Below are 144179 nucleotides of genomic sequence, written 5' to 3'. Positions count from 1 at the left end.
CATCGGTTCTAGACAGCCATAGAGGTTGTGGGGACGATTAAAAACACCAACCACTCACCAGCCTAAAGCCTCAAATTAAGTGTGGGAAGCCTAAAGCCTCAAATTAAGTGTGGGAAGTCGACACTGGCCGCAGGGACCTTTAGATAACACTGACTTTCGGTAAAAACACTTCACGAAGTCTTCGCGAAGTAGACTTAGGTCTGAATTAAGACCTGCCTTAATAATGATTTTGAAATCATTGACAATTACATACGTGCGATTATGAGTATATTATCTCAGATTGCCAGTACAATCCTCATATGAATGTTCATGAAGTGGCTCATCTCGTTTCTTATCGTATCAAGTAAGTAGGAAGATGCTTCAAAGGTAAGACGGCAAAATAATCCCGATGTGGAAGCTAATGTGAATTGGAAATATAGAAAGAACAAAATTTACAGTTAAGTATTCTTTTCTGTGTCCAGTGACGCCCAAAAGATGGGACTTTTGTCAACGTTTTAGATTAACTTACAGTAAAATAATAATGTAAATCTATGCTTGATCTTTCGAACACTGCAATATGTACTGCCACAGTTCTCATGTATTAAAACAGTACCTAAATAGAGTCAAAGCCACATAAATGGGAAGCAACTGACAAATAGAAAAACAAACTGACTCTGAAGATGCTTATCAGTATAATATTTATTAGAAAAGCAAAGGATAATATAGGCCAGTAATTCATAAGAGTACTATTTTCATCTAACATGTCACAATCAAAATATTAACCTCTCATTAAATCAAGGAATACAATTATCGATTTTCTGAAGAACGGATAATTCAAAAGATTAGCAGACTAAACAATCGCCTTTGTGAATTCACTTAAGTCACTGGACACACGATGACTAATCCTTGTAAAATACAAAGGGAAAACCAAGGTATTTTGTTTTGGGGTAAAGGCTACTGGTGGTAGTTTCAAGTTCAATTACACAAGACATATAATGTGCACTTGACTTTTACCAGTTAAATCTTCTTCTTTTTCAATGAACATTTTTTGAATAAACGAAAGAGTAAAAAAAAAACCCACATTCTTTGAAAAAATCAGAACTTGTATTGAAAACATTTACAAAAACTCTGCTCTTTTTAATCAGAAGAAAAAGAAAGCAACATAAGCCAAACGTGCAAACAAAATCATTACATTTAAAACACCCTTTAATTTGAGCTTTTTTGATGTTATTGTGGTAACCAAGAAAGGGAAAACAAACAGATACCCGTAATTACAATTACATTTTATCACAGAATCTGGCTTAGCCACAAATGCCCAGCCCCCCCCCCCCCACCCTACCCCACTCGAAAAAAGTCCGACCCACAAATATTTCCTTTGATCTGTTTGAACACTCAAATCTGGTTAGAGTTGCCTTGACATTTTATTTGTTTAGTGTCACATTTTCCCTCTGTAATACAAAACAGTTCAAACAGTAATCTCAACTTTTTTATCTTACCAGAAACGTTTACATTTAAAAAAAAATAACATAAAATCCTACTGCAGTACCTTTTAAGATGACTGCTGAAACAAAGCGGCCAAAACAACACACAAAAAACAACAAGCAACAACCTTTAAAGACATTAAAAACGTAATCAAAGCATAAAGTTGTGTATGCCTAACGCTTTGAGCGCAACACTAAGGTTTAATTTCACGGAACAAGCTGTACAGAGGCAGACCATCAGCAGTTTCTTTCTGTCAGATAAGAGAAGCATTAAGTCGGCCCACAGCAGAAGGATTGGATTACTTGTGTGGCATTTAAACCATAGAATAAAAAAAAGTGTAGTATTGCTAGATATGGTAACGTTATGTATTGGAACTTTTCCAAGTATCGAAACCTACATTCGGAATTGTTATTCGTGAAACAGGATAGTTTTTACAAAAACAATGATAAATACACATTGTTATTAATTTTGAATGTTGTAGATTTCTAGATAATTTTTGCCGACTCTTTCTGGACAGCTGCAAGTTTGCTCACAGAGTGTTTCCTTCAAAAACTCACTTATTAAAAATGAAATCAAACTTCGATCTATGAAGAGTTTTGAGCAAATCTTGATATACAAATTATGAGAAAATATCATATAACATCCATAAGGACAAGTGATATACATCTTTATCCAAATAAAAAAGCAACAGTATGACACGAATATTGTATCAAGAGTTGTGTCAGCTTGTCAGCATAAGTATAGTAACAAACACCCATAGAACATAAAACATAGATACAACGAAAAACACACATTCCAGCAACACATCATTGTCAACACTATTTGCATATTTTAGTCACCAAAATACTTCCTTTCACACAAAAACCAAACCAAAACAAACAAAATATAAGCAGTGAAGCAAACACTTGTCATTAATAACAATACTGAAAAGTTATCAATCTTTGAGCAATGACACACACACAAAAAGTCAAAAACTAATTATCAAAATTTAGATTGCCTACAAGTACCAATAATAAAGCTGCAAAAGCAAGAGTAGAGAACAAACAAAATAACAACCACGATCAGCATAAATATTCCCATGCTGTCCAAGAGATGAACAATACATGATAAACTCATTATGTACATAAAATGTTGCATCATCTTCTGTCTTATCCATTTAGCATGATATGCCCATAGATAACATAAAAAGCAATTAAATACAGTTTATACACACAAATGTATATATTCTAATCACAAAGTTCCAATGCAGATGTAAACAGTAAGCAAATACAAATGGTTTTTCCCCAAAAAAATTGCAAAATAGATTTGTTTTTCATTTTTAGCATCATCATCTTTATATTTTTAAAGTAGCTACTTTCTAATTAGTTTAATTACGTTGCAGCCGTTTATGATGAACTCGAAAATTCAAATGAAAATGTCAATGCATAAATAAAACTCATGCCAAGTTTGTCCAGTAACTCTTGATTTTAACCTTTTGCGAGATTATATGGAAAAACTCAGAAGAACACAAGAAACAAGAAGTTGCTTGTACACTCAAATTTAGAGCACCATTAAAAGTTTTTAACACATGCATGTACACATTTCTCATCAAGCAACAGTATACATCGTCATTGAACATGAAAAAGGTGGTTGACCAAGCATCAAAAAAGCATGATCATTCTTCATCAACAATTAGTGTCTATGCAATCAACATAAACGTAAAATCAAAAGCACAAAATCTTGTGAGCACTCGAATTTGCAAGTACCTGATATTTACACAAGCCAAACAGCAGTAAATATTCACAAAACAACAATTGTTCTTATCTGCAAAACACATTATTCTCACAAGCAAGGCACATACCAACAAAAAAAATATGATTTAAAACAAAAATAGAAGCCCCTCCGCCTTTGACAGCCGACCTTTCTTTCAAAAGATAAGTTGAAATATACATGTTAACTGTTAACAAAAAGAAAGCTACACCAAAACTGACAACAAGAACGAATTGATACCCGGAGGTGTATGTACATTTGAATAATGAATCAACAGTAAATACATACAATAAAGCCATTCTAATATTTCTGATCAAGCAACAAAACATTGGCATTGAACATTAAGAGAACATTGGAGAAACACATCAAGACAAAACATCATAAAGCATTATGTACACTGAGTGTGTTGCTAGATAAGTCTACTTCATAAAACATACACAAGTGATAAAGCAACATATCTGAAAGGCATCTTCCTTCTTGTGAAACCCATCTGGTAAATCACAACTGATCCATTCAAGATTTTACCTGGGACGTAAACCTTTCTTCACTGGGACACATGTACATGAACCAAGAAAAGAGTAAACGCTCGAATGACTCACCTTCGTCATGCATGAATCACAAACAAATCAGCTGCACGCTCGAATGACTCACCTTCGTCATGCATGAATCACAAACAAATCAGCTGCACGCTCGAATGACTCACCTTCGTCATGCATGAATCACAAACAAATCAGCTGCACGCTCGAATGACTCACCTTCGTCATGCATGAATCACAAACAAATCAGCTGCACGCTCGAATGACTCACCTTCGTCATGCATGTGTAGTGGAGAAGTGGAAGGGTAGTAGTCGAAGCCCAAGTCCAAGCGTCTTGATTCAACTTTTTATTCAAGAAAACAATGCAAGGAAACGTAGAGGCCGAAGGCGAAACCCGTAGACAGCAAAGCAAGTGTAGTGTCGTGTTCAGCTGCTAGGAGCGAATGCATGCTTATGCCGGGGTCCGGCTTATACTTATAGCCCCGGCGCGGACTGCACAGAAAGCAGTACCACAACCATCTAAGGTTCCCCATATTAAACTATGTGTATCTATGTTTATATCAATAGTAAATGTCTATGTGTTTATTGTTAGTAAATGTTCTACGTTACATGTATTATGAGTGTATCTTAGGTCTACATATTAATCTAGCTGGATGATCTCGGCATAGCACATCTTACTTCATTAAGCTACAAATTATTTGCTATTACTATTATTATTGCTATTATTATTATTATTATTATTATTATGAACCAACCACTTCCTTCGCTGCACCTGCCCACCTGCCGTGTTTTCCGCCGACGGGGCCGAAATCGCGTGTGGCCCGTGCACTTGTAAGTTATTCCTTACTCTTTAATTATTTACTATTATTATTATTATTGTTATTACTATTATTTTTATTATGAACAAATCATTTCCTTCGCTGCACTCGCCCACCTGCCGTGTTTCCGCCGGCGGGGCCGAGGTCGCGTGTGTCCCGTGCGCTAGGCTTATAGTTAATGCCACGTTACATTTTCTCCCCCCTTTCCTAACCTAGGTGGTGGGTTCAAGTGCTAGTCTTTCGGATGAGACGAAAAACCGAGGTCCCTTCGTGTACACTACATTGGGGTGTGCACGTTAAAGATCCCACGATTGACAAAAGGGTCTTTCCTGGCAAAATTGTATAGGCATAGATAAAAATGTCCATCAAATACCCGTGGGACTTGGAATAAAGTAAAAAAAATTCCATCCCACACGGCAGTAAGTCTCAGGAAACATGAATACACGCATGCAGGAAAAACAAATATGGGTAGCGCCGTATGTATGGCAGCTCGCTTTCCCCGGGGAGAAAGCAGCCCGAATTTCCATGAGGGTAACCTCACTGGACTGTAAATCTTATCCAATCCAATCCAATCCAATCCAATCCAATTCATATATTCCATGTGTCACCTTAGGTGTATATATTAGATTAGACAGCCAGCCTCTGCCTACCATATCTGAGACGTCCGTCTCTTTTGGGAGGAGGAGGGTGGCCTTTGTAGCTGTGCGAGAGTATGCGAACGACTGTGTATGACAGTGTAAATAGCCTATCCTCTTTTTCTCACCCCCACCCCAGAGGGGGTTACAGAGACACATCTCTGGCCTCCTCACCTGATCCCCTTCCCATGCCTCTGTAGACAGAGGGTGCCATAAAGGCGTTGATGAATAAACCGACATAAAGTCGCAGCCCTGTACATATGTTTTTAACCGGCCAGTATAGGTCCTAGGGAGGACCGGGTTTGCTTTTCGCCAGTTGACTAGCCGCCGAATCCACAAGTACGTAGAGGGTGCCTCAGCTTCTCCACCACGACCCTCCTTGGTCTGACACTCACTCCTTTGCCATGATCAGTCGGATGCCACTTTTCACAATTTTATTCTAAAGTACCAACAAATCAAATCAATTCCCTTCCGGAATAGCAACGTTCCACGTTTCTTGAATACAAAAGCATTTCTGCCTCGGAATGAAAGAATAAATCTCTACAATCGTGTATCTCCTGCAAGGAATTGATTTTAAATCCTGTTCTTCCAGCATTTCCATTACGGAAAGTAAAAGGTTTTTTTTTTTTTGTTTTTTTGTTTTGTTGTTGCTCATCTTCACCCAGGCACACATCGTAGAGCTTCGGCTCTGATATCTTTGACCCAAATTGCTCTAAGCAGAGAGGTCGTTAAACTGTATTTTCGTCGTTGCACAGAAAGCACCGTCCGCCGAGAATAAAAATCGCCTGAATACGGCCAGAAACACGGAATCTGTGTTTCTTACACTTGCTTTACCCTACGTTATTTAAACAAATACATAACCAATCATAACAAACAATACATCAAATTAAAGCTACGACCTTTAGCTTTCCATTGCAATAGATCACATTTCATAAAAACTTATATTTATTTAGTAGGATGCAAAAACAATGGTCCTAGTGAAGGCACTGAACCAACTTCAGTGCGGAAAATTACAAAACTCTCTAAACTGGAATAATGGACAAACTCATAAATCATACAGATAAAAAGAAGAACCCTAGACAAACATCATGATATGCGTTACTTGGGGGAAAATTATACATTGACTTAGTACGAAGCGGTAAAGTCCGAAAGTAAATGGAATCGGCTAAATTCCTGCGCGAGTACCTGTCTGCATAAATTAGCAATCTTTGCAGAGGAACCAAGCATCACTCATTACAACCAAATCCTTATAAACAAACTAAAATCATTTGCAACATAGGTACGGGATATGTAATAGTGATACAAAAATGACAAAACAATGATTGAAAAGACAAAGATGAGTTTGTGAGAATCAATTTCTCTCGACGATACATGAAAACCGGTCAAGGTCAGAGTGACGCTTTGGTCAGTTCGAAGCATTATCGTAAATAACACAATAATATGCAGCCATCCAGCCTAATCAGTGACTTCTATGCAAACCTAAATATAATTAGGACCGTATCAAAGATAAAAGGGACTTTGAAAGATAGAAGTTAGGTAGATATATAAAGAAAGGTATTGTATTAGAATTTGCGCCGGCAAGGTGCGCGCGCATCATCGTATCGTCTGCTATGGGATGAGTGATCCCGTTTGTACTGTACACAAGGCTGTTTCGCTATGCGATGATTAGAGTGTTTAGGGTAGCGAAGTGCACTTTGCTACACATGAATCACAAACAAATCAGCTGCACGCTCGAATGACTCACCTTCGTCATGCATGAATCACAAACAAATCAGCTGCACGCTCGAATGACTCACCTTCGTCATGCATGAATCACAAACAAATCAGCTGCACGCTCGAATGACTCACCTTCGTCATACATGAATCACAAACAAATCAGCTGCACGCTCGAATGACTCACCTTCGTCATGCATGAATCACAAACAAATCAGCTGCACGCTCGAATGACTCACCTTCGTCATACATGAATCACAAACAAATCAGCTGCACGCTCGAATGACTCACCTTCGTCATGCATGAATCACAAACAAATCAGCTGCACGCTCGAATGACTCACCTTCGTCATGCATGAATCACAAACAAATCAACTGCTGCTCTAGCTCCATAAACGTTCAAGATAAAAACAGACCGGTTTCGACAAATAGTCTTCGTCAGTTACACTTAAAACAAGGAGAGGCGACAGAAAGAGAAAGGAAAAGACGAAATCAGTCAAGAAGAGGACAGACAGCAAATAACGTTATACTAAAAAAGAACAAAGTCTAGGAACAGAGTCAGTCAGAGTGCAATGACGTACAAAACTAAAACGTAATAATATTCGTTAACAGAAGAGTGTGTGGTGGGAGGATGGGGGTGGGGAAGGAAGGGCGAGCGAGTGAAAGACAGAATGGAAATAGATTATTTCCTACCAATCTCCCTCACTGTGACTTTGAACAAATGTGACCTGGATCAGCCAGACTTAGTTCAGGCCCAGAGCCAGTGAAAAACATCAAACCTTGGAAGTGAGTGAAATTTCAAAGCTGTAGTATGAAAAAAGAACTAATCTTTACCAAAACATGACCTGCTGTGACCTTGAAATTTGACTAAGGTCAACCGAGCTTGCCTGAAAGTCATCACAAACAGGAGTGTTCAAAGTTTCATATCTCTATCTTCACTAATATTTGAGAAAGCGTCAACGTTATGTTGTTTAGCTGCAACTTGGTTGCGTTGGGTGCAACATAGAATTGTTTATGATTTCTTAACTCAAACTTATGTCAGTATGCCAAATCAGTTTAGCAAATCAATTCCTTTCTGCAAACCTGGTAGGTCTAAGGGGAAGAATATTTTCATCACAAGTGAAAGCCTGGAAACAACTATTTTGATTAACATGATACTTAACACAGCAGAGAAGCTATCTTTCTCATTGCTATTTAACTTGTTTGTTGTTAATAAGCAATGACAGGAAAAAGACTGATTCTAAACTTATAATCAAAGGTAAAGTACCTACAAGTGTCAAAATAAAAATTGCACAAATTGGCTTTTATCCTACATACGTGAGAGAGACACCCGTGAGATAATAATCGTTCAAATCACACGTGTGTATATCATGTAAATGAGGTCGTGTCAAGCAAGTCTGGCAGGGACCTGTTTTTCCACTGCTTATGATGCCAAAAATCATCGAGACAAACGTCATGATAGAAAAAAAACTGCGCTCGCTAATTACCCTTGATGAATTTTTAGAACTAACACGTCACGCAACACTTTCAGAGTCACGTTTCTTTGCTTTGACGTAATAGATTGCATGAGGTTTTAGAAGAGATCGAGGTTCCAAAACAAGCGTCTTCAATTTAGCTTCCTCGACTGCAGGACATTTTCAGTAAAATACACGTAAGTATCGTATATAGGATAAACAGAATACTACATGGCTTGCTGTGTCGTTCCAGATTTACACTCGTTGCTTTTTCAAATAGTAAACAGCTCGCTTTCGCTCGCAGTTCAATATTTAAAAAAAAAACTCGTGTAAATCTGGTACGACACAGCAAGCCATGTAGTATTCTCTATCTATAGAAAATAAAGTCAACAAAATATATTTGATACAAAAATCAATGTGCCTGTGATATTCAAAAGATGTGTAACAATAAATATGCATAGTCCAGTAATCTGTGCAAAATGTAGTGTTTTTTTCTCTCAATACAGCAAGCCAACTCGGTTGAAGGGACGTTACCAATGAACACCAACCAACCATTACAACACAATTCAATTTAATGTCTATGAAAACATAGCAAAGTAGAACATAGCTAAAACATTGTAATGCATACAATAACCAAAACCGGCACGGTTGGCCTAGTGGTAAGGCGTCCGCCCCGTGAGCGGGAGGTCGTGGGTTCGAACCCCGGCCGGGTCATACCTAAGACTTTAAAGATAATTGGCAATCTAGTGGCTGCTCCGCCTGGCGTCTGGCATTATGGGGTTAGTGCTAGGACTGGTTGGTCCGGTGTCAGAATAATGTGACTGTGTGAGACATGAAGCCTGTGCTGCAACTTCTGTCTTGTGTGTGGTGCACGTTAAATGTCAAAGCAGCACCGCCCTGATATGGCCCTCCGTGGTCGGCTGGGCGTTAAGCAAACAAACAAACAAATAACCAAATATCGGTTTGCAAAAAATAAAAGGACATGCTTGAGTGTCAATCTTGCACAGTGCCAGTCGGAAGTGTTCTCTTTTCACACTGCAAAGATCATTTGAACACACAACCCTAATCTTTATGTAGGCTAGTGTTGATTAATAAGCAGTTTTGAGGACCAATTTGTCAATGCATACAAGCAAGAAGCAGAAAATGTAATCAGAAACATCATCATCAATAACAACAACAACAACAACAACAATGAAAACGTCTGAGCAGACCCGCAGTTGCGCACGCAATCTTTTACACGGGAAGGAGGTGGGGTTTTTTTGGTTTTTTTTCTGGGAATCAGCTTTTTTTTAAATGAGATATTAGGGCTTACAAACGGAGATGCCTTATTTTACGATCTTATAATATCAATAACAGCTCATTCATTATATATCTATGTTATATAAAATATAAAACAGTCAATCAGTTTATTAAATAAAAAAATTAAAAAAGTTAAAAATTTAGATTAAAACAAATTGCCTGCTTTTATCCACACACACACAAAATTCGTACATATTTAATTTTTCCTTAATAGCTATTTCCTATCTATTCATTTTTTCCTCAGCAGCTATTTATAATGCCCTCATTAAAACAAAATTTAAATATTTTCCCCTTACATTCTTCTTTTCCATTACATTTATATAATTTTAAAACAAATGGTCACACTTTTTTTTAATTAAAATAAACAAAATCAAAGTAGATTAAAAAAAATATATAACAAACTGAAATTACTTCGAAATAAATATTAATTTATTTATGTTATAACTTTCAATTTCATAATAGTAGTAACAATAATAATAATAGTAATACCAAAAATAATAATAGTATATAATCATTGTCATTTTTATTTAAATTTTCATTATCACCATTATTATTCATTCGTGCCTATAAATTTAAAAGTCTCCGTTTGCTTGTTCAATCTCTGACTTCAACAGTTGTGTCATCATTTTCCCAGGTGTTTTTGTTTTTGTTTTTAAATTTTATTTCAAACATGTTGGAAACACCCATGGAGTATATCATACATTTCACTATCACATAAATAACAGTCTCTAAATATTATTATTTCAAACACTCAAATTAAACTAACACTTGTTTTATACCAGGCCCCTGAGGGCTAAGTCCCTTTGAAAAATAAATAATATTTCAAGGGGTGTCCCATATCTAAATTTACTTATACACATTTTTCCAATCAAGATTAAATGGGTAAGATACTTAAACATATCATGTGTCAAACCATTCTTATCTCGCACACAAATCAGCACATCTGTTGCGTGTAAAATAATTGCTATGGTATATCGATCGTAAAACAATGTTTCAACATAGAAAAAGAAATGTTCAATATAATCAACTTGTTCAATACAATATGGACATTTATCATTATTTGCGAGTCCCCTTTGTAAGAGAAGAATATTGGTTGGGTATATATTGTGTAATATCTTCCACGGGAAGGAGGGTTGTTTTAAAGGTAACATTCACAGTAATGATTGAGGTAAAGTTGACTGAAATAGCATTTGGGATATGGAAAACTACTGAAGCATTTCACAGAAATCCTACATTTTCTGAAATGTGTTCCCTACCCAGACTTCTGGCACACTGCGATGACATTAAAATATTAGCAGAAATAAAAGAGATGATATAAGTGCTACATCTTTGCGGTGAAGAATGTTGAGCACGTGAAGGTCACTAGCAATATTCCTCCATCTCTTCAAGTCTGCCTGTAGCGCTCGCTTCTTCATTGCAACATCCCCCACACCAAACTCAAAACAGCAGGTCAACGCTCATTTTCTTTCCAAGCACCTAGCCAATGGAACACACTACCTCTCCCCCTCCGTCAACAACAGTCCCTCGAATCATTCAAATCTGCACTCAAGACATTCCTTTTTTCCAAATAATCCATGCATTCTACACTGCCCACCCCCATCCCACCCTGAATAACTGTACATATTTAATGGTTGATGGTGTGTGTGTGTGTGTTAGTGACTTTAAGTCTCCGTGTGTGTGAATGAGTGTATGTGCGCCTTGAGTCGCCTGTTGGTGAGATATGTGCGCGTTACAAATATTCGTATTATTATTATTATTAATATTGTTTCATGAAACCAAACATTTCTTTGGTCTGTGTCTTCTTTTCACCCTCTGTAATTCAAAAAGTGTCGTTATATTGTATAATTGTTTTTGTCTTGCAAGTTGGCATGCTGTATTGCCCGCATTATCTCTAACACTAGTGTTGACTCTCCAGGACAACAGCAGTCTGACAACGGACTCGTGGTTCTCACTGCAAGCTGCGTGCAGCGGTGTCAGGCCTCTTTTGTGTGGGATATTACTATCAGCACTTTTCTCTAGCAACAGCTTAACAGTGTCGAACTTTCCCTGCTGGCATGCCATAAACAGAGCAGTTTGTCCAGCTGTGTCTATTATGTTAATATCAACACCACTATTTATCAGCACCAGCGCCATATCAGCGTGTCCATTGTAAGAAGCAGCATGGAGAGGTGTTTTGCCGTCCCCCATTGCAATGTGTGGGTCAGCTCCTTTTTCCAGCAACATCTTGACAGTGTCCACCTTTCCCTGATAGCATGCTTTGTACAGAGCAGTTTGTCTAGCTGCGTCTGTAATATCAATGTCAGCACCACTGTTAATCAGTATCAGTGCTGTGTCAGTATGTCCATTTAGACATGTTATGTGTAAGGGTGTGATACCGTCTTTGTTTGCAATGTGTAGATCAGCTCCTTTCTCAAGCAACATCTTGACAGTGTCCACCTTTCCCTGCCCGCATGCTTTGTACAGAGCAGTTTCCCCTACTGTGTCTGTTGTATTAATGTAAGCACCACTGTTGATCAGTATCAGTGCTGTGTCAGTTTGTCCATTTAGACATGTTTTGTGTAAGGGTGTGATACCGTGTTTGTTTGCAATGTGTAGATTAGCTCCTTTCTCTTGCAACATCTTGACAGTGTCCACCTTTCCCTGGCTGCATGCTTTGTACAGAGCGGTTTGTCCAGCTGTGTCTATTATGTTAATATCAATACCACTATTTATCAGCACCAGCGCCATATCAGCGTGTCCATTGTAAGAAGCAGCATGGAGAGGTGTTCTGCCGTCCCCCATTGCAATGTGTGGGTCAGCACCTTTTTCCAGCAACATCTTGACAGTGTCCACCTTTCCCTGCCAGCATGCTTTGAACAAAGCAGTTTCTCTAGCTGCGTCTGTAGTATCAATGTCAGCACCATTGTTAATCAGTATCAGCGCTGTGTCAGTGTGTCCATTCCAACATGATGTGTGTAAGGGTGTGGTACCGTGTTTGTTTGCTATGTGTGGGTCAGCGCCTTTCTCCAGCAACATCTTGACAGTGTCCACCTTACCCTTCCAGCATGCTTTGTACAGAGCTGTTTCCCCAGCTGGGTCTGTTGTATTAATGTCAGCACCTCTGTTGATCAGTATCAGTGCTGTGTCAGTACGTCCATTCCGACATGCTGTGTGTAAGGGTGTGATACCGTGTTTGTTTGCAATGTGTAGATCAGCTCTTTTGCAACATCTTGACAGTGTCCACCTTTCCCTGCCCGCATGCTTTGTACAGAGCAGTTTCCCCTACTGTGTCTGTTGTATTAATGTCAGCACCACTGTTGATCAGTATCAGTGCTGTGTCAGTATGTCCATTTAGACATGTTATGTGTAAGGGTGTGATACCGAGTTTGTTTGCAATGTGTGGGTCAGCTCCTTTCTCCAACAACATCTTGACAGTGTCTACTTTTCCCTGCCAGCATGCTTGAATCAGAGCAGTTTCCCCTACTGTGTCTGTTGTATTAATGTCAGCACCACTGTTGATCAGTATCAGTGCTGTGTCAGTATGTCCATTTAGACATGTTATGTGTAAGGGTGTGATACCGAGTTTGATTGCAATGTGTGGGTCAGCTCCTTTCTCCAGCAACATCTTGACAGTGTCCACCTTTCTCCACCAGCATGCTTTGTTCAGAGCAGTTTCCCCATTTGTGTCTGTTGTATTAATGTCAGCACCGCTGTTGATCAATATCAGTGCTGTGTCAGTTTGTCCATTCCAACATGCAATGTGTAAGGGTGTGATACCGTGTTTGTTTGCAATGTGTAGATCGGCGCCTTTCTCCAGCAACATCTTGACAGTGTCCACCTTTCCCTGCCGGCATGCTTTGTACAGAGCGGTCTGTCCATACACGTCTCTCTTACCAACATCTACCCCCTTTGTGATCAACATCTTCACCAAGTCGTTGTTTCCACACAAAGACACAATCTGCAAAGGAGTGATATCTTCAGACTTTGCAAGTTCCATGTCAGCCATTTTGTTCAACAATGTTTTCACAGTGTGAATCCGTCCCTGTAGACATGCTAATAGCAAATCATTTTCTTCATTTGAATCTGGTCGTTGAGCGTCGCGATGTTTGTTTACCAAGTAAGACGCTACATCTGTACGTTTGTTGTTAAATGCTTCATGCAATGGTAGTCGCCCATGACTGTCTCTGATCAGTGGATCAGCTCCTTTCTCTAGCAACATCTTGACAGTGTCCACCTTTCCCTGCCAGCATGCTTTGTACAGAGCAGTTTGCCCTACAGTGTCTGTTGTATTAATGTCAGCACCACTGTTGATCAATATCAGTGCTGTGTCAGTTTGTCCATTCCAACATGATGTGTGTAAGAGTGTGATACCGAGTTTGTCAGCAATGTGTAGGTCGGCGCCTTTCTCCAGCAACATCTTGACAGTTTCCACCTTTCCCTGGCTGCCTGCTTTGTACAGAGCGGTTTCTCCAGCTGTGTCTGTTATGTTAATATCAACACCACTAGTTATCAACATCAGCGCTATGTCAGTGTGTCCATGGTAACAAGCAGTATGGAGAGGTGTTCTGCCATCCCCCTTTGCAATGTGCGGGTCAGCTCCTTTCTCCAGCAACATCTTGACAATGTCCACCTTTCCCTGCCAGCATGCTTTAAACAGAGCAGTTTCCCCTACTGTGTCTGTTGTATTAATGTTAGCACCACTGTTGATCAGTATCAGTGCTGTGTCAGTATGTCCATTTAGACATGTCTTGTGTAAGGGTGTGACACCGTCTTTGTCTGCAATGTGTGGGTCAGCACCTTTCTCCAGCAACATCTTGACAGTGTCCACGTTACACTGACCACATGCTTTGTACAGAGCGGTCTGTCCATACACGTCTCTCTTACCAACATCTACCCCCTTTGTGATCAACATCTTCACCAAGTCGTTGTTTCCACACAAAGACACAATCTGCAAAGGAGTGATATCTTCAGACTTTGCAAGTTCCATGTCAGCCATTTTGTTCAACAATGTTTTCACAGTGTGAATCCGTCCCTGTAGACATGCTAATAGCAAATCATTTTCTTCATTTGAATCTGGTCGTTGAGCGTCGCGATGTTTGTTTACCAAGTAAGACGCTACATCTGTACGTTTGTTGTTAAATGCTTCATGCAATGGTAGTCGCCCATGACTGTCTCTGATCAGTGGATCAGCTCCTTTCTCTAGCAACATCTTGACAGTGTCCACCTTTCCCTGCCAGCATGCTCTGTATAAAGCTGTTTTCCCTACTGTGTCTGTTGTATTAATGTCAACACCACTAGTTATCAACATCAGCGCTGTGTCAGTTTGTCCATTGTAACATGCTGTGTGTAAGGGTGTGATACCGAGTTTGTTTGCAATGTGTAGGTCGGCGCCTTTCTCGACCAACATCTTGACAGTTTCCGCCTTTCCCTGGCTGCCTGCTTTGTACAGAGCAGTTTCTCCAGCTGTGTCTGTTATGTTAGTATCAACACCACTATTTATCAACATCAGCGCTATGTCAGTGTGTCCATTATAACAAGCAGTTTGGAGAGGTGTTCTGCCGTCTACCTTTGCAATGTGTGGGTCAGCTCCTTTCTCCAGCAACATCTTGACAGTGTCCACCTTTCTCTGCCAGCATGCTTTGTACAGAGCCGATTGCCCAGCTGTGTCTGTTGTATTAATGTCAGCACCACTGTTGATCAGTATCAGTGCTGTGTCAGTATGTCCATTTAGACATGTTATGTGTAAGGGTGTGATACCGTCTTTGTCTGCAATGTTTGGGTCGGCTCCTTTCTCCAGCAACATCTTGACAGTGTCCACCTTTCCCTGCCAGCATGCTTTGTACAGAGCGGTTTCCCCTGCTGTGTCTGTTGTATCAATGTCAGCACCACTGTTGACCAGTATCAGTGCTGTGTCAGTTTGTCCATTTAGACATGTTTTGTGCAAGGGTGTGATACCGTATTTGTTTGCAATGTGTAGATCAGCTCCTTTCTCCAGCAACATCTTGACAGTGTCCACGTTACACTGACTACATGCTTTGTGCAGACCGGTCTCTCCATACACGTCTCTCTTATCAACATCTACCCCCTTGGTGATCAACATCTTCACCAAGTCGTTGTTTCCACACAAAGACACAATCTGCAAAGGAGTGATATCTTCAGACTTTGCAAGTTCCATGTCAGCCATTTTGTTCAACAATGTTTTCACAGTGTGAATCCGTCCCTGTAGACATGCTAATAGCAAATCATTTTCTTCATTTGAATCTGGTCGTTGAGCGTCGCGATGTTTGTTTACCAAGTAAGACGCTACATCTGTACGTTTGTTGTTAAATGCTTCATGCAATGGTAGTCGCCCATGACTGTCTCTGATCAGTGGATCAGCTCCTTTCTCTAGCAACATCTTGACAGTGTCCACCTTTCCTTGCCTGCATGCTTTGTATAACGCTGTTTTCCCTACTGTGTCTGTTGTATTAATGTCAACACCACTAGTTATCAACATCAGTGCTGTGTCAGTTTGTCCATTCCAACATGATGTGTGTAAGGGTGTGATACCGAGTTTGTTTGCAATGTGTAGGTCGGCGCCTTTCTCCAGCAACATCTTGACAGTCTCCGCCTTTCCCTGGCTGCCTGCTTTGTACAGAGCGGTTTCTCCAGCTGTGTCTCTTTTGTTAATGTTAACACCTTTATTGATCAACATGCGTGCTATGTCAGTGTGTCCATGGTAACAAGAAGTATGGAGAGGTGTTCTGACATCCTCCTTTGCAATGTGAGGGTCAGCTCCTTTCTCCAGCAACATCTTGACAGTGTCCACCTTTCCCTGACTGCATGCATCGTATAAAGCAGTTTTTCCAGCTGTGTCTGTTGTATTAATGTCAGCACCACTGTTGATCAATATCAGTGCTGTGTCAGTTTGTCCATTTAGACATGTCTTGTGTAAGGGTGTGATACCGTCTTTGTCTGCAATGTTTGGGTCGGCTCCTTTCTCCAGCAACATCTTGACAGTGTCCACCTTTCCCTGCCAGCATGCTTTGTACAGAGCGGTTTCCCCAGCTTTGTTTGTTGTATCAATGTCAGCACCACTGTTGATCAATATCAGTGCTGTGTCAGTTTGTCCATTTAGACATGTCTTGTGTAAGGGTGTGATACCGTCTTTGTCTGCAATGTGTGGGTCAGCACCTTTCTCCAGCAACATCTTGACAGTGTCCACGTTACCCTGACCACATGCTTTGTGCAGACCGGTCTCTCCATACACGTCTCTCTTATCAACATCTACCCCCTTGGTGATCAACATCTTCACCAAGTCGTTGTTTCCACACAAAGACACAATCTGCAAAGGAGTGATATCTTCAGACTTTGCAAGTTCCATGTCAGCCATTTTGTTCAACAATGTTTTCACAGTGTGAATCCGTCCCTGTAGACATGCTAATAGCAAATCATTTTCTTCATTTGAATCTGGTCGTTGAGCGTCGCGATGTTTGTTTACCAAGAAAGACGCTACATCTGTACGTTTGTTGTTGAATGCTTCATGCAATGGTAGTCGCCCATGATTGTCTCTGATCAGTGGATCAGCTCCTTTCCTCAGCAACATCTTGACAGTGTCCACCTTTCCCTGCCAGCATGCTTTGTATAACGCTGTTTTCCCTACTGTGTCTGTTGTATTCATGTCAACACCACTAGTTATCAACATCAGCGCTGTGTCAGTTTGTCCATTCCAACATGCTGTGTGTAAGGGTGTGATACCGTGTTTGTTTGCAATGTGTAGGTCGGCGCCTTTCTCGAGCAACATCTTGACAGTTTCCGCCTTTCCCATCCTGCCTGCTTTGTACAGAGCGGTTTCTCCAGCTGTGTCTGTTATGTTAATATCAACACCACTATTTATCAGCATAAGCGCTATGTCAGTGTGTCCATCGTAACAAGCAGCGTGGAGAGTTGTCCGGCCATCCATCTGTGCAATGTGTGGGTCAGCTCCTTTATCCAGTAACATCTTGACAGTGTCCACCTTTCCCCGCCAGCATGCTTTAAACAGAGCAGTTTCCCCAGCTGTGTCTGTTGCATCAATGTCAGCACCACTGTTGATCAGTATCAGTACTGTGTCAGTATGTCCATTTAGACATGTCTTGTGTAAGGGTGTGATACCGTCTTTGTTTGCAACATGTGGGTCAGCTCCGTTTTCAAGCAACATCTTGACAGTGTCCACCTTTCCCTGCCGGCATGCTTTGTACAGAGCAGTTTTCCCTACTGTGTGTGTTGCATTAATGTCAGCACCACTGTTGATCAGTATCAGTGCTGTGTCAGTATGTCCATTTAGACATGTTATGTGTAAGGGTGTGATACCGTCTTTGTTTGCAATGTGTGGGTCAGCGCCTTTCTCCAGCAAGAGCTTGACCATGTCCACGTTTCCCTGCATGCTTGCTTTGTACAGAGCGGTCTCTCCATACACGTCTCTCTTATCAACATCTACCCCCTTGGTGATCAACATCTTCACCAAGTCGTTGTTTCCACACAAAGACACAATCTGCAAAGGAGTGATATCTTCAGACTTTGCAAGTTCCATGTCAGCCATTTTGTTCAACAATGTTTTCACAGTGTGAATCCGTCCCTGTAGACATGCTAATAGCAAATCATTTTCTTCATTTGAATCTGGTCGTTGAGCGTCGCGATGTTTGTTTACCAAGAAAGACGCTACATCTGTACGTTTGTTGTTAAATGCTTCATGCAATGGTAGTCGCCCATGACTGTCTCTGATCAGTGGATCAGCTCCTTTCTCTAGCAACATCTTGACAGTGTCCACCTTTCCCTGCCAGCATGCTTTGTACAGAGCAGTTTGCCCTACAGTGTCTGTTGTATTAATGTCAACACCACTAGTTATCAACATCAGCGCTGTGTCAGTATGTCCATTCCAACATGATGTGTGTAAGGGTGTGATACCGAGTTTGTTTGCAATGTGTAGGTCGGCGCCTTTCTCCAGCAACATCTTGACAGTCTCCGCCTTTCCCTGGCTGCCTGCTTTGTACAGAGCGGTTTCTCCAGCTGTGTCTGTTATGTTAATATCAACACCACTAGTTATCAACATCAGCGCTATGTCAGTGTGTCCATTGTAACAAGCAGTTTGGAGAGGTGTTCTGCCGTCCACCTTTGCAATCTGTGGGTCAGCTCCTTTCTCCAGCAACATCTTGACAGTGTCCACCCTTCCCTGCCAGCATGCTTTGTACAGAGCAGTTTCCCCTGCTGTGTATGTTGTATTAATGTCAGCACCACTGTTGATCAGTATCAGTGCTGTGTCAGTATGTCCTTTTAGACATGTTATGTGTAAGGGTGTGATACCGTCTTTGTCTGCAATCTGTGGGTCAGCTCCTTTCTCCAACAACATCTTGACAGTGTCAACTTTTCCCTTCATGCATGCTTTGTACAAAGCAGTTTCTCCAACTGTGTCTGTGGCATTAACCTTAGCACCACTGTTGATAAGTAGCAGTGCTGTGTCAGTATGTCCTTTTAGACATGTTATGTGTAAGGGTGTGATACCGTCTTTTTCTGCAATGTGTGGGTCAGCTCCTTTCTCCAGCAAGAGCTTGACCATGTCCACGTGTCCCTGCATGCTTGCTTTGTACAGAGCGGTCTCTCCATACACGTCTCTCTTATCAACATCTACCCCCTTGGTGATCAACATCATCACCAACACGTTGTTTCCACACAAAGACACAATCTGCAAAGGAGTGATATCTTCAGACTTTGCAAGTTCCATGTCAGCCATTTTGTTCAACAATGTTTTCACAGTGTGAATCCGTCCCTGTAGACATGCTAATAGCAAATCATTTTCTTCATTTGAATCTGGTCGTTGAGCGTCGCGATGTTTGTTTACCAAGAAAGACGCTACATCTGTACGTTTGTTGTTGAATGCTTCATGCAATGGTAGTCGCCCATGATTGTCTCTGATCAGTGGATCAGCTCCTTTCCTCAGCAACATCTTGACAGTGTCCACCTTTCCCCATTGGCATGCGTGGAAGAAAGGTGTTCGTCCGTGAGAATCTCTCTTATTAGTATCAGCTCCTTTGTCGAGCAACATCAATGCAACATCAACGTTTCCATTTCGTGAACAGGCACAGTGGAGTGGGAAGAGGTTGTCTTTAGCCTCAGCCTCAACATCAGCACCAACATTCAGAAGCAAAGATACTATTTTGACGTGACCCATCCAACAGGCCCAGTGCAATGCACGGTGCTTTTCACCAGTCTCTGCCTCAACATCAACACCGGCATCCACAAGTAAAGAGACAACACGTTCGTGGCCCATCATACACGCAAGGTGTAAAGCACGAAACTTGCCCTCATCCTCTGCTTCTGCACTGGCTCCTGCCTCCAATAGAATGGTCACTAATCTGTCGTAGCCTTTCATGCAAGAAAAATGAAGTGCTGTAAAGTATTCTGGTCGCTTCTGCTCATTCGCACCAAAATGCTCGGAGAGTATCATTCGTGAATCCTCTCTCTTTTCATGCTTCACTATCGAATGAAAGAAGTAAAACTTGGCAGGTGTGTCTATGGCTGCCCCCTCATTAATCAGAAATTCGAGCATTTCATTGTTTCCTTCTTCGCAGGCTGTGTGCAGTGCAGTCTTTTCAAGCTTGTCTTTAGCCTCTATTTTGGCTCCTTGCCGAATCAAGGCCGTTGCTACTTCTACATAACCATGAAAGCATGCAATGTGCAAAGGTGTTTTTCCGTCATTCTCTGACGCAGTAGGATCAGCACCACTGTCCAAAAGAATATTCACAGAGCAAAGTTGCTTGGATATGCATGCAGTATGCAGTGGAGTATCACCGTTTGAGGTCGGTTGATTAACTGCAGCTTTGTTGTCAATTAGCAATTGAAGAATATCAAGGTGACCTTTACTTGCAGCAAAGTGAACTGCTGTCCAACCACTCTTCTCTGCAACGTCGACATCTGCCTTTTTCTTCAGAAGAAGGCGTACAACTTCCACCCATCCCATCGAACAGGCATAATGCAGCGCTGTATACTGATACGCATCCTTTGCATTGATGTCTGCTATCCAGTCTAGTAATAACTCAACCACCTGCAAGTTACCACTCTTGCTGGCAACATGAAGAGAAAGATTTCCGTAAAGGTCCTCAGACATGGCGCTTACGCCACGCTGGAGTAATTGACGTAGATGGTGTACATCACCTCCCTGAACTGCGTTCATTAATTCCTCAGTCAATGCTTCGGCATCCTGATTAGACAATGGCGTTGAAATGAAAAATATGTCATCTTTGAAAATGTCCTTCAGGGAAACATTAATGTCAACGCTCTCGGCAAAGTCTCGACAGCATTTGGGAAACATGTGTTTGCTTGTGTCTACTTCAAGAATGTCACGCACAACGGATGATGTAAGTATTTTCCCAGCTTCCTTTGTGTGTTTGTGGAGCAGTTCCGTCTTCTCGGAGTCTGTCAGTGTTTTTGACTTTTCTATTTCTATTATGGGTAAGTTTGAAACTATATGCTTAGAGTTACATTTTGCTTTGAGACCAGCGATGACTGTGTCACGAATCGTAATGACGGCAATACATTTCTTCTGCTTACAAAATTCTCTTACTACTGCAACTGCACGTGACCATTTCTTATACCGTTTATACAGGAACTCTTCATCCCCAAAAATGTCCTCCAACAGGATGACCTGCCTGCGGTCCCCTCCCACGTGCTGTCTGAACTCCTCGTAGCGGTGAAGAACGAGGGGCGTCCTGTCCTGCTGCTGGTAGTGACGCAGTAAGGCCGTGGCGATGGAAGTCTTACCGCTATCGGCAGGTCCTGTGATGAAGAGCAGTCCGCTGTCTTCCAGTAGCTGCAAGGCGTCCCTGTAGGCTGGAGTAGATGTGAACAGGCTGGCTTCACAGTTGATCTCCACTTTACTCTGGTCTGAACAAGAACAACCCTAACTTGTAAAGCATCCATAAAAACGAAGGCTTTTCGCATTTTAGAAGAACAAGTGTTTTAAGATGATGATGATGATGATGATGATGATGATGATGATGATGATGATGATGATGATGATGATGATGATGATGATGATGATGATAGACGGGCGCAGTGGCGTGGTGGTAAGACGTCAGCCTCTTAATCGGGAGGTCGTGAGTTCAAACCCCTTCCGTGAGTTCGAATCTCGGTCGCTGCCGCCTGGTGGGTTAAGAGTAGAGATTTTTCCGATCTCCCAGCCAGGTCAACTTATGTGCAGACCTGCTGGTGACTTAACCCCCTTCGTGTGTACACGCAAGCACAAGACCAAGTGCGCACGGAAAAGATCCTGTAATCCATGTCAGAGTTCGGTGGGTTATAGAAACACGAAAATACCCAGCATGCCTCCCCCGAAATCGTCGTATGCTGCCTAAATGGCGGGGTAAAAACGGTCATACACATAAATATTCACTCGTGCTAAAAACATGAGTGAACGTGGGAGTCTAAGCCCATGAACGCAGAAGAAGAAGAAGAAGAAGAAGAAGAAGAAGAAGAAGAAGAAGAAGAAGAAGAAGATGAAGAAGAAGAATATGATGATGATGATCATCATCATTATCATCATCATCATCGACGTCGTCATCATCATCATCATCAATGAGTGGCTTAGTATACAGGTTTTTTTTTGAGATTACGTTCATTGTTACCTTTTTCTAATGTCAACATTAGTTCTCTTTGAAAAAAGGCAATAGAGTGACACAAGCATGAGAGATATCATATGCATAACAACGTGGATTTGTTCTCATGCAACGAAGAAAATGTCAAGAATCACCTTATTTTTTCTGTTTTATATCTTTTCGGTCCAGTGAACAGTCTTCTGAAGTTTTTGCAGGAAGGCATGATCAGAACAAAAACATATCGCTTCCACCAATCACCATCGACATCAACATGGTAAAAGCAGAAGCTAGCCCAAAGTCTATTGATGACTTTTGTTGACGCAATTAAAGCATCTTTTGAGCGTTGGTTTTACGCTCTTTATTGCCACTTAAAGGCACTATTTGACACATTTGACAAACCAGAAGTGATTTCATGTGACTGTTAACTGTTACAACGGTCAGACTGGGACGCTTTAAGTTGATCACTTCGAAAGTAAACAAGTCATCCCACTACGAATTATATAAGAAAAATATTAGTTTCACTTTTTTTGGCGACAAAACCTGTTTTATATACATATTTTAATAAAAAAATTCTACCATGTAAAAGTACAGATAAAGGCCAGTGTTCACAATTTCGCCCCAAGCCCTTCCTTCCACATGAACTCGATCCCATACTCACCCTAAGACTGTAATGTGTTGTGTGTTGAGGACACCATCTTAAAAGTTTGTGACGTTTCAAAAATCAAACATCAAGTAAGAACTCGACATTATTTTTTGCTGGCTGGTCTCACTCTGCTGAGTGTCATGACTCTTGATTCTACTGATAAGTCAACTAGCAATCAATCAACCATACACACACACGGAAATCACCTTTAATCTGATTGTATCCAGTGACATCATCCATTGTGTAGTTGATGCGATTGTCCACAATGTCCCCGTACATCCTGTCATCACGAATCTGATAGTTTGCCATACTGCCTGTTGGGTACATGGGGTTGACCACATCGTCCGGGAAATCTGTCAGAGCAATACACAAAACACGTTTCTCCAAAAGGCTTTTCAAACATTGTTGCCCTTTGTGTTAGATTGTTCGTGATCCTGGTGAATCTTTTATAAGCAAATATTCGTCCTGTAGTGTGCTGTCCTTGTATAGGCGAGTACAGATTTCTTTTGTTTCTTAACTTTCTCCAAAAGATGTTTATTTTCCCCTTCTTGATCTCAATACCCGCACACACGATTACGCAGCCAGTCGGAGGAGGCCATTGCTAGGTCTGACAGAAATAACGCGATCAGTGCATCAAAAGATGATGTGATTTATTTTTATGGAAGAAAGTCGGTCAGCTTTTGATAGCAACTCCTTAATGCCATTTACTTTCATGTCCGCTAATGGCTGTATTTTTATCCCTTGCATCTGAAAAAGTGTTTCAGTTCATGATAGGAAAGTGTAAGTCAAAAGTGGGAGAAAAATCGATACCTTTGAACCTGATGTTGTAGAATTTGGAAACAGAAGCTGAAGGAAACAATCAAACAGACAGAATGTTTATAAGAACCAGTGACGTCATGTTAGGAAGGTCTGAAGGTTTTGCACGAACCTGAAGCCATTTACAGGAGAGAACTATCGTTTCAACTTGTGTGCACTATGCGGTGAGATAACGAAATTGTGTGTGTGTGGGTGATGAAAAAGTGACACTCTTTACATACAATCAAAGACCTGTGTATTTTTTTTTATAGGGGCCGGGATTGATTGAGGGAGGGTCCGAAATAGTCAGCTAACGAAGGGAGCTAAGTTCACTTGGAAAAAAAGTGCGCGTGAAGAAGTGTTCTCTCTTGACGACCTTTGACACAAGCCTATCAGACTTTAAGTAAGATTTTTTGCACGTGACATTATCCAATCAAGCTTTGCGTTTCATACATGCACAAAGAAGGCACAATGGCTGCGTCATTAGAGACAGACGATGCATGCGATACGAACACCATTATTGATATGATTTTCGGTCTGTGTTTACTTTGACACTGCATATGTTACATCATACGCATTTTTATGTTGTTTAGGTAAGTTTGATCATGCAAAGAAACGCCCTTACTGTGTTCTTTTTTCTCCTGAAACATCAACATGGTAAAATGACGAGAGAAAAAAATTAAACAAAACCCAACATGAAATGTTAATGACTGTTGTCAGTGTCCATTTGTCCACAATGTCATGGACCAAATGCTGTTGTTACTGCCTTTAATTGTCTCAAAATCAGCAAAGAAAAACATATGGCCGTGTGTTTTATTTCTTTTGTTTCGTAATGCCGGTCTGTGTATATCTATGATTTTGGATAACTAAAGAAGTGAAATCCTAAAACTCAAAAATTACGTTTTTATTTGCAGATATAATCGAACATACACATTTTGATGGCGTGGAAAGACATGCAGATACTTTCATGAATCCCTTGAGACTTAAAGGTTGACTTATTTTGCAAATGAATGGACACCCTAAGGCTGCGCTCAAGGAGTGGTCGCCACACAATGTTTACACAATGTACGAATTAAAGTGGCTTCTCGTAGAAATAAAATAAAATAAATTCCTATTCAGCAATAAAGCGTTAAAAGTGTTTATTTTAGCATGTGTCCAAAGCAAGGAAAGGTAACTTGTAAAAGTCTCGCCAGATTTGAGATGGTAAGCCAAAGCGTTACAGGAGGAACAATGCTTTAAAACATGAATGGGATACATGTTTTAACATAGAGCTTGTACTTGTTATTATTCCATATGGGTACCCCACTAATGATCTGTTGTTGACATCTTAAGCCCTAAATATCTTTTCAATTTGTATCGATTTTGAGTCATCGAGTATTGATCATGAATACATGCATTGAAGATTTGACTGTTAAAAGCAGACAATTTTATGGTGACTGTTGACTAACCATAACTTGATACGAAAAATATGTTCAGCTGTGACGTTGAATGATAAGCTTGTAGCCATGTATTACATATAAGGCGCTGCAAATACTAGCCAGGCAGCCAAGCAAATGGACACTGACAACTAGAAGCACAGGCATAGAGAGATAGCTCCAGTTGGACATGGTGAACTAGATCAACCTTGCTTGTTAGAAGCTGACATTCCATCTGGATGCTTCAATTAGATGTCCGTGAACATCTCCAGAGGGGATGTCACCTTGCTCCACAAATATTTTAGCCGCCATATTGAAAACAAAATGGCGGACATTGAAACAGGAATGTTCACACATTTTCGCTCATAGTTGGTGTTTGTGGGTACATTTAGTGTCTGTTCCTATGTTTATTAATGTGATAAAGGCGTTGACAAATGTTTTATTTTTGTTGGACAAATGGAAAAGGCGATATTTGACATTTTAAAGTTATTTTGCATATTCTGTCTATAATCCTTTCAATCTTAACAGTTGGTTTCAAAACTCTTGACATTGTGAAATTCAGCAACATGTAACTATCTATGAGTCGTAAGAAAGCTTCTTGAATTGACTGAAGCTCAGCAATTGTTGCCAGGATTTGTGGAAAACAAGCAAAAGCAATCTGCTGAGAACGGCAACAGAGGATTCCCTACGCAACGTTACTGACATCATTGTAGAAAGTCTACAGAATAATGACCCTATAATCCGTTTTCTTGCAGAATTTCTCAAAGTAATCCTCTGGCAATAGTACTTCGAGCACCGAAAGTGAAAGAGGTATTTCAGGCCAAGCACCTATTGCCCCCTAGTTCCGGTTATCAGAGAGAGGCTGCCGTGCCCTAAAATCTGATTGGTCGAAACGCTGGGGGCAAAGGTTATACGAAAAAGGTCTATTCGGATCGCTTCCTCCCAGTGAAAAGCTAGCAGCAACAGAGTCGCGCTTGTGGTCCAAGTTGTGGAATGTGTCCAAGTTGTGGAATGTGTCCAAGTTGTGGTATGTGTCCAAGATGTGGTATGTGTCCAAGTTGTGGTATGTGTCCAAGTTGTGGTATGTGTCCAAGTTGTATGTGTCCAAGATGTGGAATGTGTCCAAGTTGTGGTATGTGTCCAAGTTGTGGTATGTGTCCAAGTTGCGGTATGTGTCCAAGATGTGGTAATGTGTCCAAGTTGTGGTATGCGTCTAAGATGTGGTCTGTGTCCAAGTTGTGGTATGTGTCCAAGATGTGGTATGTGTCCAAGTTGTGGTATGTGTCCAAGATGTGGTATGTGTCCAAGACGTGGTAATGTGTCCAAGTTGTGGTATGTGTCCAAGTTGTGGAATGTGACAGGACAATAAAGAAATGAAAAAAAGTCTAATAGATTCATTGACTTTGGGGTAGCGCGACTCTGTTGTTGCTAGCTTTCCACTGGGAGGAAGCGACCCTAATTTCCCAGCGATGGGACAATAAAGAAAAGAAAAACAAATCCCATAGATCCCTTGACTTTGGGGTAGCGCGATTCTGTTGCTGCTAGCTTTCCACTGGGAGGAAGTGACCCGCATTTCCCAGCGACGGGACAATCTAGTAATGAAAAAAAAAAATCTAAACATCAACAGTCGCGTTACCCCAAAGGTCAAGGGATTTTGTTTTGGTGCCTTGACTTTGGAGATGACAAGAAAATATCGGGAGCATTAACGTGATTTGTAAAACAAATGTACAAATCACGGGACGCGCAGACCCTTGATTTTAACCCCCAGGCTCAAAACTGTAAGGTTCAGCAGCTAAAGTCGCTTCTGCCATGAATACTGCTTGTGAAGTCATCGGAATTTGTACCCAGAATTCATCACTTCCGTACGTATACTCTCGCGGACGTTTGCGATACAATGGCCGCCAGATCGGAACGCGAAAACGCTTCGCTGAACAGCCACAAAATTCGTCGGATTATGGCCCAAAACGATTCCGAAATAAACTAAACCCTGTGAGGGAAGGTGAGAAAACAATTTCCTACAGCATGCATATGCTTGGTTAACCTAAGTCACCCAAAACGCAAATGAACGCGTTTTTGACATCAAAAAAAGCCTGTTGAGGTTCTTTAAAATAAAAATAGCATGTTGATGGTAATACTTTGAAATTGTCTCCCAGCCTTTAAATCCGAAGACGATAAGTCCCCCTCGGACCAACAATAAACCTGGTCTGTCAACAAGCCACCAAACATCTACTAGTAATAGAGCCTTCAGCAAATTTGCCACGGAAGTGTGAATAAATACTGTTATTTAAAACTGTGTACTGAATACTAACCTGATAAACAGTCCGCCAGAGAAATGCGCAGCATGTATATATATGAAGCTCAGCCTGAATTCATGTCTAAATTTGGACCAAGGGCTCCTGCAAAAGGTGTTGAAAAGAGCCTCAAGTTTTACACAGTGTGAAACTCTTGACTAGACTGGTGTCTTGTTTCCAGCACATTTGCATATTTTTGTTTTGCACGAATAGAATGTTCGGCCCGCGTCCCCTCACAGGCTCACAACATGAGCTGTCCGCCCAATCTCTTATATTTGTGCATCCGCCTCCCACACTTTAGCAATGGATTCATCTGCTGATTTATAAACAAAAACAAGATTAAGAAGAAAATCACAACGTTATGGAGAATACAAAAAGGGTTTTCAAAGGGACAGTCCTTCTCGTGAAATCAGTTTGGCTCATCGTCTCCGATCTGGCCATGCGTTTGATAACAACATCCCTTAACTTGGACACATGGCAACAAAACCGGCACGGTTGGCCTAGTGGTAAGACGTCCGCCCCGTGAGCGGGAGGTCGTGGGTTCGAACCCCGGCCGGGTCATACCTAAGACTTTAAAACTGGCAATATATATATAGCTAGTGGCTGCTCCGCCTGGCGTCTGGCATTATGGGGGTTAGTGCTAGGACGGGTTGGTCAGGTGTCAGAATAATGTGACTGGGTTAGACATGAAGCCTGTGCTGCGACTTCTGTCTTGTGTGTGGCGCACGTTATATGTCAAAGCAGCACCGCCCTGATATGGCCCTTCGTGGTCGGCTGGGCGTTAAGCAAACAAACAAACAAACAAACAAACAAACAAACATGGCAACAATCAACATCCTGACAGCTTTCTGTGCAGAGTGAATGAATTGATTTCACAGATTGCTCCCAGTGTTTGCCAACAGATGTGTTCATCAAAACATTGCTACTATGAACAGGGAACACTGTTGCTTTGTCAATATAAGTCCACGCTGAGGGATGGTCTTATTGTCTGTCCAGATCTCAGACGGTGAGTCGAATTAGATTTCCGTTTTGCCCCATTCGTCGTGTATGTCGCAAATGAGCCAAAGACAGCTATAATTATGCTTTGTCCCGAGATGACCCACTTGCCCAAAAGGCAGCTTAACTTAAAGAACGAATCTGTAAGTGAGATGAGGTTTGAAAGTCGACGAGGTAAAGTCGTCTTCGACTTGTCGGCATTATACTTGTCTTTTTAAAATATCGGACACTATTGCTACACCGAAAAAACAATAGCTGTTAGGATCCTCACTATAAGCTTATAGCTTGTAGTTGATTCTAAACCATAATGTATTGTATCTATTAATTGTTGAATAAAACACTGTTTTAACCAATAGCTGTTAGTAATGAGTCACAAAAGAATCACTTCTTAACCCCACTGTTCAAAAGTTTTTTTCAAGATTCCAAACGTTGTTCGGAAGCACAGGACTACCACAAAGCCACAGGAGCCTAGTCTACTATTCAGGTAAAGCTTTTTCAGTCAGCAAGTTATTATCAGAAACACATCGATGCGTTACTCGACCTGGCAAGTTACAACACACCCTACACGTTTATTTCACAACTGTGTGCGGTAACTTGAAGCCGTCTTTTCTTCTGCAGCGATGCGAGACCCTCCTTGTAAGCTGAATAGAAAGTACCTTTTCAAACTTGAACGCAGAATGTCACTCTGACTCGCCAAAGGCAGGTTTAACACAATAAAGTTATGTATGTGCACTGATATTCACGTATGTATATGACAGTGTACAACAGCTGTTTTCTTTGGTTGATCATAACAAGACAAAGAACGATGCAACATCGAATCTTTTTACCCAACCAGTCGTTATTACAACAAGATTTGTTTTTTCGAGATTTGTTTTCTTATCAAAACTCCTTTCCTTTGCTAGTATTTAGATTTTCAGTCTCAGTTATGATTTAATAATTAATTTGTCGTCCCCGAACACCTTGACACCGGGAAGTGCGACCTGTTGATTGGTATACGTACGTAGATACAAAGCGTTCATACACTTTCTCTATCTTTCCTTTTCTGGCATTCAGATTTTCAGTCTCAGTTATAATTTCATATTCAATTTGTCGTCCTCGAATACCTTGACACCGAAAAGGATGACCTGTTGATTGGTATACGTACGTACGTAGATACATAGCGTTCATAATTTTTTTTCTTCTAAAATATGAATTTACTTCAACCCATCTTCAAAGACGTGTGCACACTTGTGTAAATAACTAAGACGAGCATGTATGCAACATTTTAGTAAAGTGTAATGGAAGATCGCAAACAATTTTTTTTTATTAATCATACAAATGTTGCCCCCACTCATATGCACAAATTGATGGTTGTGGTTTAAAAAGAAACAAAATGCATTAGACTATGCAGCTACATTATAAGCGCTTATCTCTCAGCATGTCTTGACGTAAACCATTTTACACAACAACAATAACAGAAAAACACAAAATGACTCACAAAGTTGGGTTAAGTAACCACCCAATTTCATTTTAAGTGTTTATAATAGTTGTATATCAATTAATCATTTTTTTCATCGGGATACTTAATTTATTTGTTATTGTGTAACAATTGTGTGTTCACGAGAGGAGTGGCGGGGGGTCAAAATTCATATTCTTTCTTTATTTTGTGTTTAACGTCGTTTTCAACCATTCAAGGTTATATCGCGACGGGGAAAGGGGGGAGATGGGATAGGGGAAAGGGGGCAGATGGGATAGAGCCACTTGTTAATTGTTTCTTGTTCACAAAAGCACTAATCAAAAAATTGCTCCAGGGGCTTGCAACGTAGTACAATATATGACCTTACTGGGAGAATGCAAGTTTCCAGTACAAAGGACTTAACATTTCTTACATACTTCTTGACTAAAATCTTTACAAACATTGACTATATTCTATACAAGAAACACTTAACAAGGGTAAAAGGAGAAACAGAACCGTTAGTCGCCTCTTACGACATGCTGGGTAGCATCGGGTAAATTCTTTCTCGTCCCAACCAATATGGGACTCCCCTTAACCCGCGGGGGGTCAACATTCATATCACTGTTCTCTTTGCTTGGTCATTAATTAAAAAAAAAGTGTGCATTTGATTGCTACAACTGTACCTAAAAGCTCATCTTAGGTATTTATATCGGTGTGCAAAATTGTAAATAGATGCATTGTTAAACACCTGAGATACCAATTTTCTGCAATGATCCCCCAGAAAAATGTGAGTCGTTTTCAAATTCAGCAGGGCAAATTTAAAATTCATAAACTTAAATTACAGTTTCTGGCTGGTCTGATTTATGTATTTCTCATTCAGTAATGCAGAGCTGCAACCGTTGAGCGCGTCCCGGAACTTTTTAATGGGATTACAAATTAAATATCTTTCAACTGACAACTTTAAAACAATAATGTTGAAAATCTCTTGCTTGTTGATATTTTATCCCACCATTCTTCTCTAAACTTGGTTTTCCTTGCAGACATGCCATTGGCTCAGTTACTGCACAATAAAAGTGCACAAATGCAAATGTCAAGGTATAAAGACGCTTGCCATACAAGGGTTTTAATACATAAAATAATTGAACTATTTTTCCTAAAATCAGGGTTCAACGTTCTGAACGGTCAAGGTTACCTGACAAGAAGTCGAGCAGCTGCTGTGTTGCAAGAAATTCAGTCAGAAGTTGAACCTCTAGATGGTATCTGAATGACGATGTTCATTTCTGGCTTCAGCAGAAAACTGCGCAGTTTCAGCTAGTCCATGACTAGACTCGCTCAGAGTATAACATACTTCCGCGACGTTCTCTTGCTAACTGTCAGGTAGAGCGCTGAATTGTGCCTTACGTGTACATATTCATGGATGAATGTATTTATAACTTAGACATCAGTTGAAGATAAAGTAGACACATAGTTGTGTTGTTCGTTTTTGCCTTTTACTTTATATGTATGAGTGTGACAAGGCGTTCAGTTAGATAACGTTGTTGATACGGTGGCTGAAATGAATAGCCATCTGCTTAACTTTCGAGTATGTCCAGTAGGTGGACTTTAAATAAACTCTCCAATAAGAACTGAATGCATACACCTGTCATTCAATTTACACTTTTGGTGATAAACAACAGGCACACGCTCTTGCTAATCATCACCTTTACAGGTTGATGGTACCCTCGCACGATAAGCACACATCTGCAATTACTTGCGTTATTTGAACTGCACATACAAAATTGCATGCGTCGAATACATGTGTGAACGATAATTACCGGGTTTTTTCTTCTGTGATTTGTTTGATTTTTTTGTAGGATTATATGCCTTATATAGCAAGTGAAACATTGTTCAAATGCAGTGCACCAACGAACATTACAGTGTAGCCGGATGTCGTTGATAGTGGAGCAACCACACTCTCCCTGTTGTTTGCCTCTGCCAAAAAGTCTGGGTCCTGACTGTGTAGTCCGAGTCATGATCGGGACACAAAAACAAACATTCTGTATATAAGCGCGTTTGCCACGGTATACTCGAATACGGAACAAAAGAATGGTAGTCAATGCAATTAGCTGCACGACTTTTTTGCTGTTTTGAAATCTTGGATCCTGTGTCGTACGAGTCCTCCCCCCCCCCTCCTCCATCCTCCTTCTCCCCTCCCCGGGCCCCTACAAGTGTTCCTCATTCTGGGGATTGTTTTTTTTTCATTCAAAAGCTGCTGCCGACCGCTTTTGACGATGACCTAGAGTCTGTCTACGGGAACTATCCCTTACCACTTACCCTGCCCTCAATATTATAGTCAAGTACAGTACAGTTCAGGTACCTGTGCAATCATGCTGGCAAAACCAGTGTCAAATGTTATTCACTGAGTTGCACCAGAGTGTTGGTTTCGCTTCAGTGCCCCAATAGAAGTGCAAGATGTTCGCTATACAGCAATGTAACTGCGTACTTCTAAAGTGCCTTTGTGTCACACTGACAAAAAACTCTGTTGGGCAAAAGTGTTTTTGAGCAACGACAAGCGTTTATTTGAAATGAATGTGTCTCTACTAAGCGGTAAAGGTCAGGGGGCGTGGAAGGTAGGGGCGTGGAAGATAAGAGGAGAAGGTACCGGCAAGAAAATCAAATTTTCACCAGGAAGTACGAGGATAGTTTACTTGAAATGAAGGATATGCGCCGAAATGGCTGCGATCTGCTGGCCGATGTGAATGCGTGATGTGTTGTGTAAAAAAAAATTCCATCTCACACGGCATTGAATATGTGCGCGATATAAATTGCATAAAAAAAAAAATAAAAATAAAATCCCTGCGCTTAGAACTGTACCCACGGAATACGCGCGATATAAGCCTCATATTGATTGATTGATTAATTGAAGTCTCTACTTAGGGAGAAGGGATTTAGGGTGGTACATTGTACTGGTGGTTGGGACAGAGACGGGTGTATGGTCTCGCGCTGGGGAAGTAGAGTGACCCGGGTAGAGCAATATGGTACTTTCTACGATGATGGTCCCCTTTTTGAAGGATCAGACGTTTACAAATTTCGTTTTTAGAATGTTGTGGAATTTTTGTCACACAGACTATTTTAGATTTTATTAGTGCATGAACATTAGGAGAAAAAAAATCTAGCTCCTATTTGTTTTTAGAAACTCATTATTTTTCATATATTTATCTCTACTCGACCCCGTCGAGACCTTGAAGGTTTGACGAAGGTCAACCAGATTTGCCTCACGTTTTACGTCATCAGAGGCGATAGATGTCTTCAGTTTTAAGAGTGTAATTTCACAAAAATTGGGGAAAGTACCAATGTCAATTGTTGTGTGCCTGGGAACCATAACGGTCGTGACATGAATAAATGCCGTTTTCATCGTGACAAACCAGATTCCCTTCTATTGACCGCTCACGTCAGAAAAATGGCAGCTACATCTGTCGATGTGGTTATAAGCGATATAACGACGGATTATCGTGTTTCACCGCACCAGTTGGTGTTTGTCACAAAAATATTTACAGCATAACGGCCGTGACACTGCGATAATGGCAAATACAACGTTGCTTTGATTTCACTTTAACTTTGATAACTGTATTACTTTGGAAGATTTCCTCCAGCAACATTGTTGTTGTTGACAGCATTACCCTTAAAGCTGTGGTCTATTTATGACTTTCCGGGGCTACGAGGTTGAAAATATAGGGATGAAATTCATGTACAGCAAACGCAACCCGAAACCCCACCTATACGGCGTGTATGACCTTGAGAACTTCAGTCAACGCTTGAATTTTGCAGGGATAACATCCGGTTTGCTCTCTCAAGACTGATCATTTTTTATCTTCAAGAGAGATCAAGGGGGAAAAAATAAATGCCCCGGCGAAGATTCGAACTCTCGACCTCGAAACTTCGTGTCTGATGTCCTAACCACTAAGCTACTGCGCCAATTGAGAAAAAGAAGGAAAAACATTGATATGAATTCATGTTATGTTATTCTTGAAGCAGATGATTTATATCTCTATCCGCCCTCTGCTCAGAAGTGAATACATGTATAACTTTTTCTTTGATGTTTATTTTCAACTGCACAGAGCTTTTGAGAGATTCAATTACTGTTCTTGTCATTTTTCGTGCATGTTGTAAATAGAGATATCGCAGCTATTTGCACGGCGCGAATGTCGTGTAGCATGACGGTGTAAACATGTACTGCGATTCCGTGAAACATATTTGCAAATAAAGGCAAATTTGAATGGCAATTTTTACGTACGTTTTTGCAACGCGTGAATGGTAATTCAAGCGTAGAATGATATAAAATTATTATTTTTTCTATCTTTGACAACACTGGTGGAGTGGCCTAGCGGTTAAGACATCGGACCCGACATTTCTAGGCTCCGAGGCCATGAGTTCGCATCCCTGCTAAGTCGTTTATTTTTTCTGCTCGATCCTTCTTGACAAGTATGCTCAGCTATGAGAGAGCAAACCGGATGTTACCACTGCAAAATTCAAGCGTTGACTGAAGCTCTCAAGATCATACACGCCGTATAGATGGGGTTTCGGGTAGCGTTTGCTGTACAGAATTCTGTACATGAATTTCATCCCTATCTTTTCAACCTCGTAGCCCCGGATAGTCATACATAGACCACAGCTTTAACCCCGCGCACAAAGATACACGTTTGTGATAGGGTGTTACGCGGCCCTACTTAAAAATAGACCAACCCCGCAGCTATACTCCGTTTTCTGGGGAATGCAGAATAATTACGGGTATTCACAACATTCCTACTCAAATTAACAATTCAAAAATGTACTAACATTTTGATTATGATAATTAGTTTTAACGTCCTCTTAGAACCATTTAGCCTATATTGGGACAGGTAGAGTTAATATGCTTTATGTGGGGACAAGACACTGGACAAACATGCAAACAGAGAACACATATGATCGTGTTATATATCTGGAAGTCTGTTGTTGCGCGCGATATTTCAAAATGGGGATGGAAGTAATGATTGTGTACGCGGAATATGGTTGGACTGGAGCGGTTTTGTAGGCTTATTTGCTTTTTATGTATATACAATATGTTTATATTTGTGGCTGAATAAGTTTTTTTTTTAAATAAAAAAATAAACATTTTGCCATGGACGGACATGAGAAAGAAATACGCCCAAGACAATCCGATTCACACAAATGATAACTCTCCCACGCCAGATTATTTACACGTAAAGTGAAATCAAATGCTGTGTGTGCAACATGGGTGAACAAAGGTGTTGGTGATGTGGGCTGCGTGGTGGGTATCTGTCTAGGTTGAGACCGTGGATGTTGAGATGATCCATCGGAGGGTTTCCATTACGGAGCTGACTGCACTGGCCTTTTAAAAACATGCCATATCTTTCTTTTTTTCAAACACCAAGAATGTCTCCTTTTAAAATAAATAATAAGTACGTAAACATTCTAATGCTGCGTCGCCCAAAACAAATAACGGTTTTGGGTGTGACAAAACAAAAAGAAGAACAGGGCCGGAGTACGATGTACATTATCGGCAGTTCTTCCAAACTCATATAAAGAAAAAATATGATACTGCCTGCCTGTTTCCGCATATTGAGCCAGAATTTGTTTTGTTTTGACATATCGACGTTGCAATTCCGGAGCAAATGTTCAAGCGTTCAAACGTGTTTTTCCTATAATATAACAATGCACAGCTCGAAAATATGGCCAAGAACAAATTTACGGTACTTCGAAGAAAGAAGAATAACAACATTCTTGTCCAATACGACTTGCAATTTACGTGTGCGCTGTAAAATCTCCCTATCTTCAAAGCAGACGAAAAGCAGACATCTTTATTTTCTTCCAAGGGAGAAGTCGTTGGTCATAAAGGCTTGCAGGACCAAAACATACTTCTGCACGCTTTGTTTTCTTTTCATATTCAGTTGCTTCGCAAAAATAAAATGTCATTGGTTTTCTCAACTTGTCAAGTCAGTCAAAACGACCGCAGAACACAGAACTGGGAAATGACTTTGATTGAAATAGGAAAGATCTTCGATGACGAAAGCATAAATGACGTCTTGTGGTCACACCTATCTCGAGAACTAAGCGTCGCTCAGAACCAGCGCCCTTCCATTATTCTGTCAATTCTTCTGTTTGTCTCCCGAATAGGCCTAAGTGACGAAGAATTTTGAGAATGAAATTTGTCTCGGTGACTTCAACATATGGGCAGTAAAAAACAAGTCGTGAGGTCACCGCCAGGCGGTACATGTGTCGGTATCGTATATAATGAATAATGTGTCGAAGACAGGAGATCTTTCTTGTCTTCTTCTTGACCATCGCCTCCGGCAGACAAGGTGCCAATCTGGATCGTCTTGAAGTGCGATTAGATTCCGGTGATGAGGTGGTTGTCACCACGCTGAACAGTAACAATACTGCTCTTCTGGGTGACGGTGTAGACACGTGAATTATTGGGGTGTGGTTGGGCGCGCTGGGATGAGGACAACCTACTTCTTCTGCTACACATCTTAAGTCCTTGGTCAGTCAGTTGTAGTGTGGACGGAGTGACATATGGCGTCGTGCGTGGGTGTATGAAGGAAGACATTTTCTGTTTGCTCACAGTGCCGTTGTGGGCAAGGTAGGTATGTCCCAGGGCGCGTTGGATTAATTGACCAGAGACTGAGGACCAAGGGTGGGGAGACCAACGTTCATCTTGTGACCTCTGAGTGCCGCCAAGGGGAGATAATATCAGTGCTTTCGTGTATCCCTCCATACAGACAAAGGAAATTCCGAAGTTCAAAGCCTTATGTCCCGATGTGTGACCTATGTGTGACGTACAATCTCATCGAGCACTAGGCGTTTCTAGTTGTGGTTATTCTCTGTGTTACGTACCTTGGAGCTGCAAGGTTACAATATACCAGCGTTTGCCCGTATGTGTGAAGTGTCACAGTAAACGAGTGTTTGTGTGTGCAAGCATAATTATGTTATTTTGTCGATTTGCTTTCCTTTGTGATGCTTGTTTTGGTACTGTGGTTGCTTAGTCTATGAAGCGTTGGGTGGGGTGGGGTAGGAAGAGCGCATTGTATCCACGAAATTGGGGTGGAGGTGTGGAGGGAGGGGGGGAGGGGTTCATAACTAAAATAAAGAGAGGAGGGCCATGATACATTCTTGTGCCGCACATATCATAATAAGAATATAAAACCCCGAGTGTGTCGTCAGCTTGGTTGGCAAATGATGCAGTGAACGTCTGTAAAGTTCTTCCACTGCCACGCCACTGATAACAAACCAGTGCAGGTTTTATTTTAGATTCTTACTGGCTGTTGCATTAATTGTGTTCAGAAATCTCATTTCTTGTTTTGAGAAACAGTGTACAAGCAATGGCTTGAAGTTTAGTAAAAAGGGAAGTAACCAGTTCTTTTTCCGTAGGCATGAAGACACCCATGATTATCGGTCTTGATTTTTGTCAAGTTGTTTGGTCAAAAGAAGATGTGCGGAAATAACTGTGTCGGATTTGTATTGGTTGTGAAACAGTGACCCCCCTTGCTTTTAGTGAGACAAACATTCTACATGTGCTCCTTGGCCACGTGTTTCAGACACGACCCTCACTGGTGATTGGCCCTTGGCCACGTGTTTCAGACACGACCCTCACTGGTGATTGGCCCTTGGCCACGTGTTTCAGACACGACCCTCACTGGTGATTGGCCCTTGGCCACGTGTTTCAGACACGACCCTCACTAGTGATTGGCACTTGGCCACGTGTTTCAGACACGACCCTCACTGGTGATTGGCACTTGGCCACGTGTTTCAGTCACGACCCTCACTGGTGATTGGCCCTTGGCCACGTGTTTCAGTCACGACCCTCACTGGTGATTGGCCCTTGGCCACGTGTTTCAGTCACGACCCTCACTGGTGATTGGCCCTTGGCCACGTGTTTCAGTCACGACCCTCACTGGTGATTGGCACTTGGCCACGTGTTTCAGACACGACCCTCACTGGTGATTGGCACTTGGCCACGTGGTTCAGACACGACCCTCACTGGTGATTGGCCCTTGGCCACGTGTTTCAGTCACGACCCTCACTGGTGATTGGCCCTTGGCCACGTGTTTCAGACACGACCCTCACTGGTGATTGGCCCTTGGCCACGTGTTTCAGACACGACCCTCACTGGTGATTGGCCCTTGGCCACGTGTTTCAGACACGACCCTCACTAGTGATTGGCACTTGGCCACGTGTTTCAGACACGACCCTCACTAGTGATTGGCCCGTGGATTGTTTGTCTCACTAGTGATTGGCCCGTGGATTGTTCGTCTCGCTAAAAGCAAGGTATTCAGTTTTACACAACCCATACACACCCGACACAGTTATTTCGGGAATTCGTCCATTGCCCTTGGTTAAAGATGGCGACTGTCCGCCATTAACAATGATGTGTCGCTTTTAACGAAGGGAAGATGTTAATTCAAATGTAGTGAGTGATCAGCCGACAGGGGGGGGGGGGAGGGGGGAGAGGCCAAGGGATAGAGGGAGGCGAAGAAGGTGAAGGCCGAGCGTGTGTGGCTAGGAAGGAGTCTGTTGGTTCCAGACACTGCAGCTGTCTGTGGGAGTGGCGATGTAGGGGGCGGGGGTTGTCGCAGTGAGGGACAGTTTCTGTGTTGGTGTATGAGGTCAGTGTGATCCCTCACACAATGAAGGGGAAGGGAATGTGGACACACACACACACACACATACTGACATACACACACTGACATACACACACTGACATACACACACTGACATACACACACTGACATACACACTGACATACACACTGACATACACACACTGACATACACACTGACACACACACACACACACCCTTAAACCCCCACCACCGTCACCACACCGCACAACAACATCAACTTCACCCAAAAGTATTTCTTGTGATCAAGAAACTAACTAAGACAGTCTAAGCGACCTGTAATTTTGAGAAGTCACAGGCCAAAACCGTTTCTTTTTATGTAGTGTTTCATCTTATTACAGATAGTACTCTATCCCCCGGTGTGTTTACTCTTCTGATGTTTTTTTGTCACTTACCAGCATAAACTGAGAAATGAAACAAATTTGCATCGGTTCAAGACAGCCATAGAGGTTGTGTGGACGATTAAAACAAAAACTACTCACCAGCCTAAAGCCTCAAATTAAGTGTGGGAAGCCTAAAGCCTCAAATTAAGTGTGGGAAGCCTAAAGCCTCAAATTAAGTGTGGGAAGCCTAAAGCCTCAAATTAAGTGTGGGAAGCCTAAAGCCTCAAATTAAGTGTGGGAAGCCTAAAGCCTGGAATTAAGTGTGGGAAGCCTAAAGCCTCAAATTAAGTGTGGGAAGCCTAAAGCCTCAAATTAAGTGTGGGAAGCCTAAAGCCTGGAATTAAGTGTGGGAAGCCTAAAGCCTCAAATTAAGTGTGGGAAGCCTAAAGCCTCAAATTAAGTGTGGGAAGCCTAAAGCCTCAAATTAAGTGTGGGAAGTCGACACTGGCCGCAGATACCTTTAAATAACACTGACTTTCGGTAAAAACACTTCACGAAGTCTTCGCGAAATAGACTTAGGTCTGAATTAAGACCGGCCTTAATGATTTTGAAATCATTGACAATTACATACGTGCGATTATGAGTATATTCTCTCAGATTGCCAGTACAATCCTCATATGAATGTTCATGAAGTGGCTCATCTCGTTTCTTATTGTAAGTAGGGAGATGCTGCAAAGGTAAGACGGCAAAATAATCCCGATGTGGAAGCTAATGTGAATTGGAAATATAGAGGAACAAAAATTACAGCTAAGTATTACAGCTGTGTCCGGTGACGCTCAAAAGATGGGACTTTTGTCAACGTTTCAGATGAACTTACAGTAAAATAATAATGTAAATCTATGCTTGATCTTTGGAACACTGCAATATGTACTGCCACAGTTCTCATGTATTAAAACAGTACCTAAAGAGAGTCAAAGCCACATAAATGGGAAGCAACTGACAAATAGAAAAACAAACTGACTCTGAAGATGCTTATCAGTATGATATTTATTAGAAAAGCAAAGGACAATATAGGCTAGTAATTCATAAGAGTACTATTTTCATCTAACATGTCACAATCAAAATATCAACTTCTCATCAAATCAAGGAATACAATTATCGATTTTCTGAAGAACGGATTATTCAAAAGATCAGCAGACTAAACAATCACCTTTCTGAATTCACTTAAGTCACTGGACACACGATGACTTATCCTTGTAGTATCCGAAGGGTATACCAAGGTATTTCGTTTTGGGGTAAAGGCTACTGATGGTAGTTTCAAGTTCAATTACACAAGGCAAATAATGTGCAATTGAATTTTTTATAGTGAAATCTTTTTTTTTGTTATAACAATAAATTGAATAAAATCAAAGAGTAACAAAATCCGACATTCTTTGATAATACAAGAACTTTTATAAAAACATTTTTTTTAAATCTGCTCTTTTTAATGAAAAGAAAAAGAAAGCAACACATGCCAAATGGGCAAACAAAATCATAATCTTTAAAACACCCTTTAATGATAGCTGTTTGGATGTTATTGTGGTAACCAAGAATGGGAAAACAAAAACATATACGTAATTACAATAACATTATCTTATATCATCTGGCTTAGCCACAAATCACCCCATCATCCCCCCCACTCCCAATCTACAACCCTCGAAAGACAATCCCGCCAAAAATATGTTCTTTGATCTGTTTGAACTCAAATGTGATTTGATTTGTTGTTCCTTTGACATCAATTGGTTAGTGTCACATTTTCCCTCTGTAATACAAAACGGTTTAAACAGTAATCTCAACTTAAATTCCGTATCTTCCCAAAATCGTTTACTTTTTAATCAAAACACAACAACAACACAACAGTACTTTTTTTTTAGATAACTGCCGAAACGAAGCAGCACAAAAAAATACAAACAACAAACAGACAACAACCTTCAAAGATAATAAAAACGTATCCAAAGCATAATGTTATGCATCCATAATGCATCGAGTTGAACAATCAGGTTTAATTTCATCAAACAAGGTACACGTAAAAACAAGCAGTGCAAAAGCAGACTATCACCAACATCATCTGTTTCTTTCAGTGAGATAAGAGCAGCATTTCAGCTCAAATTTTCAAGATTTGATTAGTCGTGTGGTATTTAAACAAAAGGATAAAAAAACATTTGTACAATTGCCAGTATTGTAACGTCAGGTATTGAACGTTTTGGAAGTATAGAAACCTAAACTCGAAATTTTCACTCATGAAGCAGAATAGTTTTTACAATAACAATGATTAATACACAATGTTCTGGAATCTGAGTGTTGTAGATATTTTTTACCGTCTCCTACTTAACAGCTACAAGTTTGCTCAGAAATAGTCTCCGAAAAAAACACTGGTGAAAACAATAAGATATCAAACTCCTGTAAAAAATTGTTAGCACATTTTAATTTAAACAATTATGAGAAAATCGTTACCATTAAGAAGGAAAGCTACTACACGAAAATTCATCTTTATTAAAATAATACAGAAAAACGTATGACATAAACATGAAACCTGCATCAAGATTTCTACCATCATCAGTCAGCATATCAGCATAAATCGACATAAAACAGAGATGCAGAATACATTATCTTTCCAACACATTGTCAACATATTTTTGTAAATTGAGTCAGGATTATACTGTCCTCAAAACAAAACAAAAAGGTAAGAAAAAGAAACAAAGCTACAATTCTTCATTGATAGTGATACTTAATAGTTTCAAATATGTGAGCAGTGATAAGAAAAAGAAAAGTCAAAACCAATCATCAACATTTAGATTGAAACGCTCAAAAGCGAGAGCAGAGAACTGGTCAGCAAAATAAGACAAACATTATGAATTCACACGTGATGTCCAGAAGACAAACAACCCAAGATAAGCACAATACAATCATTCTTGCATCAATTTACATCTTGTCCAGAAAACAGATTATTCTCACTATTAACATAAAAAGGGATTAACACATAGTTCATACACTATTGACAGGAGGCGTATATATATTCAAATAGTGAAGTAACAATACAAATGTACACTGTGAGCGAAAACAAATATTCTGTTCCCCAGAAATGACAAAACGGAGAATATTTTCATTTCTCGTCATCATCTTTACATTTGTTTTGTTACACTGGCTACTCTACAATAAGTTACCTATCAATCTTTAATGATAACATCGACATTTCAAATGAAAGTGTCAATGCATAAATCAACTCCGTGCAACATGTGTAGAGTAACTTTAATTCAAATTAAATTACGTGATGAAAATGTTAAAATCAGAATAAGAAATGAAAAGAGGAGCGGCTTTATATTAATATAATGAACAACGTTAAATGGGTACACACACTGCATTAACATATGTCTCATCAAACATCAACACATTAGCATCGACCACAAACAGGTAGGTGGAACAAACATCAAGAGAGCACATCATTCATCAACATGAAGGTGTGTTTTGAATCATTATGAACATGGCAAAAGAGGGGGCACATGGCTAGAAAAATTAACATAAAAATCAAGCATTTATTCGATCTGTCTCTTTCTTCAACCATTCACGATTCGAAAAGATCTGTTATATTATGGAATTGATTTTCTCTCGCAAGTTCCCATGCTGTTTGACCCTTCTCATCTCTAGCTCTGGTGTTGACTCTCCACGACAACAGCAGTCTGACTACAGACTCGTGGTTTTCACTGCAAACTACATGCAGCGGTGTCAGGCCTTGTTTGGATGGGACATCACAGTCAGCTCCTTTGTCCAGCAACATCTTGACAGTGTCCAACCTACCCTGCGAGCATGCATCATACAGAGAAGTGTTCCCATCTGTGTCTCTTTTATCAACTTCAACACCACTGTTGATCAACATCAGCGCTGTCTCAGTGTGTCCCCAGTAACAAGCAGTGTGGAGAGGCGTTCTGTCGTATATTGTTGTTATCTGTGGGTCAGCTCCTTTCTCCAGCAACATTTTGACAGTGTCAATGTTACCCTCCCTACTTGCTTTGTGTAGAGCGGTCTCTCCATACACGTCTCTCTTATCAACATCTACCCCCTTGGTGATCAACATCACCACCAAGTCGCTGTTTCCACACAAAGAAGCAATATGTAGAGGAGTCAGGTCCTCGCTTTTTGTCGGTTCTTTGTCACCATTTTTCTCCAACAAGATTTCAACAGTATCAATTTGTCCTTGCAAACACGCCAATAACAGAGCATTTTCTTCACTTGAATCATCTGTGAGTTCACTGTCATTGAGCTTGTTAACTTGGTAAAACGCTGTGTCTGTATGTTTACTGTTAAAAGCTCCATGCAATGGCAACCGCCCTTGTTTGTCTCTGATCAGCGGATCAGCCCCTTTCTCCAGCAACATCTTGACAGTGTCCAACTTTCCCTGACTACTCGCTTCGTATAGTGCTGTTTTCCCCATAGTGTCTGTTTTGTCTATGTCCACGCCTTTATTGATCAACACGAGTGCTATTTCAGTGTGTCCTCTGTAACAAGCAGTTTTGAGAGGTGTTCTGTCATACTCATTTGCAATGTATGGGTCAGCTCCTTTCTCTAGCAACATTTTGACAGTGTCCACATTTCCCCGCCAGCATGCAATATTCAAAGCGGTCTGCCCCAATGTGTCAGCTGCATTAATGTCGACACCACTGTCGATCAACATCAGCGCTATGTCAGTGTGTCCAAAGTAACAAGAATGGTGTAGAGGTGTTATGCCATCCTCATTTGCAATGTGTGGGTCAGCTCTTTTCTTTAGCAGCATCTTGACAGTGTCCACCTTTCCCTGCCAGCATGCAATATACAGAGCGGTCTGTCCCCTGGTGTCAGCTGCATCAATGCCTACACCACTGTTGATCAACATCAGCGCTATGTCAGTGTGCCCATCAGAACAAGCAACGTGGAGAGGTGTTGTGCCATCCTCCTGTGCAATGTGTGGGTCAGCTCCTTTCTCCAGCAACATCTTGACAGTGTCCAACTTTCCCTGCCAGCATGCAATGTACAGAGCGGTCTGTCCCCAGGTGTTAGCTGCATCAATGTTTACACCACTTTTGATCAGCATAAGTGCTATGTCAGTGTGTCCATCGCAACAAGCAGCGTGGAGAGGTGTCCGACCATCCATCTGTGCAATGTGTGGGTCAGCTCCTTTCTCCAGCAACATCTTGACAGTGTCCACCTTTCCCTGCCAGCATGCGATGTACAGAGCGGTCTGTCCCCAGGTGTCAGCTGCATCAATGTCAACACCACTGTCGATCAAACTCAGCGCTATGTCAGTGTGTCCATCGTAACAAGCAGTGTGCAGAGGGGATCTACCGTTTTTGTTTGCAATGTGTGGGTCAGCTCCTTTCTCCAGCAACATCTTGACAGTGTCCACCTTTCTCAGGCTGCATGCAATGTTCAGAGCGGTGTGTCCCCAGGTGTCAGCTGCATCAATGTCGACACCACTGTTGGTCAACATCAGCGCTATTTCAGTGTGTCCATGGTGACAAGCAGCGTGGAGAGGTGTTCTCCCATCCTCCATCGGAATGTGTGGGTCAGCTCTTTTCTCCAGCAACATCTTCACAGTGTGCTCCTTTCCCTGCCAGCATGCAATGTTCAGTGCAGTCTGTCCCCAGGTGTCAGCTGCATCTATGTTTACACCACTTCTGATCAACATCAGCGCTATGTCAGTGTGCCCATCAGAACAAGCAACGTGGAGAGGTGTTGTGCCATCCTCCTGTGCAATGTGTGGGTCAGCTCCTTTCTCCAGCAACATCTTAACAGTGTCCACCTTTCCCTGATAGCATGCAATGTCCAGAGCGGTCTGTCCCAATGTGTCATCAGATGCATCGATGTCTCCAGCATTGTTGAACAACATGAGTGCTATGTCAGTGTGTCCATTATAACAAGCAGTGTGTAGAGGTGTTCTGTCATCCTTCTGTGCAATGTGTGGGTCAGCTCCTTTCTCCAGCAACATCTTGACAGTGTCCACCTTTCCCTGCCAGCATGCGAAGAACAGAGCGGTCTCTCCCCAGGTGTCAGCTGCATCAATGTCTACACCACTGTCGATCAACATCAGCGCTATGTCAGTGTGTCCTTCAGAACAAGCAGCGTGTAGAGGTGTTCTGCCATCCTTCTGTGCAATGTGTGGGTCAGCACCTTTCTCTAGCAACATCGTGACAGTGTCCACCTTTCCCTGACTGCATGCAATGTACAGAGCGGTCTGTCCCCAGGTGTCAGCTACATCAATGTCTACACCACTGTCGATCAACATCAGCGCTATACCAGTGTGTCCATTATGACAAGCAGCGAGTAGAGGTGTTTTGTCATCCTCCATTGCAATGTGTGGGTCAGCTCCTTTCTCCAGCAACATCTTGACAGTGTCCACCTTTCCCTGCCAGCATGAAATGTACAGAGCGGTCTGTCCCCAGGTGTCAGCTGCATCAATGTCTACACCACTGTCGATCAACATCAGCGCTATGTCAGTGTGTCCTTCGTAACTAGCAGCGTGTAGAGGTGTTCTGCCATCCTTCTGTGCAATGTGTGGGTCAGCTCCTTTCTCTAGCAGCATCTTGACAGTGTCCACCTTTCCCTGCCAGCACGCCATGTACAGAGCGGTATGTCCCCAGGTGTCAGCTGCATCAATGTTTACACCAATGTTGATCAGCATAAGTGCTATGTCAGTGTGTCCTCCGTAACTAGCAGTGTGCAGAGGGGAACTGCCGTGTTTGTTTTCAAACTGTGGGTTAGCTCCTTTCTCCAGCAACATCTTTACAGTGTTCACCTTTCCCTGCCTGCATGCATTATATTGTGCTGTTTTCCCTGTAGAATCTGTAATGTCTTTGTTCATGCCCTTGTTGATCAGCATGAGTGCTATGTCAGTGTGTCCTCCGTAACAAGCAGTGTGGAGAGGTGTTGTGCCGTCCCTCGTTGCAATGTGTGGGTCAGCTCCTTTCTCCAGCAACATTTTAACAGTGTCCACCTTTCCCTGCCAGCATGAAATGTACAGAGGCGTCAGTCCCCAGGTGTCAGCTGCATCAATGTCTACACCACTGTCGATCAACATGACTGCTATACCAGTGTGTCCATCATAACAAGCAGTGTGCAGAGGGGATCTACCGTGTTTGTTTGCAATGTGTGGGTCAGCTCCTTTCTCTAGCAACATCTTGACAGTGTACACCTTTCTCAGGCTGCATGCAATGTTCAGAGCGGTTTGTCCCCAGGTGTCAGCTGCATCAATGTCGACACCACTGTTAGTCAACATGAGTGCTATTTCAGTGTGTCCATGGTGACAAGCAGCGTGGAGAGGTGTTCTCCCATTCTCCATCGGAATGTGTGGGTCAGCTCTTTTCTTCAGCAGCATCTTGACAGTGTCCACCTTTCCCTGCCAGCATGCAATGTGCAGTGCGGTCTGTCCCCAGGTGTCAGCTGCATCTATGTTTACACCACTTCTGATCAACATAAGCGCTATGTCAGTGTGTCCATTGTAACAAACAGCGTGTAGAGGTGTTCTGCCATCCTTCTGTGCAAGGTGTGGGTCAGCTCCTTTCTCCAGCAACATCTTGACAGTGTCCACCTTTTCCTGCCAGCATGCCATGTACAGAGCGGTATGTCCCCAGGTGTCAGCTGCATCAATGTCGACACCACTGTCGATCAACATCAGCGCTATGTCAGTGTGTCCAAAGTAACAAGAATGGTGTAGAGGTGTTATGCCATCCCCCATCGCAATGTGTTGGTCAGCTCTTTTCTCCAGCAACATCTTGACCATGTTCACCCTTCCCTGCCAGCATGCGATGACCAGAGCGGTCTGTCCGCGGGTGTCAGCTACATCAATGTCTACACCACTGTTGATCAACATGAGTGCTATGTCACTGTGTCCTTCGTAACAAGCAGTGTGTAGAGGGGAACTGCCGTATTTGTCTCCAATGTGTGGGTCAGCTCCTTTCTTTATCAACATCTTGACAGTGTCCACCTTTCTCATTTTGCACGCCATGTTCATAGCGGTCTGTCCAAAGGTGTCAGTTGCATCGATGTCTACAGCATTGTTGATCAACATGAGTGCTATGTCAGTGTGTCCATCAGAACAAGCAGTGTGCAGAGGGGATGTGCCTTCTTTGCTTGCAATGTTTGGGTCAGCTCCTTTCTCCACCAACATCTTAACAGTGTTCACCTTTCCCTGACTGCATGCATTATATAGTGCTGTTTTCCCTGTAGTATCTGTATTGTCTTTGTTCATGCCTTTGTTGATCAGCATGAGTGCTATGTCAGTGTGTCTTCCGTGACAAGCAGTGTGTAAAGGTGTTCTGCCGTCCCTCATTGCAATGTGTGGGTCAGCTCCTTTCTCCAGCAACATCTTAACAGTGTCCACCTTTCCCTGACTGCATGCAATGTACAGAGCGGTCTCTCCCCAGGTGTCAGCTGCATCAATGTCTACATCATTGTTGATCAACATCGGAGCTATACCAGTGTGTCCATTATGACAAGCAGCGTGTAGAGGGGATCTACCGTGTTTGTTTGCAATGTGTGGGTCAGCTCCTTTCTCTAGCAACATCTTGACAGTGTCCACCTTTCTCAGGCTGCATGCAATGTTCAGAGCGGTTTGTCCCCAGGTGTCATCTGCATCAATGTCGACACCACTGTTAGTCAACATGAGTGCTATTTCAGTGTGTCCATGGTGACAAGCAGCGTGGAGAGGTGTTCTCCCATTCTCCATCGGAATGTGTGGGTTAGCTCTTTTCTCCAGCAACATCTTGACAGTGTTCACCTTTCCTTGCCAGCATGCAATGTGCAGTGCGGTCTGTCCCCAGGAGTCAGCTGCATCCATGTTTACACCACTTCTGATCAACATCAGCGCTATGTCAGTGTGCCCATCAGAACAAGCAATGTGGAGAGGTGTTGTGCCATCCTCCTGTGCAATGTGTGGGTCAGCTCCTTTCTCCAGCAACATCTTGACAGTGTTCACCTTTCCCTGCCAGCATGCAGTGTTCAGAGCGGTCTGTCCCCAGTTGTCAGCTGCATCGATGTCTACATCATTGTTGATCAACATGAGTGCTATGTCAGTGTGTCCATGATAACAAGCAGTGTGTAGAGGTGTTCTGCCGTCCCTCATTGCAATGTTTGGGTCAGCTCCTTTCTCCAGCAACATCTTAACAGTGTCCACCTTTCCCTGCCAGCATGCGATGACCAGAGCGGTCTGTCCCCAGGTGTCAGTTGCATCGATGTCTACAGCATTGTTGATCAACATGAGTGCTATGTCAGTGTGTCCTCCGTGACAAGCAGTGTGCAGAGGGGAACTGCTGTATTTGTCTCCAATGTGTGGGTCAGCTCCTTTCTTTATCAACATCTTGACAGTGTCCACCTTTCTCATTTTGCACGCCATGTACAGAGCGGTCTGTCCCAAGGTGTCAGCTGCATCAATGTCTACACCACTGTCGATCAACATCAGTGCTATACCAGTTTGTCCATAGGAACAAGCAGTGTGCAGAGGGGATCCGCCTTGTTTGTTTGCAATGTGTGGGTCAGCTCCTTTCTCCAGCAACATCTTGACAGTGTCCACCTTTCCCTGCCAGCATGCAATGTACAGAGCGGTCTCTCCCCAGATGTCAGCTGCATTAATGTCGACACCACTGTCGATCAACATGAGTGCTATGTCAGTGTGTCCATCGTAACAAGCAGTATAGAGAGGTGTTGTGCCATCTTCATTTTCAATGTGTGGGTCAGCTCCTTTCTCCAGCAACATCTTGACAGTGTCCAATTTTCCTTGCGTGCACGCAATATACAGAGCTGTCTGTCCCAAGGTGTCAGCTGCATCAATGTTTACATCACCGTTGATCAGCATCAGTGCTATATCATAGTGTCCATTGTAACAAGCAGTGTGCAGAGGGGAACTGGCGTGTTTGTTTGCAATGTGTGGGTCAGCTCCTTTCTTTAGCAACATCTTGACAGTGTCCACTTTTCCCTGCTTGCAAGATTTGTATAGTGCTGTTTCCCCAATATTGTCTATTTGGTCTATGTCCACGCCTTTATTGATCACAATGAGTGCTGTGTCAGTGTGTCCATCGTAACAAGCAGTATGTAGAGGTGTACCACCATCCCCATTTGCAATGTGTGGGTCAGCTCTTTTCTCGAGCAACATCTTGACAGTGTCCACCTTTCCCTGCCAACATGATTTGTATTTCGCTGTTTCCCCCATTGTATCTGTAATGTCTTTGTCCACGTCTTTATTGAACAACATGAGTGCTATGCCAGTATGTCCTCCGTACCAAGCAGTATGTAGAGGTGTCCTGCCATCCTCCTTTGCAATGTGTGGGTCAGCTCCTTTCTCCAGCAACATCTTGACAGTGTCCACCTTTCCCTGCCAGCATGCAATGTACAGAGCGGTCTGTCCCCAGGTGTCAGCTGCATTAATGTTGACACCACTGTTTAGCAACATCAGTGCTATTTTAATGTGTCCATCATAACAAGCAGTGTGGAGAGGGGATCTACCGTTTTTGTTTGCAATGTGTGGGTCAGCTCCTTTCTCCAGCAACATCTTGACAGTGTCCACCTTTCCCTGATTGCATGCTTCGTATAGTGCTGTGTCCCCCATAGTGTCTGTTCTGTCTTTGTTCACGCCTTTATTGATCAAACTCAGCGCTATGTCAGTGTGTCCATCGTAACAAGCAGCGTGGAGAGTTGTCCGGCCATCCATCTGTGCAATGTGTGGGTCAGCTCCTTTCTCCAGCAACATCTTGACAGTGTCCACCTTTCCCTGCCAGCATGAAATGTACAGAGCGGTCTGTCCCCGGGTGTCAGCTGAATTAATGTTTACTCCACTGTCGATCAGCATGAGTGCTATATCTGTGTGTCCATCGCAACAAGCAGCGTGTAGAGGTGTTCTGCCATCCCCTTTTGCAATGTGCGGGTCAGCTCCTTTCTCCAGCAACATCTTGACAGTGTCCAACTTTCCCTGCCAACACGCCCTGTGCAGAGCGGTCTGTCCCCAGGTGTCAGCTGCATCAATGTTGACACCACTGTTGATCAGCATAAGTGCTATACCAGTTTGTCCATAGTAACAAGCAGTGTGCAGAGGGGATATGCCTTGTTTGTTTGCAATGTGTGGGTCAGCTCCTTTCCCCAGCAACATCTTGACATTCTCTACCTTTCTCTGGCTGCATGCTTCATATAACGCTCCTTTCTCTTCTGTGTCTGCTTTGTCCTTGTCCAATTCTTTGATCGTCAACGCTGCGTCACTGAGTCCTCCAACACAGGCACAGTGTAGCGGACTGTTACCAAGATTATTTGTGGTGTGAATATCCGCACCGTGGTCCAGTAACCTGAGTGCGAGTTCCCTGTGACCTTGATAGCAGGCTGTGTTGAGAGGAGTGTTACCATCACCATCCCTTGCTTCAAGCAACATTCTGGCTGAAACACAGTCACCATTGTAAATCGCAGCATCTAATGGTGTTGATAGGACTTCTCCTTCTGCACTGATACCAGCACTAATCAGGACTTGTGCAACCTTGTCAGGCTTTTCTTTTGCTTCTAAGCTAACTCCAGGCTGAATCAAGAGTTCAGCAATATCAATACAGCCGTAAAAACATGCAGTGTGTAGCGGTGTCTTGCCGTCATTATCTAAAGCAAGAAGATTAGCTCCTTTTTTCAGCAGTGTCTGTACAACATCAGCTCGCCTTGAAGTGCATGCCACATGTAGCACTGTGTCACCGCTTACTGTTGGTTTGTTGAGTGCAGGTTTACGACTAATCAAAAACTCAAGGGTGTCAGCGTGCCCTTTGCTTGCAGCAAAATGAATTGCAGTCCAGCCATCCTTCTCTGCAACATCGATTTCAGCACCTTTCTCCAACAGCAAGTGCACAACATTTGTTAGTCCCAGGGAACTGGCGTAATGCAATGCCGTATATGTGTGACAGTCCACTGCGTTCACGTCTGCTCCCCAGACCAGTAGGAGCCGCACAACTTGCAAGTAGCCAGACTTACTGGCCAGGTGAAGGGGAAGGTTTCCATCGCGGTCCTCAGACTCCGTACTGGCACCACGCTCAAGTAAGTCGCGGAGTTTATCCAAGTCACCGGTTTGTACAACTTTCATTATTTCATCAACAAGACTTCCAGTGCCTTCATCAGTGAATGGTTTCGGAACGTCTTTTTGGAATACATTCTTCAACAGAATGTTAGGGACCTCACTCTGAGCAAACTCTCTGCAACATTTCGGGAACATGTGTTTGCTGGTGTCAACCACTAAAATATCCTGTAAAACTGATTCTGTCAGCCCTTTCCCTGCTTTATCAATGTGTTTCCTCAACATTTCAGTTTTTTCGGCTTCTGAGAGTGGTTCAGATTTGTCTACTTCCAAGAAAGGGGAGTTTGAAAACACTTGCTTGAAGTTACATTTTGCCTTGAGGTCAAGAAGCACATTGTTTCGAATCGTGATGACAACTAAGCATCTACCCTCTGTACTGAATCCCCTCAATATATCAACAGCACGTGACCATTCCTTATAACGTTCATAGAGAAACTCTTCATCTCCAAAAATGTCGTCCAACAGGATTACCTGCCTGCGGTCCCCTCCCACGTGCTGTCTGAACTCCTCGTAGCGGTGAAGAACGAGGGGCGTCCTGTCCTGCTGCTGGTAGTGACGCAGTAAGGCCGTGGCGATGGATGTCTTACCGCTGCGGGAAGAACCTGTGATAAAGAGCAGTCCGCTGTCTTCCAGTAGCTGCAAGGCGTCCCTGTAGGCTGGGGTAGATGTAAACAGGCTGGCTTCACGGTTGATCTCCACTTTACTCTGGTCTGAACAAGAACAACCCTAACTTGTAAAGCATACATTAAAACAAAGGCTTTTCGCCTGTGAGAAAAACAAGTGTTTTAAGATGATGCTGATGATGATGATGATGATGATGATGATGATGATGATGATGATGATGATGATGTTGATGTTGATGATAATGACGATGGTGATGATGATGATCATTAGCATCAGGAGCATTATCATCATCATCAGCAATTTGCATTGTTGCTTTTTTCTTATGTCAACATTGATATTCTTTGCACAAAAGTCAATAGATTGATACCAGTTGAAAGCTATCATATGCATAACAAAGTGTTGTTTTTTCATCATGCAATGAAGAAAATGGCAAAAATCACCTTATTGTTTCTGTTTTACATTTTTTCGCTCAAGTGAAAAGTCTTCTGAAATGTCTGCAGGAAGGCATGATCAGAACATAAACATCGCCTTCAGCAATTAATAAAAGCAGAATCTAACCCAAAGTCTATTGATTACTTTTATTGACGCAATTAAAGCATCTTTTGAGCGTTGGTTTAATGCTCTTCATTACCATTTGAAGGCACCATGTGACACATGTGAACACTCCGAACGTAAACAAGTCATACTACGAATTCTATAAGAAAAATATCAGTTTGACTTTTTCTTAGGAATAACATTTGTTTTATATACCTATTTTAACAAAAATAATTTTTAAAAAAACATGTAAAAGTATAGAAAAAGGCCAGTGTTCACAATTTTGTCCCAACCCCTTCCTTACTCATGAACTCAATCCCATACTCACCCTAAGACTGTGATGTGTTGTGTGTGTTGAGGCCAGGACACCTTAAAAGTATGTGACGATTCAAAAGTCAAACATCAGATAAGAAATCGATGTTCTATTTCTGCTGTCTAGTCTCACTCTGCTGAGTGCTACGACTCCCGATTCTACTGATAAGTCAACTAGCAATCAATCAGCCACACACACACACGGAAATCACCTTTAATCTGATTGTATCCAGTGACATCATCCATTGTGTAGTTGATGCGATTGTCCACAATGTCCCCGTACATCCTGTCATCACGAATCTCATAGTTTGCCATACTGCCTGTTGGGTACATGGGGTTGACCACATCGTCAGGGAAATCTGTGAGAGCAATACACAAAACACGATTCTCCAAAAGGCTTTTCAAACGTTGTTACCCTTTGTGTTAGTTTGTTCGTGATCCTGGTGAAGCTTTTATAAGCGAACATTCGTCCTGTAGTGTGCTGTCCTTGTATCGGCGAGTACAGACTTCTTTTGTTTCTGAACTTTCTCCAAAAGATGTTTATTTCCCCCTTCTTGATCTCAATGCCAGGACACGAGATAAGGCAGTCAGTCGGAGGAAGCCTTTGCAAGGTCTGACAGAAATAACGTAAGCAGTGCATCAAAAGATGATGTGATTTATTTGTATGGAAGAGAAAGAACGTCCATGTTCATGGCATCCTCCGGATTCCGAGCCTGACACAACCGTCGTACGAAGAAGAAGAAGATTTGTATGGAAGAAAGTCGTTGTAGTTATATGTTCAGCCTTTTGAAAGCAACTCGTAAATGGCATTTGCTTTTATGTCCGCTAATGGCTGTAGTGTTGTTCTTTATTTCATTGCATCTGAACAAGTGTTTCAGTTCATGGTGGGAAAGTGTACTTTTAACGTGGGAGAAAAAAATTAGTCAGCCCAACTACCTTTGAACCTGAGGTTGTAGAATTTGGAAACAGATGTAGACTACAGGGTGTGGACTTGTGTCGTTCAGTTTCGCTGTCTCAAGAAGGTCACTGTGTGCACTTGTCTGATTACAGTATGTAAGCACTATGAAAATGCAATTCTACTATGTCCTCGCACAAGTCGCACGTACGCCTTGAGCGATTTTTTTTAAGAATTGATTTTTGTGTATGTAGTTGCCTCCCTTCAGTTAAGGAAAAAGCACATACCATTGAAAAACGAGCCGCAGTTGTTCCTCTTGTTCCCCTCACTTAAAGCGACAGTGCGCCTCCCGTAAACCATCACAAATATTGTCAGGCTTTTACACACAGTACAAACACCCTATCATTTACACACTCACCGCTTTTGAACATCCTAGGTGCCCTCCGTAAAGAGCGAGCAATTTTCAAAGAGTTTATTTTTGCCTCGTTTATCTTACCCCTGAGCCATCGCGAACCCGTGTGATCCCGTGTGATCCAGTTTTCTTTTGTCACAATGTAGTCGTCAGTTTGTGATTTCAATGGGACTTCGCTGTAAGCTCATCTGCAATAGCACGTTAAAGTGTACATCTGAATCTAAACGCAACTAACGGCTGCGATTCACACGAATTAGAGCGATGACAGTTGACTGTTCAGAGGAACGGGCGCTAGGCAGAACCGTCGTCTGCTACGAGAAAGACGGTTTTCGTGACACGTTTCCGGGCTTTTCTTTTTTCAAATTTTCAAAACTTCGAATTGTACCGATCTTGTCTTGATGACAAAATTTATTTTTATGATTTAAGAATGTTTGAGCAACAACCTGTCAGTTTATTATCTAGATTTTAAAAGTTAGTTCTAGCGCCAAAACGAGGCGCCTGATTTGCTGATCAGAGGGTCCACGAAAATAAATTCTTGGAAAATTGCTCGCTCTTTACGTAGGGCACCTAGGATGTTTTCAAACGGTGAGTGTTTAAACGAAAGGGTGTTTGTACTGTGTGTAAAAGCCTGACAGTATCTGTGATGGTTTACGGGAGGCTTACTGTGCCTTTAAGATCCTTGCTACTTGGTGTTATCAGTTTGTGTTTGTATTGTTGTTTTTTTGCTTCTTTTTTTTCGTTGTGGTTGAATAGCATTTTGATAGTGCTTACGTACTGAAATGTGCCAAGTTCACATTGTGACCTTTCAGAGACAGCGGGACTCATTTTCTGAGCTTCCTATGAAGCAAGACCTTGCTGTCTAAAGTTGAAGGAAACAATTAAACAGACAGAATGTTTATAAGAACCAGTGACGTCATGTTAGTAACAATTAAGTTTCTCTTAAGACTATTAACACCTGTTTCTCGTTAAAGCTCTTTGGGTTTGCTGGTAAGAACTAAACCAAGAGCAAATTTACGCAAAGAAACTTGTTTTTATCGCACATGCATTGAAACAGACAAAGGAACTTGTTTCATTACATGCATAATGTGCCTTTCAGGTCCCAATGGCAACCAAACAACCGTTTCCTTGATGATTTTAGTTTTTGAAAATGTATCATTTCGTTGGTTTGTGAAGAAAAATCAAACAAAATGGAAAAAAGGAAGCAGAGATAACTGTATTAAAACTAACATCATCTATTTTCAAAAGTGTTCAAAGCCTGTACACTAATAAACTGTCAGTGCCGAGAACTGTAATGAGTGAGTACCAACCTGAACAACAAAAGGTCAATCTTCATTCATTTCAGGACGTCTTAGTGGCGAGGCTGCCGTTAAATCCACAGCTGCCAGCAGTGTGGTCTCTTCCAGGAGGTACCCGAATTATGTTTTCCTTTGCCAATGGCAACAGACATGTCACAGCGCTCTTCGTGACTAACATGACTCGCACTCAGTGACAGTTCTACTCATGCGCTGAGATCAAACCACGACCCTCACAGCACAGGACGCCCAATACTTTGCACGGGCTCGTATGCAAAGAAATCTTAACCAGGAAACTCATGCATACTCCACTTCGTATTATTACCACAGATCAGAATTTGAAAAGGTTCTCTTGTAACCCTCAAAAATTGTGACGCTCAGGTGGTTTTTTGTTTTACAACTCATACAAGTTTGTTTCGTACACAGTGCCGGGGGTGTGTTGACATGAATCGAGACAGGGAAAAGCAATACTGACAGTTAGGAATAGAGCTGTGTACCAGTACAAAATCTCATACCAGTTTTATTTAGGTTTTATTGGGCCATACCGATTTTTTGTACGGGTATAACAAAATTGTATCATGAGGTTCTGGCTAGGTAGCTTTCAATAATTGCCGTGAAGCCATATACTTATAGCACCAGACTGCTCCCTTCGTGTTTTTCTTGAGAAAAATGAGTCTTCCTGTCCTATCAGTTTTCAGTTATGCTTTCTGGTCTGTTACATGTTGTCTGTTCGGTAGAGAATGCACGCTATGATTGCACACTGACTCGTTGCAATTCTTGTATTCGGGTATTCCTGACGATATCTACAAAATGCATGAAGAATACCGGTTCGAACGGTACAGGTAACGTGAACTGGCATCTTGTCTTTTGTCTTTTTTTCGGTATTCTGCTTTGGCTCTACTGATGAATGTTTGTCCCGAGACGAGCGCGTAGCCTAGTGGTTAAAACGTCATTCTTCGTGTGGGGGGTTCGGAGGGTTCGAATCCCGGCTGTTTTCCGATCTCCCAGGTCAACTTATGTGCAGACGTGCTGTACCTTTTCCCCTTCGTATGTACACGCAAGCACAAGACCAAGTGCGCACGGAGAAGATCATATAATCCACGTTAGAGTTCGGTGGGTTGTAAAAACACGAAATCGCCCATCATGCATCCACCGGAATATGAATACGACTACCTAAATGGCGAGGTAAAACAGGTCAAAGTCCACTCGTGACTACGAGTGTTCGTGGGAGTAGCAGTTCACGAGCGCAACAAAACTAAAACAACCAAGATCGTTCCGAGTTATTCAAGAAACACGACATACCGGCTGCCTGATAAAAGTCCTTGGCAGTCTGTTCCTCGCTGTGTCCACAACTCCACATCTACACAGTTTTTCTGAAGGAATAGACCTGCGTTATTTTCACTAATTTATAATGTTCGTCATAAAACAAAGACAAACTAGGCAGGTTCGTTTGGCTGTAGATCTTTGTGATAAGGCTGTATACTTATTCTAAAACACAGGATATTGTTAGGAAGGCAATTCATTCACCTTGCAAAATAATGTCTTCACTGTAGAACAGACGCCCCCGAGGTCACAAAGGTCAAGCCTCCTCTCCCCCCTTGTTTAAATAGACTAAAACCCAGACCAGAAAAGGGGAAAACTTAACAGGTTTAACATGTCAATGAAAATAACAAACAATCCAAAAAGGTCCATTCAGTTCAGCTATCCCATCGAGCAATGATGCTATTGCGTGCCGGACGATTGTGGTGTATTGCTTGTCAAAAGCCACAAAAGGCAACATGGCACCCCCCGCCCCCCCCCCCCCCCCTCCTCCTTTAACCCCCGCTCCTTTCTCTCTCTCTATCTCCCTCTCTATCCGTCTGCGTGCGTGCGTGCGCTGATGACTGTGTGTGTGTGAGTGTGTGTGTATGTGTGTGTGTGGATGTGTGTGTGTGTGTGTGTGTGAGAGAGAGAGAGAGAGAGAGAGAGAGAGAGAGAGAGAGAGAGAGAGAGAGAGAGAGAGAGAGAGAGTTTTGCGCAACGTCCTGTTAAATACGAATCCCGCACAGCGCAATCGTCACTCAAGCCTTCAATGTCATGATTCAAATGTTGCACAGTTGTGTGTCAAAAGTCACTTCTCACATTCGCTTTTGATTTCTTTTACCCGACTGAATAGGCTTTTATATGCCTGTTCAATGTGTTGACAGCATTCAATACTGAATTGATTTCAGAGGTTCTATTGTAACCCCCAACTTGTTTCTTCGCGTATCTTTGGCACACCGTCCCTTAGGTCTGCAGTAATAAACCGACATGAAGATTTGACTAATATGGCGTGTTTGTGCCTGGCCAAGTTGTTCTCTGGAAAGCAACAACAACAACAACAACAATAAACACAATACTAACAACAACAATAACAACAACGACCGACCACGTCCATATGTGGCCCTTCTTTTTCTTCTCCTTCTTCTTCCTCTGTGTTCGTTAATAGACCTTTTTCACTTAAATTTTGGCGCATGCGCTGTGAAGTTTATTGTCAGATCTACCGGAACTAGGGGGCAAAAGGAAAAATCGACAACGAGGCTTGGTGCAAAGTAAAGTGCGGAGACGACGAGACAAACTGTTGTGTTTACAACTGCAAGTGCAACAGTGGAATCAATGAAGACAGAGAAATACGGTGGACAGAATTTGTCATTGTATGGCTTTCCGACCGATGGGTGCAATTGCGAAGGCGCAACAGCGAAGGACGCGATGGGTGCAAGCAATCCGACAACAGGGGTTTGTTGTGCCCAGAGATCTGTGCCATTGAAAAGTCTGCTCGCGTCACTTCGTGTCTGGCAATGGCACGGCTATCAACGATGCCAACTCCTTTGACTTCGTACCCACCCTTAATCTTGGATTTGAGAGAACATCAAGAACAAGTGACTCTAGCAGAAGGACAAGGTACTGGTCGGAGACGTGACTTTGTCCGCTCAGTGAAGACCGACGACAAGCAAGCGGTTTTGCTTCCACCCCCCAGTGTCAACGCTGAAAATATCATCGGATCTGGAAGAGACTCAGAGCCAAGTAAGCTTTGTTTGTTTTTATCAATTTATGATCTGCTGACTTCAAATTGTCTTCCTACATCAGTGTATAAGAAATTTAAAATGAATCGGCAGCCCAAAACGGATGCATAGGAAGGGTCACGAAACAATTGCAAGATTTTAGAAAACAAACAAACAAGATCTAGACATTGTCGACAAGCCGCGTGCATGCAATCAACCAGAGATCTGTTGCTTAAATGCTGTGAGTGTGATGCATGTGTAATCTGATAACAAGATCATTGATGCTGATTATATTGCTAATGTATATATTTGATTTTGTATTTACAGAAGCAGCCATTCCTTTGCCCTCTGCATCTAGTGAGAGCTTAGGACCAGGGCCAGATCATGCCTTTGCAAAGAGGGACACGACTACATGTGAGGGTATTGTTATTGGAACACAGACTACCTCAAGTTGGCAGAGCTGCAGATGATAATTACATAACAGGCCTCTGTGATTAATCGTCTGACTGAAGATGTTTCTGGCTTGAAGAAAGACAACATGAAGGTGAAGGAGAACATACGCTCTTTTTCTGTTGATTCTCTACTGAAAAATGACACTGCAGTATGGTTTCACACATATGGTGATCTTTCGGTATGCATGTACCTACTTCGTAAAAAAAGGCAGGTCTACATTACTGGGTTGATGAACTGCCAAAGGCCACATCACTCCAAAGAGCAAGAAGCTTATTTTGTCATGTAATGGTTTATATAATTTACTCTGGTACTGTATAGAATAAAGGGCCCATTATCAATCAAATCTCTGGTCTGGTCTGAGTTTGTTTCATCAATGATTGTATGTGAGCTTACGAACATAACGATTCCCACTTTAAATAAATGCGATCAAGATAATTAGGTAGACAACATGTCAAGAGACGTTTATTCCTTATTTCTTGTTATAATTGAAGGATATTATTATGCAATATACTGCTTTGTTTTTTAAAATGGCTTCAAATTGTCTCCCTTGTACCGACACTTTAGTACACAATTTGTGCATTCACTTGAGTTATTTCTTAAAGAAAATTACCCCCCAAAATTATTCAAAACAGTCTTTGACATATCTACAGTTTCATTAAAAGAAAAACTGTATTTTATTTTAAGTGATAAATAAATATAGACAAATCTTGGGACTGTGCACAAACTGATCGGCTTGAACTCAAAAGTCGCAGCCAAGAATCTTCTGCAACTTTTGAGTTCAAGTCTGTCAGCTTGTGCACGGTCCCACAATCAGTTCAAAAAGAATTTTCCTTGATATAGCCTTGAGAAAAAAAAAGTAAGTAACAAATTTTGTACAAACAAATTTGTTCAAGGGAGACAATTGGAATCATGTTTTTTAAAATCGGTGAATTGCATTATAATTTCCTCCCAAAAGTAACAAATAACTGTGAAATAAATTGGAAAAAAGTGCTAACATTATTACCTTGATCAGATCGATGTGTATGACAAGGAATTTCTATGTTTGCTGATTTGGTTGTCCGGTAATGACTTTCATGCACAGGGCTTCTAAATTCACTCGCTCAAACGCTCATGTCTGCACCAACATTCACACACGTCCATATTCATAAGGGATGGTGACAACACGCTCTTGAACAACAAACATGGCACAAAACGAATGAACATTTCAAACATTTCGCTATTGAATGAAATCATCAGTACATGGATATCAAATCATAAAACATCTCACAAAATACCTCCTATCCATTCCGAAGTTGAAGAAGAATACAGTCCGGCATTACACACACTACACTTTCATCACTGAGAATCGCTGTTCACAACACATGTCCTCGGCTCTGATACGTTCTCCGAATAATACACACAAGTCATGGATGATGGTATAGTCCGTACGAAGCCGAAACACTTCTTACTATCCTCTGACACAAGTTCTTATCAGCTTCCACAATCTTCTGTCTTAACTGCAGGCATTTAAAAAATTAAACCTGAACTCATACACAGAGGTGACAGCACTACATACCCTCCCTCGCTGTAAACAAAGTACTGATTTTACCTGTCCATATTGAAACTACATACATTTTTCACTTGACAGAACAGTTAACTGTTGCTACCAACTTAATTAACTGGTATTGGAAAAAAATATCACACCTTGAAAACCCTAGTTCAGTATATCATAACTATATGCAGCCTTCAAACGGTTGGTACCGGTTGTTGAAGATCTCTTAGTCGCGCTTCCTTGCATCCGGACTTCTTGGTCAAAATTGAGGCCTTGAAGAGTCGTCCGGGGAAACTTGTCTTGTCTTGAAGCATACCTGAAAATGAAATTATTTTTCTTACTTGACACTAAAGCAAATCTTATGCTGGGTACAAATGCTAAAACAAGTTGCGCCAGTCTGTCAAACATGTATAACGATACTGAACGCAGTACATTTCACAAGGACAATGCTTAGCTGAAAACCAGCATCCACGTCGAATAAGGTAAATGGCAACCCAGCATAGCGCAGTAGCAAAACTGTCCCACAGGAAATCACGCTTCCCTGTGTTTAAAACAAATCTGTTTAACTTTCTAAGCTTGTAGCCCTGAAAGTCAAAAAATTATGCACTAGCCTCTGGCTAGTGATTCTGAAAACGTACCAGCCAGAGAGCAAATTTTACGAACCAAACCAACAATTTGATTCAGCATCTTCACTCGCATTTGGCGAGTAGATGAACACTTCTACTCACCAGATGCATGCTTCTACTAACTATGGCGAGTAAAATACTTGCCACTTTCACTGTTTCAGGGCTGGTTTGTTTTTAACCTTTAGAACATAATGTTGTAGTTTTCCAGAAATTGCTCTACACACAAACATACACCACCGCCCTGGTCTCTTGACTAAATGTAAAATGCATAGTTTGTTGATAATGCACTTTATAAATATCACTGTTTCTCTTTCCCCAGTCTTGTAGCTGTTGTAGTTAACAAGCTCTATATTTTAACTTTGAGACTTATGTTCTGAAAAAAATAGATCACAGTCACACTCTGATGTAAACCTCTAGGTAATGCAACCCTATTAATTATTATACACACTTACTTAACAATTTGTATGTCATCGAGAGCAGCTGGTGCAGTTTTCATGGCAGCATGCCCCTTCCACATACATTTGTAGTGTGTACAAGTTTTGTCTGCTGGCACAGTGTCGATTCCTTCAGCCATGTAGTGTGAAGCAGCAAAAAGGGTGGCGGCCACATGGTTGCAAGACTGTCCTTTCTGGTAAAAACAACAACACACATTCAAATTCCGTTTGTGTCATCTTGATTTTCCTTAGCCTGCTAGTAATAACAATTAACTTTATCTTTCCTAGGAATTCCTACAGAGAGCTTGTAAGCGCATGCTGTTGATATCTATATAAAATATATACCGGCTCAGAATGGAATTTGATCTTACTGCAGTGATAACCTTCATTGACAAGAGGATTCACAAACACATGTGTACGTACACATTAAATAAAACTCCGCACTCAGGTACCTGGTATTCTATTGAACATGCCTAGCCAACATGGCATGGTCTCCTGGAGATACTGATTGAAATTACATTAACATGCTGCTCATAACTTTGTCAAAAATGACAGCTTTTGCATGCAGACATTTTTAGTAGAGAATTATGAATCTCTGTGTGTGTTTGTCACTTTGTGTGCCATGCATTATATGACTGAGTATGAAAACTGATTGTGTAAGATACCAAGTAACGCAGCCATCAAGTTAATCCCACAAAACATACAAGGCCAACAACACTTACCCAGCAATACACTCGCAGTAGGCTCCAAGTGCCTGTCCGGTCAGCGTCCCCCCACAACAGCATACACTTCGTTGCGAGTCTGCTTCATTGACGTCAGCACACTCGCTCTGAGTCTGATCACCACAGTTGCTTACTAGCTGTTGTGCCATGCAGAAAGACATTTTATGCACACAGTATGTCTATCGTTTACCCCAAGGTTTTGCATTCTTTGCGCTGGATGCGTCGTATAACTTGTCGAACGTCGACGCAGTAGTATCAGTAAGAAAGTTGATCCAGAGATCTGTAGATCTGTGGTCGATCACCTCTGCTTCGCTTATGCAGGGGAAGTTCGCCAAGTCTTTCGTCCATATACCACCAATAGCCGTTTCAAACCATACCTTCATGCATGTCCTTGACTTTTAGTTCATGATTTTGAACAAGATAATCCGTTTTCTTGCAGAATTTCTCAAAGTAATCCTCTAGCAATAGTACTTCGAGCACCGACAGTGAAAGAGGTATTTCAGGCCAGGTACCTATTGCCCCTTATTTCCGGTTATCAGAGAGAGGCTGCCGTGCCCTAAAATCTGATTGGTCGAAACGCTGGGGGCAAAGGTTATACGAAAAAGGTCTATCCCGTATCTAAATTTATATTTGTTCAGATTGGTAGTGCAACTAAGATGGGACTCACATGAAATATTTCCTCTGAACTATGTTAGTCGTACATCTGTTGAACACCGCATGTTTCTGACAGCTCTGATACTACATGTATCCAATCCCTGGCTGTGTAATGGTAGAAGAAAGTCTAAATTCTGTCTGAAACTTAACTTCTTACGGCTTGTTTTGCTCGTGATAAAATATGTTTAAAATGTTCCTCCAAGCCTGTATGTATTATCTTGCCTCGGTCAAAAAGATGAAACTGAAGGAAAAAAATTAAGAGGCGAAATATTTAGCCTGTAGGACATAAAGCATTAAAAAGATCTCGACCTGGTTGGCAGAAGCTGAATACCATGATTCCCTTTAGTCATGATACCATTAGCTAACTCGTTTATAAAGTACGTGAATAATATTTGACTGCAAATTCAAACCTGTTTTAGGCCCAGGAGGCTGCTGAAGTAGTCCGAAATATCTCCGCTACTGATGCATCGCACACATGCCTTGATGCTAGCATACATACTCTAAGCATGTTAAGCATTTTACCTTGGACTCCTGTCTTTGAGAGTACTAAGAGAGAGAGAGAGAGAGAGAGAGAGAGAGAGAGAGAGAGAGAGAGAGAGAGAGAGAGAGAGAGAGAGAGAGAGAGAGAGAGAGAGAGAGAAAGAGAGAGAGTGATGATGATGATGATGATGATGATGATGATGATGATGATAATGATGATAAGTCTTTATTTTAGAAGGATATAGGTTTAAGGCTACGCCTTTTTTAAACAACCTGCCTTTACATCTAACTAATACAAAATTACAATAAATCACAAACAGAACAGCAAACAACCTCATAAATCTCTTATCTTTTGTCTTATCAAGAGAGAGAGAGAGAGAGAGAGAGAGAGAGAGAGAGAGAGAGAGACAGAGACAGAGACAGAGACAGAGACAGAGACAGAGACAGAGACAAAGAGACAGAGACAGAGACAAAGAGACAGAGACAGAGAGACAGAGAGACAGAGACACACATAACTTAGGGGTGTGGTGGAGTGGGGGGGGGTAACCACGCTGAACAGTAACAATACAGCCCTACGGGGTGACGGTGTAGGGACGTGAATGATAGGGGCGTGGTTGGGCGCGCTGGGATGAGGACAACCTACTTCTTCTGCTACACATCTTAAGTCCTTGGTCAGTCAGTTGTAGTGTGAACGGAGTGACATATGGCGTCGTACGTCGGTGTATGAAGGAAGACATTTTCTGTTTGCTCACAGTGCTGTTGTGGGCAAGGTAGGTATGTCCCAGGGCGCGTTGGATTAATTGACGAGAGACTGAGGAACAAGGGTGGGGAGACGGCTTACTGGTGCCAAAACCTGGGGTTACCCATTATCACGTGATAATTACTCATTAACGCTGTCAGTTACTGTTTTCACCTGCTAGTTACTCATTTTCACGGGAAAATGACTAATTTTTAGTTTTGGCACTAGCAATCCGTCAGGAAGTGAGCCAAAACTAAAAATTAGTAATTAACAGGTGAAAGTTAGTCATTATTCCGGGAAAATTAGTAATTTTCCGGGGAAAATTAGTAATAAACACGTGAAAATGGTAATTATCAAGGGAAAATTATTAATTTTCCCTTGATAATTACAATTATGAGGTTTTGGCACTAGTAAGCCGTCATAGTGACCAACGTTCATCAATTGTGACCTCTGAGTGCCGCCAAGGGGAGATAAGATCAGTGCTTTCGTGTATCCCTCCATACAGACAAAGGAAATTCCGAAGTTCAAAGCCTTATGTCCCGATGTGTGACCTATGTGTGACGTACAATCTCATCGAGCACCAGGCGTTTCTAGTTGTGGTTATTCTCTGTGTTACGTACCTTGGAGCTGCCAGGTTACATTATGCCAGCGTTTGCCTGTATGTGTGAAGTGTCACAGTAAACGAGTGTTTGTGTGTGCAAGCATAATTATGTTATTTTGTCGATTTGCTTTCTTTTGTGATGCTTGTTTTGGTACTGTGGTTGCTTAGTCTATGAAGCGTTGGATGGGGATGGGATAGGAAGAGCGCATTGTATCCACGAAATGGGGGTGGGGGTGGGGGGGGGGGGGGAGGGGATCATAACTAAAATAAAGAGAGGAGGGCCATGATAAACTCTTGTGCCGCACATATCATAATAAGAATATAAAACCCTGAGTGTGTCGTCAGTTTGGTAGGCAAATGATGCAGTGAAGGTCTGTTAAGTTCTTCCACTGCCACGCCACTGATAACAAACCAGTGCAGGTTTTATTTTAGATTCTTACTAGCTGTTGCATTAATTGTGTTCAGAAATCTCATTTCTTGTTTTGAGAAACAGTGTACAAGCAATGGTTTGAGGTTTACTAAAAAGGGAAGTAACCAGTTCCTTTCCCGTATGTATGAAGACACCCATGATTATCGTTCTTGATTTTTGTCAAGTTGTTTAGTCAAAAGAAGATGTTTGGAAATAACTGTGTCTGATTTGTATTGGTTGTGAAACAGTGACCCCCCTTGCTTTTAGTGAGACAAACATTCTACATGTGCTCCTTGGCCACGTGTTTCAGACACGACCCTCACTGGTGATTGGCCCTTGGCCACGTGTTTCAGACACGACCCTCACTAGTGATTGGCACTTGGATTGTTTGTCTCACTAGTGATTGGCCCTTGGATTGTTTGTCTCGCTAAAAGCAAGGTATTCAGTGTGACACAACCCATACACACCCGACACAGTTATTTTGGGAATTCGTGTATTACCCTTGGTTAAAGATGGTGACTGTCCGCCATTAACAATGATGTGTCGCTTTTAACGAAGGGAAGATGTTAATACAAATGTAGTGAGTGATCAGCCGGCAGGGGGGGTGGGGGGTGGGGGTAGGGAGGGGGGAGAGGCCAAGGGATAGAGGGAGGCGAAGAAGGTGAAGGCCGAGCGCTTGTGGCTAGGAAGGAGAGTCTGTTGGTTCTAGACGCTGCAGCTGTCTGTGGGAGTGGCGATGTAGGGGGCGGGGGTTGTAGCAGTGAGGAACAGTTTCTGTGTTGATGTACGAGGTCAGTGTGATCCCTCACACATTGAAGGGGAAGAGAATGTGGACACACACACACACACATTGACACACACACACTGGCACACACACACTGACACACATACATACACACTGACACACACACACTGACACACAAACACACACACACACACACACACACACACACACACACACAAACACACACACGGACACACACACACAAACACATACACACTGACACACACACACACTGACACACACATACACACTGACACACACACACACACTGACACACACACATACACACTGACACACACATACACACACCCAGACACACACAGACACCCTTAAACTTCCACCACCGTCACCACACCGCACAACAACATCAACTTCACCTAAAAGTATTTCTTGTGATCAAGAAACCAACTAAGACAGTCTAAGCGACCTGTAATTTTGAGAAGTCACAGGCCAAAACCGTTTCCTTTAATGCAGTGTTTCATCTTAGTAATGGGCAGATAGTACTCTATCCCCCGGTGTGTTTACTCTTCTGGTGTTTTTATTGTCACTTACCAGCATAAACTGAGAAATGAAACAAATTTGCATCGGTTCTAGACAGCCATAGAGGTTGTGGGGACGATTAAAACAAAAACTACTCACCAGCCTAAAGCCTGGAATTAAGTGTGGGAAGTCGACACTGGCCGCAGGGACCTTTAGATAACACTGACTGTCGGTAAAAACACCAACCACTCACCAGCCTAAAGCCTGGAATTAAGTGTGGGAAGTCGACACTGGCCGCAGGGACCTTTAGATAACACTGACTGTCGGTACAAACACCAACCACTCACCAGCCTAAAGCCTGGAATTAAGTGTGGGAAGTCGACACTGGCCGCAGGGACCTTTAGATAACACTGACTGTCGGTAAAAACACCAACCACTCACCAGCCTAAAGCCTGGAATTAAGTGTGGGAAGTCGACACTGGCCGCAGGGACCTTTAGATAACACTAACTGTCGGTAAAAACACCAGCCACTCACCAGCCTAAAGCCTGGAATTAAGTGTGGGAAGTCGACACTGGCCGCAGGGACCTTTAGATAACACTAACTGTCGGTAAAAACACTTCACGAAGTAGACTTAGGTCTTAATTAAGACCTGCCTTAAAGGCATATGTACTCGATGACTATACACGCTAATTGCTTTACCAACAGCTGGAGACATGCTAAATTAAGTTCCCTGCAAAATATTGTGGTCTAGGACCCCTTCAATGTTGAGATATGTTAATTTTCATTTTGATCTGGATCGTCCTATTTATAGATTTGGCAACACATGTAACGTTGATGCAAGGGAGCTAACACCGCGGCTTTGTTGACATCCTCACTTTTTCAGAGGCTAGAACAAGCTGTAATGCATGTATTATGGTCCGCGCATGGTGACATATCGTCATTATATGGTCTTATGGTGCGTTTGACATCGATTATGGGCAAACTACACTTTGTAAACACGGGAGCGCGTACATATGCCTTTAATAATGATTTTGAAATCATTGACAATTACATACATGCGATTATAAGTATATTCTCTCAGATTGCCAGTACAATCATCATATGAATGTTCATAAAGTGGCTCATCTCGTTTCTTATCGTATCAAGTAAGTAGGAAGATGCTTCAAAGGGAAGACGGCAAAATAATCCCGATGTGGAAGCTAATGTGAATTGGAAATATGGAGGAACAAAATTTACAGTTAGGTATTCTTTTCTGTGTCCGGTTACGCCCAAAAGATGGGACTTTTGTCAACGTTTCAGATCTTTCTTTATTTGGTGTTTAACGTCGTTTTCAACCACGAAGGTTATATCGCGACGGGGAAAGGGGGGAGATGGGATAGAGCCACTTGTTTCTTGTTCACAAAAGCACTAATCAAAAATTTGCTCCAGGGGCTTGCAACGTAGTACAATATATTACCTTACTGGGAGAATGCAAGTTTCCAGTACAAAGGACTTAACATTTCTTACATACTGCTTGACTAAACTCTTTACAAAAATTGACTATATTCTATACAAGAAACACTTAACAAGGGTAAAAGGAGAAACATAATCCGTTAGTCGCCTCTTACGACATGCTGGGGAGCATCGGGTAAATTCTTCCCCCTAACCAGCGGGGAGTAACGTTTCAGATGAACTTACAGTAAAATAATAATACAAATCTATGCTTGATCTTTCGAACACTGCAATATGTACTGCCACAGTTCTCATGTATTAAAACAGTACCTAAATAGAGTCAAAGCCACATAAATGGGAAGCAACTGACAAATAGAAAAACAAACTGACTCTGAAGATGTTTATCAGCATAATATTTATTAGAAAAGCAAAGGATAATATAGGCCAGTAATTCATAAGAGTACTATTTTCATCTAACATGTCACAATCAAAATATCAACCTCTCATCAAATCAAGGAATACAATTATCGATTTTCTGAAGAACGGATAATTCAAAAGATTAGCAGACTAAACAATCGCCTTTGTGAATTCACTTAAGTCACTGGACACACGATGACTAATCCTTGAAAAATCCTAAGGGTATACCAAGGTATTGTTTGTTTTTGGGTAAAGGATACTGATGGTAGTTTCAAGTTCAATTACACAAGACAAATAATGTACACTTGACTTTTACCAGTTAAATCTTCACGTCAAATAAGCATCTGCTTGAGTTCGTGTCGTAGCTGCATTTTTGTCAATTGTTTCATGTCATGTATTTTGAATAAAATTGTGTTTAAAAAAAAAAGAAAAATATTGGAATAAACGAAAGAGTAAAAAAAACAACCTCACATTCTTTGAAAAAAATCAGAACTTGTATTGAAAACATTTACAAAAACCCTGCTATTTTTAATCAGAAGAAAAAGAAAGCAACACAAGCCAAACGTGCAAACAAAATCATAACATTTAAAACACCCTTTAATTTGAGCTTTTTTATGTTATTGTGGTAACCAAGAAAGGGAAAACAAACAGATACCCGTAATTACAATTACATTTTATCATAGAATCTGGCTTAGCCACAAATGCCCAGCCCCCCGCCCCACCTACCCCACTCGAACAAAAAATCCCGATTACAACTATTATCTTTGATCTGTTTAAACACTCAAATATGGTTAGATCAGTTGTTGCCTTGACATTATATTTGTTTAGTGTCACATTTTCCCTCTGTAATACAAAACACTTCAAACAGTAATCTCAACTTCTTTATCTTACCAGAAACGTTTACATTTTAAAACAATAACATAAAATCCTACTGCAGTACCTTTTAAGATGACTGCTGAAACAAAGCGGCCAAAACAACACACAAACAACAAACAACAACCTTTAAAGACATTAAAAACGTAATCAAAGCATAATGTTGTGTATGCCTAACGCATTGAGTGTAACAATAAGGTTTAATTTTACGGAACAAGCTGTACAGAGGCAGACCATCAACAGTGTCTTTCTGTGAGATAAGAGAAGCATTAAGTCGGCCCACAAGGATTCGATTACTTGTGTGGCATTTAAACCATAGGATTAAAAAAGTGTAGTATTGCTAGATATGGTAACGTTATGTATTGGAACTTTTCCAAGTATCGAAACCTACATTCGGAATTGTTATTCGTGAAACAGGATAGTTTTTACAAAAACAATGATAAATACACATTGTTATTAATTTTGAATGTTGTAGATTTCTAGATAATTTTTGCCGACTCTTTCTGGACAGCTGCAAGTTTGCTCACAGAGTGTTTCCTTCAAAAACTCACTTATTAAAAATGAAATCAAACTTCGATCTATGAAGAGTTTTGAGCAAATCTTGATATACAAATTATGAGAAAATATCATATAACATCCATAAGGACAAGTGATATACATCTTTATCCAAATAAAAAAGCAACAGTATGACACGAATATTGTATCAAGAGTTGTGTCAGCTTGTCAGCATAAGTATAGTAACAAACACCCATAGAACATAAAACATAGATACAACGAAAAACACACATTCCAGCAACACATCATTGTCAACACTATTTGCATATTTTAGTCACCAAAATACTTCCTTTCACACAAAAACCAAACCAAAACAAACAAAATATAAGCAGTGAAGCAAACACTTGTCATTAATAACAATACTGAAAAGTTATCAATCTTTGAGCAATGACACACACACAGAAAGTCAAAAACTAATTATCAAAATTTAGATTGCCTACAAGTACCAATCATAAAGCTGCAAAAGCAAGGGTAGAGAACAAACAAAATAACAACCACGATCAGCATAAATATTCCCATGATGTCCAAGAGATGAACAATACATGATAAACTCATTACATTAAATGTTGCATCATATTTTGTCTTATCCATTTAGCATGCTATGCTCATAGATAACATAAAAAGCAATTAAATACAGTTCATGCACGCAAATGTATATATTCTATTCACAAAGTTCCAATGCAGATGTAAACAGAAGCAAACACAAATGGGTTTTTCCCCCAAAAAATTGCAAAATAGATTTGTTTTTCATTTTTTAGCATCATCATCTTTATATTTTTAAAGTAGCTACTTTCTGATTAGTTTAATTAGGTAGCAACCGTTTATGACGACCTCGAAAACAACTCACAAAGTCATTACAAAATGGCGACCAGAATACAACACAAACAAGTAACAACAAAATTACCTTATGCGCTGTGTGGGTTGACCAGCAGTACCAAAAACGTGTTGCCTCTCAAACGAAGGGCACAAAACAATTCACACTTGAGAAACAACTGTCTCCAAGAACATTACGTTGACGTTAAAACATAACAAGAACACTTCCTAAAACCCTCAGATCGACTGAAGAGAAAGGCGTCAAGCAGTGGTATTTATGGAAACAAAAACCTAACATGGAATAGTTATTCAAAAGTCAAAGGTCACCGTATTGACCAACCAACAACATTCCTAAGACAGAATCGGGTGAGACTACTATTTTACAACCAATCAGTAACCGATCACGCACTTCGTGCATGCTCAAAACTTAAAACGGTATATTTTACAGAAAGAAGATCAAGGAACTAGCTGACATTAAAAACTAAAAACACGTGAGTCACACGTATTCTAAAACTTACAACGCAGTTTCGCAGGGCTCACCCCAAAACCAGGTCACAACAACTGAACAAGGAGCACGTGAATCTCACGTAAAAATAGCAACGCTCCACAAAACGGGTCACAACAAGATGCCATGCTAAAAAGACGGTTTACTTCCTTTACATCGTGCCATGGCTTGAGCAAACGTAATTACAACAAAAAGTAGGTGAATGCATGCCACATCGGCATGCACAGCCATTTTAATATTTCTGATCAAGCAACAAAACATTGGCATTGAACATTAAGAGAACATTGAAGAAACACATCAAGACAAAACATCATCAAGCATGTATGTACAGTGAGTGTGTTACTAGATAAATCTACTTCATAAAACATACAAAAGTGATAAAGCAACATATCTGAAAGGCATCTTCCTTCTAGTGAAACCCATCTGGTAAATCACAACTGATCCATTCAAGATTTTACCTGGGACGTTAACATTTCTTCAATTGGACACATGTACTTGTGCCAAGAAAAGAGCAAACGCTCGAATGACTCACCTTCGTCATGCATGAATCACAAACAAATCAGCTGCACGCTCGAATGACTCACCTTCGTCATACATGAATCACAAACAAATCAACTGCTGCTCTAGCTCTAGAAACGTTCAAGAAAACAAAATAACAATTAAAATGTACTCACCAGTACGAGAAACATTTGATGAACAATAAACAGACCGGTTTTGACAAAAAGTCTTCGTCAGTTAGGCTACACTTAAAACAAAGAGAGGCGACAGAAAGAGAAAGGAAAAGAAGATATCAGTCAAGAAGAGGACAGACAGCAAATAACGTTATACTAAAAAAGAACAAAGTCTAGGAACAGGGTCATGGTGCAATGACGTACACAACTAAAACGTAATAATATACGTAAACAGAAGAGTGTGTGGTGGGAGGATGGGGGTGGGGAAGGAAGGGCGAGCGAGTGAAAGACAGAATGGAAATAGATTATTTCCTACCAATCTCCCTCACTGTGACTTTGAACAAATGTGACCTGGATCAGCCAGACTTAGTTCAGGCCCAGAGCCAGTGAAAAACATCAAACCTTGCAAGTGAGTGAAGTTTCAAAGCTGTGGTATGAAAAAAGAACTAATCTTTACCAAAACATGACCGGCTGTGACCTTGAGATTTGACTACGGTCAACCGAGCTTGCCTGAAAGTCATCACAAACAGGAGTGTACAAAGTTTCAAATCTCTATCTTTACTAATATTTGAGAAAGCGTCAACGTTATGTTGTTCTTCTGCAACTTTGTTACGTTGTGTGCAACATAGAATTGTTTATGATTTCCTCACTCACACTTATGTCAGTATGCCAAATCAATTTAGCAAATCAATTCCTTTCTGCAAACCTGGTATGTCAAAGAAGAAGAATATTCTTATCACCAGTGAAAGCCTGGTGAGACCTGGTGTGATTAACATGATCATTTACACAGCAAAGAAGCCATCTTTCTCAGTGATATTTAACTTGTTTTGATGTGAAAGCAATGACATGAAAAAGACTGATTCTAAACTTATAATCAAAGTTAAAGTACCTACAAGTGTCAAAATAAAAATTGCACAAATTGGCTTTTATCCTACATACGTGAGAGAGACACCCGTGAGATAATAATCGTTCAAATCACACGTGTGTATATCATGTAAATGAGGTCATGTCAAGCAAGTCTGGCAGGGACCTGTTTTTCCACTGCTTATGATGCCAAAGTCACCGAGACAAACGTCATTATAGAAAAAACATTGCGCTCGCTAATTACCCTCGATGAATTTTTAGAACTGACACGTCACGCTACACTTTCAGAGGGACGTTTCTTTACTTTGACGTAATAGATTGCACGAGGCTTTAGAAGAGATATAGGTTCCAAAACATGCGTCTTCAAGTTAGCTGCCTCGACTGCAGGACATTTTCAGTATAATACACGTAAGTATAATATATAGGATATACAGAATACTACATGGCTTGCTGCTTCGTTCCAGATTTACACTCGTTGCTTTTTTAAATAGTGAACAGCTCGCTTTCCCTCGCAGTTCAATATTTTACAAAACAACTCGTGTAAATTTGGTACGACACAGCAAGCCATGCAGTATTCTCTATCTATAGAAAATAAAGTCAACAAATTATATTTGATACAAAAATCAATGTGCCTGTGATATTCAAAAGATGTGTAACAATAAATATGCATAGTCCAGTAATCTGTGCAAAATGTAGTGTTTTTTTCTCTCAATACAGCAAGCCAACTCGGCTGAAGGGACGTTACCAATGAACAGCAACCATTACAACACAATTCAATTTAATGTCTATGAAAACATAGCAAAGTTTGTTTGTTTGTTTGTTTGCTTAACGCCCAGCCGACTACGAAGGGCCATATCAGTGCGGTGCTACTTTGACATATAACGTGCGCCACACACAAGACAGAAGTCGCAGCACAGGCTTCATGTCTCACCCAGTCACATTATTCTGACACCGGACCAACCAGTCCTAGCACTAACCCCAGAAACCGGCACGGTTGGCCTAGTGGTAAGGCGTCCGCCCCGTGATCGGGAGGTCGTGGGTTCGAACCCCGGCCGGGTCATACCTAAGACTTTAAAATTGGCAATCTAGTGGCTGCTCCACCTGGCGTCTGGCATTATGGGGTTAGTGCTAGGACTGGTTGGTCCGGTGTCAGAATAATGTGACTGAGTGAGACATGAAGCCTGTGCTGCGACTTCTGTCTTGTGTGTGGCGCACGTTAAATGTCAAAGCAGCACCGCCCTGATATGGCCCTCGTGGTCGGCTGGGCGTTAAGCAAACAAACAAACAATAAATAAATATCGGTTTGCAAAAAATAAAAGGACATGCTTGAGTGTCAATCTTGTGCAGTGGCCAGTGCCAGTCAGAAGTGTTCTCTTTTCACACTGCAAAGATCATTTAAACACACAACCGTAATCTTTTTTAAGCTAGTGTTGATTAATAAGCAGTTTTGAGGTTTAATTTGTCAATGCACACAAGCAAGAAGCAGAACATGTAATCAGAAACATCAACAACAACAACAACAACAACAACAACAACAACAACAACAACATCATCATCATCAATAACAACAACAACAATGAAAACGCCTGAGCAGACACCCAGTTGCGCACGCAATCGTTTACACGGGAAGGAGGGTTGTTTTAAAGGTAACATTCACTGTAATGATTGAGGTAAAGTCGACTAAAATAGCATTTGGGATACAGAAAACTACTGAAGCATTTCACAGAAATCCTAAATAATCTGAAATGTGTTCCCTACCCAGACTTCTGGCACACTGAAATATTAGCAGAAATAAAAGAGATGATGGAATTTAAGTGTTACATCTTTGCGGTGAAGAATGTTGAGCACGTGGATCATTGGCAATATTCCTCCATCTTTTCAAGTCTGCCTGTGGCGCTCACTTGTTCATTCCAATTATTGTTTCATGAAACCAAGCATTTCGTCTGTAATTTAAAAAGTGTCGTTATATTGCGTAACTGTTTTTGTCTTGCAAGTTGGCATGCTGTATTGCCCGCATTATCTCTAACACCAGTGTTGACTCCCCAGGACAACAGCAGTCTGACAACGGACTCGTGGTTCTCACTGCAAGCTACGTGCAGCGGTGTCAGGCCTCGTTTGGATGGGATATTACTATCAGCACTTTTCTCTAGCAACAGCTTGACAGTGTCTACCTTTCCCTGCTGGCATGCCATGAACAGAGCAGTTTGTCCAGCCGTGTCTATTATGTTAATATCAACATCACTATTGATCAGCATCAGCGCTATGTCAGTGTGTCCATTGTAACAAGCGGTGTGGAGAGGTGTTGTGCCATCCCCCCTTGTAATGTGTGGGTCAGCTCCTTTCTCCAGCAACATCTTGACAGTGTCCACCTTTCCCTGCCAGCATGCTTTGTACAGAGCTGTTTCCCCAGCTGTGTCTGTTGCATCAATGTCAGAACCACTGTTGATCAGTATCAGTGCTGTGTCAGTATGTCCATTCCAACATGCTGTGTGTAAGGGTGTGATACCGAGTTTGTATGCAATGTGTAGGTCAGCTCCTTTCTCCAGCAACATCTTGACAGTGTCCACGTTACACTGACTACATGCTTTGTACAGACCGGTCTCTCCATACACGTCTCTCATATCAACATCTACCCCCTTGGTGATCAACATCATCACCAAGTCATTGTTTCCACACAAAGAAGCAACCTGCAAAGGAGTGAGATCTTCAAACTTTGCAAGTTCCATGTCAGCCATTTTGTTCAACAATGTTTTCACAGTGTGAATCCGTCCCTGTAGACATGCTAATAGCAAATCATTTTCTTCATTTGAATCTGGTCGTTGAGCGTCGCGATGTTTGTTTACCAAGTAAGACGCTACATCTGTACGTTTGTTGTTAAATGCTTCATGCAATGGTAGTCGCCCATGACTGTCTCTGATCAGTGGATCAGCTCCTTTCTCTTGCAGCATCTTGACGGTGTCCACCTTTCCCTGCCAGCATGCTTTGTACAGAGCCGTTTGCCCAGCTGGGTCTGTTGTATTAATGTCAGCACCACTGTTGATCAGTATCAGTGCTGTGTCAGTTTGTCCATTGTAACATGCTGTGTGTAAGGGTGTGATACTGAGTTTGTTTGGAATGTGTAGGTCGGCGCCTTTCTCGAGCAACATCTTGACAGTTTCCGCCTTTCCCTGCCTTCCTGCTTTGAACAGAGCGGTTTCTCCAGCTGTGTCTGTTATGTTAATATCAACACCACTATTTATCAACATCAGTGCTATATCAGTGTGTCCATCGTAACAAGCAGTGTGGAGATGTGTTCTGCCATCCTCCTCTGCAATGTGTGGGTCAGCTCCTTTCTCCAGCAACATCTTGACAGTGTCCACCTTTCCCTGCCAGCATGCTTTAAACAGAGCAGTTTCCCCTACTGTGTCTGTTGTATTAATGTTAGCACCACTGTTGATCAGTATCAGTGCTGTGTCAGTATGTCTTTTTAGACATGTTATGTGTAAGGGTGTGATACCGTCTTTTTCTGCAATGTGTGGGTCAGCTCCTTTCTCCAGCAAGAGCTTGACCGTGTCCACATGTCCCTGCCTGCATGCTTTGTGCAGAGCGGTCTCTCCATATACGTCTCTCTTATCAACATCTACCCCCTTGGTGATCAACATCTTCACCAAGTCGTTGTTTCCACACAAAGACACAATCTGCAAAGGAGTGATATCTTCAGACTTTGCAAGTTCCATGTCAGCCATTTTGTTCAACAATGTTTTCACAGTGTGAATCCGTCCCTGTAGACATGCTAATAGCAAATCATTTTCTTCATTTGAATCTGGTCGTTGAGCGTCGCGATGTTTGTTTACCAAGAAAGACGCTACATCTGTACGTTTGTTGTTGAATGCTTCATGCAATGGTAGTCGCCCATGATTGTCTCTGATCAGTGGATCAGCTCCTTTCCCCAGCAACATTTTGACAGTGTCCACCTTTCCCCATTGGCATGCGTGGAAGAAAGGTGTTCGTCCGTGAGAATCTCTCTTATTAGTATCAGCTCCTTTGTCGAGCAACATCAATGCAACATCAACGTTTCCATTTCGTGAACAGGCACAGTGGAGTGGGAAGAGGTTGTCTTTAGCCTCAGCCTCAACATCAGCACCAACATTCAGAAGCAAAGATACTGTCTTGTCATGACCCAGCCAACAGGCCCAGTGCAACGCACGGTGCTTTTCGTCAGTCTCTGCCTCAACATTAACACCGGCATCCACAAGTAAAGAGGCAACACTTTCGTGGCCCATCAAACACGCAAGGTGTAAAGGACGAAACTTCTCATTGTCCTCTGCTTCAGCACTGGCTCCTGCCTGCAACAGGGTTGCTACTACCGCTTCGTAGCCTTTCATACAAGACAACTGCAGTGCTGTAAAGTATTCTGGTTGCCGCTGGTCATCAGCACCAAAAATATCTGACAGCATCTTCCGTGAGCTCTCTCTTTCTTCAAGCTTTATTATCGAATGAAAGAAGTTAAACTTAGCCGGTGTGTCCACGGCTGCCCCCTCATCAATCAGAAGTTTAAGCAATTCTGTATTTCCTTCTTCGCAGGCTGTGTGGAGTGCAGTCTTTTGGAGCTTGTCTTTTGTCTCTTTGTCGGCTCCTTGCCGGATCAAGGCCCTTGCTATATCCACATAACCGTGAAAGCATGCAATGTGCAAAGGTGTTTTTCCGTCATTGTCTGACGCAGTAGGATCAGCACCACTTTCCATAAGGATACTCACAGAGAACAACTGCCTGGATGTGCATGCAATATGCAGTGGAGTATCACCGTTTGAGGTCGGTTGATTAACTGCAGCTTTGTTGTCAATTAACAATTGAAGAATATCAAGGTGACTTTTACTTGCAGCAAAGTGAACTGCTGTCCAACCACTCTTCTCTGCAACGTCGACATCTGCCTTTTTCTTCAGAAGAAGGCGTACAACTTCCACCCATCCCATCGAACAGGCATTATGCAGCGCTGTATACTGATACGCATCCTTTGCATTGATGTCTGCTATCCAGTCTAGTAATAACTCAACCACCTGCAAGTTACCACTCTTGCTGGCAACATGAAGAGGAAGATTTTCGTGAATGTCCTCAGACATGACGCTTACGCCACGCTGGAGTAATTGACGTAGATGGTGTACATCACCTCCCTGAACTGCGTTCATTAATTCCTCAGTCAATGCTTCGACATCCTGATTAGACAATGGCGTTGAAATGATAAATATGTCATCTTTGAAAATGTCCTTCAGAGAAACATTAATGTCAACGCTCTCAGCAAAGTCTCGACAGCATTTGGGAAACATGTGTTTGCTTGTGTCCACGACAAGAATGTCACGCACAACGGATGATGTAAGTATTTTCCCAGCTTCCTTTGTGTGTTTGTGGAGCAGTTCCGTCTTCTCGGAGTCTGTCGGTGTTTTTGACTTTTCTATTTCTAGTATGGGTAAGTTTGAAACTATATGCTTAGAGTTACATTTTGCTTTGAGACCAGCAATGACTGTGTCACGAATCGTAATGACGGCAATACATTTTTTCTGCTTACAAAATTCTCTTAATACTGCAACTGCACGTGACCATTTCTTATACCGTTTATACAGGAACTCTTCATCCCCAAAAATGTCCTCCAACAGGATTACCTGCCTGCGGTCCCCTCCCACGTGATGTCTGAACTCCTCGTAGCGGTGAAGAACGAGGGGCGTCCTGTCCTGCTGCTGGTAGTGACGCAGTAAGGCCGTGGCGATGGATGTTTTACCGCTGCCAGCAGGTCCTGTGATGAAGAGCAGTCCACTGGCTTCCAGTTGCTGCAAGGCGTCCCTGTAGGCTGGGGTAGATGTGAACAGGCTGGCTTCACGGTTGATCTCCACTTGACTTTGGTCTAAACAAAAATGAACTTAGCACAACAACAAAGGCAGCTGTTTCACAAGAGACTCAAAACATACTGCAGTTATAAAATTCATGCTGATGTCTGAACTTGCAATATCACAAAAACTGGACTGTTATTTTAGATAATGAAAACAATATCCTTTTCAAAGTTGGTAACATAATTTTCTCATTTTGTCTGTCTTCATTTTATTTTTGATGCTCTCCGAAATCCAGGAATGATAGACTAAACAACAACTGTACATCAACTGAAAAAAGCACACCAGAATGAGCAGTTTATGAGTTCTGTGTTTATTAGTTCTTTCCTTTGAATGAGTTAATCCACATTTTGTGTTCCTTTTATGAGATAGATTTTCGTTCGGTTGTTTGCTTGTTTCTTTGTTTGTTATGAAAGAACACATGATTGGTTGTATTGCTGGTTGTATAGCATTAATGCTAAGTACAACCCCCCCCCCCCTACCCCTGAAGCTCCCTCCCTTCACCTTTTATCTGAGTATAGCCACTCATGTCCTCCATTGTGTTGGTAGTGGAAGCGTCCACATAATTTCCGTAAATCCTGGGTTTGATGATTTGATTTATGCGAGACAAATTCTGCGTCAGGTTGTGAGACACTTCCATTTGTGCTGCGAAGTGAATGTTGCCCTCCATCTTAGCAGGGAGGCCTGTTGGCAAACACAAAGAGTTCAGATTAAAGAAGAAAACTAGTTTTAACATTTAGAAATCAAATTAGTTAGACATTTTTACTGATAGGAATCAAACTAATTTCTTCATGCCTGTGCTTACTTATATCTCACTCAACACACATAGCGTGATCTTCCAATAGGGAACAAGATGAATACAACTCATTAAAACAGATTCTGCTTGGGCCATATACAAACTAATCAAAGTAAAAAGTGAAAATGCTTTTGTAAGTTCAACAGAGTCAATGACTGGAATCCTGTAACACCATCTGAAAAGTAAACAAAGTTAATTTTCCAGACAGCCTGGCTTAACAATTACCGACAATTTCCTTAACCTGCGTTCAGTTTTCAAAAGAAAAAACTCTGCGGTCACCTGACGAATTCCGGAAAACACCTGTCAGTTAATTTTATTTTATTTTATTGTATTGATTGTGGAACAGTTACTTTTGCTGGAAAACACTGAGGCAAAGAAACCCACGTGACATTACAGTCCAATCACTAACAAGCAAAGAAACCCACGTGACATTACAGTCCAATCACTAACAAGCAAAGAAACCCACGTGACATTACAGTCCAATCACTAACAAGCAACGTGTCTCCTTATGTAGTCGCAGATTACACGTGGAGACACACCACTCACCAGTGATTGGTCAATGATGTCACATGGGTTTCATAGTCCACGTAGTTTTAAGGGTGAGAAACTCATGTACAACCCATATAAAACTGACAGAGTTACTTCCGAACATCGTCTATTCTTCTTACCGCCCGACGTAGTTGGTGCAGTCATCATGGTGTCAGGGTCAGTCACGTGGCCAACGAGGTCACGTGATGTGGCGTCATTTCCTCCTTCAGCACCTTCCACTTGAAAGCTCTGAATAGCACTTGGATCTGCCATCCCGGTCTCCCCAAAACATTTCGGCATGGTGACGTCATCGTCGTCACGGTCACTAAGGGACTTTTCTTCCATGGTTAGTTATGGCTGCAAGAGAGCAGGTTCGAAAAGTCAAGAGAAAAGTACATTCGTTTGCGAGAAATGTCGCACTTTTCAAACTTTTAACGGCTAGTTGGTCCCAATATGATATTGTGAGGCATCTGAGGTAAACCATGTTCATATCTTAACTTTGCCAACAGATTATTGCGACAAATTTCGCACTCAAACTAGAGCATTATTTCTCGTGTCATTTCATTCAAACTCTCTATGCAAATTAAGGCCGTTCACTCGACTATCTGGATCACCTTTTGGAATAAAAAAATTCTTTTACAGAGATCACGCGACCGCCGCTCAAATAAAGGTACCCTCAAAATCAAAATCGACGAAAAATCACAAAAGCCAAAACTTTGTAACGTTTACATACAAGAAAAAAGTCAAATTATGTATCTACCTAGAACATGTATGTTCAGCTAGCTAACCCATTTCGTGTGCTATGCTATTCCCACTGATATAGGTGTCGATCGCAAGAGCGGTCATAAACGGGCGTTTTTGTGTCAATTTTTAAGGTGTATCATGACAAAAAGCGCTGTATTTCAGCAAGGACTGAGTAGATTGCTCTCAAATGGTCCGAGTAATATTATTTTGCCAACATTCTAGAGGTACTACGAGAAACAGTTTGAATTGTTGTTACAGGTATTTGTTCAGATGGTACGCAATGTTTCGCAAAACGTTTAAAAACCCGTCATAGGATTGTTCACTTGTGTCCAATAAGTTCATTACTTCGCATGTCTGCAGACAAATGATTGATACAGATACTGCCAAAGTTTCATTTGAGTTTAATTACTGACGTAAATTTGCTAGTCATTTTAGCACATAAACATTTTGTTAAACGTTCACGCTGTTTTGCACTGACAGCGGTTATTGCTGCGTGCCTCTCAAAACATGATGCGGTCATGCTTGGCTGAGCGTCGCTGTGGCACAGTATTCATCCTAAAGATATCAAGTGTGTTTACACCGCTAGCAACTGTGCGTCAGTGCTTATACGCAAATCAATCTTTGGCATTGTGTGTATCAATCATTTGTCATGCCAAGTCATGATTTTTTGGACACAAGTAAACACTCCTGATGAAGCTTCCAGAAGCGAAAATTCGTAATCGTCTTGTGTCGTCTTTGTATTGGTGAGTACAGTAATCCTTTGTTTTTTAACTTTGTTCATCTTACCACAGTCACTTCGTTGTTTTGACTCCTGTGTGTGTGTGTGTGTGTGTGTGTGTGTGTGTGTGTGTGTGTGTGTGTGTCCGCGATGCACGCCCAAGGTTCTCGATGGATCTGTTTCAAATTTGGTGGCCATATTCAGGTACACTCCGGACACAACCTGCTCGATGAGATATTTCAACACGTGCTCTCAGCGCGCAGCGCTGAACCGATTTTGGTTTTTCTCTGGATCCATTCCCAGTAACTCTTCCTTATCTTCTCCAGTGTTTTCAGCGTTTATCTCCCTTCCTTCGTGTGGCGTCAATCCATATTCCCGTTACTACGTTACTATTTGTAGAATGTCACTGCACTGTCCAGAACGCTTTCCGTGCACCCGTAAGTTGTCCTTACTGTGAACAGCTCAGATCATGGGTAATTTTAACACCTTCACATTTAAATGCTTATTTTATAGCCATCCATTGAATTGAGAAGAAAACAAAGCATACTAAACTGCTAAGCATGAATCAAACAAAAAGAAAATAAAAAGAACCAACAGCATCGTTTTGTATGTGTGGGTAGTAAACACGTTTTATTTACAAAATACGGCGGAAAATGGCGACAAATTTGTTGCACAGCGACAGGTCACTTTCTTCAACCAAGGCCAGTGCTTTCATACATGATAAAGGAAAGCAAATATGGCCTGAATAATAAAGTTATAGTGTTCCTTTGCGTGTCTGAGTGATAAACTGTTTTAACCAACTATCTTCTGAAACGTAATTGCACTCAGCAGATTTGTCTTCCGCTCATAACTTTCGTGTCGCAGAAAATCATTCACAACACAGACCAGTCATTTTTAGCATTGCATTTGGGAAGGGCTACTATTATAGTGTGTTTTAAGAAAGAAAAACATTATAGTATCAGCAGAACACGACAAAATGAGTTTTCGTGTCACAGCGTTATGGGCGTGATATTCTTTAGACTTTTTGTGCTCACACTGTAGCAAAATCATTGACAACACAGACAAGTCAGTTTTAGCATAGACATTGGGAAGGGCTACTATTATAGTGTGTTTTAGGAAAGAAAAACATTATAGTATCGGCAGAACACGACCAAATCATGACAAATGAGTTTGCGTTATGGGCGTTATGGGCGTTTTTTCACACTGCAGATCATATCTCAAAAACTACGGAGTGGATCTTTATGAAATTTGATATGGATATTTTTGACTGGATTTTCTCATAGAAGGTTTTTCCGTTTATTGATAGGACAGTTTGATGACGTCATATTTTACCGTTTGTCGTCGACAGCGATGGGACTCGACATGAAATGTTCAGGCCACTGAATCATTTTCGTGCTGTTCCCATTCCACCTGGGAGTGACCTAAGCTTGGCGGGTCCATGGTTCGGAACTTTGGGGACAAAGTTCATTCAAAGGGGGTCGAGTGTGACAGGGAGACTACCGTCGCCCTTCACAGCAGACTCTGCGGAGTTGTTCGCCTTAGAAGTTGTGGGCTTTACTTGCATGTACCCGTAAGTTGTCCTCACTGTAAAAGTGCAAAGGTCGAATCTATTTATCGAAAAATCCACTGTCATCTATCTCTATATATTTATATATAGATAGATATATACGGCTTCTGTGTGTATGTGTGTGTGTGTGTGTGTGTGTGTGTGTGTGTGTGTGTGTGTGTGTGTGTGTGTGTGTGTGTGTGTGTGTGTGTGTGTGTGTGTGTGTGTGGAGGCAACACCTGTGGATTGTAGAGTTCTGTTTGTGATGGGGTCTGGCGGCCTTTGTCTGTCTGTATGTTCTGGCATTTAAGAAGCCATAACAGATAATATAGGGCTTAGAAATAAGCTCTAAAATTCTCAATCCCGTTTGACAGGACTTCGCCTTCAAAGGTGATTGTGGTGAACCGCCACGCTGTCTGTCCCTGTCTCGCGATTCACCCCGGCGAAGCCGCGTATTCCTATAGTACGAAATACGTAAGCTAGCTAAACAAAATAACATTTTCTGGGTAAATATTTGATTTGACTTTCCTTGTATGTAAAAGCTGCAAAGTTTTGCGTATTGTGATTTTTTTACATTTAGTCAAGTTTTGACTAAATGTTTTAACATAGAGGGGGAATCGAGCCGATGGTCGTGGTGTATGTGTGTGTGTGTGTGTGTCTGTCTGTCTGTCTGTGTGTCTGTCTGTGCGTGTGTGTGTGTAGAGCGATTCAGACCAAACTACTGGACCGATCTTTATGAAATTTGACATGAGAGTTCCTGGAAATGATATCCCCGGACATTTTTTTAATTTTTTTCGATAAATACTTTTGATGACGTCATATCCGGCTTTTTGTAAAAGTTGAGGCGGCACTGTCACTCCCTCATTTTTCAATTAAATTGACTGAAATTTTGGCAAAGCAATCTTCGACGAAGGCCGGGGTTTTGGTATTGCATTTCAGCTTGGTGGCTTAAAAACTAATGAGTGAGTTATTTTTTTATTAAACGATCCAAAAACAATTTCATTTTATTCTTCGTCATTTTCTGATCCCAAAAACATATACATATGTTATATTTGGATTAAAAACAATCTCTGAAAATTAAAAATATAAAAATTAAGATCAAAATTAAATTTCCGAAATCGTTTTAAAAACAATTTCATCTTATTCCTTGTCGGTTCCTGATTCCAAAAACATATAGATATGATATGTTTGGATTAAAAACACTCTCAGAAAGTTAAAACGAAGAGAGGTACAGTAAAGCGTGCTGTGCAGCACAGCGCAACCGCTACCGCACTGAACAGGCTCGTCACTTTTACTGCCTTTTGCACTGGCGGCGGACTACGGTCATTGTGAAAAAATGCAGTGCGTTCAGTTTCATTCTGTGAGTTCCACAGCTTGACTAAATGTAGTAATTTCGCCTTACGCGACTTGTTTATTGGTTGATAAATTCTGGCGACATTTGCAAATGGCGAATAGTGGACTAGGCATAAAAGATGAATTTTTTTTTTAAGTGAAAACTCTTGCTGTCGTTTCAACATAGCATTCATATCGGTTGTGAAACCTGGTTCCAAAGAGTTTGAGAACTACAGATCAAAATGTTTAAACTTTTTGTCGTTCAGATTTGCATATTCATTGCAATAGCCAATTTTAAAGATAATGCAGTAAAAGTATTGTCAGTATTTGGGGGAGTATGATCTGAACATTTACGTCTGCAAGTATTGCCACGAATTTTGTGATTACAAGAACTTGTTCTGCATCAAATGTGCTGAACGATAAACGGCAGAGTGTTACCTTGAAGCCAGTAGAACAGGAAGGGAAGAAGACGGGCACTGGAGGATCAACAGGAGGAGGCAGAGAGTTTCAATAATCAAGCTTAGGGGCATTATCAAGGCAGGAAAATACTCTCCCACTCTACTTATCAGCATAACAAAACAACCCGTACAGGTCGTGTTTTTGAGTCATAACATCTTTGGGTTTTTAAAAAAAGAAATGTACTTCATATTTTGCATACACACCTGATCTGTTCTAGTAACCCAAGTAAAATATATGAAAAATGATTTTATACTGTAAAGTTGTCAATTGACAAAGATGAAATTGTCAAGAATTAAAAACAAGTCGCGTAAGGCGAAAATACAACATTTAGTCAAGTAGCTGTCGAACTCACAGAATGAAACTGAACGCAATGCAACGCAGCAAGACCGTATTCTCGTAGCATCGTCAGTCCACCGCTCACGGCAAGAAGAGCGGGGTAGTACTTGCGCTGAGAAGGATAGCACGCTTTTCTGTACCTCTCTTCGTTTTAACTTTCTGAGCGTGTTTTTAATCCAAACATATCATATCTATATGTTTTTGGAATCAGGAACTGACAAGGAATACGATGAAAGTGTTTTTAAATTGATTTCGAAAATTTAATTTTCATATTAATTTTTATATTTTTAATTTTCAGAGCTTGTTTTTAATCCGAATATAACATATTTATATGTTTTTGGAATCAGCAAATGATGGAGAATAAGATGAATGTAAATTTGGATCGTTTTATAAAAAAAATATTTTTTTTACAATTTTCAGTTTTTTAATGACCAAAGTCATCAAGTAATTTTTAAGCCACCAAGCTGAAATGCAATACCGAAGTCCGGGCTTTGTCAAACATTACTTGATAAAAATTTCAACCAATTTGGTTAAAAAATGAGGGCGTGACAGTGCCGCCTCAACTTTCACGAAAAGCCGGATATGACGTCATCAAAGACATTTATCAAAAAAATGAAAAACATGTCTGGGGATATCATACCCAGGAACTCTCATGTCAAATTTCATAAAGATCGGTCCAGTAGTTTAGTCTGAATCGCTCTACACACACACACACACACAGACACACACACACACACACACACACGCACATACACCACGACCCTCGTCTCGATCCCCCCCTCTACGTTAAAACATTTAGTCAAAACTTGACTAAATGTAATGATTGATGAAAAAAATGTGTATTATAAACAAATAATCACATGAAGCCATATACTTTACTTGGGTTCCTAAACAAAACAATAACAAGTAGCGTAAGGCAAAATTACTACATTATTTTAGTCAAGCTGTGGAACGCACAGAATGAAACTGAACGCACTGCATTTTTTCACAATGACCGTAGTCCGCCGCTTGTGCATAACGGAGTGAAACTGACGAGCCTGTTCAGCGCGGTAGTGGTTTCGCTGTGCTGCATAGCACGCTTTTCTGTACCTCTCTTCGTTTTAACTTTTTGAGCGTGTTTTTAATCCAAACATATCATATTTATATGTTTTTGGAATCAGAAACTTTTCTGTATTCTTGTTAACTTTATGAGCTTGTTTTGAATCCAACCTATCATATCTATATGTGTTTGGAATCAGGAAATGATAAAGAATAAGATGTACTCATTTTTGGATCGATTTCTTAAATTTCATAAGATTAATTAATCTATTTTCGTTAATTGTGATCACATTTTAAGAGTAAACATGACATATGTATATATTTTTAGATTCAGAATGTGATGAAGAATACGATGCAATCAATTTTAAATCTGTTTGCGAAAAATCGATTTTAATGACAACTTTAATTAGCAAACTCATTAATTAATTTTTAAGCCTTCAAGCTTAAATGCAATACCGAAGTCCGGGCTTCGTCGAAGATTACTTGACCAAAATTTCAACCAATTTGGTTGAAAAATGAGAGCGTGACAGTGCCGTCTCAACTTTCACGAAAAGCCGGATATGATGTCATCAAAGACATTTATCCAAAAAATGAAAAAAAGTCTGGAGATACCATACTCAGGATCTCTCATGTCAAGTTTCATGAAGATCGGTCCAGTAGTTTTCTCTGAATCGCTCTACACACATACACACACACACAAACACACACAAACACACACACACACACACACACAAACACCACACCCTCGTCTTGATTCTCCCCTCTACGTTAAAACGTTTAGTCAAAACTTGACTAAATGTAAACAAGTCGCGAAAGGCGAAATTACTACATTTAGTCAAGCTGTGGAACTCACAGAATGAAATTGAACGTAGTCCGCCGCTAGTGCAAAAGGCAGTGAAAGTGACGAGCCTGTTTGGCGCGGTAGCGGTTGCGCTGTGCTTCATAGCACGCTTTACTGTACCTCTCTTCGTTTTAACTTTCTGAGCGTGTTTTTAATCCAAACATATCATATCTATATGTTTTTGGAATCAGGAACCGACAAGGAATAAGATGAAAGTGTTTTTAAATTGATTTCGGAAGTTTAATTTTGATCATAATTTTTAATTTTTTTAATTTTCAGAGCTTGTTTTTAATCCAAATATAACATATTTATATGTTTTTGGAATCAGAAAATGACGAAGAAAAGATGAACGTAAATTTGGATCGTTTTATAAAAAAAAATATTTTGTTTACAATTTTCAGATTTTTAATGACCAAAGTCATTAATTAATTTTTAAGCCACCAAGCTGAAATGCAACACCGAAGTCCGGCCTTTGTCGAAGATTGCTTGGCCAAAATTTCAATCAATTTTATTGAAAAATGAGGGTGTGACAGTGCCGCCTCAACTTTTACAAAAAGCTGGATATGACGTCATCAAAGACATTTATCGAAAAAAAGAAAAACACGTCCGGGGATATCATACCCAGGAACTCTCATGTCAAATTTCATAAAGATCAGTCCAGTAATTTCCTCGGAATCGCTCTACACATACACACATACATACACATGTGCACATACACACATACACCATGACCCTCATCTCGATTCCCCGTCAATGTTAAAACATTTAGTCATAACTTGACTAAATGTAAAAAGGTAAGCATTTACTGATTTTTGCCGTTAAATCTGTCTTTTTCTCTCTGTCTCTCTCTGTCCCTCTCTGTCTGTCTGTCTGTCTGTCTGTCTGTCTGTCTCTCTCTCTCTCTCTCTCTCTCTATCTCTCTCTCTCTCTCTCTCTCTCTCTCTCTCTCTCTCTCTCTCTCTCTCTCTGTGCGATCTTATCTTTCTGCAGTTAATGATAATAATGATAAAAATAATAGTAATGTACACTTTGTATGTGCAATTTCTCTACAAATTAGAGCACAGGACCCCAAAAAATAGCAAGGAAAATTACAAATAGCGCACTAAAAATTGACAAATGCATGTGAACATATACATATATATACACAGGCACATAATTATCTATGTGCAAAAAAAACATCCACACATACCCACCCACCCCCACACACTCACATGCACACACAGAACCATGCAATCGATCAGTGAGACAGTCAACCGACAATTGTATAATTATAGGAGTATCATTTCAACAATGTGTTTGATGTTTGAACTATATCTGATTAAAATCACTATCTTTTCTATTGCAGATTGGTACCCGGTATTTTTATGGACCCGGACAGTATGGAAAATAGCTATTTTTGGCGCAGACAACAACCCAGTGCCCAAGAAACGTCAGCGATGCCGCACATTCTTCTTTATTGTTGATGGCCAAGAGCAACACGTCTGCAAGAAATTATTTTTGGCGACATTGAATCTTAGTGAAACCTATGTTGATCATGCTTTGAAGAATAGCACGAATGGCACCTTCGCTGGGAAAGAACACCGAGGAATGAGCCGGCCACACAACAAAAACAGTGAAGAGGCTATTGAGGGAGTCAGACGACACATTGAGTCCTTCCCCGCTGTGGAATCACACTACACACGGAAGGACACGCAGCGTAAATACCTGGAGCCTGGACTGACGGTCAAGAAGATGCACGAGTTGTACGTGCAACAGTGCAAAGAAGTGGGTCGAAAGCCAGTTTCCACCAAAAGTTACTGACAGGTGTTCAATAACGATTACAATTTGGCATTCCATATCCCAAAGAAAGATCAGTGTTCTCTGTGTGCTGCTTTCATCATGAAAAAGATCAAAGAACTGGCCACGGAAGATGACAAGAAGGCGTTTGAAGAACACCAGGAAAGAAAGAAGCGGGCCCGTATTGAAAAAGAGAAGGACAAAGCAGAGGCAAAGGAAGATCGCCGAAAGCATGTCGTCACATTGGATCTCCAAGCGGTCCTCCAGGCGCCTTGTGGTCTGGTGAGTCTGCTATATTACAGACGACAACTCTCAGTGCATAACTTTACCATCCATTCACTGGCTGATGGAGAAGCCAACTGCTACACATGGGACGAATCTGAGGGTTGAAAAGAGGAGCTTGCGAGATTGCAACTTGCATTTATTTTTATCTTCGTTCACTTCCAAACAGCGTTGAGGAAGTTATCATCTTTTCAGACTGCTGCTCAGGGCAAAATCGAAATCAGTACCTAGCAGCTGCTCTCGCCCATGCAGTCCAGAACATCGGAAACATTAAAACCATCACACACAAGTACCTGGAGAGTGGCCATACGCAGATGGAATGCGACTCCATGCATGCAGCATGCACATTTGCAAAAAAAGAGCACGCCCATCTACACCCCTAGTGGCTGGGACATCATTCTGCGTATGGCCAGAAGAACACGCCCTTATCAGGTGATCCAAATTAAGTTCACATATTTTTTAAATTTTAAGTCACTGGCTGCAGCAACTCTCCGGAACACAAAGACCGACATCGCTGGGCAAAAAGTCAACTGGCTGAAACTTAAGGCACTGCGCTTCGAAAAGAACAGAGAAGAAAAAGTTTTGTACAAAACTTCCTTTGATCAACCCTACCAGACAATCAAGGTAGCTGGGGGCAGCAAGAGAGGTCGTGCTGCTCCAGTCCACACCATACCGTACCTGTACAGCCAAAAACTTCCGATCTCTGAGGCCAAGAAGACGGATCTTTTGTACCTGTGCTCCTCTGGGGTCATTCCCGAGGAGCACCACAGCTTCTACACGAGCCTCATCGCCTCTCCTGCTGCTATGAACCGCCTCCCACAGCCTGACACCAATGAGCAGAACAATGACTCTGAATAACTATCATACTTTTCGCCAGAGACTCTCCGGCCAACCTGAGTGACTGCTACTAGAAAAGCCATTGTGGTCTGACTTGATTTTATTTTTACATTTCATGACTGGGACACGTACATGCTGGATACACAATGTTACTTCAACTTACAGACCTACAATACCAACTTTTTGTTGTGGTATCGACATGCTATTGATGTGTCCTACAACTTTGATACGTTGACATACATTGCAACTGGGATGCTTACAATGTCATACAGGATACAAAAACCTACATCGGATTATAACACTACCTTTATGATAATGGCAACGACAATCACTCCATTGTGTAACGAGTTAATGTGACATTGATGTGTTGTGCAACTATGATACATCGGCAGAATTATTGTGATTAGGATACAAAAATACATCGGAATGCTGAATCAGGTTAGTTTCCAATGTTTCCTATTTGTTTGTTTGTTTGTTTGTGTGTTGTGTCTGTGTCTGTGTGTCTGTGTTTGCGTGGGTTTTTTTGTGGTTTTTTTTTATCGCACGCCATCATGGAGTATCGAGTTTAACCTAGCGTTTACTTCAACCCACTGATCAAATTCAAACAGTCTGCCGTGTCGTTTTTCTTTTTTTAACTCTTTTTTTTTTTCATGGAACCTATTGTGTAATGATCATAAATTAAGAACAGATTAGAAAACAGTCGCGTAAGGCGAAATTACTACATTTAGTCAAGTTGTGGAACTCACAGAATAAAACTGAACGCACTGCATTTTTTCGCAATGACCGTAGTCCGCCGCTTGTGCAAAACGGAGTGAAACTGACGAGCATGTTCAGCGCGGTAGTGGTTTCGCTGTGCTGCATTGCACGCTTTTCTGTACCTCTCTTCGTTTTAACTTTCTGAGCGTGTTTTTAATCCAAACATATCATATCTATATGTTTTTGGAATCAGGAACCGACAAGGAATAAGATGACATTGTTTTTAAATCAATTTCGGAAATTTAATTTTGATCATAATTTTTATATATTTAATTTTCAGAGCTTGTTTTTTAATCCAAATATAACATATGTATATGTTTTTGGAATCAGAAAATGACGAAGAATACGATGAAATTGTTTTTGGATCGTTTAATAAAAAAAATAATTTTAATAACAAGTTTCCGATTTTTAAGGACCAAACTCACTCATTAGTGTTTAAGCCACCAAGCTGAAATGCAATACCAAACCCCGGCCTTCGTCGAAGATTGCTTTGCCAAAATTTCATTCAATTTAATTGAAAAATGAGGGTGTGACAGTGCCGCCTCAACTTTTACAAAAAGCTGGATATGACGTCATCAAAAGTATTTATCGAAAAAAATAAAAAAATGTCCGGGGATATCATTCCCAGGAACTCTCATGTCAAATTTCATAAAGATCGGTCCAGTAGTTTGGTCTGAATCGCTCTACACACACACGCACAGACACACACACACACACACACACACACACACACATACACACACACACACACACACACACACACACATACACACACACACACACACACACACACACACACACACACACACACACACACACACACACACATACACCACGACCCTCGTCTCGATTCCCCCTCTATGTTAAAACATTTAGTCAAAACTTGACTAAATGTAAAAAGGAGCACTGTCTGATTACGTCATCAGACTAAGATGTATAATACACTTTTCACAAGAACTTGATAAGCAACAGTTACAGAGGTCAAAACGAATAAAGCGTATACATGTACGACCTTTATACTCAACCAAAAGGTGATTAAGTCACTTTTTTGTGGCGTTTTGAAAGGCTGTTACTGGTTTTACTCGTTTTTAGCAGAAGCTTTTGGATAATTCAGGCAAGGAATGGTCTGTCTGAAGGTCGTATGTATTTATGATTGGTTTCCGCAGGCTGTACATTCCAAAGAGTGCTATCGCGACCAAATCATAGTTCCACCTACGACGTTTATTGAGGATTTAGAGCTGCCCACCTGTCAGTATCTCAAGTTGCAAGTGTTTGGCAGCCCAGGTTTACCATGACATGTCATGCATTTGGCCTGGATAAACAGCGGAAATGCTTGTACGTGGTTTATGCAGACCTCTATTCATTTGGAGTATGCTTTGTGCCGGAGTGCATCAATGTCTTAATCAATATATAGCACACAAATCATCCATTCTTGTTTATAAAACAGTATTTGTGATTACAAAAGTTACTTAAACATGCAGAGAAATGAACACTGTTTTTATAGACACTAATTTGTTGGGCAATAGAAACAAGGAAATATTTCATTTTAGATGTCGAACTTTCAGATGGCTCTGCTGTAAAATTAGCTGAAACTGCGTTACGATGTTTATGCGGTCAGCCCTTGTAATTTATACTAATTTTATTCGAGGAAACAGGCTCGTTTATACGGAAAAAGGTTTGACTGATTCCGGTTAGATAACAATCAGCTGTCTTCATTTCTTTGTTTTGTCTGTATGGACAGTTGTATTAGAGATAGAGCAAAACGGGCTTTCGCATCGTATAAACCTTAGAAACAGACACAATTGGTTGCAAACTTTTCAATCAGTTTTTTTCTACCCGACATTTTACGGTTACACAATTCTATGGGTACCAGACTGCTCCTATTTTAAGATACACCATTGCTCCTCTGTCGGACGTACAGAAGAACAAGAACAATAATGTATTCATCCATATAACATAACAGCCATTGGTGTTTGTAATGGTGTGGGTCCGAATGTTCACACGCATACACTCCAGTCCTTACTGATCCGATACAGTAACAAACCATTAACAGCAAACAACATTTTTTTTAAAAGCCAATAGATTTAATAATAACAGGTCAAAGTCATCCCAAAAATACAGTCAACTAAAATTGTTATCATCATCATGTGTTTGAAATAGTTGAAGGACGTTTGTTATTATTGTAAATATTGACGATAAGACTGTTATTATTGTGGGGTTTTGTTGTTGACAGGGTACGTTGTAGCCGATCCTATCTAGTATACTCTAGTCTAGTATAGTACACACGTTAGTTACAACAGTAATTATATACTAGTCTAGTATAGTACACACGTTTCACAGATGTAATATCAAACGCAATGGATTCTTGCTTTAAACACAGATCACGGAGGCCATTTTACTTTTTGTCCACAGTTTCTGGCTGGTGTCGTTTGTGTATATCTCGTTTAATAATGCAACCTTCTCAGCGCATCTGCGAACTTTTTCATGGTAATATAATTTACATAACGTTCCACCTGCTGACAACTTTCAAACAATCGATGTGGTGAAAATCTCTCGCTCGTTGATATCGTATCCCAACATTCTTCTCTAAACTTAGTTTTCCTTGCCATCAGGCCATTGGCTCAATCATTGTACAATGAAAGAGCGCAAATGCAAGTGTTCAACTGAGTATGAAGACGCCTGGTAGAAAGGGGTGTAATCCAAACATCGTTGCTTTTATAATACTTGTGTTTCGAATGGTCAAACAGGTTAGAAACTGAACACGTACCGAACACGAAGCCGTGAAGTTGCTGCGATGCAAAAAAATCAGCCAGAAGTTGAACATCGTGATGGTCTTTTAGTCTTCGTGCTCATTTCTGACTTTAGCACAAAACGGCGCAGTTTCAGTCCATGACGAGACTAGTTAGGAGTATGAAAATACTTCCGCGATGCACCCGTAGCCCGCTGTCAAGTGGAAAGCGAATCGTGCCTTGCGTGTACCGTATTTCCGTGTGCGTGTATTTATGACGCAGACTCTGACATCTGAAACCAGTTGGAAGGAGACACAAAGCTGTGTAGTTTCTTGTTTTGTCCCTTTTGCTCTGTTGATATGCGAGGAACAAGGCGCTTGTTAGATAGAACGATTTTTATTACGGTGACTGAAATGTGCTGGACCCTCCTACTGCGTACTCGGGGATAAAACATTCCTGATTCCTGAGTCCTGAGCGTGTTGTTTGGCTTTTTTTGAGAGTGCCTCAGTGCCACGGTTGTCTCGTGTCAAGTTCGCGTGCCTGTGCTGTAATAATGTGTACATCGAGCTCGAGTCGTCTGTGCGTGTGTGTCACGTTACTCACTCTGCATTCAACTGACAAGGAAGTGAATCAACAGTCGTTGTTGGTTTTAACCTCAGCTGCAGGTTTTATTTTAGATTCTTCCTGGCTGTTGCATTAATTGTGTTCAGAGCTCTCATTTCTTGTTTTGAGAAACATTGTACAAGCAATGGTTTGAAGTTTAGTAAAAGGGAAGTAACCATTTCTTTTCCAGTAGGCATGAAGAAACCCATGATTATCGGTCTTGATTTTTTTTTAAAGTTGTTTGGTCAAAAGAAGATGTGCGGAAATAACTGTGTCTGATTTGTATTGGTTGTGAGACAAGTATTCTACATGTGCTCCTTGGTCACGTGTTTCAGACACGACCCTCACTAGTCATTGGCCCTTGGCCACGTGTTTCAGACACGACCCTCACTGGTGATTGGCCCTTGGATTGTTTGTCTCGCTAAAAGCAAGGTACTGATTCAGTTTTACACAACCCATACAAACCCGACACAGTTATTTCACCCCCGGTATAGGGGTGTGTATAGGATTCGCTTGATGTGTTTATTTGTTTGTTTGGGTGTGTGTTTGTGTTCGCGTATAGATCTCAAGAATGAACGGACTGATCGTCACCAAACTTGGTGAACAGGTTCTATACATTCCTGAGACGGTCCTTACAAAAATTGGGACCAGTCAAACACACGGTTAGGGAGTTATTGGTGGATTAAGATTCTACAACGACTTATAGAGGCACATATTAATGGTCAAAGGGAAATAACCTTCTCAGTTGGTGGCAGTGAGAATGGTTATTTCCCTTTGACCAACGGGGGTGTTTTTCCTACCTCGGAGGAATTTCTTGTTTCGAGAGTTGTTCTATTGCCCTTTTGATTTTACGAGTAGCTTTGAACGAAGGGAAGATGTTAATTTGAACGTAGAGAGTGGTCAGCCGGCAGAGGTATGGGTGGGGGAGAGGTCAAGGCGGGACAGGGCAAGACGAAGAAGGTGAAGGCCGAGCGATTGTGGGGAGGGAGGAGAGTCGGCTGATTCTAGGAACTGCAGCTATCCATGGGAGTGGAGATGTAGGGGGAGGGGTGGTAGCAGTGAAGGGCAGGTACTGTGTGGGCGTACAAGGTCAGTGTCATGCCTCCAATATTGACAAGATAAAAGTGGAAGAGATTGTGCAAACACACACACACACACTCACGCACACACACACAAGCACGCATGCATGAGCACACACACACACACACACACACACACACACACACACATGTGCGCGCATATACACACGCGCACGCACACTACCACCACCACCGTCACCGCACCGCGCATCAACATCAACTTGACCAACAGGTCTGTCTTGTGATCAAGAAACAGATCAGTGCAAGACTCCTAAGTGACCTGGTATTGTGAGAAGAAATTATCATTAGCCCCAATCGTTTCTTTTCGTGTCGTGTAGGCCCTACCATCTTAGTAATGTGCAGACAGTTCTCCCTCGTTGTGTTTACTCTTATGTTATCTTATTTCATATGTTACTCACCTGTCTTAACTGAGAAAGGAAACATGTTCATGTCTAAGATAGTCCTCAGAGATTTTGAAATCAATTTAACAATAACATACATGACATTATCAGCATACTCTGTCAGTTCGTCTGTAACATTATTTAGGGGTAGCTTCATTTCATTTCTGATTGTGTCCAACATGCAGTCACAAAAATGCTTTAAATATCAGAGGTCGATATTATCACAATCTTGAAGCTAAGGCGATAGTAACAATAACAACAATCAATTACAGTGTGGTATTCTGTTCTGTGTCACGTGTCACCCAAAAGATGGGATTTGATTACGGCGTGTCAGATGGGTCTTAAAGAAAATAATTATGCAGATATATACTGAATCTTTGTGCACTGTAATGTGTTCTGCAACAGTTCTAAGGCCAAACAAAAATATATGTTGGTTTTGGGTAAAATGACCCAAACAAATAGGGTCGGTAGGTCGGCTTTTACATTGTTTTATAATCTCGGTTAGGTTCGCAAAATGTTCCAGGGGGTGTTGTTTTTTGGATTTGTTAGGATCGGCGGGAAAAAATCCGGTTCGGTCAGGTTACCCAAAACCAACATATATTTTTGTTTGGCCTAACTACAGAGAGTCAAAGCCACAGACATTGAAAGGAGCTGAGAATTGGAACAACACATCATTTTAAACAAACTGACACTGGAGGTGCTTATTAGCGTAATATTTATTAGAAAGCGCCAGATAGAATAAGTCAGCAATTAGCATAATTATTGTTGTTACGTCACTAAAAGGAACACGTCTATGTACAAAATTGGCCACGCTGTCTCAGATCTGGCCCGGCTTTTACATGAGATAAAACCACGCCTCCACTTGGTCACATACCAAACATCTACACCCTGGCCGCTTGTAGTGGTGAGTTTGGATTTGTTAATGAATTAATTTCCACACAAAAAGGTATGATTTGTATACAAAATGATTTAATTAATTCTCAAAACAAATACAAATGTGCACAGAGAGTACCCAGGCTGTTTATTTTTGGTATGTGACCAGGGATGGTTTTACCCCGTGTAAAAGTCTGACCAGATCTAAGATGGTGATATGAATTTGTTTTGACGAGGCGTACTGGACCTTTAAATATCATTCGCAAAAAATTAACTTCCTATCAAATCAAAAATCATAATAATATGTCAATTTTCTAAAGAATGGATAATTCAAAAGATTAACAATTTGACACAAGATAACTAATCCTTGTAACATTCCAAGGGTATACCAAGGTATTTCGTTTTAGGGAAAAGGTTATTGAAGCTGGTTGTTAGTTCATTTATACAAGACATAATGTGCAACTGACTGTTAACAGTGGTACATGTATAAATGTAAAATAATTGTTCAACTCAGTAAAGAAAATTACCACCTTGTAATGTAACACTTTTTTTAATATGCAAATGTTTTAAACACAATTGATAAAATCATTTCAATAACTTTCTTTTTTTCAATTCAAAACAAAAAGTAACAAAAGCCAAATGTGAAGGTTACAGCATTTTACCTTCAACCACTTATTTTAATTACAGCTGGGGTTTATTTTAGTGTTGTTGTGGTAACCGAGAAAGGGATGGACAGGAACAAATCCGTAATCATGAAAACACATGATTGTTTTACAATTCTGCATAGCCACATAATGCCCCTCTCCCCCCACCTCTCCCAAGAAAAAGAAGAAGAAAAGCACCCACCGATATTGACTTTGATTTTTTTTTTAACTCAAATCTAGTTTGGTACTTTCTCTTTTTGACATACTATTAGGTAGGTGTCATATTGTCCCTCTGTTATACGAAACTGTTCTATCTCAGGGCCAGTACTAGCTAACCAGGATGCTAAAATCATACTTTTTGTACACAGCAATAATATTATGACAAGGTATTTACATTAAATTCGGTGAAAATGTTCTTAAAGTTCAAATTTTTAGGTAGTGTTATTCTTTCTGGACTAAGCATCAAGTGAGTAAAAATTGAATTAAAGGGTAAATACAAAATAACGTACATGAAAATCAACAGCTGGTTTTCCTTTTATATTTTTAAAAACTATAGCTATGTAGGACTTCATTCTTTGGCTGTCAGGGTAAAAATGATGTATTCGGATCCAAAACTAAAACTGAGTGTGTACCCTGAGTTTTTGTCACACTGCTTTGCTGAAAATGTTGGACAGTTTTCACTTTTTTTAAAATCAAACATTCGCATATAAAAATGTGTTTTACTCTGTTGACTCAGTAGCTACACTCAAAATCAACTTCGATCGTTTAGCTGAGCCTTTTGAGTACTGATGTCCATTCTCCTTTTTGTCGGAAAGCATGACTTTGGTTTGTAAACAACAACAAATTGTGCTAATTTCCACTAAAAAACAAAACAAATACACTCACAAACAATTATTTCAGATCCAAAATGTCACATACTGGAACTCAGGAAGCTGCTTATCATTTTGAAATAGTCACTGGGGATGATTTGTGAGCAAGTGGCTTACAATTTGAAAATAGTGGAAAATGTTATAGGTACTGTCTACTGTTCTCAAAATGGCGTGCCACCTTTATGTTAGATCTTTCTTTTTCTTTATTTGGTGTTTAACGTCGTTTTCAACCATTCAAGGTTATATCGCGACGGGGAAAGGGGAGGAGATGGGATAGAGCCACTTGTCAATTGTTTCTTGTTCACAAAAGCACTAATCAAAAATTTGCTCCAGGGGCTTGCAACGTAGTACAATATATTATTACCTTACTGGGAGAATGCAAGTTTCCAGTACAAAAGACTTAACACTTCTTACACACTGCTTGACTAAAATCTTTACAAAAATTGACTATATTCTATACAAGAAACACTTAACAAGGGTAAAAGGAGAAACAGAATCCGTTAGTCGCCTCTTACGACATGCTGGGGAGCATCGGGTACATTCTTCCCCCTAACCCGCGTTTTTTTTTTTTTATGTTAGATGGCAAATATACCAAAAACTATTATTAGAGACAAAAACGAACTACAGAATCAAAAGTTTCAGCTCACATTACATCAGTTGAGCTAAGTCACAAATTAAAGCAAAAATTAAGATTTTGGCAAAGAAATCAGCTACCAGTCCTGCCTAAACTTCGTTTTCTTAACATAAATGTTTACTTTCTAATCAAACAATGCACTGCAGCTACTTTTCATACAAATGCTGAAACAAAGCAGCCAAACAAAACGAACAAACCCGCAAAGACAATACAAACGTAATCGAAGTATAACCTTATGTATACATACCACATCAAAGTTAACAATCATGTTTAATTTCATGAAACCAGATAAACATAACAAGTCGCGTAAGGCAACATTAATACGTCTAGTCGAACTCCCAAAACGGAATGCACGGCATTTTGCGAAGACATTAGCTTTGCCGATACCCCGTGGCCAGAAAGTGCTGACACACTCATGTGAAAAGCATATCACTGACCGCTTGAAGTGAAAAGCCAGTAGCCCTTGCGTTTAAATCGAAAATTTGTTAATAAATTTTCATTTAATTAATATACTTACCCAACTCACATAAATAGCATTAACTTCAGTTTGATGCGTAAGACATTGAAGTACTAACCCTGGAAACAGGGGGAGGTAACTCCCAAAACAAAACAAAACCTTGACAACAAGGTCCTGGTAGTTACCTCCCCTCACCGGCCGCCCGCGCATGCGCGGCACATATCGCCGGTATACTCATTCCCAATGAAACACCACCTTCAACCATTAAAAACGATTGCGGGGTAGGTTGGGAGGGCATTTACTATGTGAGTTGGGTAAGTATATTAATTAAATGAAAATTTATTAAGAAATTTTCGATTAAATCACATATTCTTACTCCAACTCACATAAATAGCAGATTGCTACATAAGGTGGCGGGAAACTCACTTAAATATGATAAGAAACCTGCCTGCTTCAACTATGACTGGTAAGCAACTACTACCATTGCAGTGGGTACTAAAAAACACACAAAAAGTAGTTAAAGAAAGACGTCATAAACATGACGTCCAAACACCACTGAGGTGCCATACGAGAATTGTCTGGTAGCAGAACCACCGAATAAAGGGTCCAAGCTCAGGCCCATGAATTCTAGACAACGCAGAGGAAGGAAAGAATGCTCCTCCCCCCCCCCCCCACTTGACTGCCGCACTCATAAGCTTGTTAATGAGTGTGAAAGTCCATCTAGCCAGGGCTGCTTAGCAATAATTTGATTCTATCCGTCTAAACGCAAGAACCAAAAGGAGCCATGCAAGACAAGTATGTCAAAATACTCAATACCTTGCGTGAGACCCAGAAGTATGTAAAACACTGCCCCTTTAAGGGGAAGTGAACACCTACAAAAAAGAGTCTGAGAGCCTTCCTATAAAGAAAGGCTAGCATGTCTCAAAATCTATGGCTCTTTAAAAAAGAGCTTAAAAACAAAAAGAAATCCCAAGCTGGAATTAATTTTCAAAAGACAAAAGCTTTGACGACAGGGCCCTTTCCACGCAGGGCGTAGAAAGAGAAAAGTCTTGTCAAGACCTGACGACGTTTCTCCAGACTAACGAAACATAGTCTTCCGACGATAACAAAAGTTCGTGGAACCTCTTAACATCCTCCTGAACTGGAGAATGCTAAAGCCGATGCCCAGAACCTAGAACTTGCACTAATGCAGGTGCTGGAGGAAGGGCTGACTGCCCCCCCTTTTGTTTGCACTCATGGAAAGTTAATGATGGCAAAAGAAAACCACCAGATAAGATCAACTTAGATAAATAACCCCTTTCACGTAAAGCCTGTTGAGACCTAAGCTAAGTGAAAAAGCTTAAGATACGCTGTCTTGATCGTGACTGACGAAAAGAGAGAACAATCTCTTACAAACAGCTAGACCAGGAAGACAGCTCTAACTCAAAAGAGAGCCGTGCAAGTTCGGAAGACAACCAGATATGTCCTCCGAGGCGAGCGAGTAATAAAAAACGAACCTTTGCGTCTCCCACTTGAAGAGAACAAGGAGTTCCAAACGACCTCAAGTGAAACACCCTCCGCGGAGTGAAGCACTAAAAGATTATGGCTTGAGTAAACCACAGCACCATAGTCCATGAGGAAAACGCTAAATGTTCGCAATGAACCAGAGGCAAGAACTTGTCCCTTGTTTAAGCAAGACAAATGTCGGAAAACATCTGGCCTTACTAGACTCTTACACAAAAGAGTCGAAAGACTTAAAGCCGAAAACAAAGGAAACAATTTGCAGATCGGCGAGAATGCAACCTCTCATCAAAAGATGAACCGAGATTGCTCATCAAAACCAATGCGGCTTTAAACGAAAGCGGCAAAAGTCTTAACTCAATTCTCACTAGCAAGAAGCTATGAAATTTAATCGACAAGTAAGGAAGCAAGCATCAAGTGGGAGCTTGCTGTAGTGCCGAACGTGGAACGATCAGAGCCTAAGTTTGTCCACACAGAACTGATTAGGACAAACCCTGTAGCGACCGTTAAAACATAATGTCACTATGTTACACCTTGGGAGGGCGTGAAGCCCGCCAGGCCTAGGAGATGACGTCAGTTCGTGACCGATCTCCCCCCGATAAGCAAGTGATACCTGAGAAAGATATCAAGCCCTCATCGGTGAGAAAAAGCTCAAGAAAGAGCATACGTGTTCCTGAAGTACCCAAACTACCAGAAACACTCACCCTCTAATGAACCAAGCTGTGAACCCAGCTTGATCCAAACGGTTAGCCAAAAGTAGGCTACTGCTGGTGCATGACCTGCTTGAGTAACTACCCAATCAAGACCGAGCGTATGACGCAGTAAAACTTCCTGCGTTAAGAGTCCAAGTCTAGCAAAGACAAGTACTCATAACTTCGTGGGTCGTGGCAGAAAGCACCAATGAATGACTATGACTATAACTGGACTGTCGTTACCCGTAGGTAAGACAAGGTCGCCGTAACCGGCAGTCATGTTGCCCCCAAACTGACTTCAGACACTTTTTGTCAAAACAGAGGAAGTTAAAAGAAAGTCCGAACAACCTCCTCGAGAGGACAAAAGATGAACGCTCAAAGACCGACAGCTGTCGTGAATAACCTTCTCGCCACTCGAAAGAAAGTCTGTAAACCGATTCTAACGTAAGTATAATGCTGATCAGATTCGTAGTCATCCTGAGTAGCAGCAGGAAAAGACCAGAAAGATCCTGACAAAAGGAGATGTACGGTGTGCTCAGTGAACGGAAAACAATAAGTACACCTGACACAAGTTATCCTCTCCAGCCCCTGCAAGAGCAGATGGAGAAAGCCGCGATTCTGGTCGTACGTTAGCAATTGAAAGTGCGGAAAAACAATGGCCGAAGCCTGGAGTGGCATGAACAAAGGAGCATCCTCAAGAAAAATCCGGAATTAATTTCGCCGCTAATCAAGAAACACCCTGAGTATGGCCGAAAACCCAGAACGCGTCTGTTCCGCTGAGAGACCAAAAGTCAGACGCGGGAACCGACGCAAGCAGTAATCATAGATGCCATCACGTACAAAACCTTACCATCCTAAACAGCCGAAGCGGAACAGGAAGCAAGATACATGGCATCACTGCCCCCAACAACCTGGACCCCAAAGGGTTGACATCAGAAGTTGCGGACAGGCAAGAACAAAGTGCTACGATACCTGGAACGTTGAAAAACGAACCAGAATTAGCCGAAATCCCTAGTGCAAAACACCCGCAACACCGTGGCAGTGTGAGCTGATGCTAATGCGAACAGTCCTTCACTCCGAAATCAGAAGTGAGAGACAGGATACCAATACCACCGACAACCTGAAACCCAAAGGGTTGACATTGGAAGTCTACTTGGCAAAGAGTCATTGTTCCCAGAACCATCATTGGCCGAAGCCGGAAATGATTGTCCTCCAGTACCGGAACCCCGAGCAGCCACACTGTGCGGAATTGGTAAAGAAAGAACGCTACCGCAGCCCGAAACCGACTAAGCGGAAACGGAGGTAGCCGGCAATGTGACAAATGCAGAAGGCGGTGGAGCTGCCAGTGAGAAGCAGCCATCACACCTTCCGCAAATCAAAGTAACCCCAGCGGCCAAAACCAATGGCCGAGGAAGTCTCTTCTAGACTCGACCTCAGAAGAGTCGACCCGATCTTCGTCAAAGTCTGTACCGTCTGAAACAACACAGTCATCCGACGTAGACTGGCCAATCCCGGAACCACCATTGATCCGCACCGGAAATGATGATCCCCAGTACCGAAACCTCATGCAGCTGCACTATGAGGAACCAGTAAGGAAAGGTAGCTGGCAATCCCGAGTGAAAGCAACCGGAAACACAGCAGTGTTCTGCCCGGAAGCTGACACGTTCAGTCCCCCACCATCCGACCGAACGAGCGGAAGCGGCAGTGAGAGACAGATTGCCGTTGCCACCAACAACCGGAAACCCCGTAGGAACGAAGCCGGAAGCTGATGGCAACAAACGGAAAGTGCCACGATCACATGCAAGTGATATTGTGGCCGGAAACCCCTTGCCGAAGCAGTAGAACCTGTCACGAGAAGCCGAGCTCATCGACCCCAAAGAGACAGGTAGGGTTTCCGTCGAGACGAACTACAACCTTAGTGTGCAGACGCATCGAACTTTCCAAAATTCTACCCCGGAACCGGCGAACCGGAACCGAGGTAGCGGGCAATCCGGACGGGAAAGCGACCGGAAACACACCTGTGTTCTGACCGGAAGCTGACACGTCCAGTCCCCCACCGTCCGCAACCGCCTGAGCGGAAGCGTAGGCAGGAAACGGATTGCCGTTACCATCTACGACCGGAAACCCCGCAGGATGCGAACCGGAAGTCGATGGTAACGAAGTGAAAGTGCCACGATCCCTCGAAAGAGATCCTGTGGCCGGAAACCCCTTTGCCGAAGAAGTAGAACCCATGGACGAGGGGCCGGGCGAATCGGCCCCACCGACGCGGGTGGGGTTACCGTCGAGACGCACTACAACCTTAGTGTGCAGACGCATCGAACTTTCCAAAATTCTACCCCGAAACCGGCGAACCGGAACCGAGGTAGCGGGCAATCCGGACGGGAAAGCGACCGGAAACACACCTGTGTTCTGACCGGAAGCTGACACGTCCAGTCCCCCACCGTCCGCAACCGCCTGAGCGGAAGCGTAGGCAGGAAACGGATTGCCCTTACCACCTACGACCGGAACCCCCGCAGGATGCGAACCGGAAGTCGAAGGTAACGAAGTGAAAGTGACACGATCCCTCGAAAGAGATCCTGTGGCCGGAAACCCCTTTGCCGAAGCAGTAGAACCCATGGACGAGGGGCCAAGCGAATCGGCTCCACCGACGCGGGTGAGGTTACCGTCGAGACGAACTGCACGCTCGTGTGCTGAACGCATCGAACTTTCACAAAGTACGTACCTCGTCGGCAGAACCCGACGGTTGAGGGAAAGCCACATCTGCAGAGAACACGGCAGCTGACTGCGTAAAACCCCGACAGCGTCAGCAGAGTAGCCGACACCGGGTGGAACGCCGCGAAGACGGCACAACCAAGCCTTCCCTGACCTACTGACCAGGAGCAAAGTAGGCAATAACACAACAAAAGGGTCGAACGACCCATAACGATTCTATGCTAACCTGGTCGCAAAAGTCTCGACCAGATAAAGGCATTAATAGAGTGTTATAAATTAGCATAGCTAAAGATGATCTTTACAGAAAAATCATACCGGCTTAAGCAAAATAAAGACGAACTGCTCAGCAGGTAACAAAGTACCTGCCCGGCACGTCACAACTCATGCCCGCCATGTTGAAGACTAGAACTCCGTGAAGACGGAGACATCTAGTAAACAACACAATACCAAAGCGCAAAAGGCGGTACAGGTAAAGACAAAAATAATCTGTAAAAGATAAGTCATTAGACCTAAGCTTACACAACAGAACGAACTGCTCAGCAGGTAAACAAGGTCACCTGTTCAACAGCGCTACAGCTATGTCCGCCATGTTGAAACTACAACTCCGTGAACGGAGAACAAGCTTTAACATAAATCACGAAAACAAAGGCGGCGCAAGCTCAACCAAAACCTGTAAGAGGTAAGTCACTAGACTTAAGCTAAACAACAGAACAAACTGCTCAGCAGGAAAACGAATGTCGCCTGCCTGGCAGCACCAGTAATGTCGCCATGTTAAAAGTACAACTAACTCCGAAAGACGGAGCACAAAGTACAACACCATTTACCAACAAATGCAAATGGCGGCACAAGCTATAACAAGAAAAACGTTACAGGTAAGTCACTAGACTTAAGCTTGAACAACAAAATAACTGCTCGGCGGGAAAGACAAAACTTGTCTGAGTGAGCAACTGCTCTCTCCGGCCATAGTGAAAACCAAAACGAACTCCGTGAAAACGGAGAGAGACATTTTCACCAGTGAACAGTTACAATAAACAATCATTGTAAACAAGAAAGATCTCACCAACAGCTTAGCAAGATGTACCAGGGTCAAAAGGTCCTCCTCACAGGAGACCAAAGGCTGAACACAACCGTGTTGAAGAAGGGAATGAGTATACCGCCGATATGTGCCGCGCATGCGCGGACGGCCGGTGAGGGGAGGTAACTACCAGGACCTTGTTGTCAAGGTTTTGTTTTGTTTTGGGAGTTACCTCCCCCTGTTTCCAGGGTTAGTACTTCAATGTCTTACGCATCAAACTGAAGTTAATGCTATATATGTGAGTTGGAGTAAGAATATGTGATTTAATGGAAAGCATGCTTTTCTGTATTCTTTTCAACTGTGGGTGATTGTTTTTAATCCAAACAGAACACATCTATATGTTTTTGAGTTCATGAAATGATAAAGAATAAGATAAATATCATTTTTGAATCGATTACTAACATTTTAATTTAATTAGAATTTTGATATTTGTTATGACCAAACTCATTATTTAATTGTTAAGCTTAAAATTTGAAAAGCAATCCCATGAGTCGGGCTTCATTGAAGATTGCTTGACCAAAATGTCAATCAATTCAATTGAAAAATGAGTGTGTGACAGTGCCGCCTCAACTTTCATTAAAAGCCGAACATGACGTCATCAAAGACATTTCTTGAAACAAGGAAAAAATGAGTCTGGGGATATTATTTGGAAGAATTAGTATGTAAAGCTTCATAAAGATCGGTCCACCACCTTCCCAGCGATTCCTAGTCTATGTTAAAACATTAAGTCAAAACTTGGCTAAATGTTATAAAAAGTATTTCAAAAGCAGACCATCACCATTATCACCTGTTTCTATCTGTGGGATAAGAGCAGCTGTTGAGTAAACCTACGGCATCAAGATTCGATTATCCCTGTGGCATTTCAACGAAAGGATAAAAAAAAAGTGTGCAATTGCCAGAATTGTAACGTTATGGATTGAAACTTTGTTCAAGTATAGGAACCTTCACACTAGTCTGAAGTGGATGGAGACAGGGAGATAACTGCGTTTACGATCTACATGTGTCTGGACATGTGCACCTGTCTTAACATTTAATTCAGAACATTAGACGAAAACATAAAACAATTGTCAAAACTATCCAAAACGCAAATGACAAAAACAACAACATTATGACGAATTAGTAGCAAATTTTCCACTCGGCTACATCTATCAAAAACATAGGGCAACAGTTTGACATAAATATGAATACTGCTGATGATTTTGTCATCAGCAGTTAGCATATCAGCTTTTGTTTGTTTGTTTGTTTGCTTAACGCCCAGCCGACCACGAAGGGCCATATCAGGGCGGTGCTGCTTTGACATATAACGTGCGCCACACACAAGACAGAAGTCGCAGCACAGGCTTCATGTCTCACCCAGTCACATTATTCTGACACCGGACCAATCAGTCCTAGCACTTACCCCATAATGCCAGACGCCAGGCGGAGCAGCCACTAGATTGCCAATTTTAAAGTCTTATGTATGACCCGGCCGGGGTTCCAACCCACGACCTCCCGATCACGGGGCGGGCGCCTTACCACTAGGCCAACCGTGCCGGTTAGCATATCAGCAAATAGTGACAAACACATTTGGAACATAAAACAAAGATGCAGAACAAATTATCCTTCCAACATATCATTGTCAACATAGTTCAGATATTTAGTCAGGACAATACTTTCCTCAACAACAGCAACAACAAGTAACAAAGCTACAACTCTTCATTGATAGTGATACTGCATATAATTATCTATAGTTTCAGATATTTGAGCAGTGACCAAAAACAAGTCAACAACTAATCATCACATTTCCCACGGCCACACCTAACAAGAGAAAGGCTGGAAAAGCGAGAGTAAAGAACGAGCAAAATAAGAACGACAAACATTATGAATGTACACGTGATGTCCAGATGACAAACAACACAAGATAAACACTATTGACAGGAGACGTATATTTAATTAAAGAAGTAACAATACAAATGTACACTGCAAGCAACAACACATGTTCTGGTCCCAAGAAATGACAGAACAGAGAAGATTTTCATTTCTTGTCATCATCTTTTTTGTTTTGTTTTCTTACACGGGCTATTCTACAGTTAGTTTGATGAGGTATGCATCCTTGATGATAACGTTAAAAGTGCTTATGCATAAATCAAATTCGCGCGAAATGTGAATTGCAATTAAATTACGTCATGGTAATGTTAAAATCAGAATAAGAGGTGAAACGAGAAGCGGCTTCTATATTATTATTAATACAATGAACAACATTAAATGGGTACACACAATGCATCAACACATTTCTCATCAAACATCAACACATTTTTCATCAAACATCAACACATTTCTCATCAAACATCAACACATTTCTCATCAAACATCAACACATTTCTCATTAAACATCAACACATTAGCATTGGGAGGTGGAACAAACATCAAGAGAGCATATTATTTATTAACATATAGGTATGCTTTGAGTCATTATAAATATGGCAAATAACAAAATAAAAATGTAATTTTAAGCATACACGCATCCGTAATGTACAATAGGCAAACATCAAAATATACACATGAAACATTAATTGTTACACCAATTGACATCTTATCCGCTGAACACACTGTTCTCACACACAAAAATCACATGATTATACAAAATATAAACAAATACAGGTTCATGCACTTTTTACAGAAGATTTTGTTTTTCAAAAGTAACGTTACTGTTAGCGAATATAAAGCTATTTTACATAAAATCGAAGAATACAACAACAACAAAAACAGAAAATGTGAATATTTTTCATTATCTTCATATTCATCACAATGGCGACCCACTAGTCGATTTGATCTGGTATCAATCTGGGACGATGAGCTTGAAATTTCAAATGGACGAACATCAATGTATCAATCAAAGAACTACCAAGATAGAGTAGCTCTTGGTTTCGCACAAACCAAGTTTCATCAATAAAAAAAACAATTAAAAAAAAGGTACACAGAATTGTGTCCATATTGAAATAATGGAGCAATAAAAAATACACCCGACAAAGGCATTTCATTATTTCTTATCACGCAACAAAACAACTGGCATTGAGCATGAAAAGCTTGGCGAAAAAAACACATAAAACAGCATACATACTATCATTTATTTACAGTGAATGTATACGTGTAGTTTCATCACTAGAATAATTTACTCCATTAACAAAAGTAGCAAAGGAACAATTGTGAAAGGCATCTTCCTTACAGTATGACTCACCTTCATCACATGAAAAATGAATAAAAAAAACCAAATTAACTGCTTCTCTTCAAATCTGACCCGGATCAGCTAGACTTGATTCATGTCTACTAGACCTAATGGCAGTCACCAATCCTCGTAAGTGTGTGAAGTTTCAAACCTCAAGTTAAAAATACAACAACAAAATGAGAGACAATTATAACTTTCCGAAAACAATTCATTTTCTGACCCCGCTGTGACCTTGGAATTCAACTAGTCAACCAAGCTTGCCTAATGTGTGGAAATAAAGGGAAGTGTGTGAAATACAAAAGCTCTACCTCAAAAACATCAAACAAAATGATGAGACGAAAAACCGAGGTCCCTTCGGGTACACTACATTGGGGTGTGCACGTTAAAGATCCCACGATTGACAAAAGGGTCTTTCCTGGCAAAATTGTATAGGCATAGATAAAAATGTCCACCAAATACCCGTTTGACTTGGAATAAAGGCCGTGAAAGGTGAATGCTCGCCTAATAGGCTACTGAGCTTTACTGGCCGATGTGAATGCGTTATATATTGTGTGTAAAAAATGTCTGTTTGTCTGTCTGTCTGTAAAAAATTCCATTTCAAACGGCAGAAATTAATATGTAAGCGCCTAGGGCTATATCTAGATTAGGCGCATAAAAATGATCACAATAATAATAATTCTTGTCACCAACACATTACCCCGCTATGCCTTTGAAATTGAACAAGGATCAACCGCCCTTGTCTCATATGGGGAAGTCATCAAATCCTGGACATGCATCAAGGTTAAAAGCTATACCTCCCAAACAATTTGAAGAAAAAAGGTTTGTCCTAATTGTCTACCCAAACTTTAACCCCACCATGACCATTTGCCAAAGGTCAACAATAATTGTGTCATATCTCAAGGTCATCAAATCCTAGAATTATGTGTATCGTTTTGATTCTCTACCTTCAATAACATCCAAGTTTATAGTAATTTTTTGTTTTGTTGACATGTAGTCGACGAATCATGAACTTGAAAAATGAAGAGGGTCAACCAGGCCGGAAGCTTGTTTGAAAATCAATAAACCTTCGCGTAGTGTGGAAATAATATTGGAGAACACCTGAACGTCAAGCTGTTTTGTTTATGAACGGCCTGGCACTACACATTGCACAGAGTCTCCTGATTTCAGTCTGGCGGCTTTGTGTGTGTTTTCTCTGAACTGATTGTTTATGGACGGCCTAGCACTACGCATTACACAGACTCTCCTAGCACTACACATTACACAGACTCTCCTGATAACAATCTGGCTGCTTTGTGTGTGTTTTCTCTGAACTGATTGTTTATGGACGGCCTAGCACTACGCATTACACAGACTCTCCTAGCACTAGCACTACACATTACACAGACTCTCCTGATAACAATCTGGCTGCTTTGTGTGTGTTTTCTCTGAACTGATTGTTTATGGACGGCCTAGCACTACGCATTACACAGACTCTCCTAGCACTAGCACTACACATTACACAGAGTCTCCTGATAATAATCTGGCGGCTTTGTGTGTGTTTTCTCTGAACTGATTGTTTATGGACGGCCTAGCACTACGCATTACACAGACTCTCCTAGCACTACACATTACACAGACTCTCCTGATAACAATCTGGCTGCTTTGTGTGTGTGTGTTTTCTGAACTGATTTCATGTTGGACAGCTATGTCAGTCTGCCAACTTAATTAAGCAAATAAATCCCTCTCTGTCAGCTTGTACAGTTAATGTATGTCAGAGGGAAAGGACATCAACACGATCATCGACACACCAAAGTAGGTATCTGTCATTCATATTAAACACATTTGACACCCACAAATATTAAATAAGGTCCTAAACTAATCATCAAGATGTAAGCTACCAAGAACAAACAATATCAACAATGCAAAAATAGTGTAGACAGCTAGCAAAATAAAGACACATGTCTTTGGTCACAAATGTGCCTGTTAGATCTAATGGATCTGTAACAATAAGTATATACATGGTTGATTTATGGCTGTGCAGGAATCTATACTTTAGCTTTATCCATTAAGTAAGGCACATTAAAAGCAAACAACAAAATAAACACAGAAAAATGACATGAGCATACACTATTGTTAACACACGTATAACTACAGCTGTACATTGTCATTGTAAGCACATGGAATGCTACTTTTTACAAGAAGAGATCAGAGAGAACATGTCTACATTTCTCATTAAAATTGGGTTTGTCAAAATACACAGAATAAATATATCGATTATATTACTATCATCATGCAGAAAAAATAGCAAACGTACAAAAACAACAACTATGTTTGAACTCTTTATGGTAGTCTATTGCGTGGGTCCGCTATTGCGCGGGTCTGCTATTGCGCGGGTCCGCTATTGCGCGGGTCTGCTATTGCGTGGGTCTGATATTGCGCGGGTCTGCTATTGCGCGGGTCCGCTATTGCGCGGGTCCGTTATTGCGCGATCTCTTACCAGTTCGCTCCCTTGCCCATCGTAAGCAAGCTTACGATGCCCCCCCCCCCCCCCTTGTAGTTTTCCACTGACCAATTATCTAATTATAATTTTTTTTTTTTTTTTTTTTTACATTGGATGGGTCGGACAGTGCAGTGGATAAACTCATATTTAAGACACACTTTATGACTGAAACATCCTGCAAATGTTCTATCTGTCCACTGTTGGTAGCGTGTTGACATATGCATGTGTGTGCTGGGGGGGGGGGGGGGTAACCTTAGTAAACAGGATAGTGACAGGCTAGAAAAGCTAGTCAAGAAGGCTGGATCTGTTGTAGGCAGGAAGCAAGAGACCATTGAATCAGTTTGCCAGAGACGACTGACTGACCGACTGACCTCAATTTTGGCTGACGAGACACACCCACTGAAACCTGAATTTGACTCTCGACGCATTGACAGGAGTGGTAGACTGAGGGCTATGGTTGCTAGAACGTCACGTTTCCGCAATTCTTTTGTTCCCAGAGCTATCCATGCTTTCAACCAATCACATGTTAGAGGCCTCTATCATGTTTCTCTGTCATAATTATTACTGTACTCTGTTGCTGGGTTATCTGTAATGTATGTATTTTTAGTAACTGTATTACCGTAGCCCAAATGTGCGGTGTTCTAGTCGACATGTGGTGCTTTGTATACCTTGTGTGTGCGTGGATGTGGAGGTGGACTCTTGGACGTCTTTTTGTTATTGGAATTATGGTTTTTGTTAATTTGTATTGCTGTTGCTGTTGTTGTGTGAGTGAGTTGTGAGTTGGCAGACTTGACTTGACGGATGACTGTTTGCGTTAGTGAGACTGTGTTTAGTATGCATTCTTATTCTTTTGATTGGAAATGAGTATTGTTACAACATAATTTCCATATGGATTAATAAATTTGAGTTGAGTTGAGTTGAGTTGAAACAAGCTGGGTTTTTGTTATAAGTTAGTTATAGAAATGCATTATTAGGCACACAAAATAAATAGTCTGTTAACGGTAACATAGGCCAAAAAAATAGGGTCGGTAGGTCGGACCTTTTTTTTTATTTTTTTTTATTTCCCCAAAACATATTTTTAAGTTATTCTACCAAAAAACAAAGCCCCTTTTTTTTTTTTTTTTCACATATTTTTTTTCAAATTTTTTTTTTTTCAAATTTTTTTTTCCAAATTTTTTTTAATTTTTTTAAATTTTTTTTACCAAATGCCAAACAAAAGTCTAGGATCGTGCGAAAAAATAGGGTCAGTAAGGATACCGTAAACAGAATATTTTTTTTGGGGGGGGGGGGGGGCATGAAACGTCCAACTTTGAAATTTGGGTGGGGGTATTCAGGTGACAATAACTTTTTTGTTTATCAGCAAAACTCTATAAAACTTTGCTATGTTATGTAAAATGAATGCCCAAACAGACTAGTTAGCAGCATATCTAAAATAAACTGAACACAAAAAAATGTCTTCTTTGTGTTTGTCACGTGTTCCAAAAAATGGGCGTACAAATTTCAACAAAAATCATGTTGTCACCCCCATAAAATTTTTACCTTTAAAGATAGCACAATTCTCTTTGCAAATATGAAAAGCTTATTCATTTTCCTTTCATTTGATATATAACTTTCTATATTTCATTTAGAATATGACCCCAGATAGCCACTCGGCAAGTAGGCACCAACAGCACTGTAAAATATGCCCTAAAACCCCCGAACTGGTAAGAGTTAAAATGTTGTCATTCAACCAATCTCTCACAGTGTAACAGAAATACCCAAAGCCAAGAGACGCAGCCCAGAGAATATTGTGCTGACAATCATTCAAACGTGTTCCAAGTCGGTTTCATGTATATTATTAAACAACAAAAGAAAATAAAGAGGTGTCACAGAAAGGGGAAAAGAACCGTGTCTTATTCCACAAAATTACTTTTGCAATCCCAACATTCAAAGCATCGAGCTCAGAAATACTACCTTATAAATCTCAGGTGGTCATAATATAATACCAACAAATAAACTGACAAACAAAATGTTGACATTGCATTTATTCCAATCTTAAAAATAAACCCAGAACAGTCACTGGCATCCTGAAATCATCTTTCGTCTTCTCAAAGAAAAAAAACCCTAACTAAAGTAGGTTGGAATAACAAAAATAATGCATGAGTAAATGCTAGTCACTTTTCGCATTTTCCAAAGACCTGCACAAAAGAAACCAAGAACACCTGTTCTCTAACTCATTATGAAAAAAAAAGAAAAAAACATATTACATTAAAAAAGTAGGTTGGAATAACAAAAATAATGCATGAGTAAATGCTAGTCACTTTTCGCATTTTCCAAAGACCTGCACAAAAGAAACCAAGAACACCTGTTCTCTAACTCATTATGAAAATAAAATAAAAAACATATCACATAAAAAACTTAATTCTTAAACAAACAAAATAAAACCTTAAATTTAGCTTAAACAATAAACCAACCAACACAAAGCTTGCTATTAATAAAACAATGTCATTTTGTCGGTTCATGATTCCAAAAACATATAGATAATGATATGTTTGGATTAAAATCACGCTCAGAAAGTTTAAACGAAGAGAGGTACAGAAAAGCGTGCTATACAGCAAACCACTACCGCGCTAAACAGGCTCGTTAATTTTACTGTCTTTTGCAAGAGCAGCGGACAACGGTCATTGTGAAAAAATGCAGTGCGTTCAGTTTCATTCCGTGAGTTCCACAGCTTGACTAAATGTAGTAATTTCGCCTTACACGACTTGTTTTTTTTCTGTAAGAGAGAGAGAGAGAGAGAGAGAGAGAGAGAGAGAGAGAGAGAGAGAGAGAGAGAGAGAGAGAGAGAGAGAGAGAGAGAGAGAGAGAGAGAGAGAGAGAGAGAGAGAGAGAGAGAGAGAGAGAAAGAGAGAGAGACAGAGAGAGAAAGAGAAAGAGAGACAGAGAGAGAGAGAGAGAGAAAAATTGTCCTTCGCGGGGGGATGCAGTGCCTCGGCATTGCACTTCTACTTAATTGTTATTGTTCTTCAATACCTTACTCTCCAATGAGAAAGTGCAAGTACAACAGACAGTGGATTCTCCAAGAAATCAGTAACACCCCCACGGAACGGCGTGGTCAGCTGCACCCAGCGCGTGGTTGGCACATGAATGGTGGGTGTCTCCAGACTATGCTTTGAAACTTATGTGTTTTTGGCGCACTTTGTATTGAATATTCTAATTTTCGAGACTTCCATTCACATGTGCATGTGCTCAGTTGTTACTTGAAAAAGTTGCGTATCAATGGAGTAATTACAAAGTGTATGCATAGGCCTATGGTTGAGTGTCATGAAATGAACACTGTCACCACATTTAAACTCGAAATTTTGTCATTACTGGCAACAGACTGGCTTGTTTAAGTACTCGATTGTGCTACTTTATGTATCCCTGATAGCTGATTAAGTTTACAAGGGTTAGTGTTGTGTAGATTTTACACAGTTCGTAAATCAAATCTCAGTCTGAAGTCTGGGTTTTTGCTGGCTGCGCGCCGCGTGCAGACCCGGCTGTTGTACATTCCTGGGGAAGGGGGAGTCTGGGGATTGCACGGTAGGCCCCGTCACATTGGCAACTATTCCGTTTCTTAGGTCGCGCAATAGCGGACCCGCGCAATAGCAGACCCGCGCAATAGCGGACCCGCGCAATAGCAGACCCACACGTGGGCACGTGATATGATGGATATAACTTCTGAAACCATGTGTATCAAAAATAATCATTCACTGTGTTGCCATCGGTGTTTATTTTTTGCATCTGATTCAAGTGGCTCAATTGCTCAAATACCGTTGAATTAAAACAGAAGCAAGTGTTTTAAACCCTTAAACTAATTGTCGTAGAATTCACAAAAGCACTCTAAGTGAGTGCTTGGTTTGGTTTGGTTACTTCCAATAAGAAGCAACGCCCTGAAATGCATTCACCCACTTTGATTTAATCAATTAATTTATAATTAATTTTGGTGCGTTTTGAAGCAAATCATGCCATTTGCATCTAGATTCAGGTATAGTCGGCTCCTCAGATTTGTATACGTACAAGCACTTGCCAGAAAGTCTTCCCAGTGGTCAGATTAACAGTATCTCTTTAAAGTTACTGAAACGCCAGGCCAGACCCCTGGTTGGTGTACAGAATCGTAGGTACTGCTAAAGGTAACATCAATATCATCCACGTAAAGACGACGGAAGTAGCATTTGTGATTATCAAAGATAATACAGGAGCACAAAAATCTCAAGGAAATGTCAAAACTTAAGATTCTTTCTGCAATGTGTTCCTTACCCAGACTTGTTTTGCACTGTGATGACATTAACATCTGGGCAGAAATAAAACAGACAAAAGAAAAGTTTCATTTTTACAGCTAGGTTAAGCGCATACGCATCACTTGCAGTATTTTTTTCATCTACTCAAGTCTGTCCACCATCACTGCAGTTTGGTTTCAAGAAATCAAGCATTTCTTCCATCTGTTTCTTTTTTTTTAACCATCCACGATTCAAAAAGGTCTGTTACATTATGGAATTGATTTTCTCTCGCAAGTTCCCATGCTGTTTGGCCGTTCTTATCTCTAGCTCTGGTGTTGACTCCCCAGGCCAACAGCAGTCTGACTACAGACTCGTGGTTTCCACTGCAAGCTATGTGCAGCGGTGTCATGCCTTGTTTGGATGGGATATTGCTATCAACACCTTTCTCCAGCAACAGCTTGACAATGTCCATATTTTCCTGACAGCATGCTTTGAACAGAGCAGTTTCTCCATTTTCGTCTCTTGTATCAATGTCAGCACCACTGTTGATCAGTATCAGTGATATATCAGTGTGTCCATCGTAACAAGCAGTGTGGAGAGATGTTCTTCCATCTCCCTTTGCAATGTGTGGGTCAGCTCCTTTCTCCAACAAGAACTTGACAATGTCTGTCTTTCCCTGACTGCATGCTTCGTACAAGGCTGTTTCCCCTTCTGTGTCTGTTTTGTCGATGTCCACACCTTTACTGATCAACATGAGGACTATGTCAGTGTGTCCTCTGTAACAAGCAGTGTGCAGAGGTGTTGTGCCATCCTTCTGTGTAATGTGTGGGTCAGCTCCTTTCTCCAGCAACATCTTGACAGTGTCCACCTTTTCCTGCCAGCATGCTTTGTACAGAGCGGTTTCCCCAGCTGCGTTTGTTGTATCAATGTCAGCATCTTTGTTGATCAGCACCAGCGCTACATCAGTGTGTCCATTATAACAAGCAGTGTGGAGAGGTGTTGTGCCATCCCCCTTTGCAATGTGTGGGTCAGCTCCTTTCTCCAGCAACATCTTGACAGTGTCCACCTTTCCATGCCAGCATGCTTTGTACAGAGCAGTTTCTCCAGCTGTGTCTGTTGTATCAATGGCAACACCACTGTTGATCAGTATCAGTGCTGTGTCAGTATGTCCATCCCAACACGCAGCATGTAAGGGTGTGAAACCGCCTGTGTCTGCAATTTGTGGGTCAGCTCCTTTCTCCAGCAACATCTTGACAGTGTCCACCTTTCCCTGCAAGCATGCTTTGAGCAGAGGGGTTTCCCCAGCTGTGTCTGTTATGTTAATATCAACACCACTATTTATCAACATCAGCGCTATGTCAGTGTGTCCATTGTAACAAGCAGCATGGAGAGGTATTCTGCCGTCCACCTGTGCAATGTGTGGGTCAGCTCCTTTCTCCAACAACATCTTGACAGTGTCCACATTTCCATGCCAGCATGCTTTGAGCAGAGCAGTTTTCCCAGCTGTGTCTGTTGTATCAATGGTAACACCACTGTTGATCAGTATGAGAGCTGTGTCAGTATGTCCAATCCAACATGCAGCATGTAAGGGTGTGAAACCGTGTGTGTTTGCAATCTGTGGGTCAGCTCCTTTCTCTAGCAACATCTTGACAGTGTCCACCTTTCCCCGCCAGCATGCTTTGTATAACGCTGTTTTCCCAGCTACGTCTGTTTGGTCTATGTTCAGGACTCTGTTGATCAACACCAAGGCTACGTCAGTGTGTCCTTTAAGACAGGCGCTGTGGAGTGGACTATTACCCAGAGTGTCTGTAGTTTGAATATCCGCACCGTAGTCAAGTAACATGAGTGTGAGTTCCCTGTGACCTCCTAAGCACGCCATTTTGAGAGGGGTGTTACCTTTACCATTTCTTGCTTCAAGCAGGGCGCCACGCTCAAGCAACATCCTGGCTGACGCACAGTCACCACTCTCACATGCACAGTGTAATGGTGTGGAAAGGTTAACTGTTTCTGCTGTTACACTGCAACCAGCACTTATCAGCAGCTGCACCACCTTGTCATGACCCATTCCACATGCCCAGTGCAATAGGCGGAGTTTGTCAACAGCCTCTGCCTCAACATCAGCACCAGCATCAAGAAGTACAGACACCACCTTGTCATGGCCCATCTTACATGCCAAGTGCAATGGTCGGATTTTGTATTTATACTCTGCCTCAACATTCGCACCAGCATCAAGAAGTACAGACACCACCTTGTTGTGGCCCTTCACACATGCAACGTGCAGTGGGCGGACTTTGTTTTTAACCTCTGCCTCAACATCAACACCAGCATCAAGAAGTACAGACACCACCTTGTCATGGCCCATCTTACATGCCCAGTGAAGTGGGTGGTATTTGTTTTCATCCTCTGCCTCAACATCAGCACCAGCATCAAGAAGTACAGACACCACCTTGTCATGGCCCATCTTACATGCCAAGTGCAATGGGCGGATTTTGTTTTCATCCTCTGCCTCAACATCAGCACCAGCATCAAGAAGTACAGACACCACCTTGTCATGGCCCATCTTACATGCAAAGTGCAGTGGGCGGAGTTTGTTTTCATCCTCTGCCTCAACATCAGCACCAGCATCAAGAAGTACAGACACCACCTTGTCATGACCCATAAAACATGCAGCGTGCAGTGGGCGGAGTTTGTCTTTAGTCTCTGCCTCAACATCAGCACCAGCATCAAGAAGTACAGACACCACCTTGTCATGACCTTTGATGCATGACAATTCTAGGACGGTATGATATTCTGGCTCATCCTCCTCATCGTCTTTACATATTTGATATAGTATGGGCTCAGCAAGGTCCTTTTTTGCGCACTTTAAAAATAAGCTGTGTAAATCTAACTTTGCCTTTACATCTGTAGCTGCGCCTTTCTTGATCAGAAACTGGACCAAGTCCGCATGCCCCTCTTCACAAGCTGTATACAGTGCCGTCTTGTCAAGCTTGTCTTTTGCTTCTAAGCTAGCTCCATGCTGAATCAAGACTTCTGCAATATCAATACAGCCATGAAAACAGGCAGTGTGCAGAGGTGTTTTTCCATCTTGGTCAGAAGCATGAGGATCAGCGCCACTTTGCAGCAGCATCTTGACAGTGCCAAGCTGCCTTGATGTGCACGCAACATGCAGTGGAGTGTCACCGGTAAGTGTTGGTACGTTGACTGCATTGTTTGACTGCGTTGCATTATTTGTGATCAGTAACTCAAGGATGCCAGTATGCCCTTTGCTTGCAGCAAGGTGAACTGCAGTCCAGCCATCCTTCTCTGCAACATTGATGTCAGCTTCCTTCTTCAGCAAGAAACAAACAACGTCCTTATGTCCCATAGAACTGGCATAATGCAGGGCCGTGTGCATTTGGAAATCTACCGCATTAACATCTGCGTTCCAAGCCACAAGGATTCTCGCAACCTCCACGTTGCCACACTTGCTGGCTTGGTGCAGGGGAAGGTTCCCATTGTCGTCGTTAGACATGGCGCTGACTCCGCGGTGAAGCAAGTCACGAAGACTTTCCTCGTCACCAGCCTGAACCGCGTTCATTAATTCGTCAACAAGTGCTTGAGCATTCCGTTCAAAATATGATGCTGACATGACTGAAGTTCCATATGTGAATATGTCCTTCAGCGATACATTTGTTTCAACACTTTGAACGAAGTCTCTGCAGCATTTTGGGAACATATGTTTGCTCGTGTCAACCAGAAGAATATCCTGTAAAGTCGATTCTGTCAGCGTCTTTCCTGCTTTGTGGGCGTGTTTCACGAGCATATCACTTTTTTCAGTTGCCGTCAATGCATCTGATTTTTGTAAGTCTAAGACAGGCGAATCTGTAAACTTTTCTTCAAAGTTGCATTTTTCTTTCAGTTCAGTGATGACAGTATCGTGAATGGTAATGATAGCAATGCATTTTTTCTGCTCGCAGAACACTCTCAGAACTGTAAGTGCTTGCGACCATTTCTTATACCGTTTATATAGAAACTCTTCATCCCCAAAAATGTCCTCCAACAGGATGACCTGCCTGCGGTCCCCTCCCACGTGCTGTCTGAACTCACCGTAGCGGTGAAGAACGAGGGGCGTCCTGTCCTGCTGGTAGTGACGCAGTAAGGCAGCGGCGATGAATGTCTTACCGCTGCTGGCAGGTCCGGTGATGAAGAGCAGTCCGCTGTCTTCCAGTAGCTGCAAGGCGTCCCTGTAGGCTGGGGTAGATGTGAACAAGCTGGCTTCACGGTTGATCTCCACTTTACTCTGGTCTGAACAACAACAACCCTAACTTGCAAAAGATTTTTTCGCCTTTGAGAAGAACACGTGTTTTAAGATGATGATGATGATGATCACGATGACGATGACGATGATGATGATACTGATGATGATGATCATCATCATCATCATCATCATCATCACCATTGTCACCACCATCCTCATCATCACCATTATCATCATCATCATCATCATCATCATCAATAACATCATCATCGTCGTCATCATCATCAATAAGTGGCTTAATATACAGGTTTTTATTGAGATCACTTTCATTGTTGCCCTTTTCTAATGTCAGATTGATACTCTTTGAAAAAAGGCCAATTTGGTGATACAAGTTGAAAGATATCATATACATAACAACGTGGTTTTGTTCCTCATGCAATGAAGAAAATGGCAAGAATCACCTTATGTGTTCTGTTTTACATCTTTCCGCTCAATTGAAAAGTCTTCTGAAGTTTTTGCTGGAAGAAAAATTGCCTTCAGCAATTAATAAAAGCAGATGCTATAGTCCAAATTCTATTGATAACTTTTGTTGACGCAATTAAAGCATCTTTAGAACGTTGATATAACGCCCTTTATTACCATTTGAATGCACATTTGACAAACCAGAACTGATTTCATGTGACTGCTAAATGCTACAGCGGTCAGACCGGGACGCTTAGTTGATCACTCCGGAAGTAAACAAATCAAACTAAACATTGTAAAAGAAAAATGTCAGTTTGAATTTTTCTTAGAAATAAAACCCGTTTCTCATATACCTATCTTAATAAAACATGTTACCATGTAAAAGTATAGAAAAAGGCAAGCGTTTAACATTTCCTCCAAAGCCCTTCCTTCTACTTGAACTCGATCCTATACAAACCTAAGACTGTAATGTGTCTTTTGTGCTGAGGCCAGGACACCTTAAAAGTATGTGACGTTTCAAAAGTCAAACATCAGATAAGAAATCGATGTTCTATTTCTGCTGGCTGGTTTCACTCTGCTGAGTGCTACGACGCCCAATTCTACTGATAAGTCAACTAGCAATCAATCAACCATACACATACACACAGAAATCACCTTTAATCTGATTGTATCCAGTGACATCATCCATTGTGTAGTTGGTGCGATTGTCCACAATGTCGCCATACATCCTGTCATGTCCACGAATCTGATAGTTTGCCATACTGCCTGCGAGGTACATGGGGTTGACCACATCGTCGGGGAAATCTGTTTGAGAAATACACAAAACACGATTATCCAAAAGATGTTTATTTCCCCCTACTTAATTTCAATGCCCGGACACACGATTAATACGTAGTCAGTCGGAGGAAGGCCTTGCTAGGTCTGACAGAAATAGCGTAAGCAGTCTATCACAAGATGATGTGATTTATTTGTATGGAAGAAAGTCGTTGGAGTTATGTTCAGTCTTTTGATAGTATCTCCTAAATGGCATTTACTTTCATGTCCGCTAATGGCTGTAGTGTTGTTCTTTATTTCATTGCATCTGAACAAGTGTTTCAGTTCATGATAGGAAAGTGTAATTCAAAAGTGGGAGACAAAAATGAATCAGCCCAAATACCTTTGAACCTGAGGTTGTAGAATTTGGAAACAGAAGCTGAAGGAAACAATCAAACAAACAGAATGTTTATAAGAACCAGTGACGTCATGTTAGGAAGGTCTGAAGGTTTGGCACAAACCTGAAGCCATTTACAGGAGAGAACTATCGTTTCTACTTGTGTGCACTATGCGGTGAGATAACGAAATTGTGTGTGTGTGTGTGTGATGAAAAAGTTACACTTTTTACATACAATCAAAGACCTGTGTATTTTTTGTATAGGGACCGGTGTAGCAGTCTATTTTGAAGCAGCCCAGTTTGACCGGGAGGTCATTCTGGGCTAGCCCAGAATGACCTCCCGGTCATTCTAGGCTAGCCTATTTTGACCGGGAGGTCATTCTGGGCTAGTCAGTTTTGACCCCCCCTAGTCAATTTTGACCCCCCCTGCAAACTTCAAGAATGAGTACATTAAGACCTTTAGAAACAATATGTATGCATATATGTATATAACTACATATATCTAAGGTTTGAGAGGGGGGGGGGTCATTCTGGGCTAGCTCCTGTCAAAATCAGCTAGCCCAGAATGACCCCCCGGTCAAAACTGACTAGGCCAGTCAGTTTTGACCCCCCCCCCCTTCAAACTTCAAGAATAAGTACTATAACTTTCTAAACCGAAATAAATGTAAATGTGGACAATATTTGTTAGAAAAAGGATATTACAAGAAAGAAAAAAAAGTTTCCACACTTCCCTTCGAACTTCAAGAATAAGTACACTAGGACCTCTCAAAACAAAACATACGCATGTATGTATGCATCTATGCATCTCCCCAGGTTAGGGGGGTCAAAATCAGCTAGCCCAGAATGACCCCCCGGTCAAAATCAGCTAGCCCAGAATGACCCCCCGGTCAAAACTGACTAGGCCAGTCAGTTTTGACCCCCCCCCCTTCAAACTTCAAGAATAAGTACTATAACTTTCTAAACCGAAATAAATGTAAATGTGGACAATATTTGTCAGAAAAAGGATATTACAAGAAAAAAAAAAGTTTTCACACTTCCCTTCGAACTTCAAGAATAAGTACACTAGGACCTCTCAAAACAAAACATACGCATGTATGTGTGCATCTATGCATCTCCCCAGGTTAGGGGGGGGGGTCAAAATCAGCTAGCCCAGAATGACCCCCCGGTCAAAATCAGCTAGCCCAGAATGACCCCCCGGTCAAAACTGACTAGGCCAGTCAGTTTTGACCTCCCCTTCAAACTTCAAGAATAAGTATGTTAGGACCTTTTAAAACGAAATATATATTTGTTGGAAAAATGATCTAAAATAACAAAATTAAAAATTAAAAAAATTAAAAAAGTGTTTTGACACCTCCTTTGAAACTTCAAGAAGAAGTACACTAGGACCTTTTTAAACGAAATGTACAAATAAATAAATGCATCTATGCATCTCCACAAGTTTAGGGGGGGGGGGGGGCGGTCAAAATCAGCTAGCCCAGAATGACCCCCCGGTCAAAACTGACTAGGCCAGTCAGTTTTGACCCCCCCCCTTCAAACTTCAAGAATAAGTACTATAACTTTCTAAACCGAAATACATGTAAATGTGGACAATATTTGTTAGAAAAAGGATATTACAAGAAAAAAAAAAGTTTCCACACTTCCCTTCGAACTTCAAGAATAAGTACACTAGGACCTCTCAAAACAAAACATACGCATGTATGTATGCATCTATGCATCTCCCCAGGTTAGGGGGGGGGGTCAAAATCAGCTAGCCCAGAATGACCCCCCGGTCAAAATCAGCTAGCCCAGAATGACCCCCCGGTCAAAACTGACTAGGCCAGTCAGTTTTGACCTCCCCTTCAAACTTCAAGAATAAGTACGTTAGGACCTTTTAAAACAATATTTGTTGCAAAAATGATCTAAACAAATTAAAAACAATTTTTTTTTTGACACCTCCTTTAAAATTTCAAAAATAAGTACACTAGGACCTTTTAAAACGAAATGTACATATAAATAAATGCATCTATGCATCTCCACAAGTTTAGGGGGGGGTCAAAATCAGCTAGCCCAGAATGACCTCCCGGTCAAAATCAGCTAGCCCAGAATGACTCCCCCCCCCACCCCCGTTCAAAACTGACTGGGCCAGTAAATTTTGACCTCCCCTTCAAACTTCAAGAATAAGTACGTTAGGACCTTTTAAAACGAAATATATATGTATGTGCACAATATTTGTTGCAAAAATGATCTAAACAAATCAAAAAAATGTAAAAAAAAATGTAAAAAAATTTAACTCTTTTTTTTTTTTAAACCTCCTTTGAAACTTCAAAAATAAGTACACTAGGATCTTTTAAAACGAAATGTACAAATAAATAACTGCATCTATGCATCTCCACAAGTTTAGGGGGGGGGGATCATTCTGGGCTAGCCCAGAATGACCTCCCGTCAAAATCAGCTAGCCCAAAATGACCACCCGGTCAAAACTGACTAGGCCAGTCAGTTTTGACCCCCCCCCCCCCCCCTTCAAACTTCAAGAATAAGTACTTTAACTTTCTAAACCGAAATAAATGTAAATATGGACAATATTATTATGTTAGAAAAAGGATATTACAAGAACAAAAATAGAAAAAAAAAGTTTCCAAACTTCCCTTCGAACTTCAAGAATAAGTACACTAGGGCCTCTCAAAACAAAACATACGCATGTATGTATGCATCTATGCATATCCCCAGGTTAGGGGGGGGGGGTCAAAATCAGCTAGCCCGGAATGACCCCCCGGTCAAAATCAGCTAGCCCAAAATGACCCCCCGGTCAAAACTGACTAGGCCAGTCAGTTTTGACCTCCCCTTCAAACTTCAAGAATAAGTACGTTAGGACCTTTTAAAACGATATTTGTTGCAAAAATGATCTAAACAAATTTAAAAAATTAAAAACAATTTTTTTTTGACACCTCCTTTGAAACTTCAAAAATAAGTACACTAGGACCTTTTAAAACGAAATGTACAAATAAATAAATGCATCTATGCATCTCCACAAGTTTAGGGGGGGGGGTCATTATGACCTCCCGGTCAAAATCAGCTAGCCCAGAATGACTCCCCCCCCCACCCCCGTTCAAAACTGACTGGGCCAGTAAATTTTGACCTCCCCTTCAAACTTCAAGAATAAGTACGTTAGGACCTTTTACAACGAAATATATATGTATGTGCACAATAATTGTTGCAAAAATGATCTAAACAAATAAGACAAAATTTAAAAAAAAATAATTAACTCTTTTTTTTTTACACCTCCTTTGAAACTTCAAAAATAAGTACACTAGGACCTTTTAAAACGAAATGTACAAATAAATAAATGCATCTATGCATCTCCACAAGTTTAGGGGGGGGGGGGGGCCATTCTGGGCTCGCCCAGAATGACCTCCCGTCAAAATCAGCTAGCCCAAAATGACCCCCCGGTCAAAACTGACTAGGCCAGTCAGTTTTGACCTCCTCTTTCAAACTTCAAGAATAAGTACTTTAACTTTCTAAACCGAAATAAATGTAAATATGGACAATATTTGTTAGAAAAAGGATATTACAAGAAAAAAAAAGAAAAAAAAGTTTCCACACTTCCCTTCGAACTTCAAGAATAAGTACACTAGGACCTCTCAAAACAAAACATACGCATGTATGTATGCATCTATGCATCTCCCCAGGTTAGGGGGAGGGGGGTCAAAATCAGCTAGCCCAGAATGACCCCCCGGTCAAAATCAGCTAGCTCAGAATGACCCCCCCCAAAAAAACTTGTGGAGATCCATAGATGCATACATTTATGCGTACATTTCGTAATAAAAGGTCCTAGTGTACTTATTTTTGAAGTTTCAAAGGGAGCGTCAAAACTGTTTTAATTTTTTTAATTTTTTTTTTAATTTTAATTTTTTATATCATTTTTTAATAGATTTTGTGCACACATACATATATTTCGTTTTAAATGGTCCTAACGTACTTATTCTTAAAGTTTGAAGGGGGGGTCAAAACTGACTGGCCTAGTCAGTTTTGACCTTGTGGAGATGCGTAGATGCATTCATTTATGCGTACATTTCGTTTTAAAAGGTCCCAGTGTACTTATTTTTGAAATTTCAAAGGAAGCGTCGAAACTTTTTTTTTTTTTTTTAGAGTTAAGGGTTTTTGTTTTGTTTGTTGTAATATCATTTTTCTAACAAATATTGTCCACATTTACATTCATTTCGGTTTAAAAAGTCTTAAAGTACTCATTCTTGAAGTTTGAAGGGGAGTCAAAATTGACTGGCCTAGTCAGTTTTGACCGGGGGGTCATTCTGGGCAAGCTGATTTTGACCGGGAGGTCATTTTAGGCTAGCCCAGAATGACCCCCCCCCCAAACTTGTGGAGATGCATAGATGCATTCATTTATGCGTACATTTCGTTTTAAAAGGTCCTAGTGTACTTTTTTTGAAAGTTTAAAAGGAAGCGTCAAAACTTGTTTTTGGTTTTTTTTTAATTTTTTTTTGAATTTTAATTTTTTAGATAATTTGTCCAACAGATTTTGTGCACACATACATATATTTCGTTTTAAATGGTCCTAACGTACTTATTCTTAAAGTTTAAAGGGGGGGGTCAAAACTGACTGGCGTAGTCAGTTTTGACCGGGGGGGGGGGGTCATTCTGGGCTAGCTGATTTTGACCGGGAGGTCATTCTGGGCCCAGAATGACCCACCCCCCAAAATTGTGGAAATGCATTGATGCATTCATTTATGCGTACATTTCGTTTTAACAGGTCCTAGTGTACTTTTTTTTTAAGTTTAAAAGGAAGCGTCAAAACTTTTTATTTTTTTTAATTTTAATTTTTTAGATCATTTTTCCAACAGATTTTGTGCACACATACATATATTTCGTTTTAAATGGTCCTAACGTACTTATTCTTAGAGTTTGAAGGGGGGGTCAAAACTGACTGGCCTAGTCAGTTTTGACAGGGGGGTCAGTCTGGGCTAACTGATTTTGACCCCCCCCCTAAACTTGTGGAGATGCATAAATGCATTCATTTATGCGTACATTTCGTTTTAAAAGGTCCTAGTGTACTTATTTTTGAAGTTTCAAAGGAAGCGTCAAAACTTTTTTTTATTTTATTTTAATTTTAATTTTTTAGATCATTTTTCCAACAGATTTTGTGCACACATACATATATTTCGTTTTAAATGGTCCTAACGTACTTATATTTAAGGTTTGAAGGGGGGGTCAAAACTGACTGGCGTAGTCAGTTTTGACCGGGGGGTCATTCTGGGCTAGCTGATTTTGACCGGGAGGTCATTCTGGGCTAGCTCAGAATGACCCCCCCCAAAAAAACTTGTGGAGATGCATAGATGCATTCATTTATGCGTACATTTCGTTTTAAAAGGTCCTAGTGTACTTATTTTTGAAGTTTCAAAGGAAGCGTCGAAACTTTTTTAAAATTTGTTTTAATTTTTTTTTTAATTTTAATTTTTTAGATCATTTTTTAATAGATTTTGTGCACACATACATATATTTCGTTTTAAATGGTCCTAACGTACTTATTCTTAAAGTTTGAAGGGGGGGTCAAAACTGACTGGCCTAGTCAGTTTTGACCTTGTGGAGATGCGTAGATGCATTCATTTATGCGTACATTTCGTTTTAAAAGGTCCCAGTGTACTTATTTTTGAAATTTCAAAGGAAGCGTCGAAACTTTTTTTTTTTTTTTTAGAGTTAAGGGTTTTTGTTTTGTTTGTTGTAATATCATTTTTCTAACAAATATTGTCCACATTTACATTCATTTCGGTTTAAAAAGTCTTAAAGTACTAATTCTTGAAGTTTGAAGGGGGGGTCAAAACTGACTGGCGTAGTCAGTTTTGACCGGGGGGTCATTCTGGGCTAGCTGATTTTGACCGGGAGGTCATTCTGGGCTAGCCCAGAATGACCCCCCCCCCCCCAAACTTGTGGAGATGCATAGATGCATTCATTTATGCGTACATTTCGTTTTAAAAGGTCCTAGTGTACTTTTTTTGAAAGTTTAAAAGGAAGCGTCAAAACTTGTTTTTGGTTTTTTTTTAATTTTTTTTTGAATTTTAATTTTTTAGATAATTTGTCCAACAGATTTTGTGCACACATACATATATTTCGTTTTAAATGGTCCTAACGTACTTATTCTTAAAGTTTGAAGGGGGGGTCAAAACTGACTGGCGTAGTCAGTTTTGACCGGGGGGTCATTCTGGGCTAGCTGATTTTGACCGGGAGGTCATTCTGGGCCCAGAATGACCCACCCCCCAAACTTGTGGAAATGCATAGATGCATTCATTTATGCGTACATTTCGTTTTAACAGGTCCTAGTGTACTTTTTTTTTAAGTTTAAAAGGAAGCGTCAAAACTTTTTATTTTTTTTAATTTTAATTTTTTAGATCATTTTTCCAACAGATTTTGTGCACACATACATATATTTCGTTTTAAATGGTCCTAACGTACTTATTCTTAGAGTTTGAAGGGGGGGTCAAAACTGACTGGCCTAGTCAGTTTTGACAGGGGGGTCAGTCTGGGCTAACTGATTTTGACCCCCCCCCCTAAACTTGTGGAGATGCATAGATGCATTCATTTATGCGTACATTTCGTTTTAAAAGGTCCTAGTGTACTTATTTTTAAAGTTTCAAAAGAAGCGTCAAAAAATTTTTATTTTTATTTTATTTTAATTTTTTAGATCATTTTTCCAACAGATTTTGTGCACACATACATATATTTCGTTTTAAATGGTCCTAACGTACTTATTCTTAAAGTTTGAAGGGTGGTCAAAACTGACTGGCGTAGTCAGTTTTGACCGGGGGGTCATTCTGGGCTAGCTGATTTTGACCAGAATGACCCCCCAAAAAAAAAACTTGTGGAGATGCATAGATGCATTCATTTATGCGTACATTTCGTTTTAAAAGGTCCTAGTGTACTTATTTTTGAAGTTTAAAAGGAAGCGTCAAAACTTTTTTTTTTTCTTAATTTTTTTTTTAATTTTAATTTTTTATATCATTTTTCCAACAGATTTTGTGCACACATACATATATTTCGTTTTAAATGGTCCTAACGTACTTATTCTTAAAGTTTAAAGGGGGGGTCAAAACTGACTGGCGTAGTCAGTTTTGACCGGGGGGTCATTCTGGGCTAGCTGATTTTGACCGGGAGGTCATTCTGGGCCCAGAATGACCCCCCCCCCAAACTTGTGGAAATGCATTGATGCATTCATTTATGCGTACATAGAGAATACTACATGGCTTGCTGTGTGGTACCAGATTTACACGAGTTGTTTTTTTAAATAGTGAACTGCGAGCGAAAGCGAGCTGTTCACCATTTGAAAAAGCAACGAGTGTAAATCTGGTACGACACAGCAAGCCATGTAGTATTCTGTTTATCCTACATTATCCTACATACGTGAGAGAGATACCCGTGAGATAAAAATCGTTCAAATCACACGTGTGTATATCATGTAAATGAGGTCAACCGGAAGGTCAAGCTATGTAAATTAGTAGTACATGGGATCAACCGGAAGGTCAAGCTATGTAAATTAGTAATTACACATTCATGAAGAACTACTTTTGCAACAAAATGGCAACTGCCACGAAAACCGATTTGTCAACACTGAACGAATTTTTGAGTGATGAGCTGTTCGAAGACATGTTTGGTGATGACGCGAATGACGAAGTCGATGAAGAAAAGAGTGAGTCATCCATGATTTATGATTTTTCTCCAATAGACTCATTCGTTCAGACAAACAAGAACAAGAACACTCTCCGAAAAACGGTTTACGATATACGTCGCCATACGTTTATGGCGAAACACGTGGACAAAAGAAACATTAGGCGTGATTAGCACCATCCAACCACAAGAATTATGCAAAATTATCTGCTCCTTTTTCATGAGTTTGAAAAAACCGGATGGCAAAGAGTATAAACCATCCACGCTGAGGGGCCTTCTTAGCAGCATCCATCGACAGTTGAAGTCTAAAAAGTACTGTGCATCCGTTAACTGAGAGAAGTCGTGAAGACAAAGCAGAAGATTGTTAAACAGGAAGGTTAATTGTGGCAACTTACCTAACAAGGGTCAACCGCTGAAACATGAAGATGTTGACAAGCTGTGGCAGACAAAACAGCTCCGAGTCGCAGATCCAGAAGCAATCCTGAATACTCTGTGGTGGCAAAACTGTCAACTTTGATCTGCGCAGCCGAGCGTGACTCCTCACAGGCACATGCAGTGGGGAGACGTGTCCTTACATGAAGACAGTAATGGCAGAGAATATCTCCAATTTTGCGAAAGACAATCCAAAACATGCCAGGGCGACAATCCAAAGTCTGTGCGTGATGTCTGTCCGAAAGCTTGGGCGTCGAACGATGAGCGCTGCCCTGTCGCAGTTTACAAAACATACGCAGCTCTCCGACCAAAAAGTTACTCCGAGACAAGTTCCCCCTTCTATTGTGCAACAAACACAAAAGTTGCATCTGAAGAATTTCCATGGTTCAAGCGCCAACCTGTCGGCGTCAACAAGTTGTCAGCAACCATGAAAAACATGTGCAGAAAAGCTGGGATCATCAACCCGAGGTAGATCTACACCAACCACTCTGCACGCAAGTTCCTAGTGCAGAAACTTTCCGAGAATAACGTTCCTCCGACCAAAATAATGCAGCTATCTTGGCACAAAAACGTCCAGAGTATTAACACTTACAGCAGCATTTCTCAAGAGAAACACCGTGGCTTCAGTGTGATACTCAGTAAACGGCACTGCACCGGTCTCGGAGCTGTCGCCAGTGTCGGCAGACGACACATTGGTTTCGCCCCCACTTCAACTTCAGCCGTCTCCACTGCCACTGCCTCAATCACATCCCAGCAAACGCTAACAACACTGTTTGCAGGGCCTGTGCACGTTGGTACCATCAACATCAACCAATATTTGTGCAGTCACCAAACCGAGAAGTGACCATCTGAAAGCTGTCGACTCGCCTGGCTCCGACTTGACTGTCATCCTATCGCGGAAGGATATGCTCTGCTGTTGTTGTTCCATTTGGTTTCTTTTATCCTGTGGCCACTGCTTTTCTTTTTATCTGGTATATTTTGAAGTGACCATGATTTCGTTCTTCGAATTTATTTCATCAATGTTCAATATTAAACTTAACAGTGTTAACAAAGCCGAACTACTTTGTCCTAGTTTGAGAGTGTGTGTCATGGCGGAGGAATGAATGTCAAATTGAGTAAAGTGGTTTGCAGTTCTAAAGCGGGTTGATCCAAAGGCAATAGCGCTGTCGGTGACTTTTAGTTAGATCTGGCACAGAAGTATATAATGTAGGATAAACAGAATACTACATGGCTTGCTGTGTCGTACCAGATTTACACTCGTTGCTTTTTCAAATAGTGAACAGCTCGCTTTCGCTCGCAGTTCACTATTTAAAAAAACAACTCGTGTAAATCTGGTACGACACAGCAAGCCATGTAGTATTCTCTATTTATATACTTCTGTGCCAGATCTAACTAAAAGTCACCGACAGCGCTATTGCCTTTGGATCAACCCGCTTTGGAACTTCAAACCACTTTACTCAATTTGACATTCATTCCTCCGCCATGACACACACTCTCAAACTAGGACAAAGTAGTTCGCCTTTGTTAACACTGTTAAGTTTAATATTGAACATTGATTAAATAAATTCGAACAACGAAATGATGGTCACTTCAAAATATACCAGATAAAAAGAAAAGCAGTGGCCACAGGATAAAAGAAACCAAAAGGAACAACAACAGCAAAGCATATCCTTCCGCGATAGGATGACAGTCAAGTCGGAGCCAGGCGAGTCGACAGCTTTCAGATGGTCACTTCTCGGTTTGGTGACTGGACAAATATTGGTTGATGTTGATGGTACCAACGTGCACAGGCCTTGCAAACAGTGTTGTTAGCGTTTGCTGGGATGTGATTGTGGCAGTGGCAGTGGCAGTGGAGACGGCTGGAGTTGAAGTGGCCGTGCGAATCCAATGTGCCGACACTGGCGACAGCTCCGAGACCGGTGCAGTGCCGTTTAGCATCAGACTGAAGCCACGGTGTTCCTCTGGGGAAATGCTGCTTAACGTTGTTGTGCCTTGGAGATAGCTGCATTATTTTGGTCGGAGGAACGTTATTCTCGGAAAGTTTCTGCACTAGGAACTTGCGTGCAGAGTGGTTGGTGTAGATCTACCTCGGGTTGATGATCCCAGCTTTTCTTCACATGTCGCCCTGGCATGTTTTGGATTGTCTTCATGCAAGGACACGTCTCCCCACTGCATGTGCCTGTGAGGTGTCACGCTGTGCAGACCAAAGTTGACTGTGTTTTGCCACCACAGAGTATTCAGGATTACTTCTGGATCTGCGACTCCGAGCTGTTTTGTCTGCCACAGCTTGTCAACATCTTCATCTTTCAGCGGTTGAGCCCTGTTAGGTAAGTTGCCACAACCTCCCTGTTTAACAATCTTCTGCTTTGTCTTCACGACTTCTCTCAGTTACAAGTGCAAATTCGGGGCCGTCTATAACGGGTGCACAGTACTTTTTAGACTTCAACTGTCGATGGATGCTGCTGAGAAGGCCGCTCAGCGTGGGGATGGTTCATACTCTTTGCCATCCGGTTTTTTCAAACTCATGAAAAGAGAGCAGAGAATTTTGCATAATTTTTGTGGTTGGATGGTGCTAATGTTTCTTTTGTCCCCGTGTTTCGCCATAAACGTCGATAGGCGACGTATATCGTAAACCGTTTTTCGGAGAGTGTTCTTGTTCTTGTTTGTCTGAACGAATGAGTCTATTGGAGAAAAATCATAAATCATGGATGACTCGCTTTTTTCTTCATCGACTTCGTCATTCGCGTCATCACCAAACATGTCTTCGAACAGCTCATCACTAAAAAATTCTTTCAGTGATGACAAATCGGTTTCGTGGCAGTTGCCATTTTGTTGCAAAAGTAGTTCTTCATGAATATGTAATTACTAATTTACATAGCATGACCTTCCGGTTGACCTCATTTACATGATATACACACGTGTGATTTGAACGATTTTTATCTCACGGGTATCTCTCTCACGTATGTAGGATAAATTTCGTTTTAACAGGTCCTAGTGTACTTTTGTTTGAAGTTTAAAAGGAAGCGTCAAAACTTTTTTTTTTTTTTTAATTTAATTTTAATTTTTTAGATCATTTTTCCAACTGATTTTGTGCACACATACATATATTTCGTTTTAAATGGTCCTAACGTACTTATATTTAAGGTTTGAAGGGGGGGGTCAAAACTGACTGGCGTAGTCAGTTTTGACCGGGGGGTCATTCTGGGCAAGCTGATTTTGACCGAAATGTACGCATAAATGAATGCATCTATGCATCTCCACAAGTTTGGGGGGGGGGGGGGGTCATTCTGGGCTAGCCCAGAATGACCCCCCCCCCAAACTTGTGGAGATGCATAGATGCATTCATTTATGCGTACATTTCGTTTTAAAAGGTCCTAGTGTACTTATTTTGGAAGTTTCAAAGAAAGCGTCGAAACTTTTTTAAAAAAAAAATTTTTTTGTTTTTTAATTTTAATTTTTTAGATCATTTTTCCAGCATATTTTGTGCACACATACATATATTTCGTTTTAAATGGTCCTAACGTACTTATTCTTAAAGTTTGAAGGGGGGGTCAAAACTGACTGGGGGGGGGGGGTCAAAATTGGCTAGCCCAGAATGACCTCCCGGTCAAAATCAGCTAGCCCAGAATGACCTCCCGGTCAAAACTGACTATGTGTGAAAATGGCCTGTTACAATTGAGGGAGGGTCCGAAATGGTCAGCTAACGAAGGGAGCTAAGTTCACTTTGAAAAAAGTGCGCGTGAATAAGTGTTCTCTCTTGACGACCTTTGACACAAGCCTATCAGACTTCAAGTAAGCTTTTTGCACGTGACATTATCCAATCAAGCTTTGCGTTTCATACATGCACAAAGAAGGCACAATGGCTGCGTCATTAGAGACAGACGATGCATGCAATACGAACACCATTATTGATATGATTTTCGGTCTGTGTTTACTTTGACACTGCATATGTTACATCATACGCATTTTTATGTTGTTTAGTTAAAGGCACAGTGCAGCTCACAGCCTTTGTTTTGCGTTTTTGTTGCAGCTGAGTGCATTTACAGTTCAAAAATCCTCCTATGGTAGTAAAACAAACCCAAAACTACCAAACGACGACATCTGTGAAGCTCGACAGTTTCTTGTTCACGCGAGTGCATAAATTAACCTAGTTATTACGTGGTGTTTGGTCGGAGTTCGATTCAACTGAGTGATTCCGGCCTCCATTTTGTTTTACACAAACTCATGATGATGTCTGACATAGTTTGCTAGTGACGTGTCTTTTTGTGCATGATGTGGTGATCTACCTGATATACATTTAGATCCAAAAATAGGTCAAGACCAGCCGGGTCCGAGTACGAAATTAATTCGTAAAAAAATCGCAGTTCTTGACTCTTTGGGTGCAAGTCAATGAAACTTGGTAGTTATTCTAACGGATAGCTGCCTGAGGTATGACTAAAAGCCCCAGGGGCTCCGTGCACCTGGATTTGACAAGTTCAGTACCTTTAAGTTTGATCATGCAAAGAAACGCCCCTACTGTGTTCTTTTTTCTCCTGAAACATCAACATGGTAAAATGACGAGAGAAAAAAATTAAACAAAACCCAACATGAAATGTTAATGACTGTTGTAATACACAATGTCATGGACCAAATGCTGTTGTTACTGCCTTTAATTGTCTCAAAATCAGCAAAGAAAAACATATGGCCGTGTGTTTTATTTCTTTTGTTTCGTAATGCCGGTCTGTGTATATCTATGATTTTGGATAACTAAAGAAGTGAAATCCTAAAACTCAAAAATTACGTTTTCATTTGCAGATATAATCGAACATACACATTTTGATGGCGTGGAAAAACATGCAGATACTTTCATGAATCCCTTGAGACTGAAAGGTTGACTTATTTTGCAAATGAATGGACACCCTAAGGCTGCGCTCAAGGAGTTGTCGCCACACAATGTTTACAAAATGTACGAATTAAAGTGGCTTCTCGTAGAAATAAAATAAAATAAATTCCTATTCAGCAATAAAGCATTTAAAGTGTTTATTTTAGCATGTATCTAAAGCAAGGGAAGGTCCCTTGTAAAAGTCTAGCCAGATTTGAGATGGTAAGCCAAAGCGTTACACGAAGAACAATGCTTTAAAAAATGAATGGGATACATGTTTTAACATATAGCTTGTAGTTGTTATTATTCCATATGGGTACCCCGCTTATGATCTGTTGTTGACATCTTAAGCCCTAAATATATTTTCAATTTTTATCGATTTTGAGTCATCGAGTATTGAATACATGCATTGAAGATTTGACTGTTAAAAGCAGACAATATTATGGTGACTGTTGACTAACCATAACTTGATACAAACAATATGTTCAGCTGTGACGTTGAATGACAAGCTTGTAGCCATGTATTACATATAAGGCACTACAAATACTAGCCAGGCAGCCAAGCAAATGGACACTGACAACTAGAAGCACAGGCATAGAGAGATAGCTCCAGTTGGACATGGTGAACTAGGTCAACCTTGCTTGTTAGAAGCTGACATCCCATCTGGATGCTTCAATTAGATGTCCGTGAACATCTCCAGAGGGGATATCACCTTGCTCCACTAATATTTTAGCCGCCATATTGAAAACAAAATGGCGGACATTGAAACAGGAATGTTCACACATTTTCGCTCATAGTTGGTGTTTGTGGGTACATTTAGTGTCTGTTCCTATGTTTATTAATGTGATAAAGGCGTTGACAAATGTTTTATTTTTGTTGGACAAATGGAAAAGGCGATATTTGACATTTTAAAGTTATTTTGCATATTCCATATGTCTTTAATCCTTTCAATCTTAACAGTTGGTTTCAAAACTCTTGACATTGTGAAATTCAGCAACATGTAACTATCTATGAGTCGTAAGAAAGCTTCTTGAATTGACTCAGACTCAGCAATTGTTGCCAGGATTTGCGGAAAACAAGCAAAGTAGCAATCTGCTGAGAACGGTAACGTAGGATTCCCTGCGCAACGTTACTGACATCATTGTAGAAAGGCTACAGAATAATGACCCTATAATCCGTTTTCTTGCAGAATTTCTCAAAGTAATCCTCTGGCAATAGTACTTCGAGCACCGAAAGTGAAAGAGGTATTTCAGGCCAAGCACCTATTGCCCCCTAGTTCCGGTTATCAGAGAGAGGCTGCCGTGCCCTAAAATCTGATTGGTCGAAACGCTGGGGGCAAAGGTTATACGAAAAAGGTATGTGTCCAAGATGTGGAATGTGTCCAACATGTGGTATGTGACCAAGTTGTGGTATGTGTCCAAGTTGCGGTATGTGTCCAAGATGTGGTAATGTGTCCAAGTTGTGGTATGCGTCTAAGATGTGGTCTGTGTCCAAGTTGTGGTATGTGTCCAAGATGTGGTATGTGTCCAAGTTGTGGTATGTGTCCAAGATGTGGTATGTGTCCAAGACGTGGTAATGTGTCAAAGTTGTGGTATGTGTCCAAGTTGTGGAATGTGACAGGACAATAAAGAAATGAAAAAAAGTCTAATAGATTCATTGACTTTGGGGTAGCGCGACTCTGTTGTTGCTAGCTTTCCACTGGGAGGAAGCGACCCTAATTTCCCAGCGATGGGACAATAAAGAAAAGAAAAACAAATCCCATAGATCCCTTGACTTTGGGGTAGCGCGATTCTGTTGCTGCTAGCTTTCCACTGGGAGGAAGTGACCCGCATTTCCCAGCGACGGGACAATCTAGTAATGAAAAAAAAAAATCTAAACATCAACAGTCGCGTTACCCCAAAGGTCAAGGGATTTTGTTTTGGTGCCTTGACTTTGGAGATGACAAGAAAATATCGGGAGCATTAACGTGATTTGTAAAACAAATGTACAAATCACGGGACGCGCAGACCCTTGATTTTAACCCCCAGGCTCAAAACTGTAAGGTTCAGCAGCTAAAGTCGCTTCTGCCATGAATACTGCTTGTGAAGTCATCGGAATTTGTACCCAGAATTCATCACTTCCGTACGTATACTCTCGCGGACGTTTGCGATACAATGGCCGCCAGATCGGAACGCGAAAACGCTTCGCTGAACAGCCACAAAATTCGTCGGATTATGGTTACCTAAAACGATTCCGAAATAAACTAAACCCTGTGAGGGAAGGTGAGAAAACAATTTCCTACAGCATGCATATGCTTGGTTAACCTAAGTCACCCAAAACGCAAATGAACGCGTTTTTGACATCAAAAAAAGCCTGTTGAGGTTCTTTAAAATAAAAATAGCATGTTGATGGTAATACTTTGAAATTGTCTCCCAGCCTTTAAATCCGAAGACGATAAGTCCCCCTCGGACCAACAATAAACCTGGTCTGTCAACAAGCCACCAAACATCTACTAGTATTAGAGCCTTCAGCAAATTTGCCACGGAAGTGTGAATGAATACTGTTATTTAAAACTGTGTACTGAATACTAACCTGATAAACAGTCCGCCAGAGAAATGCGCAGCATGTATATATATGAAGCTCAGCCTGAATGCATGTCTAAATTTGGACCAAGGGCTCCTGCGAAAGGTGTAGACAAGAGCCTCAAGTTTTACACAGTGTGAAACTCTTGACTAGACTGGTGTCTTGTTTCCAGCACATTTGCATATTTTTGTTTTGCACGAATAGAATGTTCAGCCCGCGTCCCCTCACAGGCTCACAACATGAGCTGTTCGCCCAATCTCTTATATTTGTGCATTCGCCTCCCACACTTTAGCAATGGGTTCATCTGCTATTTATAAACAAAAACAAGATTAAGAAGAAAATCACAACGTTATGGAGAATACAAAAAGGGTTTTCAAAGGGACAGTCCTGCTCGTTAAATCAGTTTGGCTCATCGTCTCCGATCTGGCCATGCGTTTGATAACAACATCCCTCCACTTGGACACATGGCAACAAAACCGGCACGGTTGGCCTAGTGGTAAGGCGTCCGCCCCGTGAGCGGGAGGTCGTGGGTTCGAACCCCGGCCGGGTCATACTTAAGACTTTAAAATTGGCAATCTATATAGCTGGTGGCTGCTCCGCATGGCGTCTGGCATTATGGGGTTAGTGCTAGGACTGGTTGGTCAGGTGTCAGAATAATGTGACTGGGTTAGACATGAAGCCTGTGCTGCGACTTCTGTCTTGTGTGTGGCGCACGTTAAATGTCAAAGCAGCACCGCCCTGATATGGCCCTTCGTGGTCGGCTGGGCGTTAAGCAAACAAACAAACAAACAAACAAACAAACAAACATGGCAACAATCAACATCATGACAGCTTTCTGTGCAGAGTGAATGAATTGATTTCACAGATTGCTCCCAGTGTTTGCCAACAGATGTGTTCATCAAAACATTGCTACTATGAACAGGGAACACTGTTGCTTTGTCAATGTGTGTCCACGCTGAGGGATGGTCTTATTGTCTGTCCAGATCTCAGACGGTGAATCGAATTAGATTTCCGTTTTGCCCCATTCGTCGTGTATGTCGCAAATGAGCCAAAGACAGCTATAATTATGCTTTGTCCCGAGATGACCCACTTGCCCAAAAGGCAGCTTAACTTAAAGAACGAATCTGTAAGTGAGATGAGGTTTGAAAGTCGACGAGGTAAAGTCGTCTTCGACTTGTCGGCATTATACTTGTCTTTTTAAAATATCGGACACTATTGCTACACCAAAAAAACAATAGCTGTTAGGATCCTCACTATAAGCTTATAGCTTGTAGTTGATTCTAAACCATAATGTATTGTATCTATTAATTGTTGAATAAAACACTGTTTTAACCAATAGCTGTTAGTAATGAGTCACAAAAGAATCACTTCTTAACCCCACTGTTCAAAAGTTTTTTCAAGATTCCAAACGTTGTTCGGAAGCACATGACTACCACAAAGCCACAGGAGCCTAGTCTACTATTCAGGTAAAGCTTTTTCAGTCAGCAAGTTATTATCAGAAACACATCGATGCGTTGCTCGACCTGGCAAGTTACAACACACCCTACACGTTTATTTCACAACTGTGTGAGGTAACTTGAAGCCGTCTTTTCTTCTGCAGCGATGCGAGACCCTCCTTGTAAGTTGAATAGAAAGTACCTTTTCAAACTTGAACGCAGAATGTCACTCTGACTCGCCAAAGGCAGGTTTAACACAATAAAGTTATGTATGTGCACTGATATTCACGTATGTATATGACAGTGTACAACAGCTGTTTTCTTTGGTTGATCATAACAAGACAAAGAACGATGCAACATCAAATCCTTTTACCCAACCAGTCGTTATTACAACAAGATTTGTTTTTTCGAGATTTGTTTTCTTATCAAAACTCCCTTCTTTTGCTAGTATTTAGATTTTCAGTCTCAGTTATGATTTAATAATTAATTTGTCGTCCCCGAACACCTTGACACCGGGAAGTGCGACCTGTTGATTGGTATACGTACGTAGATACGTAGAGGTTACATGCCGAGTCTCAGTGATTATTAAAAATAATGGTCGAAGTTAGCGGATCATGAAAAATGCGAGCTTCAGCGAGCTTTTTCATGACCGCGAACTGAGACCATTATTTTTGATAATCACTGAGACGAGGTATGTAACCTCTTTATCCCTCCTTTCTTCAGTTATTCAAAGAAAAGAGGAGTTTTTGTGCGAAAGTTTGATCGAATCATATTCACCCAACCAGTCTACCTGCGCAGGCTATCGATTAATGCGCGGTTGTATAGTTCCGTGCAAATAATTCAATTTTGTTAACACTTCTTGTCAGTTTCCATGTTTTAAACTAAAATCAAGTACACAGTTATGTTGTCATTCTGCTGTGGCGGTAAAGGCAGATAGTGTGTGTTCTGTTCATGTTTTGGTATCGCTCAGAAAATGTTCTTTCCTCGAATGTGACTAGCAGACGAAGTTTTACACCCGTGTTCCAACGTTAAAAACTGTATGAAGTTAAGTTTTCTGGGGCAAAATAGTGTATGAAACTGCTGCATGTTCTTTAAGTTGATTAAATGTTTGCAATGGATTGCGTATGATCTGTTTATAAAATGAAATATTGTTGAAAACTGACCGTCGGATTGCAGTCTTGTCGATGAAGCCGAAATCTGGAAGGGGAACTACTCGTGTCGCTAGACAAAGTATGAGAGTTACTTTTCCTTGGAATCTTGCTAACGATAAACGATTGTGCACGGCAGATCTGAATTCAGAAAACAACCAAACTCATGGATTTTATATTGAGATTCATGTGTTCAAGCCTGTAGTTGCTGGTTTAAATGCGGTATGGTTGTATTGTTTGCTCCAGAAATGTATATTTTGTACTTTAGAGTGTTCTGAACTTTTGAGTCGCAAAAAGTAGATCCACAATGTGTACAGTCTCTACCCATGAGCTATCGAGGATTCAGGCCCGTTGTTGGGTAAGTGATTTTGGTTGTTGGGTAAGTTACCGAAAAATAACTAGCCCTACAAGTTTACAGAGAGAAAGAAGCAGAGGGGGGGATAAAAAGTGTTCACACACTTTCTCTATCTTTCCTTTTCTGGCATTCAGATTTTCAGTCTCAGTTATAATTTCATATTCAATTTGTCGTCCTCGAATACCTTGACACCGAAAAGGATGACCTGTTGATTGGTATACGTATACGTAGATACATAGCGTTCATATATTTTTTTCTAAAATATGAATTTACTTCAACCCACAAAGACGTGTGCACACTTGTACAAATAACTTGGACGAGCATGTATGCAACATTTTAGCAAAGTGTAATGGAAGATCGCAAACAATTTGTTTTTATTAATCATACAAATGTTGCCCCCACTCATATGCACAAATTGAGGGTTGTGGTTTAAAAAGAAACAAAATGCATTAGACTATGCAGCTACATTATAAGCGCTTATCTCTCAGCATGTCTTGACGTAAACCATTTTACACAACAACAATAACAGAAAAACACAAAATGACTCACAAAGTGGGGTTAAGTAACCACCCAATTTCATTTTAAGTGTTTATGATAGTTGTATATCTATCAATCATTTTTACATCAGGATACTTAATTTATTTGTTATTGCGTAACAATTGTGTGTTCACGAGAGGAGGGGGGGTCAACATTCATATCACTGTTCTCTTTGTTTGGTCATTAATTAAAAAAAAAGTGTGCATTTGATTGCTACAACTGTACCTAAAAGCTCATCTTAGGTATTTATATCGGTGAGCAAAATTGTATAAAGATGCATTGTTAAACACCTGAGATACCAGTTTCCTGCAATGAGCCCCAAGAAAAATGTGAGTCGTTTTCAAATTCAGCAGGGCAAATTCAAAATTCATGAACTTAAATTCACGGGGGATAACCGGCTATACAGTGGTAAGCTTGTGTACGGTGAGTAACACTCGATTCGGCCTGCATTTTCCCGTTTTACCACAAAGTTGTTGATTTCTGTCTGGATTAAAGGTGACCTACTGCATCTGCGATGACTAACTTTGTTTCGAAATGCATAATATGTTGAAGAAGGATTTGCGTTTTCCCGTATTTAAATGTTAAAACGAGAAATCGTGGTGACGAAGCACCGGAAATGGCTGCTCGGTGGGTTTCAAATGTAGAAATGCGCTTGTTTTTACAAAACCAGCTCGTATTCAGCTTCGGTACGGGAGTCTTAGTGACAAAGGAATCATACTTGATGCAAAGGAGTGCTATTGTCGGGTTGGAATCGTTCGTTAGAGTGGGCAGGCGAGAGGCGGTCAAATATGCGAGATGATCGTACACCGGGTTGAAGACCGTCGCAAATGGGGCCTCAGACGCAAAATCCGGTTTGATGCATAATTTTCTGTTAAACTAGATATTCGAACACTCTCTCTCTCACTTCCTCTTTCTGTCTCTGCCTGTCTGTCTCTCTGTCTCTGTCTCTCTCTCTCAGCAGTCTCTCACTGTTTCGTCACTGAATAGTCGTCGGTTGCTAATCCCCCCCCCCCCCCCCACACACTTTTACCTTCAATATAATGTTGAATTGGTGTGGCTGTCATCCGTTAGCCAGCCAGCATAGAACAATACACAATACTTTGGGGGAAAGGAGGCACACGATTAGGAGGTAGTTGTCCTGGATCATGACTTTTTTCAGGCAACGAAGTCATTCGGCGCTTAGTGTTTTCCGGGTAATTTTGTACGAGTCCATCTCTCAACATAGAGGGAACTCACGTGATCCAATATTATAATGAGCTAGTACAAAATGCTGCGGAAAAAAATGTAAGAAGGTTTTCTGCAATAAAAGGACAGCACCGTTTTACCGCAGCATTATTTAGTTCAATTTTACTGCAGTAAAATGTTTTGCTGCGGAAAAAAAGATGCTTCGGCGGATGATAACATTATTCAGAAATGCTGCAGAAAACCCGTTTTTCTGCTGTATTTCTGTTTTTCCGCAGAATAGCTGAATGAAGTCATAATCCAAAAAGGATGGATTTGTAGTCTCTGTTTCCGCGGCCTTTTATACTTGCTCATTATCACTTGAGTTGTCTCTCTGTTGAGAGATGGACTCGTCCTAAATTACCGAGAATTTTCGGAGCGCCGAATGAGTTCGTTGTCGGAAGTTCAAAGTTGCAAAATTACGCTGGTAACACACTTACCTGTCAGCAGCATTATCAAATTTGCATAGACGGATCGCGGACGCAGTAGTCCACTTCGTTTTCGATTTGCTTCAAAAATTATTCTCGCTTCTGATTGGGGCACTGTGGAGCAAGCTATTATATCCTGAGGGGGGGGGGGGGGTGGGGGGGTGGCGGCGACGGATACAAACGCTATTTAACAAGATCGTTAGTTTTTCTGGGTAAAAAAAAAACCTGTCACAGGTTATTCGGAAGAAACAAGTTTTCCCAATAAATCCGCGGAAAAACATGTAAACATTATGTTGCGGAAAAACTACTTTCAGATGGAAACGAGGCAAACCATTAGGATGTAATTTTCCTTAGCGTACGTATTATCACTTTTTCAGTTTTCCTGCGAAAAAACCCACAGAAATGATGTAGAAAAAACCGGTTTATCTGCAGCATTTTTGAATTAATGTCATCATCCGCAGAAGCATAGTTTTTTCCGCAGCAAAGGTTTTCTAAAGCAAATGTTTACATATTTTTCCGCGGCATTATTGGGAAACACTTATTCTTCTTTTTACCCAGAAAACACTGAGCGCCGAAGGACTTCGTTGAATAAAGTCATAATCCGCTCAGGACGACTACCTCCTAACCATATTTATTCCCCTCTCTGCTTCTTTACCTCTGTAAACTTGTAGGGGTAGTTATTTTTCGATAATGACCCAGCAACCAAACAAATAACGACCCAGCAACAGCCTGAATCCTCGATAGTGCAATGGGTTGAGAGGTTGTTCTGTTTCGGTACTACTTTTTGCGACTGAAAAGTTCCGAACGCTCTAATGTACGAAGTGTACATCTCTGGAGCAAACAATACAAACATACCGCATTTAAATTAACAACTACAGGCCTGAACACATGAATCTCCATATAAAATCCATGAGTTCGGTTGTTTTCTGAATCTAGATCTGCCGTGCTCAAACCGTTCATCACAAGCAAATTCCCAAGGCAAGTAACTCATACTTTGTCTGGCGACAAGAGTAGTTCCTCTTCTTTTCACTCAGTTCCTTCGACAACAGACTGCAATCCGACGGTCAGTTTTCAACAATATTTCATTTAATAAACAGATCACACGCAACCAAATGCACACATCTCATCAATTTAAACAACATAAAGCGGTTTCATACACTATTTTCCCCAGAAAACTGAACTTCATACAGTTTTTAACGTTGGAACACGGGTGCAAAAGTTCGTCTCACGGTCTGCTAGTCCCATTTGACGAAAAAACATTATCCTAAGCGATACCAAAACATATACAGAACACACAATATCTGCCTTTGCCGCCACAGCAGAATAACAGCATATCTGTGTACTTGATTTTAGCCCAAAATAGGAAAACTGACAAGGAGTGTTAACAGAATGGAATGATTTGCACGGAACTATACAACCGCGCATTAATCGATCGCCTGCGCAGGTTGACTGGTTGAGAGAATAGGATTCGATCAAACTTTCGCAAAAAAACTCCTCTTTTCTTTGAATAACTGAAGAAAGGAGGAATAAAGAGGTTACACACCTCGTCTCAGTGATTATAAAAAATAATGGTCTCAGTTCGCGGTCATGAAAAAGCTCGCTAAAGCTCGCATTTTACATGATCCGCTAACTTCGACCATTATTTTTGATAATCACTGAGACTCGGCATGTAACCTCTACATATGCCTCCTTTCCCCCTCAAAGTATTGCTGACTGGCTATTCAACATTATACATGTATTGAAGGTTAGTCGGGAGGGGGGGGAGGAGGGGGTAGGGGGCATTTTAGCAACCGACGACTATTCAGTGACGTACAGAGAGAGACTGCTGAGACAGAGAGACGGAGAGACAGAGAGACAGAGAGAGACAGAGACTGAGAATGTTCTAAAAGTCTAGTTTAACAGAAAAGTATGCATCAAACCGGATTATGCGTCTGCGGCCCCATTCGCTACGGTCTTCAACCCGGTGTACGATCATCTCGCATATTTGACTGCCTCTCGCCTGCACGCTCTAACGAATGATTCCAACCCGACAATAACACTCCTTTGCATCAAGTATGATTCCTTTGTCACTAAGACTCCCGTACCGAAGCTGAATACGATCTGGTTTTGTAAAAACAAGCGCATTTCTACATTTGAAACCCACCGAGCAGCCATTTCCGGTGCTTCGTCACCACGATTTCTCGTTTTAACATTTAAATACGGGAAAACGCAAATCCTTCTTCAACATATTATGCATTTCGAAACAAAGTTAGTCATCGCAGATGCAGTAGGTCACCTTTAATCCAGACAGAAATCAACAACTTTGTGGTAAAACGGGAAAATGCAGGCCGAATCGAGTGTTACTCACCGTACACCAGCTTACCACTGTATAGCCGGTTATCCCCCGTGTAAATTACAGTTTCTGGCTGGTCTGATTGATGTATTTCACATTCAATAATGCAGAGCTGCAACCGTTTGAGCGCGTCCCGGAACTTTTTTTAATGAGATTACAAATTAGATATCTTTCAACTGACAACTTTAAAACAATAATGTTGAAAATCTCTTGCTTGTTGATATTTTATTCCACCATTCTTCTCTAAACTTGGTTTTCCTTGCAGCCATGCCATTGACCATTGGCTCAGTTACTGCACAATAAAAGTGCACAAATGCAAGTGTCAAGGTATAAAGACGCTTGCCATACAAGGGTTTTAATACATAAAATAATTGAACTATTTTTCCTAAAATCAGGGTTCAACGTTCTGAACGGTCAAGGTAGGTTAAGAAGTTAACACTTACCTGACAAGAAGTCGAGCAGCTGCTGTGTTGCAAGAAATTCAGTCAGAAGTTGAACCTCTAGATGGTATCTGAATGACGATGTTCATTTCTGGCTTCAGCAGAAAACTGCGCAGTTTCAGCTAGTCCATGACTAGACTCGCTCAGAGTATAACATTCTTCCGCGACGTTCTCTTGCTCACTGTCAGGTAGAGCGCTGAATTGTGCCTTACGTGTACATATTCATGGATGAATGTATTTATAACTTAGACATCAGTTGAAGATAAAGTAGACACATAGTTGTGTTGTTCGTTTTTGCCTTTTACTTTAATATATGTATGAGTGTGACAAGGCGTCAGTTTGATAACGTTGTTGATACGGTGGCTGAAATGAATAGCCATCTGCTTAACTTTCGATTACGTCCAGTAGGTGGACTTTAAATAAACTATCCAATAAGAACTGAATGCATACACCTGTCATTCAATTTACACTTTTGGTGATAAACAACAGGCACACGCTCTTGCTAATCATCACCTTTACAGGTTGATGGTACCCTCGCACGATAAGCACACATCTGCAATTACTTGCGTTATTTGAACTGCACATACACAATTGCATGCGTCGAATACATGTGTGAACGATAATTACCGTGTGTTTTTTTCTGTGATTTGTTTGATTTTTTGTAGGATTATATGCCTTATAGCAAGTGAAACATTGTTCAAATGCAGTGCACCAACGAATATTACAGTGTAGCCGGATGTCGTTGATAGTGGAGCAACCACACTCTCCCTGTTGTTTGCCTCTGCCAAAAAGTCTGGGTCCTGACTGTGTAGTCCGAGTCATGATCGGGACACAAAAACAAACATACTGTATAAGCG

The 144179-nt window shown here is 41.2% G+C and overlaps 4 protein-coding genes and 2 long non-coding RNA genes across 6 annotated transcripts; 1 reads left to right on the top strand and 5 right to left on the bottom strand.

Annotated features, from left to right (window-relative positions):
• Positions 1–39696: 39696 nt before the first annotated feature.
• On the bottom strand, positions 39697–56331 carry LOC138951333 (uncharacterized). The gene is made up of 3 exons (XM_070322955.1): positions 56274–56331; positions 52585–52731; positions 39697–51612 (listed from the first exon to the last, which is right to left on the bottom strand). The coding sequence occupies exons 1-3, from the start codon at positions 56329–56331 to the stop codon at positions 42407–42409; spliced, it is 9411 nt and encodes a 3136-aa protein (XP_070179056.1). The 3' UTR covers positions 39697–42406.
• A 1100-nt stretch (positions 56332–57431) lies between these two features.
• On the top strand, positions 57432–58791 carry LOC138951530 (uncharacterized). Its single transcript, XR_011451148.1, has 2 exons — positions 57432–58013; positions 58319–58791. It is a non-coding gene; the product is annotated as an uncharacterized lncRNA (long non-coding RNA).
• An 851-nt stretch (positions 58792–59642) lies between these two features.
• On the bottom strand, positions 59643–62280 carry LOC138951524 (uncharacterized). Its single transcript, XR_011451142.1, has 3 exons — positions 61758–62280; positions 61054–61229; positions 59643–60291 (listed from the first exon to the last, which is right to left on the bottom strand). It is a non-coding gene; the product is annotated as an uncharacterized lncRNA (long non-coding RNA).
• A 3065-nt stretch (positions 62281–65345) lies between these two features.
• Positions 65346–76417, bottom strand: LOC138951332 (ankyrin-1-like). The gene is made up of 2 exons (XM_070322954.1): positions 74062–76417; positions 65346–65414 (listed from the first exon to the last, which is right to left on the bottom strand). The coding sequence occupies exons 1-2, from the start codon at positions 76396–76398 to the stop codon at positions 65346–65348; spliced, it is 2406 nt and encodes an 801-aa protein (XP_070179055.1). The 5' UTR covers positions 76399–76417.
• Positions 76418–76525: 108 nt separating this feature from the next.
• On the bottom strand, positions 76526–93015 carry LOC138951331 (uncharacterized). The gene is made up of 5 exons (XM_070322953.1): positions 92649–93015; positions 79357–79573; positions 78397–78576; positions 76890–77909; positions 76526–76551 (listed from the first exon to the last, which is right to left on the bottom strand). The coding sequence occupies exons 2-5, from the start codon at positions 79559–79561 to the stop codon at positions 76526–76528; spliced, it is 1431 nt and encodes a 476-aa protein (XP_070179054.1). The 5' UTR covers positions 79562–79573; positions 92649–93015.
• A 20363-nt stretch (positions 93016–113378) lies between these two features.
• On the bottom strand, positions 113379–143522 carry LOC138951466 (serine/threonine-protein phosphatase 6 regulatory ankyrin repeat subunit B-like). The gene is made up of 3 exons (XM_070323064.1): positions 143326–143522; positions 119425–119574; positions 113379–118355 (listed from the first exon to the last, which is right to left on the bottom strand). Exons 2-3 carry the CDS (start codon positions 119546–119548, stop codon positions 114277–114279), a joined length of 4203 nt encoding a protein of 1400 aa, XP_070179165.1. The 5' UTR covers positions 119549–119574; positions 143326–143522; the 3' UTR covers positions 113379–114276.
• Between the last annotated feature and the right edge of the window lie 657 nt (positions 143523–144179).

Source organism: Littorina saxatilis, linkage group LG16 (assembly GCF_037325665.1).
Source record: "Littorina saxatilis isolate snail1 linkage group LG16, US_GU_Lsax_2.0, whole genome shotgun sequence".
Lineage (NCBI taxonomy): Eukaryota > Metazoa > Mollusca > Gastropoda > Littorinimorpha > Littorinidae > Littorina > Littorina saxatilis.
The sequence above is the reverse complement of the archived record's forward strand: the minus strand, read 5'-3'. Positions and strand labels throughout refer to the sequence as shown.

What these genes read in the sequence shown, in the direction of transcription:
- LOC138951333 (XM_070322955.1), bottom strand. Translation starts at nt 56,331, where the DNA reads ATGTGGAGTTGTGGACACAGCGAGGAACAGACTGCCAAGGACTTTTAT. An exon ending in GGACTTTTATCAGGCAGCCG is followed by an intron (nt 52,732 to 56,273) that starts GTATGTCGTGTT and finishes TTGCTCTCACAG; the next exon opens with ATTTCCCTGACGATGTGGTC. An exon ending in TGGATACAATCAGATTAAAG is followed by an intron (nt 51,613 to 52,584) that starts GTGATTTCCGTG and finishes GTTCTTGTTCAG; the next exon opens with ACCAGAGTAAAGTGGAGATC.
- LOC138951332 (XM_070322954.1), bottom strand. Translation starts at nt 76,398, where the DNA reads ATGAAAGGCTACGAAGCGGTAGTAGCAACCCTGTTGCAGGCAGGAGCC. An exon ending in CCTGGGGAGTCAACACTGGT is followed by an intron (nt 65,415 to 74,061) that starts GTTAGAGATAAT and finishes ACATCAACACAG; the next exon opens with AAACTGTTCCTCACTGCTAC.
- LOC138951331 (XM_070322953.1), bottom strand. Translation starts at nt 79,561, where the DNA reads ATGGAAGAAAAGTCCCTTAGTGACCGTGACGACGATGACGTCACCATG. An exon ending in TGCACCAACTACGTCGGGCG is followed by an intron (nt 78,577 to 79,356) that starts GTAAGAAGAATA and finishes GTTTGCCAACAG; the next exon opens with GCCTCCCTGCTAAGATGGAG. An exon ending in AGCAGTTCACTTTGCTGCAA is followed by an intron (nt 76,552 to 76,889) that starts GTAAAAGTCACC and finishes CTGATTGATGAG; the next exon opens with GGGGCAGCCGTGGACACACC.
- LOC138951466 (XM_070323064.1), bottom strand. Translation starts at nt 119,548, where the DNA reads ATGTACCTCGCAGGCAGTATGGCAAACTATCAGATTCGTGGACATGAC. An exon ending in TGGATACAATCAGATTAAAG is followed by an intron (nt 118,356 to 119,424) that starts GTGATTTCTGTG and finishes GTTGTTGTTCAG; the next exon opens with ACCAGAGTAAAGTGGAGATC.